General features: G+C 43.1%; 1 protein-coding gene across 1 annotated transcript; it reads right to left on the bottom strand.

Annotated features, from left to right (window-relative positions):
* Positions 1 to 66,638: 66,638 nt before the first annotated feature.
* Positions 66,639 to 143,200, bottom strand: BARX2 (BARX homeobox 2). Its single transcript, XM_045483464.1, has 4 exons — positions 142,642 to 143,200; positions 81,841 to 82,141; positions 77,119 to 77,203; positions 66,639 to 67,662 (listed from the first exon to the last, which is right to left on the bottom strand). Exons 1-4 carry the CDS (start codon positions 142,826 to 142,828, stop codon positions 67,396 to 67,398), a joined length of 840 nt encoding a protein of 279 aa, XP_045339420.1. The 5' UTR covers positions 142,829 to 143,200; the 3' UTR covers positions 66,639 to 67,395.
* Between the last annotated feature and the right edge of the window lie 979 nt (positions 143,201 to 144,179).

Raw genomic sequence — 144,179 nt, 5'->3', positions numbered from 1 at the left:
GGTCTTTCCCATCATACACATATATATGCACACCAGCTTTATGCCCACCTCTGGGTCTTTGTTCTAGTCTCCTATTTATGGACTCCTTCCATTTCTCCTTCAACCTTTCCCAATTACACTCATAGACAAAGGCTCTAACTCCTCCAGGATCCAGTTTCTTGTGTTGATTGCCATTGCTAATGGAGCAGAGATAAATTGTAGGCCTCCTTATATCGTTTCCTGTGACACAGAATGACCTTGTTTAGATAAATGATCTTTCATTGTCTTCTAGAGTGGCAAGACATTGGGTAAAAATCAGAAGGAAATTCTGACACATGCTACCATATGGATAAAACTTGAAGACATTAAGCTAAGTGAAATGAGCCAGTCAGAAAAAGACAAATATTGTATGATTTCCCTCGTATGAAGTACCTACAGTAGTCAATTCATAGAGACAGAAAGTATAATTGAGCTTTCTAGAACCTGGGGGGGGGGGGGGGATGGGGCATTCGTGTTCCATGGGTACAAAATATCAGTTTGGGAAGATGAAAAATTTCTGGAGATGGATGATGGTGGTAGTTGCAAACAATGTGAATATATTTAATGCCACAGAACTGTAGGCTTTAAAATGTTTACAATGGTGATTTTTTTTCATATGTGTATTTCACCACACACACACACACACACACACACACACGCACACACAAAAGTAGAGGACTAAATCCCTGTGCAAAGGAACCTGGTTTTGTCCTCCACTGGGCTTCTTCAGCCAGGCTCTCAAATTCTAGAAGCCTACTAACCTTTTGTTTATTGAAGTATCACCAGGTCTGGTGAGTTTCTATTTGCATAGTTAATAGGATATGTTGACACTTGACTTGATTTTGAATTTTTGATTCTTTTTTGTATGTTGGCCATCACTCAGTTCTTGATACCTATCATCCCACACCACAGTGCCTTGCTCATCAGCATATAAAGGAGGTAAGTGACTCAGTGATTAAGAAACTCAAATTAAGAGCAGGTGGATCCGGAGGGTGAAGGAAGAGGACAGAGATAGTTGGAGTTGATAGAAATGCAAAGCTGTGCTCTAATGGCTACGAAAGGGAAAGAGAACGGTGGGGGGAAATGATACAATAATAGGAGTTCAGTTTTCCTATGTCAGTGGGGGAGCACAGCTCATCAGAGGCTGTCCGTTCTAAATATGAATGCCTCATATGAGCCATCCACAACACTGAAATTCTGTCAAAACCAAAGTTCACCGAGACCCCTGGAAAATGAAGTTATCTTATCTCTTCTACTCCCTGTCTCTGGTTCCTGTCAATCTCTGTCACTTCTCCTCATCCCTTTCCACTGGCACCAGAAGCTTGAGTGCCAGGGGCACCCTGCTAATTAGTTACCCTTGGCCTGTGAGCACAGGTGTGCCTTTGTCAAGATTTCCATGCCTGGGGAAAAAAATCAGTTTTTGGCTCTGATGACATCCCTGTTGGTTCAGGTTCCAAAAGTCTCTCTGCCTCGGACTTTTCTGGAGCATCACAAAATGCTGCCACTATTTCATTTAGCATTTATTAGACACCTACCTTGGAGCAAGAAGTGACCTTGGAAGTCATCTAATCCAGTGCTTCCTCAAACGTCCAAGTGCATGTGAACCATAAGGTGATCATGTTAAGAGAAAGCTTCTGACTCAGTAGGTCTTTGGCCAGGCGGGGTCCCGATTCTGAATTTCTAACATATTTTCTCGGGTGATGCTGATGCTGCAAATCCCTGAGCCATACTTGAAGTAACAAGAATCTGGTCCAGTGATTCTCGGCCCTTATTACACATTAGTATCACCTGTGAGCTTTTGAAAACTATGACAGCCTGGTCTTCATTCCCAGATATTATCATTTAATATTGGTCTGAGGACAGCCAGTCTTTATTTGTCTAGAAAGGAGAATCACGTGAAGAATAGCAACTACTGAAAACTATAGCTCTTTTCAAATACCTTGATTTTATATCTTTCCTATGGAAAATATCGGAAACAAATCCCACCTTCACTGCCCTACCCATCCCTCTAGTTGACCTGGGATTTAATTTCCTGTTGTGAGATTATTAACTGTTATAATATAATAATGAAAAATAACATTGAATATGTACTATATGGTACACATCATTGTAAGTACTTTACATTTAAATTACACAATACCCTATGAGGTAGATACTATCATTATCACCCTCATCTTTTTTATAAAGGCGAAAACGAAGCACAGAGAGGTAAAGCAACTTGCTATAGGTCACAGGGCCAGTGAGTGATACAGCCAGAGTTGGAACTCTGGTTCCAATTGGAAGTCTGTTTCCAGAGCCAACTCTCTTAACTGTCACATCATTTAGCCTCCCCCTGCAATGCCATGGATAGGAGCAATGCTGGGCAAAGGTGAAGGAAATATGCTGTTTTTGATTAAAATTTTTTTTTTACATTTATTTATTTACTTTTGAGAGAGAGAGAGAGAGAGAGAGAGAGAGACAGAGCACAAGTGGGGGATGGGCAGAGAGAGAAGACACAGAATCTGAAGAAGGTTCCAGGCTCTGAGCTGTCAGCACAGAGCCCAAAGCAGGGCTCAAACTCACAAACCGCGAGATCGTGACCTGAGCCGAAGTCGGACGCTCAACCGACTAAGCCACCCAGGCACCCCTGATTAAAAACTTTTTTATTGATATGCTGTTTTTTTCAGTCTGAGTTTTTGTTGCTTTTATGGGTCAAGTTCATGTCACTTTGAAAAGTCAACAGTGAGGGGCTCCTGGATGGCTCCGTTAGTTAAGAATCCAACTCTTAATTTTAGCCCAGCTTCCTTCTGGGCCTCCTGACATTCCCAAGCAGAGAAGGGAAGGGGACAAACTGGTGTTTATTCTTTTTAAAAAAAATTTTTTTTAATGTTTATTTCTGAGACAGAAAGAGACAGAGCATGAGTGGGGGAGGGGCAGAAACAGAGGGAGACACAGAATCAGAAGCAGGCTTCAGGCTCTGGGCTCAAGCTCACAAACTGCGAGATCATGACCTGAGCCAAAGTTGGTCGCTCAACCGACTGAGCCACCCAGGTGTCCCTATTCTTTACCTCCTCCCATAGCTGGTCTTGGCTGGGATGCAACACCGACGGATGACATCCAATAGACTTTGTGACTGGCACTTTTTCTGTGTAGCCTCATCATGGGGCTCTGAGTCAGTAGCTGGACCTCTTTACCAGCAGAGCCCTCAGGAGACCCAGCAAATGTCCAGGCATTCAGAGGCCTCTTTGCTCTGCTCCCTGACACCGACGAGACAGAATCGGTTCTCTGGTCCACCCCCTTCTCTTTTTCCAACAAAGCCCAGGTCAGACAGGCTAATGGCTCCTGCCAGAATCTCCCAGGGGGCCACTTTTTTGTTACTTATTTGTCTTCATCAAAATTTCAAAGATCTGTGTGGTTCTATATGTTATCTGTCTCATACTTAAGGAGACAGGCAGATTCCTTTGGAAGCATCTGAGCAAATAGCTGGGCTCAGAATGAGCCATAGCTTCTTTCAAAATCTTTCTACCACCTTCCATGCTGGGTCTTCTTGCTGTGCTATGGCCACCAGGACCTGCTCTGGGCATATAATACTATATCTCTGTGCTCAGGGCGGCTAATTGCACAAGAGAGGCATTGGGCATTGCTCACTGGGCTTGGATGCCCATGCCTCAAGGCAAGAGTGGCCCGTCAACTACTCTGAGTTGCTCACGGCTCTTCATTGCCCCAAAGCCCTTGAATTAAGTGAAGGGGATAGATAATAAATACATGAAAAAGAAATATCCAGTGTCATTAGATATTAGGGAAATGTAAATCATAACCAAAATGATATACCACTTCACACCCACTAGGATTTATTTTTGAGACACAGAGAGACAGAGTATGAGTGGGAGAGGGTCAGAGAGAGAGGGAGACACAGAATCTGAAACAGGCTCCAGTCTCTGAGCTGTCAGCACAGAGCCCAATGCAGGGCTCAAACCCACGAACTGCGAGATCGTGACCTGAGCTGAAGTCGGATGCTTAGCCGACTGAGCCACCCAGGCGCCCCAAGAAACAGACTCTTAACTATAAAGAATGAACTGATGGTTACTGAGGGGGATGAGGGAAATAGGGGATGGGAGTTAAAGAGTACATTTCTCATGATGAATAAAATAAAATAAAATGATTTTTAAAAGGAAAGAAATGATGCTGGTTATTCATATGCAAAAGAAGGAAGTTGGGCGTCTACCTCTTTGTGACCTTGGATTAGTCAATGCTTCCTTAGATCTGACACCAAAAGCACAAGCAACAAAAGAAAAAAAATAGACAAACTGGACTTCACCAAAATTAAAAGCTTTTGTGCTTCAAAGAATACCATCAAGAAAGTGAAAAGGCAACCCACACAATGGGAGGAAATATTTATATATCATATATCTCATAAGGGACTTCTATATGGATTATATAAAGAATTCATACGCATCAGTTGTAGACAACCAAATTTAAAATTGGGCAAAGGATCTGAACAGGCATTTCTCCAAGACAAATATACAAATAAGCACATGAAAAGATGTTCCACATTAAGGAAATGGAAACCAAAACTATAAGGAGATACCACTTCACACTCACTAGGATGGCTAAAATTAAAAAAGCAAATGACAGTAAGTGGTGGAGAGAATGTGGAGAAATTGAACCCTTATACATTGTTAGTGGAAATGTAAAGGGATACAGCTGCTTTGGAAAACAATCTGGCAGTTGTTCAAAATGTGAAACAGAGTTACCATCTGATCTAGTAATTCCACTCTTAGGCATACACCCAAGGAAATAAAAATGCCTGTTTGCACAAACATGTGTACATGAAAGTTTACAGCAGCATCATTCATAATAGCCAAAAGGTGGGAACAACCCAAATGTTCATAGATTAATGAGTGGATGAGTAAAACGCAGTATGATCGTCCAATGGAATATTATTTGTGCATAAAAGGGATGAAGTACTGATACATGGCTCTCAACATGGATGAACCTTAAGAACATTATTTGAGGTGAACACACCCAGTCACAAAATACAACAGATTAAACGATTACATTCCCATGAAATGTCCAGAATAGGAAAATCTACAGAGACAGAAAGTAGGTTTGTGGTTGCTTGCAGCTGGAGGGTATGGGACAAATAGGGAGGTGACAGCGAAAGGGTACGGGGATTTCTTTTTGAGATGACTGATGCCTGTGTCTGTGACTCTATCAAAAGGCATTGACTTGTATCCTTTCAGTGGAGGGATTGTGTGGTATGTGACATAGATCACACATATATCAATAAAGCTGTTCAAAACAAAACATATAACAAATTATTATAAGACTTAAAACAAGTAAATAATCATTGAGGTAACAATTTGCTGGCTCTGCTTGAGGCTGGCTTTGTGACACTGAGCTGGATGACTTCTGCTCCCTTTCATTCCTCTGCCTCCAGTCTCTCTTCCCTTGGCTGTTCTAACTTGCACACATGTTCACTGAAGTTTTCCTAAGGCATGAGTCTGATCATACCAGTTCCATGTCTCAAACCATCAGTGGCTCCCTGCTACCGAATAAAAGACAACATCTGCCCCTACCTTTTGTCCCCGTGCAACCCCCCTGTTGGGCTCACCTTCTTCCTAGCAGCCACTTTCCAGAGGACAAACGAGGCTACTCACCTTTCTCCACACCGAAGGACAGCATCCCTGCCTCCAGGTCTGATCTCACATGGGTCTCAGGGACTGTCAGAATCTACCCACCCTCTACAGTCCTGCTGGGTGCCTAGGACCAGCACTTAGCCTCTCTGGTCTTGCTTCCCTTTGCCAGTAAAATCACGGGATTGAACTATCCACATTTTCCGAGGAAACAGAATTCCCTGGGATGCTCATCAGGGTTTTTCAAAAGAGGACGGCATGGTCAAGTGAGTTCAGGAAACCCTGGATTGAACAGACTTTCTTCCCGCAGGACTTTTCAGAGCCTTTAATTTGCTAATGGGGATTGTGGGTCACCAAGAGTGGGATATGATTTGCAACCTTTCCCAGGATTTTAAAACTATGCACATACACACATATACTCCCTACACACATACACACACACACACAAACACACCCACCCACCCACCCACCCACACACACACTTTAAAGGAATATCTTGCCCTATACAACACTCCCAGGAAATGCTGAACTAGTCTTTCAGGCTCCTTCTGGTTCCAAAAAATAAGAATGAAACAAAAGTTACTATCTAAAAATTGCCACCTCACATGAGACCTCTCCTAACCCCTCTGCTTTAAAGCCATCTGACTCTGCTCGGTATTCCCATGACACCTTACATATCTCTAATGGAATACTCACCTCGTTATACTTTATGAAGTGAAAAAAATCCCTTTGGATCTGTGGTCAGCCTGCTGTAGTGAAAAAAAATACAGGCCATGAAACTACACAAAGAAAGTAGGTTTCTGCCTGCTACAGCTTTGGGCAAGTTAAAACCTCAGTTTCCTCATCCTAAATATGGGACTACTAATACCTTACCTGGAGAATTGAGGGGCAGGAGGGAAGCCAAAAGACAAAACCCTCAGCACCTGGCACGTGGGGGACATGCACTAACTGGAAACTGTCATCATTATTATTACCTTTGAGTGGATTTGTTTTCTGACTCATAAGACTCCTTGAGGGGCTTCGCACCCCAGGCACCTGTGTCCCCTCCCAGTGCCTATGCATTTCCTAACACAGAGTGTGATTTTTAGGAACATTGAATGAAATTAATTTTATTGAAGTGAATTAACTGTGGGCTTCTTCACGAAGAAAAGCAGAATTTCTGCCTTCCACCCAGGCTGCTGGATTTAGGGTCCTGGTGCTTTTCTGTTGAGTAATCTCATGCAGGCCTGTGCAGCACCCACATTTGCTTTTTATTGGGGGTTAGAATTCCTTCTAGGCCTGTGCTCAGCAGCTCAAAGAGAGGATACAAAGGTAGGACACAAGGCAAAGGAATGAAGGCAGCAAAATTTATAGAAAGATACCTTTTCTTTTTTCCCTAGGAGTTTCCTAAATTCTACTTCTGGTGCCAGTCAGCGAGAATAAGGGAACGGACACGTCAGCTAGGGTGGGGACGGTGGAGAGGCTACGGTGACAGGTTCCTTGCAGACATGGCTCACATGGGTTGTTCAAACTAGCCAGTGTTCTCTGGTGATTTCTCACGGACTAACAGTTAAGAAGGACACGACGAAACCACATGCAGTGTTGGTCTTGAAGCATACGCGGTTTATAGGGGACAAGGCTTAAATTCACAAAATGACTATAGAATAGGAAAATTCATAATTGGGCTGGCTTTCCTTGATTCCTTTGGTTCAGGTAACTTCCTTTGTTCCCTGCACCCAAGCCATCTTTACCACCCCCGTCATGCTTGCAATTCTCTGTTTAATTTGTCTTCCACCCCCCCGTCCCATGAGGTAGGAGTTACGTTCCCCGCATCACCAGAAGGGAGAACTTCAGAGAGGGGCTGAGTTGGTGTAGAAGAAAGGAGAGGGTGTTCCAGGGGGAGCACAGCAGGAGCAAATAAATGTGCAGAGCAAGGAGTGGATGAGGTCTGTCACTGCCTAGGATGGGGGCCCTGGCTTAATGTGTGCCTACTGGGGTCAATGATGGAGGCATTTCATCAACATTATTAGGAGGAGGAGGAGAGGGAGGAGCAGGGAAATAGCAAATGGGTGGAGGGTGTTCCATTCAGACTCCTCTTTGTCTTTTTTCCTTTAAAAAATTTGAAAAGATTTTTAATGTGTATTTATTTTTAAGAAAGAGAGAGAGAGAGGGAGAGAGAGACAGAGCACATGTGGGAGAGGGGCAGAGAGAGAGACACGTGTGGAATCCAAAGCAGGCTTCGGGCTCTGAGCTGCCAGCACAGAGCCCATCGTGGGCCTCAAACCCACTAACTCTGAGTTAATGACCTGAGCCAAAGTCAGAAGCTTAACCTACTGAGCCACCCAGGCACCCCTGTCTCGTCTTTTTCTATCACACCCCATTTCTCCACCTCTAGGCCGCTATGGGGTCCTACCGTGGCCCAACACCAGGAGTCCAGCTCAATGTGTGGCTCTTGCTCATGGGACTTCAGTCTGAGACTGGCCTGGTGCGGTGGAGGAAGCCACAGCAGACTGTCTGGCGGGCTTGGCATCTTCATACTGCCAGCATGTGGAGGACTGGTAGAGTAATTGGTCTTACAACAGGAGAACCTCATGGCAAGAAAATGGGAAAGGCCATCCGCTTGGCTAGTGGGGACTCACACCCCACAGAGGAAGCTCCCATTTCTGTAGACTTCCTCCATGTGTGACTCAGCGTTCTGGCCTACAACTGAGAAGCTCACCTGTGCTTTGTCCAAAATAGCCATTGCTGCCTCGCCGCCATGGGTGTGGGGCACCCTGGGCAAAGGCAGCGGTTCTCCTAACCGCCATCACTGGCCAGGTGCCTGCCCTTGGAAAAATTATAGACTTTGGTCCTGTGCCTGGAACAGTGAAGCACTCAATAAATGTGACTATTATAAATAATAATCTCATTATTATTGGTGCAGACAAGTCTAGAAAAAAAAGATATTACAGGTTTAGGGCAGATAACTTTTGTTCAGTTTTTATTTCCCGATGCAAGATCTCTGGACAAGAGTCTTTAATTCACTCCCAGAGCATCTCAGTAACACCTGTTGCCCATGTCCCAGTTTTCCCATGGGACAACGCATGGGCTCCAGGTGTTTCCCTGCTTGTGCAGTGAGGTTTATACCACAGCAGAGGAAGCTCAAAATTATGTGACTCAACTCATATGAGGAATTTGGAAAAGGAGAGGAGGAGAGGGAAAGGTAGGGGCAAAGAGGTGGGGGGCGGGGAGAAGGGGAGGAGAAGAGTGAGCCCTTTGCTCTGGAATATAAACAAGTTCTCTCTGGGAGAAGGGAAGGTATTTAGGCCCATTCCCCCTAAAATGTAAGAAACGGTTCTGGAGGAGATAAGCCCTTAAATGTCCCCAGAACAATTCACTAAGGCATGTTTGGCCATTCAATCATCCATCAACCCAGGCTACTAGTAGTCTTTGCTCAGAAAGCATGGCCTATGCAGAAACATGAAGACGTTCATGGAGGATTGTCTCTCAGCCACTTTCTCTGAGCCACTAGCAGCATGAATTTTGAATTCCTACTCCCTAACACCCACATGTGTATGGCTGTGTGCATATATCTGTGCACAAGCGTGTAGTTTTTGTGCAAATACATGCTGGTCTTTGCGCTTGTGGGTGTATATATTTTGTGGGGAACTTGTTTATGTGCAATGCCTGGAGAGGTGTCAAGTTTTCTCTATAGAAAAGGGGTAAGTTGAGCATATGAAATACAGGCTGTGAAAAGCATTAGGAGCACAGAGGCTGGGAGGGAGGTTTTGCTGGAGGAGGATTCCAGAAACCTACCTTCAACACAACGAATCGCATGACTTTGTGTAGCCCCTTCTCTGTACATCAGTCCCCATCTCTCTGAAATGTGGTTGTTTGTATCTACCCTGCCTGTCCCACACAGGTTCATGAAATTCAAGTAAGATGAGACATGGGAAAACACCCTGAACAGTATGAAAACCACACAATCAAATTCAAGTTTTGCCAACAAACTCTGGTAAAAATGTACATAAAGTGCACAGCACAGGATCTGACACACAGTAGTTGCTCTATAAATATCACTTCTTCTGTCACCCTCTGCACATAGTAGATGCCAATGATATTGGATGGATGGATGGATGGACGGATAGATGGATGGACAGATGGATGGATGGATCAATGGATCGATGGGTGGGTGGATGGAGGCCTTTGTCAGTGCTCCTCCCTCAAAATTACATTCAAGAAGCTTTGCACAGAGCATTTGGCTGCTATAGCTGTGGGAAGGGGGGGAACCCCCCCCTCCCCAGCTCAGTTTTCTGAACTACTGCATAATCTACCATCTCACAGAGGGACACCAGAGTACCAGGAGACAGCGTGATGGGGCAGTTAGGGTGGATTTTCCTTCCAAAATAATAATAGTAATTAGAGGATAAAAGAACAGTATAGGTTGTTTGAGTTGAAAGTCACCCAAGGATTGTTTCTTGCGTGTACTAGGCCTGGGATACAGACACTCTCTGCAGTCCAGAGGCTAAGTCTAGTGAGGAAGACAGACATTAAACAAGGGACCCCAGCGAAGGTTGGCAGGATAACTCAATGAGGTTTTATTTCAGCCTGGTATCCCTTACTCCTGGGGAAGTTTCTGTTGCTGAGTCAAAAGCAGACCCTTTCCACTCCCTGTCTACTATTTTCCAAAAGGTGAAAGAAATCCTTGGGTGACTCAGATGGAACATGGGGAGAGGATCAGAGCGTGAGATGGGGAGGGGTCACCAAACTGGGAAGCTGATAGAATTCTGTGAGAACGGCAAGTAGAGGAGAGCTGGGAAGTAGGAGAGCCTTAGAAGCAAATGGCTTCAGGATATACTAGGGAGGTTCGGGGACTCACGGCCTCCACAGAGATTTATGGGTTCAGTCATGGTGCGGAAGCTACAGGACTATCTGTCATCAAAGACCGTGTGAACTTATATAAAGAAGACATCAGCAGTGGCAGTGTTGGGCAGGCAGAATGACATCCATCCCCCAAAGATATCCATGTTCTAATCCCCAGAACTGTAACTATGTTACTTTACATGGCAAAAGGGACTTTGCAGACAAGATTCAATTAAGGACTTTGAGATAGGGAGATTTTCATGGATTATCCAGGTGAGCCCAAGATAACCAGGGTCCTTAAAACTAAAAGACCCAGGCAGCTGAGTCATAGAGACAGAGAGAGTTGAAGATGCTGTGCTGCTGACTTTGAAGATGGAGGACAGGACCCTCCCCGGGCTGAGGAATGTAGGTGCTGACAAAGCATAGACGCTGATTTCACCCTAGAGTTTCCAGAAAGAATGAAGCATGCAGACACCTTGATTTTAGCCTACTGAGACCCATTTTAGATGACTGACTTCCAGAACTGGAAAATAATCCATTTGTGTCCTAAGTCACTACATTGTGGTAATTTGCCACAGCACTCCTGGGCGGGGGGGGGGGGGGGGGGGGGGGGGGGGGTCATAGTGTGAGAACTTCCCTCTTGACCTCTGACCCTGAGTCATAATTGCTTATGAGTCGACAATTACTGAGAACTTTCTATGTACCAGGCAGAACATAGTTTTTAAATTTTTTTAATGTTTATTTATTTTTGAGAGAGACAGAGTATGAGTGGGACAGAGGCAGAGAGAGCGGGAGACAGATTCTGAAGTAGACTCCAGGCTCCAAACTGTCAGCACAGAGCCCCACACAGGGCTGGAACTCACAGACCGTGAGATCATGACTTGAGCCAAAGTTAGTCACTTAACTGAGCCACGCTGGTGCCCCATATAGTTTTTAAAAATGCTGTCTTGACCCAGTTTTGAGGCCCTGATTAGAAGCTAGCCAGTTCCCCTTCTTGAGTAGTCAACTGAGTCTACACCCGCACCCACCTCTTCTATCAGGCTCTCACACTCCAGACCACCCTACAGCTACCCTAATTGCCCAGGGCCACATACTAGGGGAACTCTTATGCCTCAGAGCCCTGTGAAATTATTCGAACCACCCAATCCTAAGCCTGCTTGCCCTGCCCTGCCTGTTCTTTTCCTCAGAAGCCACAATTTATTATTATTCTATTATTCTAAGGGACCTGCCCATAGTTCCCACCTCTCTGTCTCAGGACCCACCCCGGTGCTTCCCTGAGTGGCCCTGCATGGTGTGCTGTGTTCTCGACAGAGAGCTGTGAGTCCAACACTTTAAAATTCTTTCCAATTTCTCTGTCTTGGTCTGTACCTGGCCTCACCCTACTTTACGCCAGGTATTGTGGTAAAAACACCAGGCAGTGTCCTAAAGCCCTCTACAAACATTTACTCATTTAATCTTCCCCACAAGCCTACAAAGAAGATATTTGTCATGCAAAGTGGGGATAATTATAGTAAATAGATAATAATGAGAAGCAATGTGCCCAAGATTACATAGCTTGAAAGTGGCAGAGCTGGAATTCAAACCCAAATAACCAGGCTTCAGAAACTAGGCTTGTCACCACACACTGTGCTGCCCACAGTGACAGAGATGGCATTTGCCACCATCCTAACAGGACCGGGTGCTCAAAACTGATCTGACCAATAAGTGCTCAAGGGTTGGGGCTGGAGGTACCAATCTGGCAGGATGTCCACTTTGAGACAGGTCAATTCGCCAACAGTGTTTAGCCTTGGGAGGAGGGAGCAGAGAATATTCTGAAGACACTTTGTTTCTGCTACGCTGCAGCAGGAGTTAGAGCAGGTCCCCTCCCCCGCAGCAGTGATGACGTCAGGGGAAACATAGCTAGTCCTGTCTTAAGTCTGGGCCACCCCCAAGCAGAGCCTGAAACCAAAGCTGGCTTGCAAGTACTTGGGAATGTGATTCCAGTAAGCATTGGTCTATTTGTGCATTTGTCCATTGTCTGTCTCTAATTAGGTCTGTCTTCAACACACTGGTTCTCTCTTCAACTGTGTTTAATCTGATTTTTGAACAATTGATGTCATAATTTCAATGATTGTATTTTCAGTTTTAGGATTCTATTTGAGATTTTTTTTCTATTTGATATTTTTATTTTTATTTTTTATTTTTTTATTTTTTAATTTTTTTTTAACCTTTATTTTTGAGACAGAGAGAGAGAGACAGAGCATGAACGGGGGAGGAGCAGAGAGAGAGGGAGACACAGAATCGGAAGCAGGCTCCAGGCTCTGAGCCATCAGCCCAGAGCCCCACGCGGGGCTCGAACTCACGGACCGCGAGATCGCGAGATCGTGACCTGAGCTGAAGTCGGACGCTTGACCGACTGAGCCACCCAGGTGCCCCTATTTGATATTTTTAAAGATTCTGTTTCTCGGGTAAGATTTTTTGTTTTGTCATCTATTTTCTTGGATATGGTCATAGGTATTTAAACATCTATGCCAGATAATTCCTATCTGGATCACCTATGCATACGTTTCCATTTTCTGGTTTTTCCGTTGGTTCTATTTCTTCATATGCCTGGTAAGCATTTATTGGATATTATATATTATCCATATAATATTGTAGAGGTTCTGAATATGTTTCCTCACTCTGGAGAAGATTCACTTTATCTTCTGGAAGACAACTGGGAATCAGCTCTCCTCAATCTAACATGAATCAAGTTGACTTGAGACACATTTGCAGTCTTTGTAAGACTCTATCTCCAGCTTGTTTGCTCTCACTCCTCGAGTGTAGACCTTCAGAGGTCCCCACTGAGAAGACAAGGTGTTTTCTAGGACACCTCCCCATTCTTGAGGGGATACTGAACTCCAATTTTTGTCCCATATATTGAGACACCTGTAAAAGCTTTGCCATGCATGTTGTCCTCTTCCACTTGACTTCTTAGTCTCTTGCTTTGCACAGATTAATTAGTAAAGGCCTCAGATATCAGTGTGGGGTGTCAGACTCACTTCTCTCCAGGGCCTTAGGCCTCAAGTCCTGGCCACCTTGGAGACACTTCCATTTGTATCTTTTCACTTTGTGAGGTGGCCTCAAGATCTTCTGATTCTCTACCTCTTAGCAGTATCCCCTCTACCCAGCTTCTTCACCTCTTGTTCCACACCAATAATCGACAAAGGCCCAGTGTGTAGAAAGTTGGGTTCAACTCAATAAGCTTCCCCCCCTTTATAGAATGTGGCCCCTCAAGTCCTAGCTGCTTGCCAGATCCTAGTGTCTTCAAGGAGAAAATCTGCAAGGAGAGAGAGAGGGACAGAGAGAGAGAATCTGCATTTTGCCTGGCTTTTATAGTTGTTATTAGCAGGTGTGGTGGCCTGCTACAAGCTACTCCCATCATAGCTGGAAATGAATGTGCTGACTCTTAAAGATTTCTAAAACTACTTTACTGAGTTGGTCTCAGTGGCCTTCAGGGTCTTTCCAGGTCTCATCACTCTGAATTCAAACATGTTGTCCTCCCATTTCAGGCCCTTCTTAGCCTCTCTGGAACCACCCTCCTCAGTCTTTGGGAGCAGCATGCCTGGTTGTTGGGCTCCTCCAGGAAGCCTCTGAATCATCACTCAGAACTCTGTGTGGCCTCTTACTCTGCCCACCCAACTTTTCTCCCTCCCTCACTGACACCATATTCCTTGCCATTTGCAGAGTCATGCCCTTAACACTTATGCATGATAGTCACATCCCCACAGGGATCATCATGTCCCCTTTACCCACCCAGTGTTCCCCCTTTAACATCAACCCTCACCTCAAGCTCAAATGTAGACATTGCTGACATCTTCTATTCTTTCTTAGACATTTGGGGACAAGGAGACAGCTTCCATTTCCCTATTACCATCAGCACGAGCTTTCAGGCTTTCCTGGGGATTCCTGGGTTACTCAAATCTCACTGCTGTTCCTCTTGTCAGTCTCCCCGCCAGGTAACCTACCTATCAACATCCCTTCATTTGGCTTTCCACTTTAATCTCACCCTTCTACCTTGTAACATGTTGTCCTGGAAAAGTATGATTCTAGAGACAGACAGAGTAGAATTTGAATCATATCTGCACCATTTACTTGGGAACGCGCCCAGTGTGTTTTTGAGTTCACCATCACAGATGATAAAATGAAGGTAGCAGATTCTTTTTTTTTTATGGTTGTTTATTTATTTTGAGAGAGAGACAGACAGACAGACAGACAGAACACGAGCAGGGAATGGGCAGAGAGGGAGAGAGAGAATCCCAAGCAGGCTCCACACTCTCCATGCAGGCACGGGGCTCGAACCCACAAACCGTGAGATCATGACCTGTGCCTGAATCAAGAGTTGGATGCTCAACTGACTGAGCCACCCAGGTGCTCCCAAGGTAGTGGATTCTGCCTCACATAAATGTTGCAGGGACTAAATGATATCATCTTCCAAAGCACCAAGCCAGAGCCTGATTATTTTCTTCCCTCTACATATGCTAAAACCCTGTTCATTTTGCCAGGACCCCCTCCCTCCTTCACCTCCTTCTTCTCTTCTTTCGTTCCTTTATTCCTACTACCCATTAGGGTTTATTGGAAAGGACCCAGGTTCTAGCCTCTTCTTTGCCACTAGCCTAGTAACAGAACCTTGAGCAAATCACTTGCTCTTTCTGAGCTTCAGTTTCTTCATCTATAAAAGAAGGCCCTGCAGGAGATGACCTCTAGGCTCCTGTTCTCCTGAGACATGCTGTGATGTAAAGCAGTTCTGAAATTCCATCTCTTTCACAGAGACTTTTCAACTGTTGAGAATAGTGGCAATTCTTTCTCCTTTACTCACATTCCACTGCCTTGTTTGAACATGTCCCTTCTGTTTTATTTTTGGTCTTTACACTAAAAACATTTATCTGTAAGGATTTATGTCAGAATGGCTGGGGGCAGGGTGATGAAATTATTTCTGCGTGTTGATAGGGAGAGTCTTAACTCTGCAAGAACAAAAATGTTGCCCTCAAGGGGGAAAAGCTATCTTCTGTGGAGGTTGTGTTCTCTTCATTCCCATCCTCAAAAGAGCCTGATGGCAATGCTTGGCTGAGTTCATGACAAGTAAGCAACAATCAGTCAATCTTCCTCCCTCCCTCCCTTCCTCTCTTCCTTCCTTCCTTTTCTCCCTTCCTTTCCTTCCTTCCTTCCTTCCTTCCTTCCTTCCTTCCTTCCTTCCTTCCTTCCTTTCTTCTTTTCTCAGTGTAGGCACACAAGAAATACACAAAAGCATTTTACCAAAATTCAATCTGTACATTCAAGTCAATCTATTTACATGCTCATGCATTCTTTCTTTTATTTAACAAACTGTTTTTGAACATGTATTATGTGTGAGACACTGTGCTAGTTTTAAGATTGTAAACATGAACAAGACATAATTCCTGCCTTCCAGGAACTCACTGCCTATTTAACTAACTCATTTAACAAATATCTTATTACAGTGTGTCACTCTGGGTTCTCTGGAAGCAGTCAGTAAGACAGAGTTTGGAGTGTGAGATGCTTGTTAAGGATGGAAATCGGTTAAAGGGGGCAGGAGGAAAGCACAATCGGGCAGAAGCAAAAGTTGAACATGACACAGGCCTGACAGAACCTCAGGACCCAAATGTAAACTCTGGAACAGTCACACCACAATGGCCCAAATGCAAGTCTTTATGCCCCTGTGTACAGTTTCCTAAAACAAAGCACAACAATAGAAATTTATTCCGTCGCAGTTCTGGAGTTCTGAAATCTGACATCAAGGTGTCTGCAAGGCAGGCCCCCTCCAAAGGTGCTAGGGGAAGATTCCTTCCTTGTCTCTTCCAGCTCCTGGTGACTCCAGGTGCTCCTTGACCTGTGACTGCACCATCCAATCTCTTTCTCTGTCTCCACAGGACCTCTCCTCCGTGTGTCCAAGTCTCGAATCTTCTTCTGCCTTTTTCTTATATGGACATCTGTCACTGGATTTGGGGTGCACTCTAAATCCAAAATGATCTCATCGAGATCCTTAATTTAATTAAATTCACGAAGACTTTTTTTTCCAGCTAAGTTCTCACTGACAAGTTCAGGGGTTTAGGACATGGATGCATCTTTTGGGGCCCACCATTCAATCCTCTACACCCTACCTCTCTCAGTCATCTAATACAGACTGCCCCCTAAAGGATTCAGCCTTCAGAGATGCTGCTCTTGGTAACTGAGGCAGACCCTAAAGTTGCTGACAGCTGGATGCTGTCTGTTGGCTGTATTCTCCACAGATGGGCAGCAAAGTCTTCCTTGAAGGAGGTCTGTGTGGTACATCTTGTCTACTACACGTAGCCAAGCCCCATGCTAGAATCAAGATGAAGTGGCGATAACATCAGAGTTCCTGTCCTTACTACACTTGCAGTGTGGCAAGGGAAGACAAATATTAATCACACAACCCCACAACTCCAGGCGAAAGCACTTCAGTGGCCAGCGCTGCCAAGAAGAGGTACATGTTACCATAAGAAAATGTGGAGGGAAGACCCTATAGGGCATGATGTGAGAGTGGAGAACAATGTTTAGGACAGAGACAAAAGCTTGAACAAAGGTTGGGTCATGTGCCTTCCAGGAAGTGAAGGGAAGCCAGTGAAGCTAGAGACAGAGAGTGAAGACGAACAAGGTGTGGCATGAGATTGGGGAGGGGGGTGCTGTGGGGAATGTGACCTCTAGCCTTAGAACAACACAACTCTATCATACTCAAGAAAGAGTATGATGGCAAGGCAGGAACTGGGAAGTGACCAGACTAACTTGCATTTGAAGGCGAGATACATAATGCCATGACAGCAGTGCAGAGAACAGATTCCAGAAGAGAGGCAGTCATTGTAGCAAACCAGCCAGGAGTTTATGGGACCTCAGCTAATGGATGATGATAGCGGTGATGGAAAGAAACCAATGGATTCCAGAGCAATTTAATCGATATTTAACTGGATTTGGTGATGGACTGGGCATAGAAGTTAGGGAGGGAAAGATGTTCAGGATGAATTCTAGGTTTCTGCAAGTGGATAAAGAGTGTTGATCCTCACTGAAACAGGGAGTGTTAGAAAGACCAGGAGTGAATGAGCATGGAATGTTCAAGAAGCTGGGAAGAGTTGTTCCATGTGTGGTGTAAGGGGAGACCAATTGTTTAGAGATAGGCTAAGCGCTCTCTCCTGCCTCCCCCTACCCCACTGCTGAGTGCAAACTGTTGCCTCACTGTCTTCATGTACAAATCTTCCCTTTTGAGATTTTTCTTCTTGAGTATGCAATATTATTGCCCTGTCTTATCATTGACAGTTACTGAATCACCTCTTGGACCCTCCCCACATTTGGTGAGGATTTTGGCTTGTGGCCCAGACTTTCTATTTCATGTTATGCTGTCATTCTTGGTGACTTCTGTTATTTATGTAGATATTGGGATATCACTGACTCTACTTTGCCTCAGTCACTCACCCCTACTCACCTTGTCCTTCTCAGCCCCCAAACTGTACCATATCGGATCTTAAACATCATATCCCACTGTCTGAATACAATCTTCTATCCTTCCAGCTTGCTTGAAATTTCCTCCTATAACTGTTGTTCTTTGTCCCTTCACCTTTTCCTGGTCAGCCATCCCTGGCCTCACTTTCTTCCTTTCCAGCTTGCATCGAGTAGGGTATCTCCATATTGCACTGCCTTCTCTGAGCATAACCTTGAATTTTGTGTCTCAGTCTCCACATTCACTAGAAATTTCAATTCCCTTCCAGGTTTCTCCTTCTTTATGTTAGGCAAAGCCCAAACCAGGATTAATCCTAACTGTGCCTCCTTCCTCCTCGACTTCTTCCAGGCTACTCACCCTGCTGAAGAAAGTTATCAGGCTTTCTCCAGCTAGTCTCCAACCGCAGCTTAGCGCTCAGACCCCTAGACTATTCTTTGGAGTAGTCTGGGTGTGGGTCACCAGCAAATATGGTAGTTGTGACACGTACATGGATGAGGCTGCCCAAGGAAAATGGGAAACAGGATGGAAGAAACTAGACTACAGCAGTTTGAGGCATGAATGAGTAATGAAGTGGAGACCTTAAGCAGGAATGCTTATTCAAAAATTTGATAGAAAAGGGAAGGAAATGGGGCGCCTGGGTGGCTCAGTCAGTTGAGCGTCCGACTTCGGCTCAGGTCACGATCTCACTGCTCCTGAGTTCGAGCCCTGCGTCAGGCTCTGGGCTGACAGCTCAGAGCCTGGAGCCTGCTTCGGCTTCTGTGTCTCCCTCTCTCTCTGCCCCTCCCCCACTCATGCTCTGTCTGTCTGTCTTTCTCTCAAAAACAAATAAACATAAAAAAAAAATTAAAAGCAAAAAGAAAAGGGAAGGACAAAAAAAGGAAGGTAGGTTTGGTACTTTGTAGGATAGGAGAGATGAGAGTGTATGTATATGTTCAGAAGAAAGAGCTAATTAAAGGGGAGAGGTTGAGGTTATAGGAGAGGGGATGATTGCAAATGTCCAAGAAGAAAGGAGTCATGAAGCAAACAATGGACCTCAACTTAGCAGAATATTTTGTACATACAGAAAGGAGACACACAAAACTGTTATGCTGTATGATCACAACTACGTAAACAGTGTGTCCATCGGCATAAGGTTTGGACAGGAATAAAGAAAAACAAAGAGCACTTATATCAATGGAGCAGATTGATTGATTGATTGATTGATTGATTGATTTACTTATTTATTTATTCATTCATTCATTTATTTTCTTTTTAAATTCAGATTATTATTAGTGCAAAAAATTTAATAATAAGAAATGCCTTTTGGAAAAGATGAATAGGTCCATTCTGCATCATTTCACGTAGGGCCAGAAATTCCAACCGTGCAATGTGGACACAGATGAATCTGGGTTCATGGCTTGCTTTGCGACTTGCTTTGTTAGTCATTTAAAACATCTAAGCCTTGGTTTTCTTAAATATGTAAAATGAGGATAATAATAATTCTTCTTTCATAACTGTGGGGATTAAATGAGATAAAACATATTCTTATGGTCTGTGGCATATAGTAAGTGCTTAGTAAATGTTGCTGATGATTATCATTGTCGTTAGCTCCACCAATGCTGAGTCAGATGCTCTGTCTTCAGATGTCTTCACAGCAATCACAGCACAGCATAGTGGAATGAGGAAAGGTGTTGGAACTGGACATACCTTCCAGTTTTGTCTCTGAGTTAGCTTAATAAATTTAAATGAGTTAGTTAACTTCTGAGACTTGATTTCCACATCTTTTAAAAAAGAATATCTACCTTTTAAAACCAAAATCAAAATTCTTAATCTATTTTACAAGATCTGGGCAATGCTTGTCTCTCCAGCCTCACCTTTTCTCTCATCCCTGTACCGCTCCAACCCAAACTGACTCCTCCCATTCACCGTTCGGATCTGTTTCCTCATTTCCTGCCATCTGTGGGGTTACTTCCAGTTTCTTTGTTTTCTCCCTCTCACTCTACTGATTTGTAAATTATATGCTCTAATTCTATTAGTGTTTTATGGAGATATAATGTTTTAGCTACCATCAGTACCTTTTCATATTACATTGGTCATTGTTGCCCAGTATTTTAGTTTCACTGCTTTAATACCCCACTTAATGAACTATCATTATTTTTCCTGTTTAGCAGTCAATGCATGTATTTACCTACAGGCTTATCAATTTCTTTGCTCAATATTTATTCTGATATTTTTTTTTTACCTTCTGATACCTTTTTGATTTAGTTTCTTCATATATATATATACACACACACACACACACACACATATGTATATATATATAATTTATGTATTTTTATTTAATTTATATAATTATATTTATATAATTTAATAGTTCATCCAGCAAGTTTCTGTTTATGATAAAATCTCAGTTTTCAATTATCCAAAATGTCTTAATTTCACTGCCATTACTATGTGATACTTTAACTGGGTATTGGATTTTAGGTTTATGATGTTAATCCCTTATCACTTTGAAGATAGTATTCCATTGCCAGTGGTTAGTATTGTAAGTCAGCTGTCAGTCTACATGCCATTTCTCTGATGGTATCTTATCTTTCTCTATGTTTAAAAACATTTGTCTATGTCTTTCTCTCTGGTTAAAAAAATTTTTTCTCCATCTTAAAAATATTCTTTGTCTTTGTAGTTGAATTACATTGTACAATTGTACAATTACAAAAGTACAATTGTAGTTTAATTACATTTTCTTTATCATGCCAAGGACTCAGTATGCTCCCTATATCTGAGGATTCATTTCTTTATTGATTCTAGGAAATTGTCTTTGAACATTCTTTCTTCCCTATTTTCTCAATTCTTTCATTTTAAAACCATAATAGATATAACTTCACATTCTCAGTCTATTCTCTGTTAGTCTCATTTCCCATTTTCCATTTTTTATCTTTCTGAACTTCATTTTCTTTAATTTTTTGACCTTATCTTCCAGTTTATTAATTCTCTCTTCAGCAGCCTCTAATTTAATTTGTTTTAATCTGAATGACTATATCTTTTTCTAAAAATTTTATTTAGTTTTTTCTCACAATTATATATTTATTAAAGCATTTTTGTCCCATTTTTTCAATCCTCATTTTGTGTCTTTAATAATTTTAAACATATTTATCTTGTGGGCTTTTTCAACTCATTCCATTACTGATGTTCTTAAAGGTCTAATTTTGTTAGGTATTATTTGGTTTTTTTAATGCTCCTGATAACTTGCTTTTACTGTGTTTGGTAATGTTAAATTGTGGGCTTATCTTGATAATGATTTATTTGTGGCTTTATTTGTGGAAATTTGTGGAAGCCTGAATTATATCTATACTTACGTAGATGTGAAAGGAAGGATCTGTGTCCCTCCAGGGAATTTTTGCTTTTGCCTAAGATATCAGCATAGGACCATCTTTAATATTACTTTCTCCCCAAAGTCATGTATATTTAAACCCCAAATTCTTTGAAGTTCTGTAATTATGAAGTTTCAGGGGGTACTTACTCCCTGCCACCAGAACCCAGACTAAGACAAATAAATGTTCTCATCTCCCTTTACCTGCTGGCAGATTTTTTTTCAACTATCATTTTTTACTAATACTGTGAGTGTCCTGGATTACATGATGGTTGCAGTTTTAACGACTCACCTTTGGGGAAGTCCTAAAGGTCTTTCTTCTTGAACTAGTGTATTTCAATCTAAGCTCCACGGTTACTGAGATAACGGTGTTCTTTATAACCCCTGTACCCTACTCACATCACATGCCCCAGACACTGTCAGTTTATACTTTCCAACCTTTTTTTTTTACTTTATTTTTTGCTTTGAGGAGCTGGGGATTTTTATCTAATTCTATACAAGCTCAACTCTATATTTAAAAGGATTTTCACTATATTTTGTCAGTAGTTCTCTTTAATAACCCTAACTCTATTGTAGTTAATCAATTAATTAATAATTTAATTTTTATTTTGTGTTTCTGCTCCCCACTGGATCCGAAACTCTTTAAGGGCAAGGATTATATATATTTGGCTTAATAGTAAACCTTGAGGGCCCCACACAGTGCTTGACACATAGTACGTCACAAATAAATATGTGTAGAATGGATGGAATTGTTGCGAGATTTAAATGAGAGATTGTGTGGAATCAGCATATAATATTAGGTGCACAGTTACTAGAAGGTATTTGTTCATTGTGTCTTTTACTTTCTTCTTCATTTACATGGATTCTCACCTCTGGAAAAGTAAAAAAGCTTCAGTGAAGCCACCTTATCTTATTGTGAGCCAGCAATTTCCCTACCACGCTCATAAGCCAGTTTAATGCGGAGCAGCCCCAGATATGGAGGTTTAAATCCTACTCCTCACACTTGGGTGCACTTACATTTTTTGAAATGCATTGTGGGGAAGGTGTGGATGAAAGACAGAGATGGGTATTTGATCCTACTGAGCTAGTCCCTTTATCCTATATGCCAACATATTTTCTTCTGGTCTTTCTCTTCACCGATCTGCTGCATTCTCCAGCACCCACGTGGGCTCTTATTGGACTAGCACAGAACTAAGCACAAAAAGACCAAAGATCCAAGTTCTGTCACTGACAGGCTATGTGGTCTTAGGCAGTTCACTTAACATTCTTATAATTTGTTCCTAACAAGGAAAATTAAAAATTTGGGCTTCACTGGAAAATCTTCCTTGATATGAATATGACTTACTATAAAATTGCTTGCTTGTCAGACTATCTTCCTCCTTCCGTCATTAGCAAAGCAGTATGCTTTCTTTCTCTAAGTTGCTTGTCTACCTTCTGTTCCTCACTATGCCAGTTTCCTTCCTCCTTCCAATCCATACCTTCACCACTGGTTTATCCCCAGTTATAACAGATAAGCTACTTGAGGGTGGAGTAATATCTGTCTAGAATCTACAGATTAATAAACAATTATCATTATTATCATAATAATTACACTTTATTTTCACCCTGATCCTTTGAGCTCAAGTTAATCCTGCCCTACCCTCTTAAATTGACAAGTAAAAAAATTGCTTGGAATCCCGTAATAGAGGGATTTGTATTTTCCAAGTGTCTCACTCCCTGTGACACCTTGTCAATATCCTCCCTAGTTTACCAAGGAGATGTCAGGGGCACAGATGAGGGAGGAAGATCTTCAAGAGCCTTGTAGGGATGCAGTGACTCCCTGCTTCCTCTCTGATTATGATAGCGATGAATGGCCTGGAAGGAGAATTTAACTGAGTTTTGGTAGTTCTAGGATTAGTTTTACTGGAATATCTTGGTGTCCTTAGGCAAATTGCTTCGCCTCTCAAAGTTTCATTGTCTTCATCTGTTATAAGAAGGGATTACCAAGGGATTGGTAAGCATGGACCTTAGAGTCACATAGATCACAATTTACATCTGGGCTCTGCTACTTTAGTGGCTATATAACTTTGGGGCCATTAAATTTTCTGAGGCACAATCTCCTCCATTTCCTAATTGTCTAGTCTAGGTTAGCTCTTAGGCTAAGTATTTCTATCTTAAGTCACTCTACTTCATTTCCTGTTCCAACTAACTCAGTTATCTCCCATCCTCATTCATTATTCTTCTTTTCACCTTTTTCTCCCTCCCAAGGCAGCTCTTATTCTTCATGTTGACTGGCCCTCACATAGTCTCCTACCCCTTAGAATCATACAGACTTAGGCTTAAAGCTCTCCAGGGCTTTCCATCTTTCCTCATATGCCTAAGATCAGCACCAAGGAAGCACATACCCAATTAATAGTCTCCTGGGTGGCTCAGTTGGTTAAGCATCCGAATTTGACGGCTCAGGTCATGATCTCATGGTTAGTGAGTTCTGGCGCTGCATTGGGCTCTCTGCTGTCAGCACACAACCCGCTTTGGATTTTCTGTCTCTCTCTCTCTCTGTGCCCCTCCCCCGCTGATGTGCACATGCTCTCTCCCTCTCTCAAAAATAAATAAACATAAAAAATAGTTTCCCCATTTCCACCACCACTACCAGCATACATCCTTCGCTTGTGACCCTTCAGTGATAAGGATCATACACTGGCTGACTCAGCTTTCACCATTTTAGGTCACCTATCTCTCCATCTCACCTATTCCTCTTAGCAGACTAAGAGACTCAGCAGACTTCACAGACTGCTTTTGCTATGTGCTGAGAAATATGGCCCCTTACTTTTTCATCTTACAGCTTCACTCACAAGAGTGAACATGCTTTAATCATGTGGATCTCAAAGCTAATAACCTTTAAGAAGAAGGGATTTATTAGCCTATCTCAGGTCAGATGAAAAACATGACAACTATAATAGCCACGTAAATGGGGCAAGGATGTAGTTGCCAGGAGAAAAGGGACACGATTACCAATTAGAGTGGAGTTATATTTTACAGAGGCATTCATTCTAAAATCGTACAACAAGCAAAAATTAAATATAGCATAGACCACCCTTAAAAATGGCTTAGGGATGCACTGTATTAGAGACTGAAATCCAGTGTCTCAGTAAGTCCAAAGTCACCAGTGTCTCTTCCAGTGTCAGAACACATTGTTGCTTCCTCACTAGATGATGCCTGTGGATTGTGTTTAGTGGCCATGTGGTGCAAAACAAAGCAAACACAAACAAACAAAACTTTTGAACAGACATTCATGTGAATTCCTCTCACTAAAATTTACTATGTGTGCTGTTTGGTGCTGAGTGGAAATCGTCGGGATTGCTTGAGTACTTTTGAGATAATAGTCAATTACTCTCTTCCTCATTCTTTCTCTCTTTTTAATATAGTCATACAGTTGAGTTCATGCAAATTAAAACCATGGAGAAGTTCTTTCCACCCTATTTCTACAAGCCCCTTTAAAGGTCTTACAGCTTAATCTGGAAGACAGACTGGTAATGGGCAAAGGGGATAATTGTCACAATAGAGCAAGGAAAAGGTCATGGGAGTCCATTGCAGAAATACTTACTCCAGTATAAGAAGAGTCAGGAAAGGTGCCCACAAGACAGGACAACCAACCCAAAATGTGACGGACAGGTAAGAGTTAGCCAGAGTGAGGAAAAGAATGATCCAGACAGAATGTACCAAGTTTAGGAGGTGAGTTAGCCTATTATACTAGTTAAGGATAAGTTTTGAATACTGTGGCTATGTGACAGGGGCCTGATGACCAAAGAGAGCCTTGAATACTGTGCTAGTGAGTTTGGAAATTATTCTGAAAGCAGTAGGGAACCATTGAAGCAGAAGAGAGGCATGATCAAGTTGTATAGTGCAAAGAAAATTCTGGTTGTGATTTGCAAGTAAGAGTGAAGAACAAAAAATGTGTTGTACTAAGAGATCAATTAAGAACATTCCAGTAGTGGAGGCAAAAGATCATAGGGGCCTAGATCATTGGCTGTGGAGGTAGAGGAGACAAAAGAAAGGAATCAGTGATGGTCTCCCAAGTGTCTGACATGAACAAGTAGGTGGATGTTGGTGCCATTTGCCTAGGTAAGAATAATGAGAATAGCTTCCCATTTTCCAATTGGCTTTAAATTACTCTTCAGGGGCGCCTGGGTGGCGCAGTCGGTTGAGCGTCCGACTTCAGCCAGGTCACGATCTCGCGGTCCGTGAGTTCGAGCCCCGCGTCAGGCTCTGGGCTGATGGCTCGGAGCCTGGAGCCTGTTTCCGATTCTGTGTCTCCCTCTCTCTCTGCCCCTCCCCCGTTCATGCTTTGTCTCTCTCTGTCCCAAAAATAAATAAAAACGTTGAAAAAAAAAATTAAATTACTCTTCATATTTCCTTCCCAGTCATCTCTTTTCTTCCTCCTTCTTCCCACTTCCAGAGATGAAGACCAGGATATCAAAGGCTTTTTCCACATTCACTGTGTGAGAGTCTAGACAACAAGACCTCAGGAAGAACCTTCTAACTTCAAGACCTCTGATTTCTTGGTCCTTAAAATGGTGACTGGATGGCAACAGAGAGAAGACAGAGCATAATGGGATACAGAGAAAGATCTACTCATGGGGTAAAGAGTGATTTGGATGGCAGTTGAGACACAATTGTAGACCTCCCGTTTCCCTTGGTAACTCAAGTTCTGACATGCCAATTTCCCCTGCAGTTCCCAATCTTTCTACGTCAAAGCTTTCTTGGTGATGGCTAACGTTGGCCATGGTTGCCTCATCTTACTCAGAGCCTAGAAGGTCTATTTCATCTCACAGGAGATTGCCACACAAAGGGCCATTGAGAAAAGGAAATCTAATAGGTGGATTTCTCCTGACCCTTCCCTTTTTGGTTATAGGCCAAAGGGCACACATGAATCCCAGTTCTTAGGATTAAGAGATTACCTTTAGAAAAAAAAAATAGATAGTGTTAATTAATTTTTATTTGAGGCCTCCACCCTTTTCCTGCTCTCTATTCCTCTTTTGTCTGTTCCCAGGGAAAAACCTGTGGGAGAGGCTCAGCCTGTCAGCAGAGCTGGCTCTTCCTCAGCAGGGGACTAACTGCGGCCACTGTGAGCCACCCTGCCCCAGCCACTCCTCTTCCCCTTCCAGCTCTTACACAACCAAGCAGGCAGATGGAGAGTCCAGTCTGTGCTTTTCTTTATGGGCTCCCAGGCTTTTCAAAGAATCCCTTTGTTAGTTAATGTCAACCTCTCCCCAAAGGCCCAAAGTGGGAGCCAAGGAGGCTGAGCCCAGATGAAGTGGAAGCTTCTGTGAGGGGTGCCTGAAGGACGGGACTTTTGGTTGCCTCTGGGGTAACCTTGCCATCAGCGTGTTTTCCAGGATGAGAGTGGTCTAGCACTTTCAAAGTCTTTTATAAGACTCACCCGCTAAAGGAAGCCCTCCTAATTATCCCCATTCCTGCTACACCTGTGTCTTCATTGGGCATTCTCTTAGGCTGGTATGCATGTAATGCCTCTTCCTGCAGTATTTTATAGACCACTGAATACATACACACAAAAAGGTACATGCTTGGATCAGAGACAAATTCAAAGCCAAGACTCAAACAAAGTTCTGTGCTCTTTCTACCTAACTTCTCTAGTCCATTCAATACTCTAGAATCAATTATGTTAGTTTCAGGTGCCCAGTGGAGAGGTTGAGTCCTCTTATAGGACTTATACTACTCCCTTGTGGTCCTTGGTGCTCACTTATGGCCTGAGGTTGCTCAAATACAGTGGACTCTGTCTTTCTGGAAGCCTGGGCATTTAAGGAGTGTTTAAATGGAGGCCCTCAGTGCTCTAGCACTCCCCTTTTCCAAGCAGGCCCTCTCAAGGACTCCTGACATGGTGACATTCAGGTTAGGGCACAAAACAACCAGCACCAAGAAAGACAGTGGGACCAGAAACTTACACAGCTTGTATTATATTCTCCATCTATTATGAGTTCTCACTGACAGAAGTAAAGAAAGAGGCATCTAATGTTGGAGAGGCTGCACAAAGGAGCATTTCAAGCATGAACTTGGAACCAGATGGCCCATGTGGGTCCAAGTGCTGGTGCTATTCATTTGTTGGATGGTCTTAGAAAAATTTACTTACCTCTCTCTAAACTTTATTTCCTCCTCCTTAAAATGGGATTTATCATACCTGCCTAAGTAAGCTATCATGAGGATTAAATGCAGTAATGTAATTAGAAAGTACTTAGCACATGGTACTTCTTCAATAAGCGGTAGGTGGTATAATGAAAGAATTCTGTACTGACTAGTCCAGGGTTAAATCTGAATTTTGTCTCTTTTGGTTCTCTGACCTTGAGCAAGTCACTTAACCTCTTTGGGACTCAGTATCCTCTCCTTTAGTGAAAGATTGGACTGATGGCCTCCAAGTTCCCTCCCAGCTATGAAATCTTTTAATTTTGTGTGTCTACCTGCCTCATCTCCACGTCTGACTCCCAACTCACTTGTAAGCCTCTCCATGGAAGGAAGCATTTCACTTTCAACCCTAGAGCCAAGAATAAAAGCAAGGCTTAGTGGATATATTTTTTTTTTTTTCTGGTAGGAAAAACCCTAGTGTTGGGAGCTGGGATCATCTTTCTTGGTGCCTTAGGGACCCACAGTGTAAGCTTGGATCAGTTGAGGGAGGCTTGTCAGCTGCCCTGAGCTTAGGGGCCACAGAGACATCCATCCTGTCAAGGCCAAATCATCAAACATGCTGAAAAAAGACTAAGGGCTGGCGACTTGGTGTCTGGCAGGCCCAATGTCATCTTCATTCCAGCTGGAACGAAGGAACACAACAAACCCATGTTATGCTAGGAGCATGACGACCTGCCCCCTCCTCCCCTAACTTTCCAGACCTAAGCAGGACAGAACTTTGACCAAGGTTACTCTGCCATATGGGTGGCCCAAAATAGCTAAATGCTCATCCCATGCCCTTTCCTCAGTTCATTTTTAAAACAAACAAATAAGCAAAAAAGAGAAATGCTTCCAAAGTCAGAACTATTGGGGTTATAATTCTTCCCTCTTTCTAATGTTTTCAGACCTTGGTATTTTAGTGAGACTAGACTATCTCTGTTGGCTTGAAAAGAAAAGATTTATCTTCGGTTTGATTCTTGAGTACGTCTCCTTTAGGAAGATGGGTTTGCAGATGTGGAATCAGTGGATTACAGCAGAAGCCAGCAAGGCGGCTTGATTCTGGAAATGAGGCCAACTTAAGGCTAAAAGGGGAAAAGAAGCGATGACTCAAGAAGCCTAAAAGCCTGATGTGCTGACATTCATGACCACTGACCACGGAACACACTTCATGTGTGTGCACTGTAGACACTTCATGTATGTGCACTATAGACACAGCCTAGAGATCTTCAGCCTTGTCTGTATAATAGGAGCATCTGATTGGTCACTAAGCCTTGTGAGTTCCACCTTTAGAATACTTCATGATTCCATTCCCCACTTTCCATTCTTCACTGCTGCTCCCCCAGTGAGCTGCCCCAAGGTTTCCCAGGTCTGTGAATGCAAGTGGGAACACATGAGCATGCACACTGCTCTTCTCAGATCTGAACGCTTATCTGCTGCAAGAAAGCCCAGCCCTTCGCAGCGTCTCCCCAGGTGTCTGGGATTCTTCAGGTTTGTCATGGGCGCTCATAACCAATGCAGTCTTCTCATCAACACCTACACACACCACCACCACCCACCAGCAGCAGCTCTGTTACTAATACTTCCCATAGGATGCCCATGTTTGACCTGGGCTGGGGTCTATGTCAAATCTGGGAGAAGTCCCTCTGCCACTGTGATGCACTTGGTCAAGGTTGTACCTGGAGTCCCACAAAGACCCTTGTGGAAAAGGCTCGTTTATTGTTTAGCTCTCCTACTTTCTCCCCAGAGTCTCTAAACCAGTCTAACAAGCAGCTGTCAGGGCATTCAACCATTCTCCTCAACACTCCCCTTTCTTTTCCCAAACCTCTGGAAGATTTTTCCTGAGGGGGAAAGAGTCCTATGCACATTGGCACATTCAGTCAAGAACTTGGGGGTAGGCAGGTGCGGCCCAATTTCATTTCTCAGGAGCATCCACGTCCATGCTGGCCAAGCAAAGACAATGGTGGTGGACAGCTGAACCACCATTATCTTCTGCTTGAATTATTGATTACACGTCTCCTGCTTATCAGTCTCTCCTTCTTCCAGTACACCGTCCACACTGCTTCCAGAGTGATTTGCTTCTAATCTAGCAACAATTGCCTGTTGTTTACAGAGCAAAGAGCATGTTTTTCAAGGACCTGCCAAATGTAATTATTGGCCTTAATCCCCAATACGACCTCCTTTGCACCCCAGAATCTGGCCACCCGGTTCTCTTTCCAATTCCCTAAATAATCCAGGTGTTGTTGTGTCTTGATCTTTTGTTGACACTGTCCCAGCTGACTGTCCACTTACTCTCTAGTTGACTACATCTTACTGAAATTTCAAAAACCGCTTATATAGCATCTATGCGAAGAACTTCCAGCTTCCTCTTTCCCCTCCTGCTCCAGAATTCTTAGAAAAGGCTAGGGTTTAGGATTAGAGAATTCCATGTTTGCATCCCGGTTCTTCTGTTTACTAGCTATGTAAAATATTTAGCAAGTAGTTATAACCTCTATAAGCTTCACTTTCTCATCTGCAAAATGAAAATAATAACCCTTTCCTCCTGGGTTTATTTTATTTTATTATTCTTTCTCATGGGATTACTTTAAAGATTAAATGCAATAATGTATGGGAGGTACCTGGCACACATTCTTATTGACTATTATTTAGAGACTTACTTTCTCTGAGTTTCAGTTACTCATCAATAAAAGTACAACTAAAATACCAAATGTGAACATATTTTTAAAAATGATTTATAAAGTGTTGAATGTATATTCACTAATTGCAGTATTTTTGACTTACAGCTAGCTATAGGTGGTTTATCCTCACCTGCCTGGATTTTTGTGGTTTGTTGGATGATGTACACTTAGTTCTGCAGTTAAGTGTTGTCCCTGGGGTTTTGATCCATGTTCTATAGCTTTGTCTACTTTGGGGGGGGGGGTGCGATTAGAAGGTATCTAAACTGTGTCACCACTGCCACCTTCTCCATATCCTCTGACAGTCCATTTTTTGAGCTTTATTAAGGTATAATTGACAAATAAAAGTATAAGAATTTTTTTAAGAGGCAGGGAGAGAGAGAGAATGAATGAGCAGGGGAGAGGAAGAGCGAGAGAAGAAGACATAGAATCCCAGGCAGGCTCCACGCCCAGTGCAGAGCCCCATGTGGGGCTTGATCTCACAACCTTGGATCATGACCTGAACCAAAATCAAGAGTTGGACGCTTAACTGACTGAGCCACCCAGCTTCCCCAAATTGTAAGACGTTTAAAACGTACATCATGGTGATATGATATGCATATACATCATGCAAGAATTTCAACCATCCCATATCCATCACCTCACATATTTATCTTTTGTCTTTTTTTGTTTTGTGTGAGAACATTTTCGTGTTCTACTTTCTCAGAAATTTTAATTAAATAATACATTGTTACTAACTACAGCCAACATCGTGTACATTAGATCCTCAGGCCTTATTTATCTTATCACTGAAAGTTTGTACCCTCCCTTTTACTAACCTCTACCTACCGCCCCACCTTTCAGCCCCTGTAAACTTTTCTACTCTGTTTCACAAGTTTGACTTTTTTTTAATTCCACATTTAAGTGATACCATGCCATATTTGTCTTTCTCTCACTTAGCATAATGCCCTGGAGTTCCATCCATGTTGTCACAAATGGGAAGATTTCCTTTTTTCTCATGCCTGAATAATATTCTGTTGTATATATATCCCACTTTATTTATCCATTTATCCACTGATAGATACTTAGCTAATGTAAAAATGCTGTAGTAAACATGGGGAATGTAACTATCTCTTTGATATCCTATTTTAATTTCTTTCAGATGTGTACTCAGAAATGGGATTCCTGGATCCTATGGTAGTTCTATTTTTAATGTTTTCAGGAACTGTTGTACTGTTTTCCATAGTGGCTGCCCCAGTTTACATTTCCACCAACAGTACACAAGTGTTCCCTTTTCTCCACATCCTTGACAACACTTGTTAGCTCTTGTCTTTTTGATGACAGCCATTCTAACAGGTGTGAGGTGATATCTCATTGTGGTTTTGATTTGCATTTCCCTGATGTTTAGTGATATCAAGCACCTTTTTGTATAGCTGTTGGCCATCTATATATCTTTGAGAAAATGTCTATTCAGATCCTCTGCCTGTTTTTAACAGATTGTTTGCTTGCTATTGAGTTGTAGGAGTTCTTTATACATTTTAGATGCTAACCCCCTATCAGATATATGATTTGCAAATATCTTCTCCCATTTAGTAAGTTGCCTATTCATTTTGTTGATGTTGACTTACTACTAATATCATACTTCATAGTGAAATATTGAACACTTTGCCCTTAAGATCAAACAAGGGGAGGATGTCCACTTTTATCACTTCTATTCAACATTGTACTGGAAAGCCTAACCAAGGTAGTAATAAGAGAAAAAATAAGCATAAGATTAGAAAATAAGAAATAGAATCATCTCTATTTGCAAATCATAATTGTTTACATAGAAAATTCTAACAAATCTAGCAAAAAAAAAAAAAAACCTACTAGAAACAGTAAGTGAATTTCCTAAAATTGCAGGATACCAGAAAAATATACAAAAAGCAGTTGTGTTTTTATATATTACTAGCAAAAACTAGAGCAATTAATTTTTTAAAATACCATTTATAATAATGTAAAAATCATAAATATTTAAGAATAGATTTAAACAAAGGGTATTCAAAACCAATTAATGAAAATTATATAGTGCTGATGAGAGAAATGTTAAAAGGCCCATATAAATGGAGAGATATACCATGTTTACAAACTGGAAGACTTAGTATTGTTGACATAACAATTCTCGGAGTGCCTGAGTAGCTCAGTTGGTTGAGCACCCGACTTCTGCTCAGGTCATGATCTCACCGTTCGTGGGTTCGAGCCTACATCAGGCTCTGTGCTGACAGCTCAGAGCCTGGAGCCTGCTTCAGATTCTATATCTCCCTCTTTCTCTGCTCCTCCCCTGCTCACGCTCTGTCTCTCTCTCTCTCAAAAATAAACATTAAAAAATTAAAATAAAAGAAATATCAATTCTCTCTAGATTAATCTGTAGTTTCAATGCAATCTCAGCCAAAATTGATGCAGACTTTTGTATAAACTGAAAAGCTGCTTCTAAAATTAATGTGATAATGCAGTAGACCGAGAATATCCAAAAGAATCCTATAAAAGGATGACCCTAGAAAAACAAAAATGTGCTCACACCATAACCTTTACTGTTCTAGCAGCTATATTTAGAATTTTCCCCAAATGTTTGTTCTTTTTTTTTTTTTTTTTTTAATTTTTTTTTTCAACGTTTATTTATTTTTGGGACAGAGAGAGACAGAGCATGAACGGGGGAGGGGCAGAGAGAGAGGGAGACACAGAATCGGAAACAGGCTCCAGGCTCCGAGCCATCAGCCCAGAGCCCGACGCGGGGCTCGAACTCACGGACCGCGAGATCGTGACCTGGCTGAAGTCGGACGCTCAACCGACTGCGCCACCCAGGCGCCCCGCAAATGTTTGTTCTTTAATGAATGAATGGATAAACAAACTGCAATGTATCCGTAAGATGGAATATTGCTTGACAAATAAAAGGAATGTTATTGATACATGCAACAACTTGGTTGAATTTCAAAGGCATTTTACTGAGTGAAAAGAGCCAGTCTCAAACATATACACATACTGTATGATTCCATTTATATGATATTTTCTAAAAGACAAAGCTATAATGACAAAGAACAGATTAGTGATCACCAGGGTTTAGGAGCAGGGAAATGGTGCCAGGGTTCTGTATTCTGAGTGTGATGATGGTTACATAAATTTATTTATGTGTTCAAATTAATGGAACTATACAGTTTCAAAAATTGGCTTTTACTATGTGTTCATGTTAAAAATCAAATTTTATTTGTTTTTGTTGTTGTTTGTTTATTTTTGAGGGAGCACAAGCTAGGGAGGGGTGGAGAGAAAAGGGTACAGAGGATCTGAGGCCGGCTTCATAGCCCGATGTGGAGTTAGAACTCACAAACCACAAGATCATGACCTGAGCCAAAGTCTGATGTTCAACCGACTTGAGACACCTGCCCCTAAAAATAAAATTTTAAAAAGAGGAACAAAGTTAAAAGACAAAATATCTGACTTCAGAACATATGATAAGTTATAATAATCAAGATAATGTGCTACTGGCATGAGGATAAACAAATAGCTCAATAAACTTATATCGAGAATGCTACTGGAACCCATATTTATATGGCAATTTGATTCTCAAAAAGATGCTAAATCAAGCCAATGAGAAAGGAAAGTCTTTTCAATAAATGATACTCAAACAGCTGCTCATCCATATGGGAAATAATGAACTCCTGCTGTATTTCATACACAGTGATTAATTCAAAATGAATTAGAGTTCTAAACATAAAAAGCTCAAACTATAGGGGCACTTGGGTGGCTCAGTCGGTTGAGGGTCCGACTTCGGCTCAGGTCATGATCTTGTGGTTCATGGGTTCGAGTCCTGCATCAGGATCTGTGCTGACAGCTCAGAGCCTGGGACCTACTTCAGATTCTGTGTCTCCCTCTCTCTCTGCCCCTCCCCCACTTACACGCTCTCTCAAAGTAAATAAACACTTTTTTTTTTTTAAAGCTCCAACTATAAAGCTACTAGAAGAAAACATCTAGTTTTTAGCAAGACATTAGTAGGATAATAAAAAATGTTGGCTCCCAGGATAATCTTCTCTACACCCACCAAACAGATGAGTTAAATGTTAAATGGGAGACATGGATAGGAATCACTCCACCTGCATCTTCTAAGTCTTTAAAGTTACACAAATCCCTGTAATTTCCTTGGGCTTGTAGAATTGCTTGTAGGATTTCGAACTGTGAGGACTGGGAATTTAGTGAGCACCCATGATGCTCTGTTGTAGTTACTAGAGACACATCTCCGTTCACCAGACCTAGGATTTTTTTTTTCTCTTTTCTAGCGTTCAAATAAAACACTAATGGACTGACCATCTATTTCAGTCCTTGAGCACCTATGAGCAGTTAGTAATGCTAATGATCAGTCTAGTTACCACTTTAGCCCTGCTAAATCACGATAGTTATTACAGTGGCCATCCATTTCACCCTCATCCTTGCACGACAGAGGCAGGAAAACTGAAAGTCACCTTTCTTGGACCCTTTGCAGCTATGACTCTGGATGTGAGTTAGGCTCCACCAACCTGATGTTTTTCCATAAGATCTGGAAGGTAGAAATCATGTTTTTGCTGTTTCTGTTGATTCGCCCAGTAAGCGTAGTTATGGCTGTATTGAGTTTTTCTTTGTCAGGTTGGCTGGATTCCCAGTATCCAATCCTTACATTTATGGTCGTTACGAGGCAGGATTGGGGGAGCATTTATGTTTTGCTAGTATGAATCTAGCAGGCATCATCTGACTTTTTTTTTATGTTTATGTATTTTAAGAGAGAGAGCATGCACACACAAGCAGGGGAGGGGGAGAGAGAGAGGGAGACAGAAAGAATCCCAGGCAGTCTCTGCACCATCAGCACAGAGCCCAATGCGGGGCTCAAAACCAGGAACCATGAGATCATGACCTGAGTTGAAACCAAGAGTCAGACGCTTAACTGACTGAGCCACCCAGGGGCCCCTGCTTCATAGATTTTAAAGCCATGTTATTAGGTGCATGAACCTTGAGGATTGTCACAACCTCTGATAAAATGACTCCTTTATCACTATGAACATACTTTCTTTTTATTCTTTTTTTCTGACATCTGCTTTGTCTGATATTAAAATACCCACTGTAGGGGCGCCTGGGTGGCGCAGTCGGTTAAGCGTCCGACTTCAGCCAGGTCACGATCTCGCGGTCCGTGAGTTCGAGCCCCGCGTCAGGCTCTGGGCTGATGGCTCAGAGCCTGGAGCCTGTTTTCGATTCTGTGTCTCCCTCTCTCTCTGCCCCTCCCCCGTTCATGCTCTGTCTCTCCCTGTCCCAAAAATAAATAAACGTTGAAAAAAAAAATTTTAAAATACCCACTGTAGCTTTTTTTTAACTAGTGTTAGAACGGTATATTTTTATCCACCTTTTTACTTTTAACCTAGTTGTGTCTTTGTATTTGAAGTGGGTTTCTTGTAGTCAGCATCTAGTTGGATCTTGCTATTTTATCCAGTCTCACAATCTCTGCTTTCTTTTGTTTGTTTTATTATTTTTTTCTTTAAATCCAAGTTAGTTAACATATAGTGTAATCACGGCTTCAGGAGTAGAATTTAGTGATTCATCACGTACATACAACACCCAGTGCTCATCCCAACAAGTGCCCTTCTTAATGCTCATCACCCATTTGGCCCATTCTGCTGCCGGCCATCCAGGAACTCTCAGTTTGTTCTCCATATTTAAGAGTCTCTTATGGTTTGCCTTTCTCTGTTTTTATCTTATTTTTCCTTCCCTGCTCTTATGTTCATCTGTTTTGTTTCTTAAATTCTACATATGAGTGAAATCAGGTTATTTATCTTTCTCTGATTGACTTATTCCACTCAGCATAATACATTCTAGTTCCATCCATGTTGTGGCAAATGGCAAGATTTCATTCTTTTTGATTGTCAAGTAATATTCCATTATATATATATATATATATATATATATATATATACACACCACATCTTTATCCATTCATCAGTGGATGGACATTTGGGCTCTTTCCATACTTTGGCTATTGTTGATAGTACTGCTAGAAACATTGGTATGCATGTGCCCCTTTGAAATAGCACTCCTGTATCCTTTGGATAAATACCTAGTAGTGTAATTGCTGAGTCATAGGGTAGTTCTATTTTTAATTTTTTGAGGAACCTCCATACTGTTTTTCAGAGTGGCTGCACCAGTTTGCATTCCCACCAGCAGTGCAAAAGGGTTCCCCTTTCTCTGCATCATCACCAACATCTGTTGTTGTCTGAGTTAATTTTAGCCATTTTGACAGGTGTGAGGTGGTAGCTCATTGTAGTTTTGATTTGTCTTCCCCTGATGATGAATGATGTTGAACTTTTCATGTGTCTGTTAGCCATCTGGATGTCTTCTTTAGAAAAGTGTCTGTTCATGTCTTTTGCCCATTTCTTCACTGGATTATTTGTTCTTTGGGTGTTGAGTTTGATAAGTTCTTTATAGATTTTGGATACTAACCCTTTATTAGATATGACATTTGCAAATATCTTCTCCCATTCCGTCGTTTGCCTTATAGTTTTGTTGACTGTTTCCTTCACCATGTAGAAGCTTTTTATCTTGATGAGATGCCAATAGTTCATTTTTGCTTTTGTTTCCCTTGCCTCAGGAGACATGTCTAGTAAGAAATTGCTGTGGCCGAGGTCAAAGAGGTTGTTGCCTATTTTCTCCTCTAGGATTTTGATAGTTTCCTATTTTACATTTAAGTCTTTCATCCATTTTGAATTTATTTTTGTGTATGGTGTAAGAAAGCGGTCCAGATTCAGTCTTTTGCACGTCGCTGTCCAATTTCCCCAACACCATTTGCTGAAGAGACTGTCTTTTTTCCATTGGATATTCTTTCCTGCTTTGTCAAAGATTAGTTGGGTCCATTTATGGGTCCATTTCTGGGTTCTCTTTTCTGTTCCATTGATCTATGTGTCTGTTCTTGTGCCAGTACCATACTGTCTTGATGATTACAGCTTTGTAATACAGCTTGAAGTCCGGAATTGTGATGCCTCCAGCTTTGGTTCTCTTTTTCAACATCACTTTGGCTATTTGGGGTCTTTTCTGGTTCCATACAAATTTTAGAATTGTTTGTTCTAGCTCTGTGAAGAATGCTGGTGTTATTTTGATAGGGATTGCATTGAATATGTAGATTGCTTTGGGTAGTATCGACATTTTAACAATATTTTTTCTTCCAATTCATGAGTATGAAATATTTTTCCATTTCCTTGTATCTTCTTCAATTTCATTCATAAGCTTTCTATAGTTTTCAGTGTACACATCTTTTACTTCTTTGGTTAGTTTTATTCCTAGGTATTTTATGGTTTTTGGTGCAATTGTAAATGGCATCAATTCCTTGATTTCTCTTTCTGTTGTTCATTATTGGTGTATAGAAATGCAACTGATTTTATACATTGTTTTTATATCCTGCAACTTTTGCTAAACTCATGTATCAGTTCTGACAGTATTTTGGTGGAGTCTTTCAGGTTTTCCACATATCATGTTGTCTATGAAGAGTGAAAGTTTGACTTCTTCCTTGCCAACAATCTCTGCTTTCTTAAAAAAAAATTTTTAACATTTATTCATTTTTGAGAGAGAGAGAGACAGAGACAGAGAAAGGGAGGGGCAGAGAGAGAGGGAGATGAGACAAAGAATCTGAAGCAGCGTCCAGGCTCTGAGCTGTCAGCACAGAGCCTGACGTGGGGCTCAAACCCACGAACCACCAGATCATGAACTGAGCCAAAGTCAGATGCTTAACTGACTGAGCCACCCAGGTGCCCCAATCTCTGCTTTCTAATTGGAATGCTGAGACCATTTACATTTAATTGAGTCTTTTATCTTCCTATATGTTTTCTATTTGTTCCACTTGTTCTTTGGTTCATTTTTCCTCTTTTGATGCCAATTTTAGATTGAGTATCTTTATAATTTCATTTGAGAGTCATCTCATAGTGATAAAAAGGTCAGTTCATCAGAGGACATGACAATCCCATATGTTCATGTACCTAGTAACATAGCTGGTCTCTCTCTCTCCCTCAGTCTCTATCTATCTATGTCTATATTTATATCTATCTATAGATATATATATATGTAATTCTTTAATGTACACAACATGTAGATAGATATAGATATCTAGATAGATATATGTGTGTGTGTATATATAACTCATATATGTACATATAAAACAATTGTTATATACAACAATTTATTAACATTTTAAAGGTTGCTTTAAGGCTTATAGTATAAATCTTTAAGTTATCACAATCTATCTTCAAATAATATTACAGTACTCTACGTGAAGTATAGCAGCCTTACTATAATATACTTCTTTTTCTTTCCTCTTGGCCTTTGTACTATTGTTGTCATATACTTTCCCTCTACGTATGTTGTAAATTCCACAATGCACTGTTATTATTTTTGTTTAATCGGTTACTTTTAAAAAGGTTTTTACAAAGAGAAATCAGGTCTTTTATATTTACCCACCTAGTTACCATTTTCAGTCCTCTTTAATCATTTGTGTAGATTCAATTTTTCACCCATATTTTTATTTATACGCATATTTTAAGCTCCATAGTACACTGTTATTCATTTTGTGTGCACTGTCAGTGATCTTTTCAGGAGGTTTAAATAATAGACAAAAATATTTGTTATTGATCCGTATAGTTGCCATTTCCGGTGTCCTTCATTCTTTTGTGTAGGTCCTAATTTCCAACAAGTTTCATGTTCCTTTTGCCTATAGGAGTTTCTTTAACGTTTATTGCAAGATAGGTCTCCTGGTGATAAATTCTTTCAGCTTTTGAATGTCTGAAAAAGTCTCTTTCACTTTCATTTGTGGAAAACTGCTGACTATGGATTTCTAGGTTGAATTTTTTTTTCCCCTTTTGGTATTTCAATGATGTTACTCCACTGTCTTTGGCTTGTGTTGTTTACAAGAAATTTGCAGGCATTGTTATTTTTGTTCTTCGGTACATAATTTTTTTTTTCTGGTTACTTTTAAGACTTTCCCTTTATCACATATTTTAAGCAAGTGATTATGATATGCCTTGGTGTAGTTTCCTTCATGTATTTTGTGTTTAAGATTTATTGAACTTGTGGGATCTGTGAACTTAAAGTTTTCATCAAATTTGGAGAATGTCCAGTCATTATTTCTTCAAATATTTTTTCTGCCACCCACTCCTTCTTTCCTTCTGGGGCTCTAATTACATGTATATTGCACTGCTTGAAATTTCTCTACAGCTCACTGATGCTCAATGGGTTTGTTTAATCTTTTTCTTCTAAATGTTTCATTTTGGAAATTAAATTTTGTTTCTAGTCTAAGAATTCACTAATATTTTCTTCTGTAATATCTAATCTGCTGTTAATCTGGTCCAGCAAATTTTTCATCTCAGACATCATAACTGTTAGGGCAACTGTTTTGATAACTTTGTTTTCTAATTCCATCATCTGTGTCATTTCTGAGTCAGTTTCATTTCATTAATTTTGCTTCCCTCATTACAAGTTATATTTTCCTGCTTCTCTGCATGTTTGATAAGTTTTGATTGGATGCTAGCCACTGTATATTTTACTATGTTTGGTTGCTAAATATTTTATAGTTCTTTTTTTTCTTAAAGTAAGTTCCATGCCCAACATGGAGTACAACGTGGGGTTTGAACTCATGGCCCTGAGATCAAGACCTGAGCTGAGAATGAGAGTCAGATATTTAACCGAGTCATGCAGGTACCCCTGAAAATTTTATATTTCTATTAAGTAGTTGGTAGCTTTGTTTTTCAATCCAGTTCAATCGCTTGGAAATACTCTGATCCTCTCACATCTTGTGTTTATGTTTAGTGTGTTGGTGTTAGAACAGCATTAAGGACTAATACTTTCCCACTACTCAAGACTCTATCTGATGCTTCATGAATTATGAAGTTTTGTACTCTTGACAGGTGAGAACAGGAACTATTCTCAGCCCTGTGTGAATTCTAAACATTCTTCATCCTAATTCTTTAATGTGGTTCTTTCCTGGCCTTGGGGAGTTTCCTCACATGCGTTCGTTAATCTTTACTCATATTTAGACTCAAGAGGGATCTTCTGCAGCTCTGCAGAGCTCTCTCTCTATTCAAGTGTTTCCTCTTGGTCCTTTGCTCTGCAAATGCTAATCATTTTTGTTCTTTCTACACTCCCAGGTTTGTCTCCTCAATTCAGGGACAGTACCAAATTCTGCCTGGGTCTCCTTCCCTGTGCACCAAAGGAGAGTTATCAAGAAACTGTCTCCAGAATGTAAATTGATGCTATCATAGGAGTTCTTTTATTGGTTTCTCATTTCTCAGAAATAATTTCCCTTATCTGATTTTTAATTTTTTAAACCATTGTTTTTTATATTTTCTCTCTCTCTCTCTCTCTCTCTCTCTCTTTTTTTTTTTTTTTTTTTTTTGGATATTTCATGTGGAAGGGAAAATCTGGTTCTGGCTCTTTTATCTGGGCCAGCAACCAAAGTCCTTGCTATCTACCATTGAACCTTGACTAATACATACATCAACCTTGCCTTGCCTCTCATTGGATAAATCCTGCTACCTCTGCTACCCTACTACCCCATAATCCTCATTCAAAGAGATGATTTCAACAGAAACATCTTCCATATGTATCCCCAGCCTGCAGAAAACAGTATCTACATACACCAATCCATTGGTGCTCTCTTCACTAATGTTATATTTCAGGGTCTTAGAGAATGAATTGTCTTCTGGGAACTTTCAAGGACATAGTTGAGGGTTAGTGAGTGGGTCACATGATAAATCCACTCTAACATTCTTTTTCTTTCTGAAGTCTTGGGAGTTCTTTCTTCCTATACTTCCCCTAATGATGTCTAGCATCTCAAGTTTTATTTGGCATCGATCCTCACTGAGACTAAATTTTAACCAGCCAAATGAGAAACCATTAAAATTACTCTCAATTATTTGAGCTAACATATTCAGTTCAAAATCTCCACTAAGTGAACCCATATTAATCAGCTTGGCCTTATCTAAAATTATATTTCTACTCCTATCCCACGCAGCCTCTTATCATTTATTACCAAGTATATTTCCCAGTTTTTAACCATATAAATTAGCAAAATCTTGTCATTATTTTTGTTACTTCCACGGATTGAGTTTGTAATTGCCTCCCTGCCATACCCAAGGATTTGACTTTAATTACAGATCTGAAGACAATACAAGGCGGTTAGTATAGCCCATGAAGACAAAATGTTACCTCTAAGGTAACATCATGCAGGAACAGACTCAATGAAGAAGGGAAAAAGTCCCTCCTGCTGCTGAAACTTTGGGAATTGAGATGCTCTCAAATGTCCCCATACCAATTCATGCCTCACTCTTTCCCAGTCAGTGTCCTAACTTCCACATAAGAATCTGCTTAAAGCAATGAATTCAACCTATTTTAGAATTCGGTGTTCCATTGTGAATTTTATTTTCAGCTACTTCAATGCTGTGGCTGCAAGAGATAGCATAGAAACTGATTACAGGATAGTCTCATATGCTAAAACTTTTCACTTTTAACACTTTCTTTAAAACATCCAACAGAGTTAGAAGCATCAAGCTCAGTCCACAGTACTTACATTTCTCAGGCCCTCCAACATGAAGGCCACCACAGCCTTGGGTTGGTAGGTTATGGGACAGTTTACATAATTGTTTCATCACTGTTCCTCCTAGGCTACCAGAATCCCCTCCTCTAACACCAACTAAACAATCATTGCCTTGCATTCAAATCCAACCACTTCAGATAACCAACCAAGTCCCCATTTCCTTGAACGTTTATTGCTGGTAACCATTCCAAGTACCAATCAGTGCATCTGTCAGGGTCTTTATTTTTTCTTTTTTTATTTTTTTCAATATCTGAAGTTTATTGTCAAATTGGTTTCCATACAACACCCAGTGCTCATCCCAAAAGGTGCCCTCCTCAATACCCATCACCCACCCTCCGCTCCTTCCCACCCCCACATCAACCCACAGTTTGTTCTCAGTTTTTAAGAGTCTCTTATGCTTTGGCTCTCTTCCACTCTAACCTCTTTTTTTTTTTCCTTCCCCTCCCCCATGGGTTTCTGTTAAGTTTCTCAGGATCCACATAAGAGTGAAACCATATGGTATCTGTCTTTCTCTGTATGGCTTATTTCACCTAGCATAACACTCTCCAGTTCCATCCGTGTTGCTACAAACGGCCATATTTCATTCTTTCTCATTGCCACGTAGTACTCCATTGTGTATATAAACCACAATTTCTTTATCCATTCATCAGTTGATGGACATTTAGGCTCTTTCCATAATTTGGCTATTGTTGAGAGTGCTGCTATAAACATTGGGGTACAAGTGCCCCTATGCATCAGTACTCCTGTATCCCTTGGGTAAATTCCTAGCAGTGCTATTGCTGGGTCATAGGGTAGGTCTATTTTTAATTTTCTGAGGAACCTCCACACTGTTTTCCAGAGTGGCTGCACCAATTTGCATTCCCACCAACAGGGCAAGAGGGTTCCCGTTTCTCCACATCCTCTCCAGCATCTATAGTCTCCTGATTTGTTCATTTTGGCCACTCTGACTGGCGTGAGGTGATATCTGAGTGTGGTTTTGATTTGTAGTTCCCTGATGAGGAGCGACGTTGAACATCTTTTCATGTGCCTGTTGGCCATCCAGATGTCTTCTTTAGAGAAGTGTCTATTCATGTTTTCTGCCCATTTCTTCACTGGGTTATTTGTTTTTCGGGTGTGGAGTTTGGTGAGCTCTTTATAGATTTTGGATACTAGCCCTTTCTGTCAGGGTCTTTAAATGCAAACAGTAGAAGTAATTCTGGCACTTTAAGCTAAAAAAAAAGTTTTAAGAATACCGGGTAGCTCATCAAATCTCCTGGAGGTCAAGAGATCTAGATCCTGAAGGTAAGCAGCCAAAACAATGTCCATCTGCTTAGTCTCCCAACAGTTTACAGCCAGAAATTCCACCATTGCCACTCCTGAAGATCTGGAGACTTCTGCTACCATGGCTGCTTGAGGATTGATCACTCATGTATAGCTCTCTCCTCATATTTGTTACTTCTGAATCAAAGTCTCACGAGGGTGTGTCTGATTGCCAGAATCTAGACCATATGATTGCACCATAGCTGGGTGAGGTCTGCAGTTGTGAATTTTCCAGCTTCTACCTTGGGGAGAGAGGATTCAGAATACAGTAAGTTACCAAAATGTAAGAAGGAATTGAGAGTTATAGGATGACCACAAATAAATAATGTTCACTACACAAGATTGTAATTTATAGCCATTTATATCCAGAGTGCACAATTATGAGTTAATGCACACAGATACACAATTTCAGTTGCCCAGAGATCTCTGAGATTTAGGGATCAGTAAAAACCTCAATCTAGATCTTGTATCCATATAGGACTTTCTGCCACTAAAATGGAAGTTCGTGTGATCTAGAAAGAAGCCAAATTAGCCCACAATGCAATCTTGCCTAAGACAAGAAGGCTAGATCTAGTGCCAAGAATGCCCCTCCCTCCTGGAAATTCCAACACTCTATCACCGTGCAACATGCTTCAGTGACCCTTGTTGCAATCTTGCGTACTGGTCCCTCTATTTATAAAGTAGAATTTCTGGGTAGAAGAGCCTTGGCGAATGTCAGGTTGCCTCTGTGCCAGGATAGGATTAGGGTTCTCTGCATCTTGGTCACACCAATCACTCCCAGAAGAGACATAGGCAGGCTGTGGCTAAAATTAAGTGTTCAGCCCCACCTGACCCCCAGTAGACAGCCCATCATGCCCACTTTTGGAATAGCTAATGTTCCCTGCCTCTTCTGGGGATCAGGTGGCTGAGGACTGCAGCCAAGGTTCTTCTGTATGGTGATGTGGACTCCACGGTTCGCAGCGGAAGCGATATCACCTGGGATTAAAGGATTGCCGCCTCTTTAAATCTGATCTCTCTCAGAATTATTAGTAGGCTGTTCTCTGGCCCCATTTCTCTGTCGTCGTTCATTCAGGACAATAATTTGATCCAGAGGAATAGATGTCTGGGTTCAGGGGGATCTTTTCAAGCCAGGAGAGCTATGTGGGAAGATCATCATTAAGTAGACACATTCATCAAAAACCTGATTACCAGCTGCTCTGCCTGGATTCTGCCGAAAAAGGGGGCACATCCCCTGCTTCAAGGGCATATAACTCAGCACAGACATGGGGGCTCAGATGGGTCTGTAAAGGACAGACACATGGCAAAAAGAGCAAGGAGCAGCTGACTCACAGCCAGGCCACAAAATATGGTGCTGACATCAAACCCACTGGTGTCCACCTCCATGCAGGTCCTCATTACCTCACCCTGGAGCTATGTGAGCAGCCTCCTCCCTGCTCTCTCTGCCTTCCAAGGCTCCCTTCTTCCACCCACTCTGAGCACCTGTAACTCTTCTCAAAAACCTCCAGGGGCTCCCCTTGTTCCCACAAGCCCTTCTCAATCTTTTTGTAAAAAAAAAAAAAAATTTACAGCTTTCTACAACATGGAAGTCATACTGTGTCATCTGCTTAAAATAGCCAAAAATTACTTATGTAAGAGTCAGGAAATCTTGTGTATTAAGTTATATTTTAGTAATCCAAACAGCATCCACATCGATTCAAAATAACACATATTTAGGTGAGACATTATTTGTTCTGCCCAAAGACAATGATTACTGCATATTAGGATTTCAGTAGTTCTCCTTGTCCTGCTCCGTGCTTCCTTGAAAGTTCTACTGTTTTCAGTAGAGGGTTCAAGTTTGTCACAATGTAGCCACCACCTACCTTTCTGAGCAGAAACCCCATTACTCCATTTCATGGGCCATTTATCCCATTTCATCCACCTGTCATTCCAAACACTTGCTTCTCTACTTCCACACCTTTGCTCACACTTTTCTTGCCCTGAAGGCCATTTCCTGCCCCTCTCCCTCCATCATCATCTGCCCAAACCCTCTCAATTGTTTGAGGTATAATTTAAGTGCCACCTGCTATAAGAATAACCTGCAGGTCGTGTTTTAAAAACCATGGATTCCCTGGGGCATCTGGATGGGTCAGGTGGTTAAGCATCCGACTTCAGCTCAGGTCACGATCTCACGATTCATGAGTCTGAGCCCCACATCGAGCTCACTGCTGTCAGCACAGAGCCGCTTCAGATCCTCTGTCCCCCTCTCTCTCTGCCCCTCACCCGCTCACACTCTCTCAAAAGTAAATAAAACATTTAAAAAATAATTTAAAAAAATGAAAACATGGATTCCTCAGGCCCTCATTTTCTAGTTCCTCAGTTCTGGGACAAAGCCCAGGAATCTATTTTTTATTGTCCCAAATGATCCTTACATCCCACAGATTTAGGGAACCATCCACTAGGGCTATGGATCCTAAACTCTTAGATTGCACAGACCAACAAGATTTGCACATGCATGTGTGCACGCACACACAAATGCAACAAAGGACTCAGACTAGGCTGCCAACTTTATATTTTGTTCAATAGGGTATTATAAAACATCGGGAGAAAAGCACATCGCTTTTCATGTCTCCTGAATAAAGCCGTCAGCCCATAGGCATTACCTGGTGGGACCTGAGCATGGGCTCAGCCCTTGCCCAGGTACTTGGGGGTGTGGGAAATTATAGGATGGTCCCTACCTGAGGGGCCTATAGCCTGGGAGGGCTGCAGGGGAGGAAGAGGGTAAGGGTCATCAAACTGAAGAACAATTCAAGTCCATTTCCATCAGTGCTAGAGAAGGTCGGAGCTGGAGCTGGCTCCGTGAAGCCAGGGCCACAGGGGAGGACTTCACAGCAAGGGTGGAACGCAGCCGAAGGAACCGAAGGGAGGAAGGGGAAGGATGTGATGGTGAGGGGGCAGCCTGCATGAGAACCTCCAGCCCAGAAGAATTTTGTCTCCTCAAGAGAGAACTTCACTAGCCTTGCCCCCCATCCAAATAAACCAATTAGAAGGGAAATGAAGGCAAACATCAGTGTGATTAGCTGAGCTTTAAAAAACTGGGCTCGATAACTCTGCTGCGTCTATAATTTAGCAACCCATGTATAGTCTGCATAAGTGTAGCAGAGCAGAAAGAGCAGGGGCCTGGATTCACCTCCCAACTCTTTTGCACAGATTACATGACTACATGGAGCCTCAGTTTTTTCATCTGAATGTTGGGAATAACATCTGCCTGCCTGGGTGTTGTTCTAATTAGGTAGGATAAGTGATTCAGCTCCACCATTATCCTTTCTATGAAACTTCTCCGTTCTCAGTCTCCTGATCCCGTAGCTGGAAACAATCACTTCATGTTTTATGCCCTATTGTGCTTTGTAGAGATTTACAACACATTTTTCCCAAGCTTATATCCCTCTACCAGACTAAGCGCTCCTTGAGAAAAAAACTGTATCTTACTCATGTTAAGTTCCAGTGCCTACTGCACTCTCAGCACAGCTAAAAACTCAATATATTTCTGAGAGAGTGAGAGAGCGTGCATGAGAGGGGGAGGGGCAGAGAGAGAGAGGGGGACAGAGGATCCCAAGTGGGCTCTTCACTGACAGCAGACAGCCCGATGCAGGGCTCGAACTCAGGAGCCATGAGATCATGACCTGAGCTGAAGTCGGACACTTAACCAACTGAGCCACCCCTGTGAACATATTAATTAATAATTATTAATTATGTGAATTAATTAATGAATTAATTAACTTGTTGCTGTGGTTATTAGTTGACTCTTAGTCTTCTCTGACCACAACGCTGGTAGAGACCTCCCAGAGAATCTAGTCCAACTTGTTCCCAACACGTAATTATCTCTGCTCTCAGATAGATGGTTATCGGCCACGGAGAAATGTCGGCGACAGCGTGCTCTCATTTCCAGATCGTTGTACTAATTATGAAAATTGTTCTTGATTTGGCAGACTCTAGCTAGATGTGCAGAAAACCCATTTCTTCCTCTTCCTGGGGACACAGCAAGACTCTATATCCTGGGTTTCTTGCAATGCGATGCAGAACGCGACTAAGTTCTAGCCACTCTTGGCGGAAGCTTATATCCTACTTCTGGGTCTGGGCCACTGAAACCTCTCTTCTGTTCTCTGCCCCTCTTCTGCCAGCTGGATGTAGAGGATGGAGAGAGGCATTAAGAGATGGGAGAGCCCTAGGAGACATGAGCATACACTTCTTCAAAGAAGACATCCAGAGGGCCAACAGACAGCTGGAAAGATGCTCAACATCACTCATCATCAGCGAGATACAAATCAAAACTATAGTCAGATAGCACCTCACACCTGTCAAAATAGCTAAAATCAACAACACAAGAGACAACAGGTGTTGGCCAGGATGTGGAGAAAAAGAAACCCTCATGCACTATTGGTGCGAATGCAAACTCGTGTAGCCACTACAGAAAATGGTTATGGGAAGTTCTCAAAAAGTTAAAAATAGAAGTACCCCTAGGATTCAGTAATTGCACTACTGGGTATTTACCACCAAAATATAAAAACACTAATTCAAAAGAATACATGGGGCGCCTGGGTGGCTCAGTCAGTTAAGCATCCGACTTCAGCTCAGGTCATGATCTCATGGTTTGTGGGTTCGAGCCCCGCGTCGGGCTCTGTGCTGACAGCTCAGAGCCTGGATCCCGTTTCAGATTCTGTGTCTCCCTCTCTCTCTGCCCCTCCCCCACTTGCACTCTGTCTCTCTCTGTCTCAAAAATAAATAAACATTAAAAAAAAAACTTAAAAAAAAGGAATACATGCGCCACTATGTTTATTGCAACATTATTTACAATAGCTAAATTATAGAAGCAGCCCAAGTGTCCATTGATAGATGAATGGATCAAAAAGATGTGGTATATATACATAATGGAATATTACTCAGCCATAAAAAGAATGAAATCTTGCCACTTGCAACAACATGGATAGAGGTAAGGAGTATAATGCTAAGTGAAATAAGACAGTCAGTAAATAAGTCAGAGAAAGACAAATGCCATGATTTCACTCGTGTGGAATTTAAGAAACATAACAAAAGGGCAAAGGAAAAATAGAAACAAACCAAGAAATAGACTCAGAAGTATAGACAACAAACTGATGGTTACCAGAGCGAGGAGGGATGGGGGGATGGGTGAAATAGGTGATGGGGACTAAAGAGTATGCTTATCATGATGAAAAGAAAATTTTTAAAAATCTATTTGGGGGCGCCTGGGTGGCTCAGTCAGTTAAGCTTTTGATTTCAGCTCAGGTCATGATCTCGCGGTCCACGAGTTCGAGCCCTGTGTCGGGCTCTGTGCTGACAGCTCAGAGCCTGGAGCTTGTTTCAGATTCTCTGTCTCCCTCTCTCTCTGAACCTCCCCCGTTCAGCTCTGTCTCTCTCTGTCTCAAAAATAAACGTTAAAAAAAAATAAATAAATAAAAGATTTGAAAAAATCTGTTTGAATAAGACAATAAAACTAAGCAAAAATTTTTTAAAAAGAGAGGGAGAAATGGCAGAGCCCCTAAAATGAGGTCCCTGATGCTCAGTTTGGAGGAAAGCTCCCCAGGAGAAGCACCTGACTAGGAATATGCACATTGGACCACTGTTGGAGCAAGAAGTGAATTTCACTGTGCTATGGAATAGAAATTTGGGGACTGCCTTGTAGAGCAACTAGCATAACTTAACTTGCATAAAACTTTGTACCTTGAAATAGAGTGCTGCCATTTCTTCCCCCCAAAAATCACTATGATATGTGACATTGGCTTAGCAGTGAGGTGACAAGAGAACTAGTAATAAAGGCTGGGAAAGGTATTTACAATGGCAAAATATTTGGTATAAACTGGCCTGTGCTAACTCAGAAAGCAGGCCTGTAGGTTCTAAGGGCACAGCTCCAGGGGTGATGGCCCAAAACAATCCATCCAAGTGTTAGTCTGCATTGGCTACTATGGGCTGCCTTCAATAAATATTGTAAGAAAGAGATAAGTTCAGGAAAGAAATGGACCTTTAGTAAAGGCGAGATTGAGGGCCATGGGGCTTCTCACCCAAGCCTATTAGCACAGCTAGCTTCAAAGAAACAAATAAACTTGGTGAGGATGTAAAGTAACTAATCAAGGTTGAGCATTAAGATTGGGGAAGAAATTTAGGTACAGTTACTGGCACATAGCACTGACTAGAAGCAAATAGAAAGGAATCCCAATAACGTTTTAAGGCTATTGTATTACCAAAGAGGTCACAAAACATACTAAAAAATCTTTAACTGTATTCTGACTCAAAACAGTCTTTGAGCCTCAAAACTTACACAAGAATGAATGTACATGAAGGCTGTACAGCCCCAAGGAAGCATCCTCCAAAATATCCACTTCAGATGTACTTAAGCGGACACAGAAGAACCTTACCGGGGGTGGATTCAGAGGCTATAGAAAACAATGGACAAAAGAGACGCTCTCAAAGTAGATCAAGTCTCACCTAAGGAACATTTCTCCCTCTCCAAATCCCCTGCCTTAGTAGGGGGACTTCATAATGGCTCCCCAGCGTGCTTTTACCATTATTGTAGATCGGTGATTATTGTGTGTCCCCTACTCTTCCCTTCTGTAAATAGGGTAACTTACTGAGGCTACCCAGTCACCATTCCATCATAGTCTGTTAGGGATACATGGATGCTTGGAGACTGAGGGCAGGCAGACAACTCATCTATTTAGTTCATAGATGTCCACACCACAAGACACCTCAACTGGATCTGCCAGAGAGATCTATGCAATATTTGGGAACAGTGGATTGGGGCAGAATGCAATAGCTGAGTTAGATTTGGGGTTGTTTTCTTTGAGGAGATAGGAGAAAATCTGTATATGGGAAGAAGAATGAAAGAGTATTTGGTGACTATAAGGGCAGTCCATGGCAGAGATGGGGTCAATAATGAACAAACGTATCTCCTCTTATTACTGAACCAGACTGTATTCTGCCATCTTCCTTACAATCAGTTTTGGCCTCATGGTTGAGTTCTAGCCCATAAAGTGTGGTTAGAACTGATACACGCCATTTTCAAGGCTGGTCCATTAAACTTGCAATCTCCCGCAGCTGTCCCTCTTCCTGGTTTTGCTGCCCAAGCACGGGGCATGCAGGAGAGGGCTGTGGAGCCCTAAGGGATGCAGTCCACTTAGGAGCCTGGGTCCCTGCACCACCACTGGACGAGAGCTACAATGGTGGTCCAACCAGGAACACCCCCATTGAATTGTTGCCATACCAAGAAATCACAGTTTTTATTTACAATTAAGCTATCAAAATTTAGGAGTTTGTTATATAAGTTGACCTACTTCTTTTTTTTTTTTTAAGTTTATTTATTCTGACAGAGAGAGAGAGAGGGAGAGAGAGAGAGCATGGGCAGGAGAGATGCAGAGAGGGGGACAGAGAGAGAATCCCAAGCAAGCTCTGAACTGCCCCATGGAGCCCAATGTGGGGCTCGAACTCACAACCGCGAGATCATGACCTGAGCTGAAACCAAGAGTCGGACGCTTAACTGACCGAGCCATCCAGGTGCCCCTTGATTAACTCACTCCTATCATACTAGCATCCCTTTTCCTTCCATGCACCAAGCCTTACTGAGTTACACAGAAAACAATAAGTCTTCCAAGCTGGCAACTCACGGAAGACAACGGTCATAGCCCCACCCATTGACTTTCCTTTTCCAGGTTTAATATCAAATATTCTTTCATCTTTTTTTTTTTTTTCATTCTTCGTGTTTTAAATATTCCTTCCCCTATGAATTTGAGAACAGATTCTTTGGGTCCGACTAGAATGTTCTTAAATGGCTCCATGAAATTTCGGTTACATAAAACCTCCTCTCAAAAGATCATTTTATGATTTTACCCTCTTTATTTCCATTTGGAAAAATACCTGTAGGTTAACTGCCATCCTCCTAGTCAAATTGAAACAAAAACTGAGACACTGTTTGGACAAAACAGCATACAAGCTTTGGACGAATATAATTATGTTAGCTCTCGAAGATGCCCTGAAGAAGCTTGGGTTGATTCTTTTGCAAGTACATCACATCCCCCAACCAACAGATATGATTCTTAAGTTATTCAGTGCTCGGAGTAGTCAAGAAACTGTAGTATACACAGGTAAAGAGCAAAGCGGTTGGTAGCAGGAATATCAGAGGGTTAGCTGTCTTCCAAAATCTCTTTTCCACTTCTTCCATAATTTAATACACTTTTAGTTGAGCACAAAGCTTATCAGACTGTGGCCACAGTTCCCAGCCTCCCTTACAGCTAGGAATGGCCATATGGCTACATTCCCACCAATGAAAAATGCAAGTGAAGTGATGTCACCACTTCTGTGTCACTTGAATAAAAGGAATTATTTGCCTTCTACTTATTTCCTTCCCTTTCCCCCTTTCCCGGGAATATATAAAATTTGAGTTCTGGGGCCCCTGGGTGGCTCAGTCAGTTAAGCGTCCAGCTCTTGATTTTGGTTCAGGTCAGGATCTGGCTGTTCATAACATCGAGCCCTGTGTCAGGCTCTGCCCTGAGAGTGCAGAGCCTCTTTGGATTCTCTCTCTCCTTCTCTCTCTGCCTCTACCCCATTTGCATGTGCTCTCTCTCTCTCTCTCTCTCTCTCTCAAAATAAATAAACATTTTTAAAAAATAAATAAGTAAATAAAATTTGAGTTCTGTACGGTAGTCCCCCCTTTCCTGCAGGAGATATATTTCAAAACTTCCGGTGGCTTCCTGAAACCCCAAATAGCACCAAATCCGATATACACTATGTTTTTTCTTATGTGTAATACCTATGGTAAAATTTAACTTATGAATTAGGCACAGAAAGAGATTAACAATAAGTAATAAAAAATAATTCTAATATACTGAAATAAAAGTTATGTAATGCGTTTTCTTTCTTTCCCTCAAAATATCTTATTGTACTGTTGTTATATTATTTTCAAGCCACATCAAATCAAACACCCTCATGAGAGATAGCAAAATTAACCTCCTCAGTAATGGGTGAGTACAATTAGCTAATAAGAAATGGTGTTTGCCACAAAGTGATAGGATAGAGGTAATATATGAAATAAGAAGCATGAGGGGCGCCTGGGTGGCTCAGTCGGTTGAGCGTCCAACTTCGGCTCAGGTCACGATCTCACGGTCCGTGAGTTGGAGCCCCGCGTCGGGCTCTGTGCTGACAGCTCAGAGCCTGGAGCCTGTTTCAGATTCTGTGTCTCCCTCTCTCTGACCCTCCCCCGTTCATGCTCTGTCTCTCTCTGTCTCAAAAATAAATAAACGTTAAAAAAAAAAAAAATTTTTTTAAATTAAAAAAAAAAAAAAAAAAAGAAATAAGAAGCATGAGGGGTAGAAAGGCTCCAGAATGCTCTCTGGGTTTCTGACTTGTATGACTGGTGGATGGTAACGCCACTCACAGAGACACAGCATAATCTACCCTTTACTGGGTTTTTTTGTTTGTTTTTTTGTTTGTTTGTTTTGGTTTTGGTTTTTCAAGAAGAAAGGAAGACCAAGTTTGGGAGAATCCCATGAGTTTAATTTTAATATGTTGAGTTTACGATGCATTTTTCAGCAACTAAGTGTAGATGTTAAGTAGACAACTGAATTATATTTGAAGTTGTGGATTTTTATGAGATGGACTTTAGCCAGGACACAGGGTTGCCAGAGCACCTGGGGAGGGGATCCCAGACGAGTTCCAGGGCTCACCACTGACAAAATCCAAAGGCAGAGAGAGGAGTGGTGGGGAAACAAGAAAGGAAGTTATGTCAGCGAGGCCAATACTGGGAAGACAGCAGACAGGTGTCTCAAAGACTGCCTCCAAAGTGCTGAGAATACTTCCAGGTTTATATAAGGAAAATGTGGGGCAAAGGTGGGCGGGCACATGCATGTGGGCAGGAAAGGTCAGGTCGACCATTGTCTTGGGGTCAGTCACAGGAGGTCTTGCCATGTCAGGACGGTTGTCAGAGGAGGCGATTTTGGTTCCCATCAGGGGATGTTGTGCCCTCAGGATCTTCCACCTGAGCCAAGACATCCCCTGGAAAGAAGAACCCAACTAGAAAGCTTAAGGTCAAAATGGAAGCAGCCAGAGTCTTCTCTTTAAGGATCAAGGAGGCAATACAGATTACAGAGAAAATAGGGGGTCTATGTAGAACCTAAAGATGCAAGAATGTAATGGCTTTGATAGATGAGGATGAGTCTAAAAGGAACTCATGAAAGGCATGTCAAAAGAGGGAGAGTGGGAGAGCATGGTGTCATCAAATTCAGAGAGAGAGGATCCAAGAATGAGGGAATGGTCAAATATGTGGAAAGGCCAAGTAAGATGAATGCTTAGAATTGTCCACTGGCTTTAGAAACATAAAGGTCTTAGCTATTCTCTTTTTTATGTTTATTTATTTATTTGGGGGGGGAGGGGCAGAGAGGGAGAGAGAGAATTCCAAGCAGTCAGCTCAGAGCCTGATGCAGGGCTCGAACTCACGAACCAACCATGAAGCTTAGCCAACTGAGCCACCAGGCACCCCAAGTCTTAGCTATTCTTAATTAAAAAACTGTTTGGGGGCACCCGGCTGGTTCAGTAGATAGAGTGTGCGGTTCTTGATCTCTGGGCTGTGAGTTCGAGCCTCAAGTTGGGCATAGAGATTACTTAAATAAACTTAAAAAACAAACAAACCATGGGGCGCCTGGGTGGCGCAGTCGGTTAAGCGTCCCACTTCAGCCAGGTCACGATCTCGCGGTCCGTGAGTTCGAGCCCCGCGTTGGGCTCTGGGCTGATGGCTCAGAGCCTGGAGCCTGTTTCCGATTCTGTGTCTCCTTCTCTCTCTGCCCCTCCCCCGTTCATGCTCTGTCTCTCTCTGTCCCAAAAATAAATAAACGTTGAAAAAAAAAAAAAAAAAAAAACAAACAAACAAACCCAAAAATGTCTTCAGTGAAGTGAGAGAACAGAAGCCAGATTAGAGTCAACTGAGTAGTGGGGGGCGGGGAGAGTAAGCACAGGAACTGTGGCTGGAAGAGGAAAAAGGTCAGGAGCTGGAGACAATGGTATATTGAAACATGGAAACAACCCAATTCAAATGGGCAAAAGGTTTACACAGACATTCCACAAAATGAGATACACAGATCACAGATAAGCTCAGGAAAAGATGCACAGCATCATTAGTCATTAGTGAAATGCATATGAAAACCACCGTGAAAAACCACAACACATCTATCAGAGTCACTAAAAGTAGGGAGCACCTGGGTGGCTCAGTGGGTTAAGCATCCAACTCTTGATCTCGGCTCAGGTCTTGATCTCCTCAGGATCTTGAGTTCAAGCTCCACACTGTGTGTGAAGTCTATTCAAAAAAGAAAAAAAAAAAGAGAATCACTAAAATTAACAAGAATGAACAATCAAGAAAGAATTCTTGAGATGTCTTCAGTGCAAAAAGAGTGACTTTTTAAAGCACAGGGACAAGACTTGTGGGCAGCAAGAGCTGCATTGGGGTTACGAGGAGCGGTGGATTATATACTTTCAAAGCGGGGGTGGGGGGGTAGGGATAGTGTAAGTCTCTAAAGAATTTGGAGGCAAGTTTTCCAGGACCTTGAGGGGCTAGCTGTTGTTGGGGAAAGGTCATCCACCACTGTCTGGTAAAACCTTAGTCACAAGATCCTTCAGATGTATATCAGTGGTCCATATGCTTGGAGGATGATTGCTAACATGTATCTTGCTAAGGTAGAGATAAAGGAAGCTTCCAAAGGGATTTTTGTGAGATCCTGGAGGTCAGGCTAATGTCAAGCTAAGGTTGCCTTTTGCCTCTAACAAAGTATTAACATGGGGGCAATTGAGCTCCTTGGAAGAAGGTCACCCTGCCTGTCCCAAGTCCTTGCCGATGGGCTAACTTATAAGGAAGTTTAATTTTTTTTTCTTTTGACTTTGTTCTCCACATCAGTGACCATCCTAAGTGTTGATGAGGATGTGGAGGAATTGGAACTCTCACTCGTTGCTGGTGGGAATGTAAAATGGTTACAACCACTTTGGAAAACAGTCTGACAGTTTCTTAAAAAATTAAACATAAACCTTCCTTACGATCGAGCCTTTCCTAGGTACTTACTCATGAGAAAAGGGAGCAGACATCCACACAAAGACTTGTACATTAATGTTCTTTTCAGCTATATTTATAACGGCCAAAACCTCAAAACAACCCAAATGTCTAGCAATTAGTGAACGGATAAACAAATTTTGGTTTTGAATCACATTGGAATACTGCTCGGCAATTAAAAAGAATGAATTATTTATATACGACATGAATGAATCGCAAAATAAGTATGCTGAATGAAAGCCAGACAAAAGCATCTGAGTATTTGTTGGTTGATACCATCTATATAAATCTTTAGAAAACACAGACTAATCTCAAGTGACACAAGGCAGATCAGTGGTTGCCTGGGGAAGTGGGGCAGGAGCAGAGGATTAGCAAGGGGCGTGTGGAAATCTTTTGGGTGGTGGATATGGTTACTATCTTGATTGTGCTAATGGTTTTACGTGTATATGCATATGTCAAACTTGTCAAATTATACACTTTATGTGAAACTTATTATTTGTCAATTGTGCCTCAGTAAAACTATTTAATAATAGATGCACAGTTGGAAGAGCTGAGAATGAGAAGGTATAAGCCACAGGAAAAGTTTCCAGAAGTGTGAGGTGGGCATCCGAAACACAGGTCAAAGAAGTAATTGTGCATAAGGGTAGGGACACTTCTTCAGTAACGAGAGGAAGAAAGGAGAGGCTGGGGACAGAGACAGAGGTTTGTGCCTTTGGGAGCAGGGTGTTGAGGGAGTCCCATCTAATAGCCTTTTTAAAAAAATTTTTTTAATGTTTATTTATTTTTGAGTGAGAGAGAGACACACAGAGAGAGAGAGAGAGAGAGTGGAGGAGGGGCAGAGAGAGAGGGAGACCCAGAATCCGAAGCAGGCTCAAGGCTCTGAGCTGTCAGCACAGAGCCTGACATGGGGCTTGAACCCATGAACAGTGACATCATGACCTGAGATGAAGTCAGAGGCTTAACCGACTGAGCCACCCAGGCATCCCTAAATGGCTTCTTTTTTTAGTGGAAAGTTGCATCATTGCAGATGCAACACAGTGTGTCTAATAAAAAGGAGAATGGATTCTGGAAAGTGTTGAGAGCACCGCCGAGGTTGCTCAGCACAAGTGAATAGTAGCACCCCTCTGCCCTTCCACAGGATTTCTTCCTACAGCATCTGAGGCTCTCATGCAGACATCAGGGAAGTAGAGAGAGCTTAGTCACACGGGGTTGCAGATTTTGCTAAACAGTGATGATAGAAAGATAAGGGGGTTCAGGATATTCAGGAAATGCAGCACGAAACTTATGGTGAATAAGGAGTAAAAGGAGGAAAGAAGAAAGCTAATAGTTTGTGAGAAAATAAACCTACAGAATGGAAGTCTGCTGGCATCTGAGAATAGTTGTAGGGGAAACAGTTGAAACAAGAATGGGAAGCATGGAGAGTCGTGACCAGAAAGTGCAGAGTAAAATGTTTGAATTAGTCACTTTCAAGGTAGGTAAGCTTGGGATGGTGACAAGGTTCATGATGTGACTGGATTTTTTTTTTTTTTTAAGTTTTATTTATTTATTTTGAGAGACAGAAAAAAAGAGAGAGAGCAAGCATGAGAGCACAAACAGGAGATGGGCAGAAAGAGAGGGAGAGAGAGAATCCCAAGAAGGCTCCTCACAGAGCCAGAGGTGGGGCTTGAACTCATGAACTGTGAGATCCTGATGTGAGCCAAAATCAAGAGTTGAATGCTTAACCTACTGAGCCACCCGGGTGCCCCACAATGTGACTGTTGAGGTAGGACCGTGAGGATGCTTGGTGGGGGGAGTTAAGAAAGTCCATTTGGATGTGTTATTGGGGAAATTTTCTGGATTTTGCTGATTGCCTCACTGGAGCATCATTTCTCTGTCCCTTGATTTCCTATAAATTAATGTTTTGAGGTAGGAGCTCAATCGGGTTCAGATTCGATTTTTTTTTTTGTCTTTTGCAAGACTCCCTCGGAGATAGTGGCTTTTATCAGGATACACATATCTGCTTGTGTCTCATTCTGCAATACTAGCATACTTTGGTGAACTTCACCCAGATTCATTCATTCCAGGGTGTTCTGAATATGGCGAGTATGGTGATATTCGAAATCAGTCATTCCTTGTTTACTTACTATTTTCTCTAAAGAGAAACTTCCCTCACCAATTATTTCATTACCTGGAGGCACAGTTCATATAGGGTAAATGCTCGATGCTTTCCCTTTATTTACCAGTTTTCTTTTTAATTTTTTTTAATTTTTTTTTAATTTATTTTTGAGACAGAGAGAGACAGAGCATGAACAGGGGAAGGGCAGAGAGAGAGGGAGACACAGAATCCGAAGCAGGCTCCAGGCTCTGAGCTGTCAGCACAGAGCCCGACGTGGGGCTCGAACTCACAAACTGTGAGATCATGACCTGAGCCAAAGTCGGACACTCAACCGACTGAGCCACCCAGGCGCCCCTATTTACCAGTTTTCAAAAGCATGAGTTGGTTTCCTGGCAGCCCTTCAAAGGTGATGAAGTGGTTTTATTTTTTAACTTCTGAACACATGGATTTATACATATCTGATGTACTTCAATCCATTGCAGTTATTATTCTTACTGACACTCGCATGGCCCCACTTGGAGTCAGTGGAAGTCTCAAGTTAGCCCCCATATCCTTTTTCTTTTTTTTTTAATTTTTTTTTCAACGTTTATTTATTTTTTTTGGGACAGAGAGAGACAGAGCATGAACGGGGGAGGGGCAGAGAGAGAGGGAGACACAGAATCGGAAACAGGCTCCAGGCTCTGAGCCATCAGCCCAGAGCCCGACGCGGGGCTCGAACTCACGGACCGCGAGATCGTGACCTGGCTGAAGTCGGACGCTTAACCGACTGCGCCACCCAGGCGCCCCTCCTTTTTCTTTTTTAATGTTTATTTATTTATTTAGAGAGAGAGCACGAGCACAAGTGGGAGAGGGGCAGAGAGAGAGGGAGAGAGAATCCCAAGCAGGCTCCGCACTGTCAGCACAGATCCCGACGTGGGGCTGGATCTCAGGAACCCTGAGATCATGACCTGAGCCATGGTCAAGAGTTGGACGCTTAACCAACTGTGTCACCCAGGCGCCCCACCCCCTAGATCCTCTTGACATGACCCAGTGATGTTTGAAAGCTTCACTGCCTTCTAGTACAAGACATTCTAAACCAACCTTATGCAATTTCTGCCCCAGACCTAGAATGAGTCATTTCCAGGGATTCCTAGTTCCTTTTAGTGGAAAATAAAAATTTGAGATCATCATTTGGTGCCAGGAGTTTCCACTGCTACTGAGCTAAACTTCTAGGTCTTTTCCAAAAGCAGCTAGGAAACACTTTTTTTTTTTTTTTTTAAGTTAATATACATCATGAGTTCACTCTGATGTCAATACATTCCTAGCAACAATATATCCAATTTGCAAATAAATTGCAGGTGAGGGAAAAAGAAATGGAAGAGAAATCTACAAACAAAAAAAGAGCTTAAGGGACACACCAGCTCTTAAACTCAGACCCCTATTTATATGCTAAAACGGTTAAAAGCTGGGCATTTCCCTTCATATACTCCTATTCCCCAAAAGAGAGTCAGATTCTTTTAGCTCCAAGAATATGGCCCCAAATAACTTTAAACTATACTTTTTTTTCCAGCATACATAAAATAATATGTAAAAATTTTAAAGACCCCTTTTGAGCACATATTTATAAATTTCAAAAGATGTAAAATACAAGGTAAATTGAACACTGGAGACTCATGTGAGTTAAACTCACAAAAATTCTCTTATGCTATTTCTGTAAATACTGTAAATGTTTATTCTAGAGAGAGAGAGAGAGAGAGAGAGAGAGAGAAAGAATGAGTGGGGGAAGGGTAGAGATAGAGGGAGACACAGAATCTGAAGTAGGCTCTAGGCTCTGAGCTGTCAGCACAGAGCCCAACACGGGGCTCGAACCGACAAACCACAAGATCGACCTGAACTGAAGTTGGATGCCCACTCAACAGAGCGACCCAGGCGCCCTATGTATCAGCCTGTGTTTTAAATAATTACAACTTACCAGTGTAAAACCAGCTGGATTCTGGAAAGGAAATCTTGTACAGCACCTTCAGTATGCAGAAGCCTTTTTTAGAAATATACACTCACTGAATTCTTTGACGGTCATGACCACACACACATGTTCCAGGGTGCAAATAGGCAGAGCAGCCTTGATAATAAAAGGAAATGTTTGCCATCCTTAGAAAGGGATACAAAACAACCAGCTCCAACACATCTCAAGCTTTTGTATGTGTAAATGAACACCGCCTCTTCATGTTTGCATGCTGAACATCTGCTTTGATTGTACATTGTATCTGTGTAACTATGCGGAGGGTCATAGTGACTTTCTCATATGGAACTGATTTACATTGAACACAAACTTCAAATTAAAAAACAATAATTGGCTGAAAGAGAAACCAAGAAGAAGAAGAGGAGGAGGGTGGCAGAAGCAGGAAAAGGAAGACTGGTTCTAGGGTCTCGGAGGGGCGGGAGTGTGATGATCTGGGTCCATGGCCGAGGCTCCAAGGCTGGCTTTGACCTCAGAGGTCACTCCAAGAGCTGCTGAGAAGGAGCGGCAGCCGCATTCAGAGCTAGAACAGAGGACTCAGTCTTCTAAGCAGCTTCTACCAAGCATCTTCAAGCTTCTACTTGTAAGGCTCCCATTCTGGGTTGGAAGCCAATGTCAGCTAGCAATCGTTGGCATTCCAGAGTGAGGATGCTGCCCAGTTATTGTGCCTCAGACGTGACCCCTTCCTCTGAGCCTCCTCCTGGTGCCAGCATCCCTTTCCCAGGTCACTGCAAATGACAATGCAGTACAACAACTATACCCAAGCCTGTGGATACGTAACAGAAAAGGTGGGAGGGGGGCTGGACTTATTGCTGGTGTGAGTGGGTAGATGGAGGGCTTGACCATTCACAGTTAAGATCTGCTGTCTGCACCCCAAACGCGAGGCCATGCTGTGAAAGATACCCCAGGTTACAGCAGGATGAGAACAGGGCCAAGGCACCTGTAGGGGAAGCTGGGAGACAAAGGAGTCTGCCTACCTCCCTGCTTTGCCCTGAGATCAGGCTCAGTCAACTCAGCCTTGGTCTAAGTAAGGCAGGCCCGGTTCAGGGCTGAGAAGTACACTCCCAGGGGTGTCAGGTAGCTGCCTGAAGTGTTCCCCACGTTGTCTCGGCTTTCCCATCTCTGAAGTGGAGCTGGTAATAGTGCCTGCTTCACGGGGCTACTGAGATGATCCAATGTGATGATGCAAACGTCCTGGTGACAGGGCCTGGCGAATAGTCAGGGTGCATAAAGATGCCAGGCCAGAGTCTCGCTACGTTCAGCAAAGCTACGCGTGTTTCGGGAGCCAGGTGCTGGGGAAGAAACCCTGGCAGAACCAGGAGGGCTCGGATCAAGGACATTGTCGAAGGATCCCCAAACGGCAGGGACTCAGCCCAACATGCCTGGAGGTTCCTGGCAACCATTTTGAGCAGGTGCACAGCCACCATGCAGCCGCCCCAAGCGGTCTGCTCCTGGGCAGCGGGGACAAAGAATGAACTCTAGACCCCTGAGTCCCGCAGGAGAGACGACACATGTCTTGACGGACAGGGTGAACTCAAGGCAACTCTGAGGGCCCTTGTTACATTCTTGAGCTCCAGGAGAGGCCGCGGCTTGGGTTTCGGTTGTTCTTGGCCTCCTCACTGACCTGGGGCACTATTTCCTCCTCCTCTCCTCGGCCCCATTCCTCCCCACCTTCTTTTAAAAAAAGGCTTAAAGGGTTTTGTCAGTGAATGATCTTATTCATAAAGCAGGCGTGATGACAGTTTGCAGAGCTAAATGGGCACTTAACTGCGTGTCTAATAAATCTGCAACAAAAATAAACAGAAGGGAAGCGGGTTTGGGAAAGAAAGGAGGTCAGGTATGAAAGGAGCCTGTCACAGTGATTTACCACCACCCCCTCAGCAGTCAGTGGCGGCCTCGTCCCCACCCAGCCACTGTGGACTTGGAGATATGAGAGGCTGACTGGGAGCCCTGGGTAGAGGCCACTCCAGGGCACGGCCGGGTGGGCACAGCCAGGTGGGTGGGAGGAGACACAGGAAAGGCCACTGGCATCCACTGCCCACTGGGGAGGCAAGTGTGGAAGGCAAGGAGATGAAGGCAGGCTGGAGTCAAGCGCCTTCCTTTCAGCATCTGCGCCCGGATTACAGATGGAATGACCAGCCCCAAACCACCCAGGATTTGGGTGACAATCCAGGATTAGAGACACATTCAGGTGAATCTAGCAAACACCTGTTGTTCCAGTGTTAATCACCCTTCCAGGTGAACAAGGGGCCTACTTAAAATATTAACACCCCCCCCCCCCCCCACACCACCCTTAGTGGAACTAGCCTGGCGAGGACACTAAATCACCTTTCTTGCCCTGGAAGAATGCCATCTCGCAGGGAAGGGCAGGTGTAAATACCTCAAAACCCTTTTTGGAATCCCTGCTGCTTTTCCAAACCCAGTAAAGTAGGAGTTTCTCCAACAGGATTTTAACTTATTTGAGGGCAGGGCCCTGTTCCTTTGTACTCTGTCCCCCCCCTCCCCCCCCCCCCCCCCCCACTGACCCCACATTAGCACGGTATTAGGCACAGGATAGATGCTGAGCAAGCATCTGAACTGTGGCTAGTGCTACTTAAGGAGACAGAAGCCCAGAGCACTCTGCTTCCAGAGGGCGGAGGACCCCAGCACTGGCCTCCCATCCGGCTGGCTCGGGGCCCTCTCTCAAGTGACTGCCGTCTTTCTCAGTTTCTCCCTCTGTGGGCAGAAAGGATGTTTCTGGCTACTGCCCATCCCAAAGTTTTAGATTTGGCTGCAGTCCTCAAAGCTGAGCCCCTGGGTACACTGCAACCTTCCCACCATAGCCCTCCCAGGCATACTTTAGGATGCACTCACCTTCCTTTAGCCATTTCTCCATATTACCTTGTGAATGAATCATCAGGTCAAACAACTTCACCAACCCACCACCAGCTACCAGATTTGATTTTGGTATAGACGGGATTTTAATTTTTGTTTTAGACCAATGTCTCAGTAGGCATTCTCTTCCTCTCAGACTGCCCCCTGCAACACTGCCTGTGATCTCCTTGAGGAAAATTCTTCTGGGGGTATTTTCCTCAGAGCCCTGTCAATACTTCTTCTAAAAGAATTAGCAAAATGGGGGAGGGAGGGGATAGATTGACCTTTGACCATGAGCCAAGTATGGGCTCCTGATCATTCTTTGCCCTCTTTGGTCCTGGGGAAATGGGCCAAGCATTGCTTCCCTTGAGTGATGGGAATGTTTCCACGGACACCAAAGATCTTTTCCTCTGCCTTGTCTCTTGTGTCGGACAAGTGCTGGCATCCCTCAGCCCTAAAGCCAATGAGTGTGGCTCTAACAATGGCCGATGACCAGGAGAGTTGCTTCCTGATTTGGGACCACAATGTGACAGCGAGTTGTGCCCACCAGACCACTAAAAACCCAAAGCCTCTGGACATCCAAGGGAGATGTCGACAGGATACCAGGAGCCTCCAGATCCTCTCATTACGTACCCACGGGCCTTGGGACCCTCAGCACAGGAAAAGGAACTCAGAACAAGGAATTTAGGCTAATCCATGTCCTCTTTGGAAATATGGCAGGACCATGGTGTTGATGACAACAGGTGCATAAAGAAGAAGAGGTGGAAATGAATGAACAGGTTAGACTGGAGAAGAGGTGAGGTAAATAAGGAGCAAGAAGACATGACTGAGAAGGGTAAGGGAGAGGGGAGCCAAGGCAGGTCAGAGAGAGGACGTTGTCTCCTGGGCACAGAGCAGCTTGGGTACAGTCCCTCAGAGTGGGACTGAAAGAGAGAGAGAGAGAGAGGAGGGTGGCCTCTCTCTGGAAGATGCAACGGAGAAGAGAGGAGTGAAGGGGGTACCTACCCAGACAAAGAGCCACAGCAGCCCCTCAGGGCTTTAGGCAAACATAAGAGCAATTCAGTGCACAGAAATCCTGAGAAACAAGTTTGCCTTTTTTTTTTTTTGGGGGGGGGGGTGCAAGGCAAATTTCAGCCCTCTAACCCAATAGCTCCTGCCCTTCAAAGATGGGCATGACATGATAGGGGTTAAGATTTAGGCGGCATCTACAGAAATTGGTGGGAGGATCAGGCAGTCACCTAACCTAAGTGGCTGGCCCAGGCAGGAGAGAGATGGGGGAGGACCCCTTTGGACAGTCTTTACTCCGGTCCTGCAGAGTCCCTGCTCATTTTCTGCTGAGTGGACAGCATGTGACCCGGCTGACAAAGCACAACCTGTTGAGGAAAGAGCTTCATACCCTGTAAGTCCAGCCCAGCCCAGCCCAGGGCGTGGGGCAAGGCCGGGTGGAACCAAGTTGAAAGGTCATGAAAGGGACAGGGAACTTGAGCTACCTGAGGAAGGGAAGAGGAGGTCACAGAGGTCCCCAGACCCCATCTCTAAGACAGCTCTAGACCGGACTAGTCTCTGAGGAAAACTTAAAACCAGCCTAGTGAGGGCTGGTTTCTGATATATCTCTTTGGACTAATTTAAGGACTACAGGCTCACAGCATGGAACCCATTTGGTTATTGTTTGAGTCAGGCCAGGTCTGAGCCTTATGTCTCAGCCAGCCTTTGTAGACTACGTAGAAGCAAATCAGAGGGTACGGTGACCCAGAACCCCAACCCATTGTTAGGTACACACACTTGGGACACTTACTGAGAGTCTAGAACCTGCTCCAGGAATCCTTGCTCTCTAACATAAAAGATGCAAGGGTTTGGGAGCAGAGGCGGTGGCTTCTGGCAGCCTCACCTTAGGTAGCCAAGAAAGCCCCCAGCCCCTCCCTGCCTAGGACGAGGCTGACTTGTGGGGCACACTGCTGCTGAACCCCCCCCCACACACACACCCCTCCCCCCTGACAGCCCCTTGTGGCCTTGGGAGGGAGTGCTAACCTCTAAGGTCCCAGCAGAGAATCTGGCCCCTGGGCTGGTTCTCTGCATGGCTCTTGACCAGCTCTGTGACCCAGGGACAGAGATACAAGGTAACCTCTCTCTGGTTAATAGGCTTCCTATAAAACTGGAAGAAATAGCCCATTTCACGGCCTGAGGGGGCGGCATCAGCTACAAGTGCTTGTGAAAGCGTTCTCCGATGCTCAGAGACACTGAGAAGTAAGAGCCAAGGTCTCTGTGGTCTGCTTCCTTGTGTGGGCAGTTGGCCTCGGCTCTCTCCCTTCCTCTGGAAATTCTCAGAAAGCATCAGGTGGCCAGACCCTAGAATAAGACCCTGAACCCTCATGGTGTCACCATCCTGCACACCAGACAAGGGAGAGAATGCTTTCGTTTAGCAAAGGCCATACGGCCTCCTAGTCACCACACCTCAGACAACTTACGGAGTTGGTTTCTGGGTACCATCACATATCTTGGGAAGTAGAGGTAATATGGAAAAGACTAGAAGGAAAAGGGAAAGATGGAGGGAGAGCAGGGCTTGGTGTGGAATCAATGCCCACTCTTCTCAAGGCCCAGCCCTGACCCATCTTGGAGTCACAGGGCAAGACTACACAGAGCTGAGGCCAGAGGACAAACCCAGGGCTCCCAAGTGGAGGTGACACTGGGCTCAAGCCTTCCAAAATACCAGGAAGATCATCAGAGGTCTTAAACCCTCCACTGAAATACCTCCAACCCCTAGAAACAATACAGATGACAGGCCAAGGACTAAGGGCCTCAAGTCAGAAACAGTGTCTGTGTGGGGCATCTGGGTGGCTCGGTTAAGCTTCCAACCTCGACTCAGGTCATGATCTCGTGGTTCATGAGTTGAAGCCCCATGCCAGGAGCGCTGTGCTGACAGCTCAGAGCCTGGAGCCTGCTTTAGAGTCTGTGTCTCCCTCTCTCTCTGACCCTCCCCGCTCGTGCTCTGTCTCTCTCTCTCTCAAAAATAAACAAGAAAAAAAATTAAAGAAACAGTGCCTCTGTGTGTGTGTGCATGTGTGTGTGTGTGCGCGCGCGCACACATATCTGGTGTGTTGACCGTCACTACCAGACACGTCAGAAAAGGACAGTATGAGGGGCACCTGGGTGACTCAGTCGGTTGAGCTTCCGACTTCGGCTCCGGTCACGATCTCACGGTCCGTGAGTTCGAGCCCCGCGTCCAGCTCTGTGCTGACAGCTCGGAGCCTGGAGCCTGCTTTGGACTCTGTGTCTCCCTCTCTCTCTGACCCTCCCCAGCTCATGCTCTGTCTCTGTCTCAAAAATAAATAAACATTAAAAAAAAAAAAAGAAAGAAAGAAAAGGACAGTATGAGAGCCCTGCACAAGGGCCCGAAAACAACCACAGGAAAACAGCATCCAAATGAAAAGTTTTCTGGGATGGGGCTGAACAGGACAGTGCAGTTCCTTAGGAGTGAGACCAAACTGGCACAGGCCCACCCGCTTACTGTGCCCACGTGTATCCTCTGGCTCCCTGGGTCACCGCACGGTAGGCAGATCATAAAGCTGTACCTCGGGGTGGGCTAGAGGTGCAGGAGGCAGCTTTCTGCACGCACAGGGCGAGCAACCTCACACACAGCTGGGTGTGGTCTGCACAAACTGGTTCTCGGAGGCCAAATCCTTACCTCCTTTGTTCACAAGACATAAGAAAAAGACTGCTTTCTTTTTGCTGATCTCAATAGCAAAGGGGATGAAGGCATTGCTTCGCCAAATCAAAGCCGCAGTCTCTCTCGTTGTCGGTGTTAATGGAGGGAAGCAGGCAGCCGGATTACCGAAAACAAGCAGATCGGTCCCACGTACCTTTGAAAAGAATTACGTGATTTGTTTCACAGAACAAGCAACACGTTTTGCTCCCTAGTGGAGGCCATGACTAAAAGCTGGTTTACGTTTCCCGAGCCCAGAGTGACTGTGGGATGGTGAGCTGCCAGCGTGCAGGGTGGGCGCTCTGCCCAGCAGGACATCAGCAGGGAGCGTGCAGGGAAATGCAGATCAAGGGGACCCCTGTGAGGTCAGGCCTCTGGGCCAGCGGGTGCGACAAAGAGGTGGTCACAGTTCTTCAGCGAGTCTGGAGTCCCCTCTTTCCTTTCTTACTGAAAGCTGGGGAATCATTTTAAATTTCGAATCACAAGCACATCTAGCAAGGAGCTCTCAAATCTCCTTTTGTTAAAAGTGGCGGAGCCCATCATCCAAATGATCCAATTTTAAACATCCATGTTTAAAGAAAGATAAACAAGAAACCAATAAAAACGGTTACCTATGCAGGGTGGAGGTGGGGAGCAAGTCTTTTTGGATTTTTGAAACAAATACATTTATCATCTCTTCAAAAAAGTAATGTTTACAGTTGGAAGGCTACAGTGTAAAGTGGCTGAAGGCAGAGCGACTCTGGCAGAAGGCGGTGGGAGGGGTGGTGGGCAGAGCCCAATCTTTTATTTGACAGCGGGGGAAATTAAAGCCCAGGGAGCCGGGCTAGCTCTCTGGGTCTTTCTTTCCAGAAGACATATTCAGAAAGGGCTAAATATACTCCCCCGAAGAAACCAAACACCCAATCCTTTTGAAAGATTTATTTTTCATTAAAAAATAAAAGTTTTCTTAACATATCTGCGTTGCAGCTTCAGGGATGGCAACTCAAAAAAGCAAGAAAAACAAGGCGTATCCGTTCTCAGGTCACCTGACCATCTCGTAATGGGTACAAAGGCACACGAGTCTTCAAACAAACTTTATTCAGAAACAAGTCTAATAATTCAGAACTCCCTTCCCCCAACTTTTCTTTGTCCGCCCTCACTGGCCCCACCCACCCCCCCAAAAAAACAACCAAAACCATTAAATTCTCTTTCAAAACTACAGAAGTTAAGTGCTGAGTCAGCAAGGAAGCCAGGCGTGCTGCCCAAGCTTCTCCATCTCTCTCTGCTTGGACGCCGGGCTGCCCAGAGGCTGGCAGGGAGAGAGCCAGAGCAGTCCTCCACCACGCCAGGGTGGGGCTCGCAACACGGGCAGGCCTCTTGCACCCAGCCCCGAAGCCACCACCCCAGCGGGGGCAGGCAGTTCCAAGGCACTGTTTCCCTTCGTCAAGGGCATCCCATGGCTAAAGCAGCCTTTCAGGAACAGAAAGGCCTAAGGCAAGCCAAGTCTTCATCACATGCTTGTGATGAAAACCACTGAGACCCGTGGGGGAGAGAGGGACGCGGATCTCTTGTCCCCCTCCCCCCCACCGAGTTTACCAGGCTTTGGGAAGCGGTTCCCTATTCTCCCTGCCTTCTCTTTCCATTCCTCCCCATCTCCCCCTTCCCCCCAAAGAGTTTTATTTTAGCTTGATGGTGGGGGTTCCGAAGAGGCTACTGGCAACTCTTGGGGCTGGCCTGGGGGCTCTGGAATCTCTAAGGGGACATCGCATGCTTTTGCTTCCTGTGTGTCACAGAGCTCCTCCTGTCTCTGGGAGGGTGCAAGGCGCTCCTGGCTCTGGGCCTGGCTGTTCATCTTCTCTTCAGCTTCAATCTCTTCTGAGGTGGGGATGGAGTTCTTCTTGGGACGACCTTTGGGTTTTGTGGGTGCTTCCTGTCCACCTTTAAGAACCTATATGGGAAAAAAGGATGGTCATTAAATCTAATAAAGAACTTCCTCCCTCCTCTTTCCCAGTCAAGAGCATCTATACCATCCATTCCCAGCAGTGATGGCCTGGCAAAAAGGATTTTCAACTCATCACTTCTAGGGTATAAAGACATTTTTATTCGTTAAATGTTCACTACTCATTTTCCGTCAATATTACATATTTTGGCATTAAATAAAATGATCACAAACACGTTTAAAAAATCCAACTTCAACGGTAAGGAAAGAAATAAAATTAAAGAAAGGAATTTAAGAAAGAAAGGAATTAAAGAAAGAAAGGAAAGAAAAAAAATTAAAATATTACTGTGATTTCTATCAAGTTGACAAGTTAAAAGAAAAAGACAGTATTTATAGCAAGCAGAAGAGAAATACTCATACTCCAGTATGGAAGTGTAAAGGGTACAACCATCTCAAAAGGCAATCTGAGAATTCAAATCAAAAGTCTTAAAATGTGTACACTCTGACATAGAAATTCCACTTCTAGTAATTAAGCCTAAGGAAGTCATCAAAGACTGATGTAAAGATTGATCTGCAAAAAATGTTCATCAAAGAATTGGTTTTAACAGCAAAAACTGGGGGAAATATACTCTAAATTTCTGCTATATGATTGGGTAGATAATTACAGTATATCCCAAACAGAGAATACTTGATAACCATTACAGTTATTCTGTAGGAGAATGTTTAGTGATACGGGAAATATTATTAATATACTTTTGTGGAAAACAGGTTATACCAGCATAATCCAAACTAGAGGACAGACAACTATATACCACCTTGTTTGCAATATCAAGATCATCAATAATTTTAAAATTTTTTTTGTATTTTCTAATTTTTTTCAAACAATGATCATATATTTCTGTAATCAGAAAAAAATGTAAGAAATATAGAATTGTATCTATAAAGAACTTATCAAACTCAACACCCAAAAGACATAATCTAGTGAAGAAATGGGCAAAAGACATGAACAGACACTTTTCCAAAGAAGATATCCAGATGGCTAACAGACACATGAAAACGTGCTCAGCATCACTCATCATCAGGCAAATCCATATCAAAACCACAATGAGATACTACCTCACATCTGTCAGAATGGATAAAATGAGTAAATCAGGCAACAACAGGTGTTGGCGAGGATGCGAACAAAGAGGAACCCTTTTGCACTGCTGGTGGGAATGCAAACTGGTGTGGCCGCTCTGGAAAACAGGATGGAGGTTCCCCGAAAACTTAAAAATAGAGCTACCCTACGGCCCAGCAATTGCACTAGGTATTTATCCAAAGGATACAGGTGCGCTGTTTCAAAGGGGCACATGCACCCCAATGTTTCTAGCAGCACTATCGACAATAGCCAAAGTGTGGAAAGACAACAAATGTCCACTGACTAATGAACAGATAAAGAAGATGTGGTATATATACACAATGGAATATCACTCAGTGATCAAAAAGAATGAGATCTTGCCATTTGCAACAAATGGATGGAACTAGAATGTATTATGCTAAGCAAAGTCAGTCAGAGAAAGACAAATATCATATGATTTCATTCATATGTGGAATTTAAGATACAAAACAGATGAACATAAGGGAAGGGAAGCAAAAATAATATAAAAACAGAGAGGGAGACAAACCATAAGAGACTGTTTAAAAACTTTTTAATATTTATTCATTTTTGAGAGAGAAAGACAGAGTGTGAGTGGGGAGGGGCAGAGAGGGAGACGCAGAATCCAAAGCAGGCTCCAGGCTCTGAGATGTCAGCACAGAGCCCAATGCCGGGCTCAAACCCATGAGCAGCAAGATCATGACCTGAGCCAAAGTTGGACGCTTAACCGACTGAGCCACCCAGGTGCCCCATGAGACTCTTAAATACAGAGAACAAACTGAGGGTTGCTGGAAGGGTTTTGGGTGGGGGGATGGGCTAAATGGGCAATGGGCTTTAAGGAGGGCACTTGTTGGGATGAGCACTGGGTGCTATATGTAAATGATGAATCACTAAATTCTATTCCTGAATCATTATTACCCTATTATATATGTTAACTAACTTGGATGTAAATTTCAAAAACGTGTTTAAAAACTGAAAAAAAAAATATAGAATTATAGTGTTCAAGGATGTAGTAGAGAATAGAAAGTTCTAGCTAGCTTTGAAAGCAGAATAACTAGATTAAATGCTAACTCTGTTACTTTTCTGTTTTGTCTTTGGGAGAGTTCAGAGTTCTTTAAAGACTCTGAGCCTCAGTTTCTTTATCTGCAAAACAGAGATAATAATACCTTATCTCACAGGGTGACCAACAGATAGTGTACTGGAAAGAGCAAGAACTTTTTCTGAATGGCAGATTTCCTCGGTCCAGAATAGGCTTCCCACCCTCCTCATCTGGTTAACTCAGGTTAGATAGTGCTTCTCCTGGGAGCCTTCTGTGACCTCCCAAGTGGAAGTCCAACACCCTCCACCATGTGCCCTATGAGCTCTTACACTCCCTCCATGAGAGCACGTTTCATAAGCCACTGTCACTGCATGTTTACTTGCCTGTCCCACCCACTCAGCCCTTGCACATAGCAGGCATTCAATAACTGGTATTGAACAACAAGCCTTTTCCTAGAGGTGAAGAAAGATATAAAGCAAGCACAATAACAGTATCCCAAATGGCCTTTGCTGATCTCACACATTATTATCCCAGTGTGTGATGTTCACAAGGGTACCATGACTTACAAAGGGGTAACTCTAAAAATATTTATGTGTTACTTTAGAACATAACAGACAGTCCTTCCACTGGCTCTGTACTCTAGTGTGGTTTAGTTGTTGATTTTCTCAGCAGCTAGTGAGAAGGGCTTCAGGAGTACCTGGATTAGCACAGATAATTAGGAGCGAACTATATTTTTGCTGCTTACATAACTAGCTTAATCTTACCTTCTGTAGTTGAACAGAGGCTCCTTGAAGGTGAATCCTACATCTATCCCTTGCGTCAGGCTCTAGGCAAGCAACTTCTAACTACATCTCTGCAGCCACTAAATACTTACTCTTTCCTTTGAGAGGAGCACAGGATCTCCAGTGCCAAATTGTAAGAATGAATGAATTCAATAAACCATAGGTTCTTTTTTTAAAACAGCTTTACTGAGATATAATTCACATACCATACACTTCATCCATTCATATCGACAATTCTGTGATTTTTAGTACAGTCAGAATTGCACAACTATCACCAGAATCCAATTTTAGAACATTTTCATTGCCCCCCAAAAGAAACCCCACACTCGTTAACAGTCATTCTGTATTTCTCCCCAGCCCCTGCTCCCCAACCCTAGGCAACCACTGATCTTGATTCTGTTTCCACAAATTTGCCTACTCTGGACATTTCGTATGAATTAGGTTATACAGTATGTCATCCTTTGTGACTGGCTTCTTTTCAGTCAGCATAATGTTTTCAAGGGTCATCCATGTCGTAGCATATATCGATATTTCAATTCCGTTTTATGGCCAATGGATATGCCACTTTCCATCTGCCCATGTGCCAGTTGATGGGCACCTGGGTTGCTTCTACCTTTTGGCTGCTGTGAACAGTGCTGCCATGAAGATGGGTATAGAAGTATCTGTTCAGTTCTTTTGGGTACATACCTACAAATGGAATTGCTGGTCATAGGGCCACTACATTTTTTTGACAAGCTTCCAGACCTGTTTTCTGAAGCAGTGGCACCATGCCAATCAGCAGTATATGAAGGTTCCAGTTCTCCATATGCTCACCAATACTTGATATTCTTTGTGGTTATAGCCATGCCGGTGGGTAGGAAGTGGTCTCCCGTGTAAGTTGCACTTCCCTGACGACTAATGACATCTTTTCCTGTGCTTATGGGCCAGCTCTGTGTCTTCTTTAGAAGAAGAATCCTTTGCCCATTTGAAAATCTGGTTGTCTTTTTATTACTGAGTTGTAATAGCTTTTTATACATTCTGGATACAGGTCCATTATCAGATACAAGATTTACAAATGCATTCTCCCATTCTCTGTATTGTCTTTTTGCTTTCTTGAGGATGTCCTTTACAGCACAAAGGTTTTTAATGTTGATGAAGCCCAGTTTATTTTCTCTTTTGTTGCTTGTGCTTTTAGTGTGCTAAGCAGGTTTTGCCAAATCCAAGGCTGTGCATACTTACTCTTAAATTTTCTTCTAAGAGTTTTACAGTCTTAGCTTTTACATTTAGGTCTGGGGTTCACTTTATTTTTTGTATATGGCACGAGGAAACCCATTAGCTCTCAGTAAACACCTCCTTCTAGCCAGGAATCTGCTTGGCCACTGTACTTTCCATGCAAACAGCAAACACAGAGATATGAAGGGGACCTCTAACAAGGGATACATGCTGACAGAATCCACCTCTGGGGAGAAGGAGTCCCTATATATTCCTTTTCACATAAGTCAGCATCTGATTTTTAATTCAGTCTGAGTGCAGGCTGTTGAAAGCACCCAGATGTGCCAAGATGGAATTGACATGTTGAAAGCAGCTCCACTTGGTATAAAAGAGGTTATACAAAATTAAGTTGCCCCATATAGTAATCAAGTTATAAAAGGGCAGGTCTAAGGAAGCCACCTAATTGGCAAAAGAAAGTCCAGCCCAGCAATTAGAGAACACCACCCACACAGCTTGGATAGACCCCACCTGGCTGTTTTCCTACCGCATGAAAAAAAAATAATAATAAAAACAATCAGACCATTTTCTAAATGGAATAAAACATTCCAGCACAAGCAGTAATTAGGAGATAACTACCCTCTTGGCTGCTTCCCGCACTCAACCTCTGGCCCCCTGCCTCCCAGCACACCTGAGATGTGCCATTATCTCACAACCGCCCCACTCCAGGAGCTGCACATTCTCATGCACCCGGCCCTCCTCCCCAGATCCCTCCTTCCCAATGATTCCTAAAGCCAGTTCAGTTCCCTCGGTCGGGAGAGTCAGACAACCCACTGCTCTCGAGGTCACATGCCTCTCGGAAAAACAGCTTGCACACCATCTACGTCTATTAGCTGTGCCTGCTGCCAGTCTGCCTCAGAACTCTAAAACTAGAGTTTTACAACTGTTTTTCAAATGTTCTGTTGCTGAAGATGTCAGGACAGGCCTCTCTTTCTTTCCCGAGGCGCTTGGGTCAGGGACAGGCAGTTTGACAGCACAGCTGTAATGTCAATGCAGGGAGGAACCCTCTACCTCCTCCATTACTCAGACAGGAAACCGAGCAGGCAGAAGTGGTTTGTCGTGGTCAAAGAGCAAGCTGAGGGCAGGGCTGGGATTTGAACACAAAACCCTGCCCATTTGAATCTAACGCTCATTGTGCATAATGTACGAAGGATACCTAAAATGTGCCGCTGTTATTTCTTTTCTTTCCTTTTTTTTTTTTTTTTAAAGGTTTATTTGTTTTTGAGAGAGAGCAAGAGCACAAGCAGGGGAGGGGCAGAGAGAGAGAAGACTGGACTGAAGGGGGCTTTGCGCTGACAGCAGCGAACCCAATGTGGGGCTTGACCTCACGAATTGCGGGATCACAACCTGAGCCAAAGTTGGACGCCCAACCAACTGAGCCAACCACTGAGCAGCCCTGTGCTCCTGTTATTTTTAATATTTATCTGCAGTTATGCAGTCTCCCAGCAGACCCTCAGCCACGGACTCATTAACCGGGGTGCTTTTTGCTCCTTTTTCTCTGTCTTCATTTGCAGCTCTCTGGAGCAGTGAGAGTCTGCTAAACTGATGAGTGTTCCCAAGCAGTGAGAGGCAAGTTCAGATTCTCCAGCATGAATCTCTTCCCAGCACCCTGTTCAGCAGCCTTTCTGTCCTAAAGGCCGAGTGGTGCCTCAAGCAGGGCCCCAAACACGAAGACACTGACTGGGAGACGACCCAGCAAGTGCTCAGTGAGAAAGAACAAACAGCCAGGATTGCTCTCATCCCAAAGAAACATTCAGAGCCCCTGGAAATTTCAGCTTGTGTCTCCTGGCCTCCGAAAGCATGGATAGGTAAATGAGAAGGAGGAGGAGGAGGAGGAGGAGGAGGAGGAGGAGGGTGGCAGCTAAATTTCTCAGCTGCATACTATGCAGCAGGCATGGTGGTAAGAGCTTTACAGGGATTAGCTCAGTCAACACCACAACCCTATAAGGTACATGTATATTAGGCATCGTACTGACGAGGAAACAGGCGCACAGAGGTTAAGTAACCTGCTCAAGATTACATAGACAGTAACTGGTAGCATTGTGTGGAATTGTTGCCTATTCTGGAGACTTGCTGATGATGGTACATGGTCTGTGGCCCACCCAATTCTGTGACCGGGGCAGGAAGGTGGTGAATACATTTGGATCCTCTCACAGAACAGAACTGCGTGTTAGAGCTGAAAGAGATCACTGAATAATGAGGCACTTTCAGCCTGTTGCAAAACATTCTGGGTCCTCCTGGAACTAAAGCCAAAGAGAAATGGAGTGGAGGGTGAGCGTCCCATCTAATGTGCAAGATTAAATTTACCCAACCCGCTATAGCTTACAAATGCTGACCGGTAAAAACTAGTCAGAGATGCTATCTGGCCTCTGGCAGCACTATCGTTGGCCGCTGTGTGAATAACTCAGAATCAAGTGCTAATCTTTTTCCAGTTCCAATTAGGTTACTAGCCTTGAGACATCTTTATTACCCAATTAGCTTTTTCTTTTTCTCCCAGTACTTGAAGAGATAGCCTTGAAAGAGTTTTACCAGGAAAACATGAGGCAATCGGGCTCAGGCCCCCAACAATGGCTCGCTGTTCTGGGGGAGTCGGGACTCAGACCCACAAACTGAGCAACGACCCTCTCTCTCCTTTTAGCTCTGGCCATTCTGAAGTAGTTCAAGTGCTCCAAGGATTTCTGCCCATGACGCTCTTCCCACCTTCGCTTGGCCCACTTCTATTCACCCACTAAAACCAACATGAAGCCCTCCCTTCTCTATCCTGATTCTGAACCCAGTAAATGCCCCTGTTGCCCTGATCACTCTGAATGATTACTAGTTTTACAGGTCGGTCTCCTCCTCCTTGACTGAGTATCTAGCTCTAATTTTATTTTGGAACGGACGGGTTCATGACCTACCTTTGCCTCTCCATTGCCTGGTGCTCCAATATATGCTCAATAAATAACTGGTGAATGGAGAGCTTGGCGCTCTTGCTTCCTAAAGGGACCTGAATGTGGTGGGCCTGTGGCACGCTGAGGTTCAATCTGCTCACTTACTTCCATCTTGCCTTATACGACATGGATAACCAGCTCACACTGTGCCTGTAGCACAGTGGCGGGTGACCAGCAAGTGACGTCGGAGGCAAAGGCACACGCTCGTCCCACGGGCATCGGGCGGTGCTGGCAGGGATGGCGAGCTGTCAATTCATTAATCGTCTGACTCACGAAGAGATTGCTGATAACCGATTTCAACAATGCCTCTGCCGCTCAGGAGACATTGATGTCGACGATGATGATTGACGGAGGAAGGAGGTGGGTGGCAGACTTGCCCAAAATCAGTCAGGGAGGGACAGGCATGGGAACTTGGCCCAGGGTTTCTAACTCCCAGATCTGGTTCTTTCTGAGATCAGTCCCCCAGGAGGTTTCCGCCATCGTTTTCACGTGTGTGTTAGCGTTCTCGAGGTGTTGCGATGAACACTATTTAACTGAATCCCATTTATCCGGCACCTTCTCCCGGCACCTTTCTCACGTACCTGTCCTCTGAACTCTTGTGGGCTTATACAGCGCCCAGTAATTATAACTCATCATCATGTGCTCCCTGGCTGCTTCCTGGACCTCGATTCCCCAGCTGGATCACAAATGCCATGAAGGCAGGCTTACATCTTATTTCGTTACTTCCCATAATGCCTAGGACAAGCCATGGCTCACAAGAGAGGCTAACACACGTGCTGATTCACCCAGCGTATGTGTGTTTTGTACACGCAAGTGACATCTAGGCCTTGCCTCGCAAGCACTCCGCAAGCCACACGGCCTCCACCTTCATGAACATCCCTTCCGCTCAGGCTCAGGCCTTCCCAGAGGAAATGATGAGATTTGCCTAGGAATTTCCTTCTGGGAAGATAAATGCTGCCTTGTTGGCTTTTTTTTTTTTTTTTAATGTTTCCCATTAATATTAATTTACAACGTATTTATTTTTCTCATTGTTAGCAGTCAACAGCAAGAACTAAAGTTTTCAGAAAAAATTACTGGACAAAAACACAAAAAATGAGACAATGTCTTACTATCTATTAGCTATTAAAAATATCTATTAGCTTACTTGTTTTCCTGAAAACTAGGGGATGGAGAATTACCTTAGCTATTCTCCAATAGCTAAGGTAATATTCTCCAGTGATTGTATAAAAAAAAAAAAAATCAGATTCTAGCCATTGAAATGCCAGAGGAGATGGCACATGACCAGATGGGTTAGCAAATTAGAATGTAAACCAAGCAGGCCTGGACCCCCTGGTCCATGCGAGACGAGAAAGGACCAGTAGGATTCAGGGAGGATTGACAAAGGACCAGGTCCCAGGTTTCTGAGGATTACAATTCTCAGGTTTCTGAGTATTCCTGGTCCCTAAAGAAAATAGGCTGCTTCCCAGCCTCTTTTCCCAGCTCACCTCTGTTCTCTGGGCTTTGACCTTTTCCCCTTGCAGTTTACAAAACTGGAAATGAAACACTCAACTACTTGGGAAGTTTGGATTTAACACATCTTTCAAACTGTTTTTTTTTTTTTTTTTAAGGAAGTTGAGTTCCTCAAAATATAAGAGATGTAGATTTGTTTTTTTTTTGGGGGGGGGGGTTGTTTAGAGAGATGTTTCTGTTCATCAGTCCATTGAAAAACCAAAGATGGAATGAGGCATTAGCTAGGTGGTAGAGCAGTATTAGGGACCCCGTAGTCCTTATATCAAGTGCATCAGAGGAAGCTGGGAGCTTGTTAGCACATGCATTCCCAGCCCTGTCACAGTTCTCTGCAGTCAGGGTGTTGGGAGGCTCCTGGAGTTCTACGTTTTTGCCTGCAACCCAGGTTACTCTGATACCCACTAAAGTTTGAGAATCACTGCATTACAGGACTCAGAGCTACAGGAACAACAGATGGGTCCTATATGTCATTATAAACAAAGAGTACTGACTTCTATTCTAAGCTACTGGTAGGAGGGGGAAGGAAGTTCTTTGAAAAGGCTAGCAGGTGGGGTTAAAACTAGCAACTGAGAAGCCTGTGGGCTTTCTTTTATTTCTAAGGAAACTGTGAAAAAGAATATCCTTCTGGTCAGGAAATCCAGGTCAGGAGGAATGACTTATCTGACTGTTCAAACTGCCTCCCCCCACAGCCAGCATCATGATAGGAATCACACTCTCTGGAACCCAAACCACCAAATGGTCCTTCCTGCCTCCTTACCAGCCCTGTAGTAAGAATTTTTCCCATCATGATGGGCACACGGTGAGACTCACTCTCTTCTTTCTTACCATTTTCTTCCACTTCATCCTGCGGTTCTGATACCAAGTCTTCACTTGCAGTTGAGTGAGTCCCAGAGACTGGGCCAAGTCCAACCTAGAAGGCATGAGATAGAGGAAGGATGAGGAAGGAGGGAAAGAGCAGTAGAGATGGGGTCCTTTGATCAACTCTGGCACTGCTATCAATGCGTGAACGTCCCCATTAAACCAGTTCTTCCCCCCAAAACTATACTTTCCAAGAATCTCATGGGTGAAACTCTGGGAACCTAGAAAACAGTTGCCCACACCCACAGATACCTAGGGCAATCATCTTGGAAACATTCACTGTCTACACTGGACCCAAAGAGGATTTCTCAGCCTTGACTGCAAAGTCCTCTTTCTGACCTGACAGAGTCTTTACTGGGATCCTACACAAAATAAGGGCTCTGACCCCCAAATCCATACTGGAAAGGAAAAGTTAAGACCTATCATCCTTGTCAAAATCCTGCTCATCATCCCAGATCTGGCTCAAGCCACTCTCCCCCCACCCCCACCAGGTGAGCCTCCCCACACCCATGACACCTCCCATGGATTATCCGCTCTGTACCTTCCCAACTGTCAGCCCTCACCGAGGTGGCTCCACATTCTCAAGTGTTCTCTAACTGTTTCACATGAATAATTTGTGACTCCCTGACTCAACTGCAAGGGCAGAGTCCACAAATGTGCCTATCACATTCTAAAGCCAGACCAAGGACTCAAAAATACCTTCTGATGGATTGATTCATTCCTGCTCAAAAATACCTTCTGATGGATTGATTCATTCCTTGTAGCTGCCCTAAACTGTTATAATGGTAGACTCCAAATGAAATTAAATCAGTAGCCCCTCCTGTTTCCCATTCTGCTTTTAACCAGGGTTCTGCATTTCTCTGTAGCCCTCTGAAAAGTCCTGAATGTCAAAGCCATTCCTGGGAGGTGTGAGGTTGGAGCTACTTCTGACAACAGAGCAACTATTTCTTGAGTACCCAGGCCCCCGTGCTAAGCCCCTGACATAGGCTGTCTTATTTCTTTCATTCACAGTGCTGTGAAGTAGGTATAATTATTCCCCATCTTATGGATGAGAGATTTGAAGCTTGGAGAGACTAGAATCTCTTGTTAACCATGGCTAAATCCTGTCTGCTACCTGCTTTTGTAAATAAAGTTTTGTTACATACTGTCCGTGGCGGCTTTCATGCTACAGCCTGAGAGTTGAATGGTGGAGACAAAGACTATATGGACCACAAAACCGAAAATATTTTCTCGCTGACCCTGTACAAGAAAAACTTTGCTGACCCTTGGTAGATGATCCTAGAGTGAGAAGTGGAGCCAGAATTCAAACTTGCTTACATCTGTCTTATAGTCCTCCTCCTGTATAGGGGCTCCCCTCCACCCACCATATTTTTGTACAAGTTAGATCTGTCAAAGGGAAGTCCTTGCTCAAGCTTTTGTGGAGAAGAATGCAGGGGTGGGTGCCACATCATAAGGTGTAGCAAACAACCCAATTGGAGCATATTAAATGTGAAAAAGAACCAGGCTTCCAAACCCAGTCCTCAAGATTACAACTACTTTGTTGACCTACTTTGTTAAGAACCCCAGGTCTACCTGAGCATCAACTGGTTGGACCGCCTCCTTGAGCCAACCCTAGCTGTCTCCCTGTGGCTCCAACCTGGGTCACTGCAGAAGTATGGACAGCTAGAGCAGTAATTTGGGATAAGCACCCTTGATATAATGAGCAGGGGTCACCACTTTCAAGGGTCCCAGGATCCTGAGGATTACAATTCTGAGGTTTCTAAGGATCATAATTTGTGGATCTAAGGTCCCTTATCTCACACAAACCTTCAGAGCCAAGAACCTGAGCCTTAGGGACTCCCAGGTGTGAGTTCTCAGCTCCAACTATCTTCCCCGTGAGAGTGACGAGCAACATTTCACCATCAGGAAGGCCAATGGGTATCGGCAATGAAGGTTCCAGGTGCTAATTCCTGGTACTGCCGGGTGCACTGCCCAGCCCCCCTGCTCCGACTAGAGTGCACAATTTAAACCTCCAATACTAAACACAGTCTTTCTCCGAGGAACTTCAGAACCTGTCTTAAATCTGCCTTCATGTATGTCTGGCCGTCCCAGGAAAAGGGCTACTGGAAGCTAACAGTTTCATTGAAAGTGATTAACAGACTGAAGCTAATAAAGCCCCGGTGCCAACAGCACTTAGGTCTCCCCCCGCTAACGGAGAGCTGTTTCCCAGGCAGTCGTTCATGAAGAACCAAGGACCCAGGGGGCCATGCCACAGGCTTCTGGTCTCCCAGGCTCCCACCGCGCCTTCCAGCACGGTTCACCTGAGGCCATCAGGTGCATTAGTCAATGGAAGGCTCAGTTCACAGCTCTGTGCGTTGTGTTAGCACATGGCGTTAGCTCACTTGGGAAAAATGCACCCCTGACTCACTCTGGCTACAGAAACAGCTTCACTGTCATCAGCTTTCTCTCATTACCTGCCACCGTTACAAATTCTCACTTCCCTGCATATTCGCTTAAATGGGGTCACCTAGGAAACTGGAGAAACAAACAAAGGGGAAGAGGGAGAAAGCTGTGGGAGGAGGGAGTGCTCATGGCCCTGGTCACGTACATAGGGAGGTGAGGAACACGGGAGAGGGCGGGTTAAGGCAGCAGCTTCCATGCCAACCAGATGGTGTCCTTCTCCCCAGGCAAGTGAATCAATCCTACGTAGGTCACCTGAGAGGTGCCTGGGCAGGTATCCGGAAGTCCCAGGAGCTTTATTAGGAACTAACATTTCTGTTAAAGAATCCTCTGGCTTCTAGAACATAAGCCTAAAGTTTTACCTTGTTGAAGCCCTTCTGGTAAACCACCACACAAGTGGTAAATAATGCGCCCACCTCACCTGGTTGCCCACATCCCTGAGGCTCTCCATCACATGCCGGGGGTACCAAAATTGCTGCTGATGCCTAGAGATCCCTTCTGTTAATCCCCAGTTCACAGCCACGTCTCCACTGTCCACCCAAAGGCTCCTCAGATGCTCAAGTTCAAACAGAACTCACTCTTTCCCCACCAAACCCAGTCTGTCCTCTGCCTTGCACACCTGCAGTTATGGTGGTCCGATCCTGGAAGCGCAGAATTCCCACTCTCTCCTCTCTTCTTCATGCCAGTGTCAGTTCTGTCCATTCCACCTTCAAAACTGTTCTCCAATCTCTTCTCCCCTCTGTGTTCCCACTGTCACCACCTTAACTCGGGTGTTCAGTGACTTTCCCTGGACTCCCTCCCATTCTCCTGCTCCATCGCTTCCCTCTCAAATCAATCACTTACGGTGCCACCAAAGTGAGGAGTCTAAAATGTCAACCTGGCCATGTCATTTGCAGTGCTTGGTGGCTGCTGACGGACAGCCTAGACAAAGTCTGCATTCTTGGGCCAGGCTCACGAGCCTTCCCATCCCCACGGCCTCATCTCTGGCCACGCCCACACATGCACCTTCATCTGGAGATGTCCCTACCACTTGCATTTCCCTCAACAGGGAGACGTGCCTCTCTGCCTCTGAGTGCCATTCCCTCTGGAATCAAAGCTCTTCGTAAATGCTGCCTCCTCTGAGAAACCTTCCCGATCCCCACCCGACACACTCAGCGATATCTCTGTGCTCCTCCAGCCCTTGGTAACACACCGGCACCAGTACCCACGCACTGTGTTGTAGTCATTTGTCATTTCCTTCCCCTTGATCCGGACTTTCTAGACTCATCACCCCTGCCACAGTGCCCAGCATACGGCAAACCCCTGATGGGTGCCCAATTAATTGAATGTGTGCCCTTTGGTCAGTGGTTTATAGACTCCTCTCTCACTTAAATTTGTATCAAACAGCTACTAATAGCTTAAGAGATGCATTGGGGTTTCCTTCCCCTTTCTCTTTGCTAGGACTAAGGGCCAAACCTAGCACAGACCAGGAAGTGAGCAGAAAGGACTTGGAAAATCCTCCCCCAAAATAGATCGCTCATTAGCTCAGCCACTTCCACATCTCCAGAGTGAGTTTGAAGAAACAAGACAAGACATACATTCTTGCACAGTCTGCAGTTTAGATACTAAAGAAATAAGGTGAGAATCTGAGTAAAGCAGGGGTCATAGGTCAATGATCTGGATCTCAAAAGAGTTTAAGGAAGGGCCTCCCATCCAAGTCCTCCTCCTCTCAGCCACGTGGTTCTGACTTGGTATCTCTCACATGTATCAGGACATCTAACAGCTCCTCAACCGAATTAATCCAAGCCTTTCCATGCAAGAGCCAGGCCAGCACACTGAGCCAGCTGGGAGTCGCGGGGTAGGGAGAAGCCCCAGAAGGTCCCGGGTCCCAATTCCACATCTAGCCCCACTGCACCTGAGCCTGCATGTAAAGTGGCTTTTCAAAACCAAACCCGTTTTCCAGCTCAGAACCTGGGCAACCATTTCCTAAACATGACCTTGCTTATTATTCTTGAGCAGTTAAGCTAAATACAGCAAGGAGCATAAATTCAGCAACACACAGGCTTCCGGGGCTTAAGTGTGAGTAGTGCACGTGGGCTGGGTTCTGTTGAACGAGCAGGAACTACAGAAGCCAAGGACGAGACTCCTGCCGTGGTGTGGAACCTCTCTAAAACAGTCTTTGTGGCCATCCATCCCCCACACACAGCCAAAGGGGTCTTCTTCCCTGCCCAAGGGCCTTCCCTGTGGACAGTTCTCTCCCTGGTTTCTCACCTGTCTGGGGTGGACAAGTACTTCTGCTTCTGGAATTTCTTCTCCAGGCCCATGAGCTGCAGCTCAGTGAAGATAGTGCGACTCCGACGGGGCTTCTTCTGCCGGGGCGTGGGCTGCTCCGTCTCTGACTCGCTGCTGCCTAGAGCCTCGCCCCCCGGGACCTCAGCAGAGGTGGCCTCAGAGGCCGGGTGACAGGACAATGCCTGGGCAGCTCCCGGGGTGGCAGGGACCAGGTGGGAGATGACCGCGGGCTGTCGGGTGATCACTGAGAGGAGAGGGTATGCCCGGAGGGAAGCAGGGCCTGGAAGACAAACAGGGAAGCAGGTCACAAGAGGAGCCAGAGGGGGAAGGAAGCCAGAGGCCCCCGGAGGACCACTTGCAGAGACCTGACTGGTGGGGCCTCTGGATCACGAGGAGGTATAATGGAAGAAGGGGAAGCAGCAGCAACTCATGACCTAGAAGTGCTGGGTGGGCGGGTGAGCTGTGCTCAGCCTGAGGTATGAGAGGTCCCCACGGCCAGGAAGAGGGTCCTGCAATTCCTCTGGTGTTAAGTGGACGTTTCCCCTCTCTCTTTTTTCTTTTTAAAGTTTATTTATTTATTTTAAGGGGGAGAAGAGGGACAGAGAGGAAGAGAGAGAGGGAGAAAACCCCGAGCAGGCTCTGCACTGTCAGCACAGTACCCGACACAGGACTTGATCCCATGAACTGTGAGATAGTGACCTGAGCCCAAATCTAGAGTCAGATACGTAACTGACTAAGCCACCCAGGAGCACCCGCCATCTTTTTTAAACCTCTGAATTCTGGTTTCAGAACTATGGGTCAATAATCTGAGCAGATGAAAAGTAGTTGTCAGAAAAAGCTAGAAACACACACTTGAGAATACAAATAGGTTTGTAATATACAAACTGCCTGAGAATCACCTCTGGTCTTTGTAAAAATACATAGTTGAAACTGTGCATTCCTCCTGAGAGGTCTTTAGACCTTGAATCATAACATTTTTCAGAGCTGGAAGGATGCTTAACGATTATTTCATCCAGGGGCTCCTGGGTGGCTCAGTCGGCTCAATGTCAACTCTCGGTTTTCGGCTCAGGTCATGATCTCACAGTTTCATGGGTCCGAGCCCTGCTTAGGGCTCTGTGTGTTGCCACTGCAGAGCCTGTTTGGGATTCTCTCTCTCTCTCTCTCTCCTCTCTCTCTCTCTCTGCCCCTCCCCCACTGTCTCTCTCAAAATAAACAAATAAACTTTAAAAAGAAAACGAGTATTTCATTCAACTTCTTCATTTCAGAGACAAGGCTGAGTGAAAGGCTAAGTGACGTGCCTAACATCACAGAGATTAGAGCTTTGAGCAAGAAGGCCCAGGAGTCAAACCAAGTTCTTCTGGCTTGAAGTCCACTCTTATCACATCATGAACCACATGCATACATCATTTAGGGAAGGGGGACAAACAGATTTTAATTCACATGAAAACTCGGATCCATTACGGCCGGCTGCCTACAGCACTGTGCTGAGGACGACTGCCAGGCTGGGTCAGAGCTTGGCTGAGAAAAGAGAGCTGACGTTGAGTGATGACGTCTGCCGAAATGCCGTGGGCATCTGCGGGGGCGTAAGGTGGTATATATGCTAGCCATGTGCCACTCCTGCCTTAGGAATGTCAAGGCAGAAGTACTTTTCTGTCCAAGAATCTTACATCTTTGAAGTTCAAGTAAAAGAGCTCTTCCTTTTCATTATTCAATAGGATTATGTTTCAAATGTCATGATCATTACCTATATGTCATTTTATCTTTCCGGGCCTCAGTCCTGCTATCCACATAGTGAGTAAAAGTAGATAATTTCAAAGAATTCTTCAAATTCTAACTTTACCTCTCATCCCAAGCCCATTTTGATAACTGATGAATACAGAGGAGACACAGGGACTGCCCTTGGAGACTCGGCCCGGCCCTGACAACTCATTACGAAGGCAAAGGCAGGCATGTGAGCCAGCCAACATTCACGCTAGTTCTGGGTTAAAACGAACCAATGTCAAAGAAACATTCAGGGGCTGCTTGTGTTCTGTCTCCCTCCTCTGGGTTGGCTTTTCTCTTCTTATTCATTCCCATGCTTCTGTTTTGGACTCCAGTCACAGTTATTAAAGCAGATAACTTCTCTTGTTCTTCTAGAAAGGCCCAGTACAAACCACAAAGTTGTTAAATAATAAATCACCAACGGCTATGACCTCCATGAACTCTCCAGCCAGTGCTAACACTTGAGGTTTTGTGTTGTGGATTCTTTTTGAGGAAAAAAAAAACCATCTGGGAATGAATTATAGCAAGAAAATAAGGACACCTGGGCCTCTGGTTTTGGATCTCCCAGTATACATTACGAAATGTCACTTCTTGAAAAAAAAATTATCTGAAAGCTTCTTTACTGGCATGAGGTATTTCTCATCTCAAATCACTTTATTCCTTTAATTCGGACATTTCTTTTAAAAGGAACAGTCTTTATTAAACAGGCTAACTTATACTCTAGACACTCTGGAGGTTACCAGCATGGCAACTGCCTAGTTACCTACCTGTCAGTAATGCTTTTATCACCTGAGTTTCCGCTTTCTCTTGTGAAGAGAGTTAAACTTTTTTCCCTAACATTAAAAAATATTTTGGAAGTGTGGTAATATCTAGTGTTGGCAAGGATATGGGGAAATGGGCACTCATATATTGTTGGTGATATACCAGTATAGTCTTTTAGAAGGACAAACTGGGGTGCCTGGGTGGCTCAGTTGGTTAAGTGTCTGACTCTTGATTTCAGCTCAGGTCATGATCCCAGGGTTATAGAATCGAGTCCTATGTCGGGCTCCACAATGGGCATGGAACCTGCCTAAGATTCTCTCCCTCTCTCCCTCTTTCCCTCTCCCCTGCTCTCTCTCTCTAAAAAATTTTTTTAATAAAAGGACAAACTAAGCAGTGCCTCTCAAGTTACTGACCAGGCAATTCTATAATGAGGCCAATTTGCCCATACACACAAAGATTTATGTACAAGCGTATTCACTGCAGCCTTGTTTATAATAGTGAAAAAGGGAAACAACTCACGTATCAACAGGAAAATGATTAGTGGTACATCTACAGTATGGACTACGATGTAACCACTAAACAGAGCTATATAAACAAATAGATACATTGATTGATAGGTTACATGGAAAGATGGATAAAGTAAAGTGAAAAAATTCTAAAATATATTATTGAGAGAAAATAAAGGTATGGAACAATCTGCATTCTATTAAAAAATCCAGATGTGTATCCGTATTTATAAATGCATTTTTTTAAGTCTAGGAAGTTAGTCATCAAGTTATTAACAGTAATTACCTCTACAGAAGGAGTGGGAGTGGTCTCTACGTATTAATCTAATCCTGGATTCAATCCTGCCATAAATGGTTACTGAGCAACTACTATGGGCTGTACTCTGTTCTAGAGGTTGGGGATAGCAGTGAATTACACAAAGTCCCACCTTTAGGAAGCTTACATTTCAGTCAGGGAGGTAGACAGAAAACAAATAAGTATATAATGCTAAAGGAACACCTGGGTGGCATTAGTCTCTTGGTTTCAGCTCAGGTCATGATCTCACAGTTCATGGGTTCGAGCCCCACATCGGGCTCTGTGCTGATGGTGCAAAGCCTGCTTGGGATCCTCTCCCTTTGTCTCTGCACCCCCCCCCCCCCGCTCTCTCTGTCTCTCTCAAATTAAATAAGTAAAAAAAATTTTTTAATTAAAAAAATATATATATATCCACTATATATATATATATATATATATATATATATATATATACATACATACATACAGATATGCATACATATAATGCTAAGTAGTGATAAATTCGGTGAAGAAAAACACAGCAGATTATGAAGATGGGGCAGGTGAGGAGGAGGCAGATACTTCTGAGAGGGGAGGCAAGGCAAGGAAGAGGTGACAGTTTTGGCAGACAGGTGAGTCAGGGGAGAGGAGAATCTTGAGAAGAGCACCCGGGCACAGAACCAGCTTGAGCAAAGCCCTAGAGTGGGAATGGTCTGTGTTCAAAGTCAAGCAAAAAAGGCAGAGTGAGTAAAGTCGGGGGGGGGGGGGTCACAGGAGATAAAAATTTGGAGAAATATGCTGCAGTCAGATCACATAGGTCTTCAAGCCCAGGCCAAACAGTTAGGATTTTCTTCAGAATGAGATAAAAATATTGGTGAGATCCGAGCTGGAGAAGGACATGATGTGATCTGTGTCCTGAAGATCCCTATGGCTGCCATGTCGGGGACTGAATGTAGGGGTTGAGGGGAAGCAAAGGAGTAAGCCAGGAGGCCAGGCCACATTCCAGACCAGAGACCACAGTGGCATGGGCCAGAGAGGTAGCAGCTGTGGTTGTGAGAGGTGGTCAATTCCGCGTGTGCCTTACAGTTAGGGGCGGAAGAGCCTGTGGAAGGGCGGATGTCATGTCTGAGCTACAGAGAGTTGCCATGACACATCTGGGTGTCTGGCCTTAGCACCCAGAGGAACAATGGTGCCATTTACTAAGAAAGGAAAGACTGGGTGAGGAGTAGAATTAGGTGGGGAAACGAAGATTTCAGTTTCAGACAAGATGCTGTTATACATGGTAGATGTGCTGAAAAGGCAACTACATACACCAGTCACGAGTTCAGAGAAGAGGTTAGGTTGGAGAATACAACCCTGACTCATGGCAGCATATGTGGCACTTAGAACCACAGGATTAAATGCCATCACCGAGAGAGTGAGTGGAATAAAGAAGTAAAGAGACCCAAGGATTGAGCCCTGGGGTATGCCAACATCTGAAGTCATAAAAAGGATGAGAAGCCTGCCAAAGGAGCAAGGAAAGGAAACAGAAATAGGAAACCACTGACCCCATAGTTGAAAATCTGTGTACAATATTATGACTCCCCCCAAATGTAATAGCCTACCGTTGATCAGAAGCCTTACTGATAAACAGCTGATTAATACATATCTTGTACATTACATTATACACACACACACACACACACACACACACTTATAATAAAGTAAACTAGGGAAACACGTTAAGAAAATAATAAGAAAAAGAAGATACATTTACCATACTGTACTGCATTTGTTGAAAAAAATCTGCATAGAAGTGTACCCATGTGGTTCACACCTGTACTATTCAAGGGTCAACTGTATTTACATTCTACTATAAGCATGTATTACTTCTGTAATTTAAAAACAAAACTTTCAGTTTTGTTCTCATTGGAAAGTTTTAATATATGTTCAATTTGTCAAAAAAAGAATTTTCATGTATTGGTGCTCATACCCATAAATCATTAAAACTTCTCAAGAGCTAGGCAAACAGTAACCAACTAGAAACTCCAGCAATAGAGTATAAAGTATTTCTGGTTTTATGACACTGATAGTAAAGCAAATATTGTGATATTCTGAGCAAAGGGGACTCTCTCTTAGCCACCTCTGAGCCAATGGGTCTATGGAATTTTCTCTCTTCATGATAGAAGATGTTTGAGTTCTCATGCTAGATAGAATCATATTCTTTCTTTTAAAATAAAAACTATTTAGTGTGGAGAAGTGATAGTCTTTAACAAGTGGTCCTGGGACAATTAGATATCTATATGCCAAAAAAAATGTTAACCTAGAACTCATAACTTATTTAAAAAATCAACTGAAAATGGATTATAGATCCAAAAGTTAACACTATCTTAGAAAACTTTTAAAAGAAAACATAGGAGAAAAATCTTTGTGACTTTGGGTCGGGCAAGGGAATTCTTAGCTATGGCACCCAAAGCATGACACATTAAATAAAAATGCAAAAAATTGGTTTCCATCAAAATTAACAACTTTTATTTGGCAAAAGATAATAGTAAGAAAATGGAAATATAAGCTATAGACTGGGAGAAAAATACTTGCAAATCACCGGACAGGGTGTATCCAGAATATATATTTTAAAACACTCTCAAAGTTCAACTACTTAAAAAAAATCACCCAATAAAAAAAATGAACAAAGGTTTTGGACCCTTCACCAAAGTGGATACACAGAATACACATACACATGTGGATACACATGAAAAGATGCTTAGCATGATTAGTCATTAAGGAAATGCATATTAAAACAACAATAAGATACTACTACATATCTGTTAGGATGGTCTCAATATTTTTATAAATTGACAATATCAAGTGCTGACAAGGATGTGGAGCAACTGGAACTCTCTCTCATACACTGCTGATGAGATGCAGAATGGTACAGCATCTTTGAAAAGCGTTTTGGCATCTTCTTATACAGTTAAACTTATAGTTACCATATAACCCAGTAATCCCACCTCTTTTAGGTATGGCCCAAGTGAAAATATAAAAACCTGTATGCAAATGTTTATAGTGGCATTATTAATTACTTATCAAAAATTGGAAATAATCCAAATATCCCTCAACTGGAATGGATAAACAAACTGTGATACATACATAAAGTGGAATAATGGAATACTATTCAGGAATAAAAAGTGAACAACAAATTATTTGATACAGGCAGCACCGTGGATGAATCTCAAATGCATTATCCTAAGTGAAAGAAGCCAGACTCAAAAGCTGTGGAATTTGCTTTATATGACATTCTGGAGAATGCAAAACTAGAGATAGAGAAGACATCTAGAAATCGGTGGTTTTCAGAGATTAAGGGTGAGGGAAGAATTTGACTATAAAGGGGTAACACAAAATAATTGGGGGTGAAGGGATGAAGTGACAGGGCTGAGTTTATTATTATTATTATTATTGAAGTGTAGTTGACATACAGTTGTTTCAGGTATACAGCACAGTGCTTGGACCACTCTATACCTTACACTACACTTTACTTCTGGTGATGGGACTGTTTTGTATCTTGATTGCGGCATTTGTCAGAACTCATAACCATACACTAAAATAGTGAATTTTTGCTGAATATAAATTAAAAATAAAATTTAAAGCCCCCAAAACAGTCAATAAATATTTTAGGTACTGTTTTGTTTTTTTAGGGTTAAAAAAAAATTTTTTTTTTATTTCAGTATAGTTGACACAGAATGTTACATTAGTTTCAGGTGTAGGACATAGTGATTGGACAAGTTTATACATTGTGCTGTGCTCATCACAAGTGTAGCTATTATCTGTCACCATACATACTACAATTCCACTGACTATATTCCTTATACTGTGCCTTTTATTCCCATGACTTATTTATTCTGTAACTGGAAGCCTGTATCTCCCACTCCCATTCACCCATTTTGCCCATCCCCCCACACCCCTCCCCTCTGTCAACCAAAGGTTTGTTCTCCATGCTTACAGGTCTGATTTTCATTTGTTTAGTTTTTTTTTAGATTCAACCTATAAGTGAAATTACATGGTATTTGTTTTTCTCTTTCTGACTTATTTCACTTAGCATGATACACTCTAGGTCCATCCATGTTGTCTCAAACGGTAAGATCTCATCTTGCCATTAAAGCTGAGTAATACTCCAGTGTGTGTGTGTGTGTGTGTGTGTGTGTGTGTGTGTGTGTGAACACATCTTCTTTCAGCAGGGAAATGCTAGAATCAAAAAGGCAAGAAATAAAAAAATGTTGGCAAGGATGTGGAGAAAAAGGAGCCCCCATGCACTGTTGATGGAAATGTAAACTGGTGCAGCCACTGTAGAAAACAGCATGGAGGCTCCTCAAAAATTTAAAAATAGAACTACCCTATTATGCAATAATTCCACTACTAGGTACTTACCCAAAGCAAATGAAAATGCTTTTTCATTTTTATTATAAAACTAACACAATCTGTTACAAAAGAAATTTAAAACAAGTCAGAAATATATAAAGTACAAGTCTCCTCTCATTACTATGAAACCTAAACCTTAGAGAGAAACTTCCATAACTATTCCTGTGTATATAGCACAAACATACAGATAGATGCTCCAAATCTAGTAATACCTAGGCTCATCTATTGAGACACGTAGTTACAAAGTGTTTATTTTGTGAAATATAAATATATCACTTAATTTTTTTCTAAATGGGCAGCCAACAACGTCAACGCCATATACTGATCAGTCCAGTGACTTAAAATGCCAGCTTTAAGACACACTAAGTTCCCAAAGAAATGAAATTGGGAATTTTGGTCACCAGAATCCTGAGAATCTCCTGCTGTCCAGAAAAGCAGCACTACCCTTCCCAAGGGCTGCCCTCTGGGGAGGTGGTCACAAACAGAGAACACAACTGTGGTAGTATTATATGAAGGCAGTATGGGGGAGGTGGCGGGGCGGAGAGGCAGGAAATCAGAGAGATGGGTAAATTTCTAGAGGCTGCCATGAGTCTGCAACTTTGGAGAGAGCAAACGCTATTTAGAGAAGATTTCTGAAAAACAGGGTATACACTGTGTATAATCCATGAATATACCTGTTGAGAAAAACTAAAGATCTTCATGTTCAACGCTTCTGTGGTCAGATTTCCATTGTCTTTGAATGTAATTCTGTACATACACTGGGCCATATGTGGTCCTAAAAACAGGTTGTATTGTGTACACATGTGTCTGTTTCTGGAATGTTCCAACCTATCGAACTAATCTATGAGCCAACCACTCCACTTTAATTATCATAGTTTTTTAAGGGAGTTTTGTTATCTGGCAGAACAAGTCTTTATTCTTTTAACAAAATTTTCTTTTTCCCACTGAATTTTAGCATCCCACTAAAAATTTGGTTCAAATTACACTAACCTTATAGGTTAATTTAGGGAAAAACTGTTCTTTGGGTGACCCTATCCTCTGGCAGGTTGATGGCTTTTTAGGGGCACCTGCGTGGCTCAGTCAGTTAAGCATCCATCTGTTGATATCGGCTCAAGTTGTGACCCTGCAGTCTTGAGGTCAAGCCCCACATCAGGCTCTGTACTAAGCCCGGAGCCTGTTTAAGATGTTCTCTCTCTCCCTCAGCCCCTCTCCCCCACTCGTGCTCTCTGGTCTCTCAAAATAAATAAACACTTAAAAATGGCTTTTAGAGGAACGCTCATACACTGTTGATGGGAATGTAAATTGGCACAGTCACTGTGGAAAATAGTATGGAGGTTCCTCAAAAAATTAAAAATAGAAATACATATGATCTAGTAATTCTACTATTGGGCATTTACCCAAAGAAAATAAAAACATCAATTCAAAAAGATATACACATCACTATGTTTACTGTAGCAGTATTTATACTAGCTGAGATATGGAAACAACCTAGATGTCCATCAATAGACAATGGATGAATGGATAAGGAAGATGTGGTGTGTGTGGGTGCGTGTGTTCATATTATATACATAATGGAATATTATGCAGCCACAAAAAGGATGAGATTGTGCCATTTGAGACAACATGGGTGGATGGAGAGGGGATTATGCTAAGTGAAATAAATCAGACTGAGAAAAAACACATACCATGTGATTTCACTCATGAGTAAAATCTAAAAAAAAAATAAACAAAAAGCAGAATCAGACCTATAAATGCAGAGAACAAACTGATGATGGCCAGAGGGGAGGGAGAGGGGGATAGACAAAATGGGTGAAGAGGAGGGGGAGATAAAGGCTTTCAGTTAGGGAACGAATAGGTCACGGGAATAAAATGCACAACATAAGGAATATGCTCAATGATACTGTAATAGCGTGTATGGGGACATATGGCAGCTATACTTGCGGTGAGCACAGCTTAATGTATGAACTTGTCACATCACTATGCTGTACACCTGACACTAATTGGGAATTGATGTAATTTGGTTCCAAAAGACTTAAATCCAACAACAAAAACACCTTCGTTAAACACAAAACAAACAGGGGCGCCTGGCTGGCTCGGTCAGTAGAGTGTGTAACTGTTGATACTTGGGGTCATGAGTTCAAGCCCCATGTTGGGCACAGAGCTTACCTAAAAAATAAAAAACACACAAAAAAAAACAAAAAAAACTTCCAGTGAAAGACAGTGACCTAAGGCAACATCCTTCACCAAAGCCTATAGCTGCAGGAATCCTGACCCGAGGTTCTAATGCAAGTTCAGCAAGAAAGCTGCACTCTATTCACCGGCTGAGAGCACCTTATGTTGTTGGAGGTGCACAGACAAGGCCACTGTGACGATGATAAATGTTCGGGGGTTTCAGCAGGACCACCCTTGTAAATAATATAATTGCAGTGAGGCACTGTGCTGAGTTTTTGGTACTTGGGAAGCACAAACTCAGATGCAATGGAAGTCAGGGTGGGTAATGTGTGTGCTCCAGAGCATGGAGTCTCCTGAAAGGCAAACCAACAGGGAGCAGAAAAGTGAGACACAACGTACTTGAGCCACAGCTGTTTGCTGTCTCTTCTTGTTTTAATATATGACCCGATTTCCAACAAAACACCACTGGCCCCAAGCTTTAATTTCACAAAGCACTTGCAACTCCCATTTCATATTCCCACAAAACTACTGTGGGATCATCGGCCCTATTTTTACATTTTGGCTAAAAATCAGATTTAGGTTTTAAAAATAGCAAGGAAACATTTAAAATTAACACACACGTTAGGGGGCAGTGCGGTTACTGAGAAGTCAGATGATGTAGAATGCTATGTATTAAGTATGTCTTTCCCTTTCCCTGAGAATTATCACTATGTGAAAATGTTGACTGAAGACAGCTGCCTTGCTATGCTGGACCATTTACATACACTTGTGAAATTCAAGCACGTTATCTGCTACCGAGAGAGTAATGACTAATAAAGCAAAGACACTGTTTAAACAAACACATTTTTAGTTGACAAAAGGGGTGTAAACATGACCACAACGAATGCATTTTCTAATAGTTGTTTTCCTTCCAACAATCCCCCTAACCAATGTTTTGCGGGAGGATGGATATCACATAACTGTGTACAGTATACCTAGAAGTCATTCCCTGCCAAATGGTTGGCCACTTTTAGAATCTGTTTTTGGATTAGAAAATCTGAGTGCATTAGTGGTGGGTAGGACATGGGACGTCCCAGGATTTGGGGGATGATACAGAACATTCAGCAGGCTAAACAGAACATTTTCTGTTGTGCTGATTCTGAAAACTATAAATTCATGCACGTGAACACATTTGGGCCAGGCTGCTGACTCCAGGCACATCTCCTCAAAGGAAATCCCCTTCCATGGCAGAAGCCCGTCCCCTCCAACTACAGCTGTCCTTGAACTTGAGAGCAGAATCTCCAAAGAACAGTTTTTGTTCCTACTCATCTCCTGTGGGCTTCTCTCTTCCACGCTTCCAACATACCAGTCCCCAAATTGACTTTCCACACCCACGCTTCCGGTTGACACAGGCGAGGGCCAAAGGTCTGAGTGGATAAGAATCTCTAAGCTGCCTGCTTGACTGATTTATGTTCCAGGAATGTGTGACCTATATATCCGCTGAAAGCTTCCGAGGGTCGAAAGCAACACACACAAAGACAGGGTGCAGAAATACTCAGATAACCTGACAGACTCAATGGGACAACTGGGTAGCTCTAGCTGAGCTTCCTGGGAAAAGTCATAAAATCACCCACATCAAATTATTCCCATAGGCTCACATTTCTACCAATTGGCAGGTAACCTGGGGTAGTGGAAAGAGTAGGGTCTCTACCATTGACTTGTGGAGTGATCTCGAACAGGTTACCAACCCTTTCTTAGTTTCAATTTCCCCTTCCATGAAGCAGGGCTAATAATAGTTCACCCATGTAGATTACTGTGAGGTTTAAACGCATTACCATATGTGAAGTGCCCAGTGGGCATTTAATTGCTGTTCCCTCCTTTTCCTTTCCTACCTTCCCTGGAGTTGCCTGATGCTCTGTGAGTCAGCCAAATGAAAGCAGATAAATGTTCTTACCAAGAAAGCAGACTTCCCTGTGAACTACGGAAGTGGGTCTTCTCGTCATCTACGGTTTCACATGCAAAGCAAGACCGCAACTCCAGAATCTGCCAAATGGAGGTCTTCAACTGCCCTTACAGCTATGTAGAGAGACAGACAGCAGCAAGGGAGCAAAAGAAATCGGTGGGAGGGCTGACCTGGCTGGACATCCCCTAAACACTATCAAGACTCCAGAAATCATTACTCGGGCTTTGCAGATGTGTATAAAAAAATTCACAGAACGCTTAAGGGGCCTAACGCACAACTCTTCCCAAGGTTAAGAAGGATGGGGTCAGAGATGGGAGACCCAAGATGGGCCAAAGTCAATCTCTAACAACCGCAGAGAAAGCAGATATGGGTGGTGAAAATGAATTTGGCTTCTCTTATGCTGAAAGAGAGCTAAAGAAAGGCTGGGCTGAGGGGAAGTGGTAACCAGACATGAAAATTCAGTCACTGTGTGTCTAGATGGATAATCTGTAAGCATGGGAAAGGGGGAGAGGGACGAAAGCAAATATAAAGATGCTCTGAGAGGCCTTTTCACTCTGTGACCCACCACGTTTCTGGCCAGCAAAAGCTAATGAAACAGATGCACCCCTTTACAGGTTATGGTTTTGTACGACTAAAGAAAAGAGAAAATGTTTTTTTAAGAGGCCAACTCAAAGGCTGACAAATATGTCTTAGCCATGAACTACTTCATTAAAAAAAAAGGCGGTGGGGGGAGTGCTTTGATAGGTTAAGTATAAATGAATTAGAAACATATGGGATAAGGGGTGCCTGGGTGGCTCAGTCAATTAAGCATCCAACTCGGGCTCAGGTCGTGATCTCACCACTCGTGAGCTCGAGCCCCGTGTCGGGCTCTGTGCTGACAGCTCAGAGCCTGGAACCTGCTTCAGATTCTGTGTCTCCCTCTCTGTGTGCTCCTCCCCTGCTCAAGCTCTCACTCTCGGTCTCTCGCTCTCTCTCTCAAAAATAAATAAACATTAAAAAAAGAAAGAAACATATAGGATAAATTTATTCCAAAATGTACATGAGACTGCCATGCTGTAGACTCTGGAATAAGCATCTAAATAAAAACTTAAGAAGGTTTGCAAAGGTTGGAAATACAGGAAGCAGGGAGAAAACATTTGCGGGGCTTTAGAGAAATGTAGGAAATTGGGAAAACAAGCAGAGGCCATCACAGCAACCCCGGCAGGCTGATTGCATCATTCCATCTTTTCAGATTCTTGATTTTGCAAAGAGACAGGCTCAGTCTTATCACAGCCAACCTGCAACGTCATCAAAATTGCAGCCGCCCACAAAAACCCTGGGCCACTCTGAGAGCTCAGTGAAATCAATAAAGCCGGTTGGGGCCGATAGGTTTAGGGACCTTCCCCTCCTGCCTAGAATGTCAGACTACCCAAATGTGGTCACCATCCACCCTCTAGCCTCCCCCACCCCCCGTTGCCTTCTGCCAAGGAACACACTGGAGACGGCATTGTCTTTCTCCCCCTGGCCATTCTGTTTTCTACATACACCCACACCTGCTTTCATCCATACCTCATAATCACTCACTGACGGAAAGCTTCCCAGAGCAGCTGTTGTTTAGTACAAAGACTGAATTAATCACTCCTACCTTCATGCGCCCACAGCATTTTGTTTGTGTCCTTATTCACCCTTACTTAATTCAAACCTTGGAGTAAGAATTAATTTGTTTACCCATCTATTTCTCACTAGATTGCAAACTTCTTTAGGACACGTTCACAAGTGCATCTTCCTAGTGTTTAACTGCATGCCTTACTTGAACTGATTTCACCTGGAATCAGACAATCAGGGCTGGAGATGTGCTCCTGACACCTTTGGGCTCTAATGGCCTCGGTCAAACCGAAATCCCAAGCTTCTGTTTTCTCTTCCATAAAATGGCAATGGTACTTCTCCACAGGCTTGCTGAAGGTTAACATTAGATAATGAGCAGGAAAAGAAATATTTTTAAACAGTGAAGACCATACCAAAAAAGGCACTGATTTTTCCAAACACTCAAAAGGCACTAACGTTCCGTATTTTTGGAGATACTTCTATTGATGAGAAGTCCCAACACTGCTCCCTTGTGCTAATCTAATCCAACCCTTTGCTTCATACCTTGTGCTTTGCAATTTCTACCTAACGTCCTGGCACCCCATGGACGCGGTCTACACAAAGCCAACCAGGAAGATCCCTCTTGTTCACTGTCACTATCATCAGTGAACTTGACCAAACAGCTATGCAGCTCTACACTAACTGCTAGAGACAGGAAGGGAAACGATTCCTCACCTCTGCCCTCAAGAAACCAATTATCTCATTGGGAAAATGAGCCACTAAAATGAAAAGGAGACAAGAAAACAAAAGCATGCAGCAAATGCTGGGTGGGATAAAAACCCTAGGAATTCAGGACAGATGGCTGTGTTCTACAGCGTACAGGGCTGATTCGGGAAAGAGGAAGGGCTGGGTTATGGGGAGAAAGGAAGGAATGGATTCCAGAGGCGCCATCAAGAAAAAACCAATAGGATCTGGAAAACTACTAGCCTGGGGTGGGAGACAGGTGCGGACACACGGAAGGCACAGGAAGACTCAAAGACTCTAGTGGCCCCTGCCGGAACTGTGGCACGTCTGCTCTGGGAGAATGTCCTGGTAGGAAAGATAAGGCTTACAGAGGCTTATTTAGTTTGTGGTGACGATCAGACACCCAAGTGATGATACCTAATAGGCAGTGTTAGTCGCAAACTGTACTCCCCAGAAGTGCCCGGAGGTGGGTATGGAGACTGTACAGAGAACCAGAATTGAAGGATGGAAAGTCAAATCCATCTCCCAAAAAGTAACACTTAAGAACAACAGAGGATCAAGGAGGTGTGTCTTTATCAATGGGGCTGGAAAAGGAAAAAGAAGTAATAAACAAGACAAACTTGCCTAAGAAACAAGCAGCACAATAGAAGTGCACAGGCTCCATGAAAATGGCCAAAGAGAATTGTAAGAATGACTAACTTTCAGTGAGTCTACTCACTAGGAAATCGTTTGACCTGGGGCGCCTGGGTGGCTCGGCTGGTTAAGCGTCCGACTCCCGATTTCAGCTCAGGTCATGATCTCGCTATTTATGAATTTGAGCCCTGCATCAGGCTCTGCCCTGACAGCATAGAGCCTGCTTGGGATTCTCTACCTCTTTCTCCCTCTCTCTCTCAAAAATAGATAAATAAACATTTATTTAAAAAAATCATTGCCTTAAGTTCTAAAAATTTCCCCCCTTCTGACACATACAGACCTACCATCATAGTATATGAATCTCCACCAGGCAAGCTGGGAAAACGTGTGTAACGCCAGGGCCCCAGGTGAAGTTTCTAGAAAAAGCCACAGGAGGTTACTTTTCTGCAAGTGGCCCCACGAGTCCACAGGCAAGCTCCTGATTACCCAGAAGGAAAATCACCTGCCAGACTCAGTACCTATCTTATGCCAAAATGTAATTTTCTAAATTCAAGTTAATTTCCTCCTTCTCCCTATGCATTCTAATCCTGGCTTAAATATATTCTCCATAGCTTGCCTTTGGTTGCAAAGAATAGAAGCAAAGTGGGATAAAAGAGAATAAAATTCAATTCAATTTAACAAATTATGGAATACCTCGCGTAGACACTGTGCCAAGAACTGGGGATAAAACGGTACACAAACAGACCAGGTCCTTGCCCAGCTTATGGTCTGGCCAGATGGCAGACACTTAAGAAAGAAGTAATGCAGGGTGCTATAAAGAACATTCAGCAAGAGGATTTAACCAAATATAGGCGGTCAGCCTGCTCCAAGAAGGCTGTCGTTTAAACGGAGATGTAAGGTTGAGATTAGCTGAGATTCTAATCCGAGACGAGAAATAGGTAAAAGGACGCAAATTCGCCAAACACTTATTGTAAAAGAAAAAACGAATTTTTTTAAGAAAAACAAAAAACACAGGATGAAAAGGCATTTGGGCCTTACCAGAGAATACCTAAAGAGATTTGAATGTGGAAACTGGTTCCACTGAGTAGGGCCAGTGGGAAGGAAGAGTTCCCTGCTGGAACAACAAGGCAAGTCTCTAAACCAGAGTGCTCTCAAGCCAACTGGGGTCTAGGAAGGCCCCCCAAATATAGTCAGGGGTCAGAATATTTCCCTTTGCCATAATGATCAGCATAATACAGGCATTTTCATCAGGATGTCTTGGGATCATGCAGTCATACCATTTCTGTGGTCAAGTCTCCTCCCCTTCATATCCCTTTGTTTGCTGATAAAGGAGTATCCTTAAAGGCTATACAGTGAATGAAGTCAGGAAACACAGAACTGTGTGGCAGAAAGGACTCAAACTTTGGAGAGATGCACCCTATCAAAGAGAGGACAAAAGAGAAGCAGTGTATTTTGTAGAAGGATCTTGTTGGGTAGGATGGATGAGTTCCTCTCCCTTTCTCTTACTCAAGTCATTAAGAGCAAACAGTAATCAGAATATTATACAGCAGAACATCAATACTTACTCATGTGTGAGTCTTGCTCTTGTAGGCAGTAAAGGATAACAGTAATAAAGGATAATAGTAGGAATAAAAACAGTGAACGTGAATCATGTGGACCATGGTTACCCAACTGGCCAACCAGAACCAGAGAATTGTGCCGTATGGCAAGAAGGCCTTCCCCTTCCCTGCATGGAGTCAAGTCCTACCTATTAAGATCCAACTCTACCCTCAACAAGGCCATTAAGCTTACTTCGTCTTCAGGGCACAATGAGGTCTTTCTCTGAATTGTCCTCATTTGTAAATGGAGGAGTTAGATGGTTTTTAAGGTCCTTTTTTGGTACCAAGATGCAATCATTTTATCAGCAGTTAATGATACTCAGAGGCAGTGTGTCTCTGGGTTTCTCAACCCGACTGTAAAGTCTTTGCCTTCTATCTCTACCTCCCATGTGGTACTTCCCTAGTTTGCCAAGATACCAACCGAACAAGTATTAGCTGAATTAAACAAGTACACTGAGAACAAGACTATTAATGCATGCAGGTAAACCTCTCCAGCACTACTAAATCTTCTCAGTTCACAAGGAAGCAGAGTGATCAACTGTGTAACTCATCTCCTATTTCCCACAGGTGATCCAGATTGCAACTACTACAGGCAGAAGACTATCTTTGCGTAAAATCTAACCATGTACAATGAAGACTTTGTGGCCATGTGATTTGTAGCTAATGACACACTGAATAACAGAACACAGGGATTACTTTTTCTAACCTAGTCTTTGATGTGTGAGGCAGATGGAATTAAACAAAATCATACAGAAGGTCGAGGTCTGAACCAAGCCACACCCCTAGAGGTAAGGACAAATGTTCTGTTCATGTCACCGTATTGCCTTCCTAGACAACAGCTACCAAAATGCTGAGTAGTACTGGTTGGCCTCAAACATGTCTTCCTTCATGTGTTCTGGTTTTTTTTTTTTTTTTTTTCCCAATCATTAACTCTCTCACTCTGCAACCTAGTGTTACAAACCACTGTGATTTTAATAATCTGACAGGACATGGTAAATACTACTTTGGAAATTTCTGGGCCTTTGCAATTTCCTTTTTTTTTTTTTCCACCTTTACTGAAACATGATTGTGAAATAAAAATTATATATGTATAAAGTGTGCAACATGATTTATGTACACATTGTGAAATCATTATCACAATCAAGCTAATAAACACAGCCATCACCTCACATAATTGCTTTTTGGTGTGTGGCAAGAACACACTTAGCAAATTTCAAGTATACATTATTTTTAACTGTAGTCATCACATGCTGTATATTAGGTACCCAAAACATATCCGTCTCATGAATGAAAGTCTGTCCTCTTTGACCAACATCTTCCCATTGCCCCCAACCACCAGCTCTCTGTAACTATTTTCTACTCTCTGTTTCTAGGAGTTCAACTTTTATAGACTACACATATGAGTGAGATCATGCAGTATTTCTCCTTCTGATTCTGACGTATTTCACTCAGCACAATGTCCTCCAGGTTCACGCATGCTGTCACAAATGGTAGGACTTTCTTCTTTTTTAAGGCTGAATAATATTCCATTGTATGTGTACACCACATTTGCTTTATCCATTCACCTGTCAATAGACATTTGGGTTGTTTCCATGTTATTGCTGTGTGAATAATGATGCAATGAACACAACAGTGCAGATCTCTCTTTGAGATAATGACTTTATTTCCTTCGGATGTATACCCAGCTGTGAGACTGCTGGATCATATGGTAGTCCTATTTTTCATTTCTTGAGAAACCTCCATACTGTTTTCCACAGTGGCTGTAATCATGTGGCCTATTTTTAAGGAAGCTTGAGTGTGTGTATGTATGTATGTATGTATGTATGTATGTATGTATGTATGTATTCATTCATTTATTCATTGAAAGAGGCCTCTATGCCCAACATGGGGCTTGAACTCACAACCCCAAGGACAAGAGGTGCATACTCTACCGACTGAGCCAGCCAAGCACCCCAAGAAAGCTTGAGTGTTTTAGAGATTAACAGCTAATAATCTGACATGTTACAAAGCCAATTTGAAAGACTTTCCTTGGAAATTTCTCTTAAATTGGGCAAATACATGTTTAGGAAGAGAGGAGGAATGTAAAGGTAGACCTTTAATCTGTATATTTCAACTTGATGGCAACATTGGCACTGACTGGCTCACTAAGAAAAAAAAATAGTAACTTATCTTGTGTCAAGGGCCACAGGAAGGATCAATCTCTCTAAAATAATAGAGAGTCAACAAGCCGCTAAATCAGTCTCATGCCTCTTAAATTTTACCCAGGTCTAAAAGGCAATGGACAGAAGAGCCAAAAGGAAAGCTTACTGAGCACTACTGTGGGCTAGATTTTGCATATATCTACCTCTTAGTCCCAACAAAAGTCATCAATGACTTGGGCACATATCTGGAATCTGAATGGATATATGTGATTCACGGCCATGTTCTCTTAATTATATCACACTATCTTCTAAAATTCTAAAATACAGTTTCCCAGGGATTTTCCTTTCTGGTATTCTAGGGGTCCAGGTAATCCATGTACATGCATACACAGTTAAAACCTTCTGCTTCTTCCAAGGGATACTAATGGGTTATGCATTGGTGTTGGCTCATATTGCATAAGAATAGTCAATACTTTCTCAAGGGCCCCCTAATTTTCATGACATGGTACCCCACTCCCAAAAGAAAAAGGCAAGCAAGGATATATTTTTGTTTCTTCTTCAATCGCATTAATTTTTTCCCAGTAGGAAGCAACATGTTTCAATGTATAAAATTTAAATCTACAGAAATACAGACACCAAAAAAAGTATATTCCCACGTACAGAAAAACCAGTGAAGTTCACAGATTTCTGAAATATAAAGAAGATCCTATTTGGAGAGGCTCTGCGTGGAAGAAAGATGGTACCATGGTTTTAGCCCGGGCCAGAAAAGAGAACAAATAGTTGTGTTTCCTGGGGAACAGCTTGGGTTGAAACAACATATGACATTCTGAAATCCATCTAACATAGCAATAATGACCCTATTACCAAGACCAAAGAAGTAAGCCAAGCCATACACTGGGGCAAAGAACTCAGATTTGTAGCCAGATGCCCAGGTATTGTCTCATTTTCCATGAACTATTTCCCCATTGACCATGTGAGAAGTAGAGAGGTATTTTTCATAGAACTTGAAACCATTGTCCCCAGAGATCTATATCAATATTGCTTTGGGTTCCACTTAATTAGTCAAATTTATTTTCTTTGCCGCTAACAAGTTAGCAAATGCTATAGAAAAGTAAGGAGAAAAACAAATGTTCCCTTTCCTCACTAGATTCTGAGTTCAGAATTTTAGGCTCAAAAATTATCATTCCAGGGGTGCCTGGATGTCTGTCTGTTGAGTGTCTGACTTCAGCTCAGGTCATGATCTCACACTGTGGGTTACAGCCCGAGTCGGGCTCTGTGCTGACAGCTCAGAGTCTGGAGCGTGCTTTGGATTCTGCATCTCCTGCTCTCTCCCTACTCCTCCCCCCCACTTGTGCATGCACTCTCTCTCTCTCTCTCTCTCAAAAATAAACAAACATTGGGGCGCCTGGGTGGCGCAGTCGGTTAAGCGTCCGACTTCGGCCAGGTCACGATCTCGCGGTCCGTGAGTTCGAGCCCCGCGTCGGGCTCTGGGCTGATGGCTCGGAGCCTGGAGCCTGTTTCGGATTCTGTGTCTCCCTCTCTCTCTGCCCCTCCCCCGTTCATGCTCTGTCTCTCTCTGTCCCAAAAGTAAATAAACATTGAAAAAAAAAAATTTTAAAATAAAAAAAAATAATAAAATAAACAAACATTAAAAAACTGTCATTCCATCAACAGAAAAAAAATAAGGTAAAAAAATTGCAGGGTAGAATTGTACCAAGATTACATCAAAGGCACAGTATTTTTTTTTTTTTTTTTTTTTTTTTGAGAGAGAGGGAGAGAGAGAACGTGAGCAAGGGGAGGGGCAGAGGGATAGGTAAAGACAGAATCTTAAGTAGGCTCCACACCCAGCATGGAACCTAACTTGGGGCTTGATCTCACGACTGTGCGATCATGACCAGAGCCAAACATCAAGAGTCGGATGCTTAACCAAATGAGCAACCCAGGTGACCCCGGCACAGAATTTTAAAATAAGTATACATTTAAAATTTTAGGATTCCCCTTAGCCTACTAAATAAGATGGATACCAGAACAAGGTCTTAAAATGTAATCAGAAAATAGAAAATTATAGAAATGTTAATGTAACAGTCGGTGCTTAATATGTACTATCATTATAAGCCGAAAGGGGCAATACAAATGTAGGCTCTTGTCATCATCTGACAGGGACCTCTGGGCTAGCACAGTACTTCTCAGAATATCTCCCTTCTTGCTGTCAACATTACAGAACCCAATTCCCACACCAAGTTTAGCTAACAGCACAGACACAGGGTGATTCTGCAAAGGGCCTTCAGCCTTCCGATATCCGCAATGTGTATTCACCTCTGCTATTTAGATGCCGCATAGAAAAGAGGTTTTTAATGAAGCAATGTTTGGGCCCCAAAAAGAGAGGAGCTTAAACATGCAATGTGCCCTGCAGGCTCACACCCCCTTAATGGGGCATTAGCTCTCTTCCAGTGGCCCTCTCCATCCAGCTGCCCATTTAGGACCTTTCAGGCAGACCCTGCCTTCCCTCTCCCATCACACAGCCTGAGAGCATGAGATGAGGGCCACTCCAGGGTCTTTCCTGTCCTGGGGGATGGGGCTGAGAGTGAGTCAGAACGTAGCAGTGTATCTCTCTGATCCAGCTGTGTCTACATCATTATCCCACAACTCAGCAAAGGACTGGTGGAAGGCAGGAGTGTTGTAATGTCTTTTACCATATAAATAGATCTATTGGATAGACAGACTCCTAGGACACTCCAAAAGCCTCCAAAAATAGCCTTGGGCAGCAGCCAAATTATGCCATACCAACATCTCAATGGAAGCCATCCACTCACAGAGGAGAGGAAGAACCACAGTTGATCTTTTACGTTTTTTAGGCCTATAATGAAGTTATTAGAGTCAGTTTCAAGCCGTCACTTTTCCAAGGCAGTAATTAAATATAAACTAGTGGTGACAACTTGTTAACCCGCCCACCTACCGATTAAGGCTTCTGGCTGGTCACAGTTCAAGGGGAAATTATCGGCCCCAACATACCAACTCCAAGTATAGGTGACGGACTCCACAATTTCAAGGATCTGTAACAATCCTTAGCTTCACAATGCTTTGCGCATTATAGCCAAAGATAATCCATCAGAAACACTGAGTCAATTCGTTTCTCCTGAGCCATTTCTGAGAAAGTTCCTGTAGAAAGAGGATGTCCTGCCAAATGTCTCCATTCCCCAGCAGTGTTCCTCCCACTTCTCAACACACTTACCTTTGCTAGTCTTTCTTAACTGACATTCCCACCGCCACCCTAACCACACCCTACTCTCTCCACAACAACCACTGAACATCACCCATCTGCCAAGGCTGGGTAAACAATCAAGGACCAAGACACTGGCCTGGTTCCCAAACATGGAGCCACGAAGTGGCAGAATTCACAGAGTCGGAGTGAGGATTTAAAAAGCACATTCAGCTTTATCTCCTGTACCAACCCCTGGCCCTGAACCCACCTGCAGACCACGGGAAAGCCTTGCATTTCAAGTGCCCATGTGGAGAACAGCCAGCCCATGGAATCCAATCCTTCCCATGAAAGAAAAGGATAAAGCAAGGGGCAGGAGATTCTTAGGAAGTCCACAACTCTGAAACTGGATGGGTCTTTCTGGACATGGACTCTGAAAAGCCTAACGAGGGGGCTTAGGTGATGTCAGCCCCCATAATAAAAAGTCTCCAGAAACAGTATCATTGGAGATACAGGGAAATCGGTGGGACGTTAAGCCACCCCCACACTTCAAAAACATCTATGGTCACCACTTTTCTTCAGGAGGAAGGGTACAAGGGACAACTGGGGTAAGAGGAGAGGAGTTTGTTAAACCAAGTCTTGATAAATGTCTAAACATATCTTATGCAATGAAGGATACGCTCATTCCTCAGCTTATGACGCTTTGAACAACTTAGCTACAAGAAGGAGTCAAAACGTTCCAGGATCCAATGGTCCATGATCTGGGAAATGGTTTGTAAACATTTGGGCTTTCCTGAGGAAAAGAGAGAGGTGCTGAAGGTGACGGTTGATGCATTTAATATACAAATTATAAAAAATGGGCTCAGTAGAGTGACCAATATTGCTTATCTGAAACCTCTGGACAGCTGGAGGAAGGAAAGCTTGCTGCCTGGAATAGTTATGTGAAAGACTTTCCCACGACATCCTACAGGTTTTGCTAAAATAATAAATAAATAATAATAAGGTGAACGGCTTTTCCTGATGCTTCTGGGTCTAAAAGGGGAAAAGAGCCATGAAGAGAACAACTGGCCAGCCTGGCCCCACACCATGAAGTCACGGGAAACATCAAAGAGCCTGTCTTAGTAGGCAACGGGAGCACACTTAAAACTCATCATCATCATCATTAATACCATCAAAACATTTATGAAGAGCCTAATTACGGGGCCTATCATAGGGAGTGAACTCAGTGCACCAAAACCATGTTTGCTCATAAGGAGTATAAAGGGGTTGAGGTGGGAGGAATCATCTAATTTTTAAATTAAAAGATTAAATATTAAATTATAAATAATAGTAAAACCATTTAAAATTAACTAACAGTTTTAAACAAAGGTATACAGGAGCAATATTGTACTACTTATCATGACTTAAAATGAAACACTTAATGCCCTAGAGCCAAAGAGAACAATGAGTCCATTCATTAATTGCTATCTCATTATTTGGGAGATTTGTTGACAGCTCTATTGTTCACCCTAATTATTTCTGGCCTAAACTCTTTAGCCCTTATGAAAATCATTAGTAATAACGCACTTGAATTTCTCATACCTAGCTCAGGTAGTATTTTCACATACCTGGGACACTCGTAATCAAGGCACAGGGTCTTTCTTAAGCCAGTGCATGGCAACAATCACAACAGAGCTACAAGCTGACAAGGACTCGTTCTGTCTTCCTACTGCGGGCATTCCGGTGTAGTGCTAACATATGACTGAAGATTCAGGTATCGAGAGAGCATTATGGAAGCCTAGGAAACGATCTATAGAAGTTTCCCATCCCAGACTTGGAGAACATCTCATTCAGTGGAGAAAGGTCTCAAGTTGTTAAAAGAAAGATCTGTACCTAGTAGCCATAATTAAAACTAAAGAGAAGACAGCAGGGGAGTGAGAAATGATTGGCAAGCTGAGAAAGCAGCCAAGCAGAGTCCTACATTAGGATCAAAGATTATACTTCATGTAATTCCTCTGTCTCAGAAGCTCTTACAGAAGCCTTATAAAGTAGCTTAGGGGGCTCCTGGGTGGCTCAGTCAGTTAAGCATCTGACTCTGGATCACAAGGTGGTGAGTTCAAGCTCAGCACAGAGCTCAGCGCTGGGTGTGAGGCCTGCTGACGGATAAATAGATAGATAAATAAATAGAGAGATAAAAAGTAGCTTAGTCACAGGGCCTAAATTAAGTAATAGCCAAAACTGAACTAGATCAAAGGTCATACTATCCCCACAAAACCTAGCACGAGTTTAGATAGACTATAATTCCAGAAAAATCTCCATTTGCCTTCCCCTAAATAGTCTCTTGAAAATATGCGCTCTTAACTCCCAAATCTCTCTACTAATGTAAGGAAATTCAAACTAACATCAAGCCTAAATTACCCTCGAAGTATTTATTGTCCAGTCCCACATGCTTTGCCAGCTCTGCACAGAAAGGACAGTCCTCCTTCTCTGAAGTGCCCAACACAGTTCCCACCCTTTCCCATCGTAAAGACTTTGTTTAGGCGCTTCATGCCTTGACCACTGAGACATCTGTTTAACTGTTGTCTGTGCCTTCAGGCTCAAAGATCTTCCTAAAAACTACTTTTCATCATTGCACTTCCTGCCTCCAAATTCTTTAAGAACTCCCTAGGGTCCAGAAGATGAAGTTAAATTCCACGAAATGGCCATCAAAACCCCTGACAACTTGAACTGGTCCCCAGGTTACTTTCCAGAGAATCGTATAGCTACTCAACCCAACGTGCTACTTAGTCAATGTACAAAAAACACACTTTGCTCACTCTGGCCTCCCTCCTCTGCTCACTGGTCCTACAGATGGTGGTCACAAGCTCAGCTCAAGAGCCAACACCACATAATAACTTGCGTGGCCTTTGATGAATTTTTTTTAACCTCGTTAGCCTTGGTTTTTCCACCTGCAATACAGAGAGTAACAACACGTAACTCCGAAGTATACTGAGAAGATAATCCATGTAAAGTGCTTCTCATGGTATCTGGGAAGAGAAGTATGCCCTTGCTGTTTGCTTTATAAATGATAAAACTAAATTAATTCTTTGCAATTCTTTAAGGTGAAACTCAAATTCCACCTACAATTAGAAACTTGTCCCAAATATATCTAAGGATACCTCTTTGAATTCTTAGTGCACTTAAACTTCCAATCATAACTTAGGAGCAAATGACTCTGTTTCTCTTCATCTTTTTTTTTTAATGTAATTTTTTTTTTAATTTACATCTAAATTAGTTAACATATAGTGCAACAACGATTTCAGGAGTAGATTCCTTAATGCCCCTTACCCATTTAGCCCATCCCCCCTCCCACAACCCCTCCAGTAACCCTGTTTGTTCTCCATATTTATGAGTCTCTTCTGTTTTGTCCCCCTCCATGTTTTTATATTATTTTCGTTTCCCTTCCCTTATGTTCATCTGTTTTGTCTCTTAAAGTCCTCATATGAGTGAAGTCATAGGACTTTTGTCTTTCTCTGACTGACTCACTTAGCATAATACCCTCCAATTCCATCCACATAGTTGCAAATGGCAAGATTTCATTCTTTTTGATTGCTGACTAATACTCCATTATATATATATATATATACCACATCTTTATCCATTCATCCATCGATGGACATTTGGGCTCTTTCCATACTTAGGCTATTGTTGATAGTGTTGCTATAAACATGGGGGTGCATGTGCCCCTTCGAAACAGCACACCTGTATCCCGTGGATAAATGCCTAGTAGTGCAATTGCTGGGTTATAGGGTAGTTCTATTTTTAGTTTTTTGAGGAACCTCCACACTGTTTTCCAGAGTGGCTGCACCAGTTTGCATTCCCATCTCTTCATCTTTGTTATTTTTGTTTTCCCCTAAAACAGAAGTTTCTTGTGTGTTAGTCTCCTCTGTGTCTCCTTGAGAACTTCTTTCAGGGCTGAGCACATACTTGGCACTTAATTAATTAAGAGTCCCCAGCTAGCCCAAACACAGAAATATCTCCCTATTCCAAGCTCATCTTGGAATATTATCTTGTATTTTATAAACTACTTATTTGGCACATCTTATATTATCACTTTAATTTCAGCATTAAATTTCAGGCTCCAATCAAGCACCTTAATGACAGGAGTCATATTTTGTACTTGGTGGTCTTCCAAGGAGACTCCATTCCTATGAGCATCAATTCCCATTACAAATTAAAATGACATTGGGAGCTTTTAAAAAATATTAATTCCCAGGCGCCATCCCCAGAGGTTCTGATTTTTTTTAATGCTTATTTATTTATTTTTGAGAGAAAGAGAACACAAACGGGAGAGGCAGAGAGAGAGGGAGACACAGAATCCGAAGCAGGTTTCAGGCTCCGAGCTGTCAGCACAGAGCCCAACGCGGGGAGTGAACCCATGAAGTCTGAGATCATGACCTAAGCCGAAGTCGGACACTCAACCGACTGAACGACCCAGGTGCCCCCAGAGGTTCTGATTTAACTGGACCGTGGTAGGGCCTGGGGATTCTACTGTGTGGCCAACATTGAGAGTTACTCAAAACCAAATAACAAAATACAGGTCAACAAATTCTTGTTGATTTGCTGATGGACATCAACAAATTTGCTGGACTATAATGAGGCCTCCCAGTCTTCCTGTTCCTAGGTTAATAAATCCATGTTCTGTGATCTTTGCCCTACATAAGCCTCATCCCAATTCTCACTGGGTTCTCCTGATTCCACCTAGCCGTTAGCCCAAAATTTAGTTACAGAATTTCCATATGGGCCCAGCTCTCCAAAGATTTAAGTGCTATTTACTGAGCATAACTTCATTGTGACCGTATTATTCTCATTTACATCTACTCTCTGCCTTTCTTTATAGACTCTCAGCTTCAGACGGAGGGTCACCAGAGCACAATCAGAAAGACCATGAAATCTGCTGTGTTACAGACCTGTTTCAAGCCTGTCCAAGAATGTACTTGAAAGGAATCTTGTTACAATTCAGGCTTGTACATAATGTGACCATTACTCTGGATTCTGGATAGTGTATTAGACTCCCCTTTGATTAGCTGAGGGCGGCAAAGGTCACTACACTTCTCTTATGGTTCATGTTCAACCATATTCAACTGGTATCACACAGAAACCTTCACATTTACTATTGCCTACCTGAGTTCCTATAGTAGACAAAACAGACGTGTTCCCTCCTCTCGAAGAGCTTACAACGTAGACACAGACAGAACGTCAATAAATAATAAACAAGGAAACAAATATATAATCATAACTCATGGTAAGTACTATGAGAAAAGTAAACAGGTTGAAAGATGGAGAATATATGGGCGTGGTTTGGGGAATGGGGAGGCTAAGACCTTTTAGAAGAAATCTGAAGGTTTCAGAACCAGCCACAGAAAATTTTCCAGGTAGTGGAACAGCATATGCAGGGGACCAGGGAAGAGCTTAGCGTGTTTCAGGAACAGCAAAGAAGATGTAGATGAAACACAATAGGAGTTCACGGGGACAGGCAAGGGCCGGGTCAGACAGGGTGCAGCGGGCTTTGTAAGGCCTGTGCACTGCCTGCTGGCCATCCTGTTCAGTGTTATTTAACAGCTACTTTCCAAGGCAGGTTGAGGTGCTCAGACCTTATTTTATTATCCCTTTTTATTATCCAAAATTTGGCTAGAAACAGAAAAGGGGTTCTAACCAAATCCTCTCATGTCACAGAAAAGTAATAATGTTGCGTGACACAACCAGGATTTTTGAAGCTTGGAGGGGGCTAAAATCAACAGCTATTAAATACATCCTTCAGTGGCATTCAGGACAAAATTCGATCTCTTTAGCAAGGCAGGAGAAGCCCTCCCCACCTCTGCAGTTTCCGCCCTCATCAGGGAGCCTATTGTTCAAGCCAGACCTCCAAATACCCTCAGGCGTCTTTCATGCCCAACAGTCCTGCAAAGTGTGTGCTGTCTGCCTGGTTCTCCTTCACCTGGTTTACTTTTATTTGTGTTTCAAGAGTTCACAGAGGTACCAAATCCTCCAGGAGTCCTTCTCTGGCCCTCTCCCTGCACTCTTTCATTCCCAGAGAGGGTTCAGTGGCCCTCGTTTGTGACGGCATAGCATCTTGCCTACATTGCTATCAGAGCACTTTCCCACCATATTGGTAATATCCGTTTATTTATGTGTCTTTCCTACTAGACTGAGCTTGATTCTGAAACTACATCTTGGTCCAGAACTGCATCTGAGAAACAGGATCTAGTAGAGTCCCAAATATTCAGTAGATACTCAACGTTTACGGAATGAATAAATGAATTAAATAAATACAACCTGGAAACCATCCGACTGAACAGTTGTTTGTGGAGTGCAGATGGGTGGAAAGTGGGATTTGAGTTGATCACAGTTCAAAGAGAGCCCAGCCAAGGCATCACTAATGAAGTACAAACACAGACTGTGCATAGAGCGTTGGGTCCCATAGTTGAAACCACCCTTTAAATGCAACCTACCTCTCTAGAATAGTGTGATGGAAACAGTATCGCATCAGGAATTTCCAGTTGAACTAGACTATGAGCTCCTACGGGGCAAAAAGCTGTGTCTTATCATCTTTGTATCCCTAGCAAGTATTTCGTGTTATTTATACAAATATTTATACACAATAAATACACAGAATAAATGCTCTGCATGTATTAGATGAGGGTGTAGAAAATTGACGCAAATGTGACTTAGCAGGACTAAGAAGCTGCCTACAAATATTTGTGGGGCCTTCACCTGGAAAATGAGATTTCTAATGCATGGCTCCAGAGTGTTAAATGAAGATTCTGAGTAGGTGGCTTTAACTTTACGAACACCAACATAGAAAGGAGCTGCCGAGGAAGCAGCAAGTGTCTTCCTCCCCACTGGATGTGCAAGCAGAGTTTGTGGCAACCTGTGCAGTCTGTGGAGGAAAGCCCTACAGCACGTGGGGGGGTCAACAAGGTGGCCTCTCTGGTCCCGTTCAACAGGCTCTAGGACTCAGAGAGTCTACACTTGAACATGAGAAAGATGTATCTTCTGCCTAGAATATCCCTTTGGTAGACCACTGTCGGTTTTTCTCATGAGATACCCACACAGTGCTTCCTTGGCTTCTCTCCACAGCATGAAAAAGACAGAAAGTCACAGTTACTTTTTCTATTTTTTTTTTACCTGATTTAAAAAAATTCTTTAAACACTTGTTTTATTTTATTTATTTTTGAAATGCAATTAGTATACAATTTTATATTAGTTTCAGGTGTGCAACAGTGATTCAACATTTATATACATTATGAAGTGATAAATCCAGCTACCATCCATCACCATACAAAGTAGTTACATGCTATTAACTGTAATCCCTATGATATATACATCGTATACCGATGTCTTATTTATTTTATAACTGCAAATCTGTACCTTTTAATCCCTTTCCCCTATTTTTGCCCATTTACCTGATTTTTAAAACAAATTCCTGTAGTCTCTCCAGTGGTCTCTCTGCACCTCTTTCTCTTCATCTATTTTATGCATTTTATAGACTTATCTACTACCTCAGAAGCCACAAAAATCCAAAAACTGAGGGTAAATTTTGTTTACCAGGAAATGCATGCTAACCAGAACTAAAACCTTAAAGAAGAGTTATACATTCAATCCCTGTTGAGACTGGTTATCCCAGCCCAGAGAAAAACCACATGTCCATCCTTTTCACAACCCCCCCCCTGACACAGTCCACTGATTCTCGTGAAGTGCCCTTACCAGTGTCTGCCCCCCCCCCCCCCCCACAGTGCCTGATGGCAGGCGCCTCTCCTCCAGCAGCCATCTTGCTGCAATGAGACTGTGGCTTGCACACTCACCTCCCCACCAGCCTGTCAGCCCCCGGGAGGCAGTCACAGGGCTTTATTTGCCTTGTATCTGCATGGGACACCTGATGGGCACCATGGCCCCCAAATATAAACGTATGTTTTTGGAGTCAGACCTAAATTTGAGTTCAGACCCTGCCACTACCAAGTTGGGTGGTCCCAATGGAATTCACTAACCTCTTTGAGCCCCATTTTTCTAAACTGTGAAATGAGGACAAAAGTAATAATTATGCCACAGGATTATTGTGGGAGTTCAATGACATTTTTTTCTGAGTTTTATTAATGAAGGGCTCCTTAAACATTTGTTTAAAACAACAGACACAGAAGGGGTGCCTGGGTGGCTCAGTTGGTTAAGTGTTCAACTTTGGCTCAGGTCATGATCTCATGGTTCATGGGTTTGAGCCCTGCATTGGGCTCTGTGCTAATGGCTCAGAGCCTGGAGCCTGCCTCAGATTCTGTATCCCCCTCTCTCTCTGACCCTCTCCCACTCATGCTCTGTCTGTCTGTCTCTCTCTCTCAAAAATAAATAATAAACATTAAAAAACTTTTTTTAAGTAACAGACACAAAGACAGAGAAAGTCAAATATTGCCTGGTATCTCACACATGAGATCTAAAAAAAAAAAAGCCTAACTCATAGAAACAGAGTAGAAAAATGGTTGGTTGCCAGGGTCTGGAAAGTGATGAAAATAAGAGAAGTTGGTAAAAGGCTACCATCATTATGAAATGAATAAGTTTTGAAGATCTAATGGAGAACACGATGACTATAATTGATAACGCCATATCATATAGTTGAAATTGTTAAAGGAATAGAACTTAAATGTTCTCTCAAACAGAGATGAGAGAGAGAGAGGAAAGAGGGAGGGAGGGGAGAGACAGAATGGAGGGAGGGAGGAAGGAAGGAAAATATGTGAGGTGATGAATGTGTTAATTAACTCCATGGGGAGGGGAGGAATCCTTTCACTGTGGATACATATATCAAATCATCATGTATACTTGAAAAATCTGAAAACTGTATTCGTCAATTATACCTCAATAAAGCTGGAAGCAACAGGCACTAAGGATATTAGATGAATGTGTGGTTGCCATGGTTTACTATGCTCCATTTATTTTTTTTAAAGTATTTAAGAGTTACCTTATGCAACGTACTATGCTTTGCTCTGTAGCAACAAATACAGGTCAAGAAAAAAAGAAGCCTTTTGTCAGGAATTTGTAATCTAGTAAGGAGACAGGTAAGTAATACACATAGATATCTACAAAGCAAGGCATTTGATTAAATGTGGAATAAAGAATAGAAGGCCTCTAGAAACTTGGTAGAGGGAGTGAAAACTTCTGCCGGAATGTTCACGGAAGGGAGTGGCAGTGCACTCCGAGTTAACAGGATTTTGATTGGCAGACGGAAGGAATGCAAGCATTTAGGCGGAAGGGACAACGTGACTGAGATAAAAAGACAAAAACATGCAGGACAGGTTGTGGGGGGGGGAGTCATGGAGGAGAATGAGAGACTGGCATTCAAATGCGAAACAGAGTTTCTGTACTCTTAACCTCTGTCGTCTTTTGAAAGGTAGTGTTTTTTGGATGTGCTCCTGGAAGCCAACAAAGTATGCCCACCCTATAACATTACCAAAATGGTTTCTATTTACCATGTTTATTTTTTTTTTTTATTTTTTTTTCTATTTATCATGTTTAAATGTAAATGTATATTGTCAGTTAGGGGCCTGGTACATTGGTCTGGGTAATAATGGCCTGAACTAAGAGTATCAGTGAAGAGACAGGCAAATAAGAAAACCTACACACTTTATGGACATGGGTCTGAGGTCGGAGGTAAAGGAGCAATCAGGGAGGCTCATGCCAGAGCTTGCTGCCTGTGACCAAATGGTGATCCCATTAAATTCGTGATAGATGTCAAAAGGAAGACCTCCCTGTAAGGATGGGGCACAGGAAGGAAGATGAATTTGGTTTCAGATTCACAGACTCTATAGCACAAGCGTAAATTCGTCACCTCCACGAGACAGTCAACTCAAGTCACCTGCCCTCTGGAGGGTGAACAGCCTTGGCATATGAAAGAGGGCTGTTCTATCATACTATTGTTGGAATGTCTCAGAACTGCTTCAGGTCCAGGGGAAAGAAATGCTTCTGCCCAAATGCTCTGAGGCCTCAAACCCCTCAGAGCATTAAGGGACTGGATTTCACTGCATCCGATGGAAATCTCTCTCAGATCGTGCGATGGTCACAAGGAAGCAAAACACGGATCAAGAGGATATATGTATGAATGTATATATAACCCACATATTTTTTGCATACTTCCAAATTGCATTGTTTATACAGCTGTTCACAAACTCAGCTTCTCTGTTTATTTTTGTCCTTAGAGGAAACAGAGAAGAGGGCTCTGCCTATTAGACAAAGGGAGATCAAAGAGTCCCCTTCCTGGCCTGAGAGGGTATTCCACTAAAGCCTTCCATCTAAGCAGAGATCAAAACAAGCCTGCTGCCCTCCGAATGGCTCCTCCACCGGCAAGCTTGCCATGGCACCTGTTGGAACCCTCCTTTCCCTGCTCACACCAAATGGACAGGCTTTGGATTTTCCTGGGAATGCAACGTGAAATAACAGCTAGGCTCTCCAAAGAGAAAAGCACTCGCCATCAGGTTTATTAAGACAACATGACTCTCACAGGGCAGGTAGTGTCGTTGTTGTTTTATGAACCAAGGGGGACAAGAGGTAGGAAAGGCCAACCGGCAAATGAAAGGTATCCGGCGTTTATACATGGACTCGGGAAGCAGCAGATGGCAAACACTTGCTTTCTCTCTTGGGCCATGGAGGGGGAGGGGGAGAAAAGTCAACACCCTCTGTGTTTTCTTTCCCCGTCTCCACGATGTGTCACCCTCTTAATTGGGTCTAATCACCTGAAGCAAGACTATAGAGTGACATCTATTCCCGGCACCATTTTGGTTGGCACATGAGACAGGCCTGCCCTTGTAACCTGTGAATAGAGCATTGTTCAGCACGTCAGCCTGTGGCCTCCCGTGAAGCCCTGTCCAATCTGACTGGGGTTTACTTCAGGATGTGGCAATTCCAGTCAAAACTGTAACAAAAATGGCTGTGTGGCAGCATGCGCGACTTCACGTATGGTTTCAATACTTCTCCTTCCGGGAGATTTCAGGGTTAAGTGGACACTAGACTAGCTCTCAGAGAGAACTGTGCTCAAATCGTTATTTAGGATGGGTTCCTGGTTCAGCACCCTAACCCTTGTTCTCGTGCTGTCCTTACCCCTGCTGACATTTCTGTGCCTTCAGGAAAGTGCCAGTTGCCAGTTGACCCAAAATCCACTTGCGGCAGAAGCAATGAAGGAGCATCCCAGCCGGAAACAAGGCGGAGGGACTTAAGTTCTTGCTTTCGTGTCTAGGTGCCTTCAGTTCGACACCAAATCTACAGCAAAAAATGCCACTCAGTTGTATGATAAACGTTAAGTGGACAGTCATGTGAGGTAGAGGGATACGCCTTGTACAATCACCACTGGCCGGGGAAACGCTCACGCTGACTGAGCACTGTGGCCAAAGGCAGTAGGGCACGTGGGGAAATGGGGGCCCAAGAATGGAGGCTGCCCGTGGGAAGGCCGAAGGTGGAGAAACCCAACAGGAGCCTCATGGATGAACCGGGAATAACACCCAGAGACAGATCCAGATTTCACTCCACTTTGCAGCACGAAGGAGCACGAAATTCACCCAATTTCCGTGATAAAGATTACATCTGCGACACTGCGTGCTATCCCTGCTTCTAAGCAAGGAGAAATGGAAAGGAAGAAACCATTTGTAAGTACACGGCCGTCAGGGACTTCCCCTCCAGACGGCCAACAGATACTAAGAAACCTTGGAGAGGCTCAGAGAACCACAGCGGCTCCGGGCTCTATCTAGAAAGCCGTGGAGCTTCAGGGGAGACCATTTCACCTCAAGCACTGCTACACTTTATTCCAGGGACACCGGGGGCATTCCACGGCTGCTCTTATTATGTGCCAATTTCTCCAAGTACTGCACATGTGCATAAAGAAGTGATTTGCAGGGTGCCCGGGGGGCTCAGTCAGTTGAATGTCTGACTCTTGATTTCGGCTCAGGTCACGATCTCCCGGTTTGTGAGTTTGAGCCCCGTGGTCAGCACAGAGCCTGCTTGGGATTTTCTCTCTCCTTCCCTCTCTTGCTCTCTCTCTCTCTCTCTAAATAAATAAGCATTACAAAAATAATAATAATAATAAAAGAAGCAGTGATTTGCAAATGCTCTCTTTGTCCTCTGACCGTGCACTGTTTGAGCCCCTCACTTTGGCCTGAACCACTTCCCTCTTTTGAGTCTCTTTTGAGTCTCTTCTGAGACTTCACGCTCCTCCTGGTTTTCACTGTTGTTTGTCTGTCTGTTTTGGATCTCCCTTGGTGTCTAGAATGTTATCTTACATACTTCAGACATTCAGTTAGCAGGTCGTCGCCTGATTGATTAACTGACCAATTTCTCCGTTAGAGGGTCTCCTAGGAACCTGTCACAAAAGGAGTTAACCAACCAGCCAATGCTCTGACCACTACAGTCTCAGTATTTACAAACATAGTTTAACGTTTCCTTTAGCTTCTAAAAGTGTTAACATGTCATGACAGTGTTTCATAAATAGCTCATTTTTCTCGTTATAAAATCGTATACAGAAGGCACTATTATTGGCCCTTTTTCACAGATAAGGAAATTGCAATATTTCAGCATGAAAAAGCTTGCCTAGTCATGCACTGATTTTCACATCTACGCACTCAACTCAACCATTCATTCAAACAGTTGTTGGGTGCTTACCTGGTCTACCCTAGTATGTGACCCCTGAGAGCTTACACATGCACTTGCTCATGTAATTACCATAACAATACTGTCTAGTGGGTATGTTATGCCTTTTTTTTTTTTTTAAATATAGGCCTCCTTCCACTCAAAGGCCTTACTCTTTTATCATTATTATTATCATTTGGATGGGCGGGGGAAAGGGGCAGAGGGAGAAAGAGAATCTTTGCGGGGCTCAATCCCACGATCCTGTGATCATGACCTGAGCCGAAATCAAGAGTCGGACCCTCAACTGACTGAACCACCCAGGCGCCCCTATTATGCCCTTTTTAAAGATGAGGAAACAAATGCTCAGGGTGTCTAAAATAATTTGCCCAAACTTAATGGTGCTGGGCTGAGAATTCAAACCAAGTCTGTTCCTTAAAAAGCTGTGGGTTCTTATTCACACACAGTGATGCCTCTCAGTGAAACCCCAGAAACACAGAACCGGCGCTGAAAGGCAAGCCTCATGAGTTCAGGACAGCAGTCACAGCACTCCATCCCACACACGACAATGCCTTGCATTCGTTCGATTGCTTCTGTGTCAGGGTATTTATGCCTCCTACATATTTGTTTTTACTCTATCCACCTTCCTAATCACAAATCTCAATCTTTCTGCTTTCCTTGAAGCCAAAACACAGGCGCACAGGTCTCTGCCATGCTGAAAACGTGGTTTCTTGACTTATCGCCGTCTCTGGCAATTTCTCCCTTTCCCATCTTCGCCAAGTTTCTAGCAAGACTGTATAATCTTCACCTTCTCATTTCACAGTCACCCCCAGATTCACCGCAGTGTTGATTCTGTCCCCACCATTTGAGTGAAAATGGTATGTCAAGGTCATCAACAACCACTTCCACACCCAGACCCTGTCTCTCAAGTGTGGATCATGAGTCTGCATTCCCAACCAGCTCCCAGATACCGCTGGTGCTGCTGGCCCACGGACCACAATTTGGAGAGTGCTGCTCCTGACATTTCTCAGTCTTGAGTTAAATGGATCCCTTGGCTGCACTTAATACCCTGATCACGTATTCCTTTTGAAATTCTCTTGACACTCTTTTCTGATTCTTCTTCTGTCTCTCTGACAGGGGTTCTGCTCAGGCTCCTAGTTCTCTCCTGCCCATTGGGATTCCCCAAGGCTCCCTTCTTAGCCCATTCGTACCACTTCCCTAGTTCATTATCTTTCGCCTGCATGATGACAAAAGCCTCCTAATGGTTCTCCTGCCATTGATCTTGTGCCTGGCAAAGCCATCCTCCAAAATGACTCTTCCCCAGACCAAACCCAAGCGTTAGTCCCTTGCTTGGACCCATGCAGTGATTCTCCGGGGCCTACAGAATAAAACCTCCATTGGCATTAGGGCCCTTCCTTTCCAACCTCACCTCCTAGCACCACTTCACATTTTATTAACACTGACCTGCCTGCAGTTCCCAGACACATACCATGTTGTCTCAAGCCACATTTTCCTTGATCACATTTTCCCTCTTCTCAGGATGCCCCCGGCTTCACCCCCAGAAGTCTCATTCCCCTGCCTAATTCTCATTCATCCTTTAAGATTCAGCTTGGGCTTTCTCATCCATAAAACTTTCCCCAGCCTTTTCCTGCTGCCTCCTACACAGACTGAGCTAAATCCCTTCCTCTGTGCTCCCACGGCGCCTCTGTGCTTACCTTTCACAGTGCTCTCCCCAGAGTACTTAAATTGACTTATATTTGTATCCCTTCACTACTCAGTAAGCTCTGAGGGGGTAATTCATCTTTGTAGCTGTTCCCTCAACCTGGCAAAGAGCAGGCCTTCAATGAATGTTTTCTGAGCTGACTTAAATCTGTTTCTCCCGTGCCAAATGAAGGTGCTTAGTTGATGAACAGCCACAAGTACCTTCTGGCTTTAAAGGTCAAGGGTTCTAATCAAAGGACCATCTCCCTAGATTCAAGAGAAGCAGCAGCTGACTTCAAGTCAAATTTGTTCTCTTGGCTCTCCAGGACCACTTGCCCTCCCACTGTGCCCCAATCTGAAGGTCTTCCCAGGAGAACAGTGCAGTAAAATCTTGGATTGCAAGTAACTTGTTCTGTGAGTGTTCTGCAAGACAGGCCAACATCTCTGATAAATTTTACCATGCTAAACAAGCAGTGTCTTGCAATACAAGTAGCACGTGACGCTGAACATCACACGATCACATGATCACAACTGAGTTTTTGAAATTCACTTTGATATACAAGTGCTTTGGATTACAAGCATGTTTCCAGAACAAATTATACTCCCAAACCAAGGTTTCACTGTAATCTGGATGATAAACTGATTATTTAACTACACTCCTGGAGAGATTACAATGCTGATACACCGTGTTACAAATGCAATACTGATGGGCTAATCTAGGGGGCAGACAGGAGCCCCCAGGGATGACCACAGAAGTACATGGACTAATGGACTGTCATATAGGTGGTCTGTCACGATGTTCCTTGAGCAGCTACTGACAAAAGTTGTTATGCTTTTTCTCTTTCTGAAAATATCCCTACAGTGGAACCACAATCCCCAAATGGTAGCTTCACTAGGTACAGGAGTCTGGCGTGATTTTCGCTGAGCCACTGTCACCAAGGGACACAGTTATCCCAACCCTTCTGAGGACAAGGAGACTCAGAACTACACAGGCCCCTTCTCTCACAAACCCTATCATGGGCACTTGGCTGTGTCAAGGTTTTATAAGCCAAGTATTTGGAACTGAGATCAAACACAGCTTCTGCCAGTAGAGTGCCAAACTGTGTTCTGTACAAAGTGAACTAACACGTTTCCTGACCTCCCATGCAGATTTGGACAAACTCAGCCAACCAAATGATGAAGGAACCAGAATCTGAAATACACATGGAGCGCTGAAATTCCAATGGGAACAGCGAGGACACACTTTATTATTTTTTTTTATGAAATTTATTGTCAAATTGGTTTCCATACAACACCCAGTGCTCATCCCAACAGGAAGGACACACTTTTTTAAATTCACCTGTTGCAACTAGGATTCTAACACTTTGCAGTGAACCGTGAATGGTTAAGACCTCAATTAAATTTACTTTGGCAAACATTTATTGAGCATCTGCTTGAAGCAGGCAAATGTGTATGTACATAACTACAGTTTGCTTTTTCCTAAGTTTCCTATTTGGTATTAAGAACCTCCAAGTACTCCACCAATGAGCATGCTATCTGTGTTCAAAAGAAAAGTTCAAAAGAAGTACAACTTACTCTAGGAGTGTAAGTCACTCTAGGAACTCATTACACAATTACAAGTAAACTCAGTATATCAAAGCAGCCTCCGTTCTGGTAAAACAAAGACCTAATTTCATCAAGAGACATGGATACTATACTGACCCTACAAGGCAGTAATGATGAAAAAGGGAGGATTTTGGGGAGCGCCTGAGTGGCTCAGTTGGTTAAGCGTCCGACTTTGACTCAGGTCACGATCTTGCGGTTCACGGGTTCTAGCCCCGTGTTGAGCACTACACTGGCAGTGCAGAGCCTGCTTTGGATTCTCTCTCTCTCTATCCCTCCCCCATCTGTGCTCCCTCTCCCTGTCTCTCAAAAATAAATAAATAAATTTTAAAAAAAGAAAAAGGAGGGATTTTTGAGGCAACAGTGGTCATGATTCAACAACACACAATTTACCCTCCTTCTGCATTGTCCTTCTCCTATGCAAGCATTAGGTTGAGTTTACACGGGTTTATGTGTAAAACACAACTTCCAAAGATGCATTTCAGACAGTAGTATCTTTAATATTCCACTAATATTTTATACAACTACATTTACAACACTGTATAAAGTCTGGTGATAAAAATTACTACCCTGAAGGTCACAAGTTCTTCAACCATCAAAATCATGCTCAATCATGTTTGCCATAGCATTCAGGAAAAGGAACTCATTTTAGAAATGAGTTAGAATTCCTCTGAGCCTGCCTATTTATCCTGATGGCCTCAGCTTAGAGGCTGCCTTCCCTGGGCCTTCCCTAACTGCTGCCCCATGTCCTTGTCTGGGTTAGGTGCCCCTCAGCACACTGACCTACCCCCATCATGGAATCTGCCATTTGATATTGTACTAGCGACCTCATATTTACTCCAGTGCATCTCCCACAAGAATGCGGGCAGAAACCTGGATGCTTTGTCACCATCCTATCTCCAGTCCTGTCATAACACCTGGGGGACAAGTGCTTGATAGTTTTTTTATTAATGAACTCTAGTTGAAACAGTAAGGGCTGTTACCTTTTCTTTGTTTCAATCAGAAAGTTTAACGTGGATCTCTCCATCATATAAGAGTTAAATTTTATTCACTAGGGCTGTTTTTTTAATGCCAGTATAATTAATGTACAGTGTCATATCAGTTTCAGGGGTACAATACAGTGATTCAACAATTCTATACATTACTCAGTGCTCCTCATGATACGTGTGCCCTTAATCCCCATCACCTACTTCACCCACCCCCCCGCCCCCTGCTCTCTGGCAACTACCAGTTTGTTCTCTGTATTCTAAGAGTCTTTTTGTTTGTCTCTTTTATTTGTTCATTTGTTTTGTTTCTTAAATTCCACATATGAGTGAAATAACATGGTATTTTTCGTTCTCTAGCTGACTTATTTTGCTTGGCATTATAAGCTCTAGCTCTATCCGTGTTTTTGCAAATGGCAAGATTTCGTTTTTTTTATGGCTGAGTAATATTCCATTTTACACACACACACTCCACATCTTCTTTATCCACTGATCTATTGATGGACACTTGGGCTGCTCCCATAATTTGACTATTGTAAATAATGCTTCAATAAACATAGGGGTGCATGTATCTTTTTGAATTAGTATTTTTTTATACTCTTTGGGTAAATACCCAGTCATGGAATTACTAGATCATAGGGTACTTCTAGTTTTAATTTTTTGAGGAGCCTCCATATTGTTTTCCAGTGGCCACACCAGTCTGTGGGTGGGTGGTGGGTCAGTTTGGCATTCCCACCAACAGTACATGAGGGGTCCTTTTCTTCCACATCCTTGCCAACACTTGCTACTTCTTGTGTTTTTGATTTAGGCATTCTGACAGGTGTGAGGTGATATCTTATTGTTAACTCACTAAAGTTTTTAATGTAGACATTGTAAGTTTTGATAAACTTGCCTAGAATCTGATTTGCACAAAATCACAGCCGTCTGTACAATTTCCTGTGCACAAAGAGAGGCACGCGAGTTCATTAATAATTTCGTCTCCAAATGGGTCACACTCGGAAGTGAAGCTGTGAACATTTTAGGGCATCTTCCCAAAACTGCAAGCAATGGCCAGGTTCTTTCATGCAAAGATGTTTCATACCAGTTTTATATAGTAGGTGACTTATTCTTTCAGTTTCTTAGTGCTTTTCAACCAACCTCTGAAAATTCTAAAAGGTTTTGCAATTATTCTGATCATCAACTTTACATGACACCAAGGTGGCAAGAACTGTATGTCTATTACATGGATGTTTCAAGTAAGGAAGCAAGGAATGGATGCTGCGTGCCAACGGAGGGTAAACCTCCCCGAGCTACACTGAAACCTTGCTGGTGATTCCACCAGCCTTTCTTCTGGGGCATCGCGGGGCTAAAGGCTCAGGGGCTCTGGTCTCATGAGGCGTAGTCATTGTCTACAACTGCAAGTTCCAATCCCATGTCCTGTAGCACACGGTGTCCTCATCAAATTCCAGCATATTCTATTACTCCAATTCCCTTTTCATGTTTAAGCCGTTGTGAGGAGTTGCTATGCACTGTTCAACAGCTGCCATTTAGCTCCCATCTCCCCCACCCCAGTAAGTTACACTTTAGTCTTGTAGATTAACTGGAAATGAACCATTATCCCTCATGGGGAAGTACAATCGATATGAACTTAGAGCACCAGACACTTTCATTGAATGACAGGCCTTAAATTTAAGGATTCTCACACCAGAGCAGACAATTCCAGATAAAAAAGTCTATTAGCCACGTGTGTGACAAGCTGCATATATCATAAATTCTGAGACCAAAAAAAAAAAAAAAAAAAAAAAAAAAAAAAAAAAAAAAGTGGGTCCGGGAAGGGGCACCAACATCTGAAAACTGCAGGTGTAGGAGCATGCCGGTTCCTAGACAGGTTCCTAGTGGGGAGGAAGCAGGGAGAAGCTGAGCAGAAAAAAGACTACACTGCCTACAGTAAGTTAAGTGCTGGAAGGAGACACCAGGCAGAGACAAATCGCAGCAGGTTTAGCACGTTTCGGTAAGGTGCAAAACCACACTGTTTTCAGTACCTACTAAGTGCCAAACTATGCTAGGTGCCAGCCTCACAAAGATGAATAAGGCATTTTGCTCGGCTGATGGAAACTCACAGGCCCACAGCAGAGACAGTCAAACAAACAGAAAATTTCAGTGCGGTATAGTAGCTGAGCCAGGTGCTGCTGGAGGGCAGGAAAAGAGGCCAGCTGGTGTGCCCCAGTGCGGGGGCATGCCACGCATCTCACAATCACCGTTCCCTCCGACTTTCTGTAGACGCCTTCTCTGGCTTTCTGGTGCAAAAAAATAAGGAAACATGGAGAATATATCTATTTTTAAATATTTATTTCGGAGGTAAATTCCTTTGTCCGCGTAAGATTCAGGAGACGCAGCTCAGTCAATCTCTACGGCAAAACCCGGGAGCACCGGTACATCTGATTACATCTGATTACTGATGTATCTATTTCCCACTCAATAAGGGAGAGGCGGAGAAACACACAGCAGCTTATTCGGTCACCAACTCCATCTGCACAGTGTGCCTCCAAGTCCTCTCTTGCGCTCCTGTTCCGTTCGTAAAACGGATTTTAAGCTTTCAGAGATTGTTCTTAAGGAGAACCAAGTCAAAACCCACCCCCCGCCCCTCCCCTGGCAAATGTAGAGCTCACCAGCTCAGGAAGATTAGAGGAGCAAATTTCTTCCACGCTGAACCATGGCTATTTCAGGATGGGGGCAGAGGGAGAGGGCTGGACAGGGCACTGGAGGGGTGTGATGGGAGGGCCCGGCGAGATTCCAAGAACATTAAAAGCCTCACACCCAACCCTAAATGCATGGAACTCATTGCCCCCTAACCCCCCTCTAATCCAAATGACCTCATTAAGCTCTCTCTTGCAAAGCTGCCGTTTCCTTAAGAGGGAAAGCCCCAGGACAGTTTGTGGACAAGCTGATGAAGAGATGCCTGTGCCAATATTTGTTGACACTACAGCAGGATTCTTCAAGCTTAGTGCTTGTCTTCCAACACCGATGGCGGCCGCTGAATTGCAAGACAATGGAAATATTGTCAGTGACAGAAACCAGGCTCCGGGAAGTAAATAAAATCTCTCTAAGGTCAGCACAGTTGACAGGGTGGGGAAAAGCAGTTTTAAAAATCAAGCCTTAAACTGTCATGATAGGTTTGATTAATGATTTCATTTTTTAAATGATCCTAAATAAGATGCACTGAAGCAAAAAATAGGACCGGGAAAAGCAGCTGATGACTTACAAAGGAAACTGTGGGTTCCTGTAGCTCTTTGAGAAAAGCTGCATTTAAAAGGCATGGCAGGCCCCTCTGTGGTCTTGGTTAAATTACTCTGGGCTGTGGGTCTCTTTCCAGTCAAAAACAGCGGAGTGGAGTATAGATCCCTACCTGCTTTAAACCTCTGTGCCTTTGTACAACTCCATAGATTATTTCAGCAAGTTTTTAACAACTATCTTTTTAGGTTGAAAAATGTCCAAATTAAACATTTCTTTTCTAGTCTATAAGGAAACGGGTGGAGCAAAGACCATGTTACCTATATAATGCAGTATTTGCTCTCTGTTGCTCTGGATGACAAAAAGCTTACTTAATGTTTCATTTAGAGAAGAAAGTACTTCACCTTCTAGTTAAGATTACTTTGTTTTCAACCTTGTTTATTAAAAAATAAAAATTTTAAAACCACCTGGGTGGCTCAGTCGGTTAAGTGTCCAACTTCAGCTCAGGTGATGATTGCACTGTTCGTGGGTTCGAGCCCCACATCAAGCTCTGTGCTGACATCTCAGAGCCTGGAGCTTGCTTGGGATTCTGTGTCTCCCTCTCTCTCTACCCCTCCCCCGCTTGATTGCACACACACTCTCTCTCTCTCTCTCTCTCTCTCTCTCTGAAAAATAAACATTTAAAAATTATTTTTAAAATATATAAAACCTCTACCAGGGATTTTTTTTCCCAATAAATGCTTCAATTCATTAGAAAATAAAACATACAAATCATTTTCAATTCTGGAAAAAAGTTAACCAAAAAAGCAATCAAAAATAAATCCATTTAATATGCAGCAGGCATCCAAATAAAAACAACATCTATTTGTTTAAAAAATACATATTACAATTTTCGTTAAACTGTAAGACTATGCTTTTCATAGAAAAACTATTTAAGTGAATACTCCTGATCACTGGTTTAAGAAAAGGAATTTAACAAGAATGTTCAAAACAATGATATCGCTAATAAGAATTGGACACAACCCCAAAGTCCGCCAACATAATGGGTAAATGCGTATTTATACGCTGGATAGTATACAGCCAGGAAAAAACTAAACACACTGCAGCCACACAGAACATAGATGAATCTTGGGAATGCAGTGCTACATGCAAACACAAGTCACAAAAAATACACACAGCATACTTACGTTTATATGAAGTTAAAAAACGAGCAAAGTCAAGCAATCTGTAACTTAGAGATACAAACATATGGTAAAACTACAGAGAAAAGCAGGATATGAACAGAGAATGGAAATACTGGTTACCTCTAATGGAGGAGAAGAATGGGGCAGTGTTGGGGAGAGGCACAGGGTAACCTCAGAATAAATGTCCTTTCTTTAAACTGGGCGGAAGTCACACACAGGTGTTCACTATATTGTTATTCTTTATACCGTATATATATTGTATAAACAGTTTTATCTATTCACATTTAATTTTTTTAATCTTAACAATAAGGTAAGTTAAATTATACCCATCCTGGAACAGTACCTGAGGCAGTAAAGCATGATGGTAAAATACTGAACAGCGCCCACCCTTCACTCACTTGGCAAATTTGGACACTAATGGATTCCCTAGGACTTCAGCCAGGACTTCACCATTCCTCGGGGAAAAAGATATCCTAATCATTCCGGGGAGTTTTATAGTCTAGAAATAAAGAACTAGGTAAGGAAAATCAAATGAGTTATAATAAGAGAAAATCAGAAATTTTCTTAAAATACTGCTGCAGATCTACTCTGTACCCAGGCAGCACTACTTTTCAAAAAGAGAAATTTGGGGGCGGGGGTGCACCCGGGTGGCTCAGCCAGCTGGGCGTCCAGCTTTGGCTCAGGTCATGATCTCACGGTGCGTGAGTTCGAGCCCCGTGTCGGGCTCTGTGCTGACAGCTCAGAGCCTGGAGCCTGTTTCGGATTCTGTGTCTCCCTCTCTCTCTCTGCCCCTCCCCTGCTCACACTCTGTCTCTGTCTCAAAAATAAATAGACATTTAAAAAATGTTTAATTTAAATAAATAAATAAATAAATAAATAAATAAATAAATAAAAATAAGAAATCCTTCAGGAGTCTAAGCTCCAAATTAAGCAACAGAGTTCCCTATTTGTGACAAAGTTGGGATTTCTCCTCTACAACTCCACCCATATATTTTGAGTAGGGCTTTTCCCCCCACTTTCTATATTAGCAGTGTAGAAATCAGAGATTATCTCCCAATATAATTAATCTCTATACCACCTAAAATGTGATTTCCTCTCCTCTGCCATACTATCCCATCCAAGAAGAGGTCTATTTCTCTGTTTCCTCATTTTTAAGTTCAAGAAATAATAGTATTAAATAAGTGTTTGATGTTATATTTAATTTTGTGTTTATATTTATTTTGTTTATCATTGTTATTACTGTCCCTTAATCAAGTTCATCTCCATTTGGAGTTAAAAAAAATCAGAGGTAGCATGTACCTTCTCTTTGAGAAAAAAAAAATCAGAGGTAGCGTGTATGCTTCTCTTTGAGGTCAAACAGTGCCTACTGACATCGGTGATTTCTTCTTCTTAAGTTAACCTACCTTCCAGTATACACACCTCTTTCCAAGTCCATTTTAGTGGTAAGAGCAATGTCTGAAGGATTCTCAGCGCCGTGACTGGATAAATATAGTGGGTAGGAAGTTAACATGAATCAAATTTATTTCATATCTCCCACTTCCGAAAGGGCTCCATTAGCCCAAAGGCTGCCTCAGACACTAGAAGCCTCATCCTAACCCAAGTGCCTAAAACAAAATAAGAGTGCACTGAGGCACCAAGAGAATCATAGTTTGTTCTTCCTGAAAGGTCTGGTGGCCCCCTGACCCTGAATAATTGAAAGTTCCAAAAGGTGTGAATTTCCAAGGCAGAATGTGTGACCACAATCGAGGGCTATGGTCATGTAAGTGCAGAACTTGTATTATTATTGCTATTATTTCCAGGGACAGACAAGAAGTTAAAGTCAAGTGAGAAGTATGTAAAAGTTTACCCAGGGGTTCCTGGCTGGCTCTATTGGAAAAGCTTTCTACTTTTTTTTTTTTTTTTTAAAGTTTATTTATTTATTTGAGGGACAGAGTGAGCGGGTGGGAGCATGTGAGTGGGGGAGGGGAAAAGAGAGAGGGAGAGAGAGGATCCCAAGCAGGCTCTGCACTGTTAGCACAGAGACTAATGAGGGGCTCAAACTCACAAACTGTGAGATCGTGACCTGAACTGAAACCAAGAGTTGGTCGCTTAACAGACTGAGCCACCCAGGTGCCCTGAGCTGTGCGACTCTTGTTCTTGGACTTGTACGTTCGAGTCCCATGTTTGGGTGTAGACATTACTTAAAAATAAAATATTTTTTTTTTAAATTTTTTTTTTTTCAACGTTTATTTATTTTTGGGACAGAGAGAGACAGAGCATGAACGGGGGAGGGGCAGAGAGAGAGGGAGACACAGAATCGGAAACAGGCTCCAGGCTCTGAGCCATCAGCCCAGAGCCCGACGCGGGGCTCAAACTCACGGACCGCGAGATCGTGACCTGGCTGAAGTCGGACGCTCAACCGACTGCGCCACCCAGGCGCCCCAAAAATAAAATATTTTCAAAAAATAAAGAAAATAAAGAAAATGTCACCCAAACCTCAAGCTGAAAAATGTCAGTAATTTTGGTACTCCCAGACTCTAAAAAGTTTTCATCTTCAGATTTCCTTTGGGAAAACCCACTGAGGGTTAGGACAGCAAAGAAAAGTCCCCAGAATTCAACTGAATCCTGACTACTTTATTGTAAATATTGTTAACCCCTCTCTTGGTGCAGAAAAATCTTGCGTTATTTCTAGAAAGGGTCAGAAACTCAACCCTAGTTCCAAGAGCCTTGTCTCAATTTAAAAGCGTCCCTGCAAAATTTCCCAGTAAACTCCCACCTCCAAGGCCGTTCACACATCACAGGATGACAACAGAACCCTGGTCTGTGATGAATCAAAGGAGGTATTTTGTGGCCTGGAATAACTAAGATGACATCACATGTTGTGGATCAGTAATAACCATTATTACACAACAGAGGAACCCTACTTCCAGTAGTCTAGTTCAAGGGTCTGCAAACTTTTCCTGTAAAGGGCCAGACAGTAAATAGTTTGGGTTTTGTGGGCCATAGTGTCTCTGTTGAAACTGCTTCCTTCTGCTGTTGAAGTATTAAAGCCCACCCAACACAGTATGGAAACAAGTGGGCGTGGCTTTGCTCCAATCTAACTTTATGGACAGAGGTATTGGGACTTCAGGTAATTTCCACATGTCACAAAATAAGTCTTCTTCTTTTGATTTCTCTTCTTCCATTTACAACTGTAAAAACCATGCTGAGCTCATAGCAGTAGGAAAACAGGTGGCCGGCCAAATTTGGCTCGCCTTTGGCCTAGCGGTCTAGAGAAACACAGTAATCATGTACGTTACTACCCTGAGACTACGTGGCTAATCTTGCATGAAGTCTGTGCATGTTCACCACACCTTTATCTTTGCAAAGCATTAAATTAGTAGTCCTTAATCTATCACTCTTCCCCAACACATGGGGGAGTAGGTCTGCTTTATCAATAGCAGAAACTGAGGCAGTGAAGGGCCCAAGAAAGGTTTTCTGACAGGATTTCCACTTTGAACTCTGCTCCCACACGGCCTCTTTATATCAAGTACGTGCGATTTCCTGCCTGGCACTGCATGCATACTGTATTATCATGTAATAATAATGATCGTTTTGTGACCCAGGATGATGAAATTCTTTAATGCATCCTTACTATACATGATAATTAGGCAACATGAGTGGCTGGGCGGGCCACTGCCCGATCAGAAGCCATCAATGGCTGTCAGTGATGAGGAACGCCTCTGGTAATAAGCACGTACTCACAGGGCAATTTCCAAAATGACATATTCCATTCTCATTTTTAAATCTGTTTTCCTGCTGGGGACAATACATGCTGAGCACGCATCTAAGGACCCATGCTTCAGTCTTCAGTAGTATAACCCGTTTCCTGACCCCCGACTCTTCCTTTCTCCACTTGCCAACATTCCTTCTCATCCCCAACCCATTTCTGCCTATGCCCCTACTACTGTAATAGACATATGTACACACTGCTTTTCTGAATTCATGGCTTTACCAGAAAATTCTCAACAAGCTGCCAAAAATCTCTATCTCCAACTGAGTCCTATTTCAACATTGGTTCTGAGGAAATTAGGGAACCAGCTGAGTCTTCTCTATGCCAATCACTACCTCTCCATGGTGGCCTTAATGACATATCAACTCATTCTATTTCACCTGCTTCCACTTGGCCCCCAACCCACCACTGAAACTGAATGATGTCATTAGACACTGTTTGTAGGAATCAGCGTGATAAATGGGTGGAGAGAGGTACCACCTTGTTCACTGGGGCTTCCTTCATACCATGGAAGGCGAGAACTCCTCATCAAGAGAATTTTTCTCACACTATGGAGGGGATTCACTGATTAAAGTATTTCATTAGCAGTTACTTATCTCCTAAGATACCAGTGGCTAGCTGAGAAACACAATTCCAGGAGAAGTCCAGGTAAAACCCTTGTCCACACAATGCCATCCACACAACAGTCACCATTACCATTCAGAATGCAATCTTCAACTAGCCCCTCTACCAATTTAAAAGCTGTAGAACAGGGGCTTTATTTGGAACTCCCTGTGAATCACAGACCAATATACTAGGACAATGACTGTCTCCCAACCTACCTTTTCCCACATCACCTCAAAAAAGGTCACAACTGAATTATTTTTCTCTCTCAGTACTCTGAAATAAGAGAAGAATATTCATATTCTCTTGTATAAGACTATCCCTAACTGTACTCTTTAAAGAAGAAAAGCATTTAAACTTGAGAAATTCTGCCACTTTTCTAAAACAGTTCTTGAGATACACAGCTGTATGATGAAACGTTTCCTACAGGTAATTAATCCTGAGCAACTCTTGTAAAAAATGACATAACAAAGCACAGTTTGTGACGATGTCATGTTGACCTGTTTGTGCCACTCATTTAGGAATTTACAAAATTCTGAATTTATATCATAAAACATAAAGGTGAGGGAATCAAACATGTCTATTCATAAAGACCTGAACTTGGCTCCCAGACCACCCAGGATGCAAGAGGCCTCAAAAGGCAGTTAGTGAAATGACATAATTCACAAGAATGCCCTAGAGTGAAGTGGTTTTTTTAAGGATATTTCATTTTTCGTGAGTTTAATTCATCAAGGATAGTGATCTTTCTCTAAAGGACTGTGCTTCAGACAACCAAGACATGGTTATGATTATAAGATTATTGTTTTTAATCGAAGCTATCAATTACTGAGCACTTACGCTCCAGGAACTATGCTAAAAGCTTTATATGCATTATCTCATTTAACCTACATGACTAACCCTATTAGGCAGTTAATATTATCTTTCCATTATAGATGAAGAAATTGAGAGTCAGAGAGTTTAAATAACTTGCCTAAGGTCAAACAGTGCCATCTGACTCAAAATCCATCCACAAGAATCATTCCATTAAACCGGCTTCCTATATTTGAGTCATAGGGTACAAATTATATCAATCTCACCTTTAAGCTGGTATCTACACTACAATGGCTCCCAAACTTGACATTTCACTAAAATCATTACAATCTCTTTTTGAAAACAGAGTTTCCCAGAACCTACCCCAGCCCAATTAGATATAATGTGAAAAAAATTAGTCTCTTATTCTTTTTAAAGTGATGCCAAACCAATAGCCAGATTTTTTTTCCCCACTAAACTTAATAGTGAATATTTCATGAAAAATATTCCAAGTCTTAACTCACAAGGCAGTCGACTGGCATTTAGTGGTTAAGCATACATATTCTTTCTCTCTGGGTCACAAGAATGAATGAATGAATGAATAGGAATTCCACCTTTGACCCCCACAGAAAAGCTTTATTCAAAGAATCATAGCTCATGGAAACACCTTAAGGAAAGAAGCCTTGGCAATGTCATACTGAGAAGGACACTAGTATCCAGGGGCAAGGAGATGTGTTCAGAATCACACAGCCAGAAGGCAGTAGGTCCACAATCTCACTCCAAAGACCTTATGGCTTCTTAGAATTTGTCTAGAATCATTCAGAGACCCAAATAATCACAGGAAAGGAAAGACTGGAGGGCACACACTAAATGATTGGCAATATGTGTAAAGGAGTTACCACGTTCAAAGTAAACTCCTTCACATTCATTGGGCCTTGCTTTATATAAAGTACAGACTTTCTATGGACTCCATGGAAAGGGACAAATGTGACTTCTAATTTACACATTTTCATATGATTATATACAGTACGGAGCTTTGTACTGAAAGAAACAGACCTGAGTTCCAATCTCAACTCTGCCACTTACTCATGTGACCTTGTTACTATCTATTTCTTAGTGTCCCTGTGTCTCATCTGTCTCACTGGAAAAGCAGTGATCACAACTATTACAGAGAGGGTCTCCCTTTAAGGTAAAGGCCTCAATGCAGGAATGTGTCTGCCACGCGGTTACCATTTATAATTATTTCTATTTCAACTTTGCAGTTACCTGACAAGTGAAACACTCTGCTTATGCAGCTAATTGTTCTAACTTCCAAGGCTCAATGTCCCAGTTTGAAAAAAAACAAAACCGGAGCTCCCACAGAATGCTCCTCTATGCTGTACTCTAAACTGATTGAAAACATGCTTCCAGAACACACAGCTGTCTAACGTGCTAAGAGCAATAATGAGTTGCCATGATATCCAGGGATAACACAATTAACAACGTCCTCCAAAACAATGTCCTCTGGGGCGACTTACCAATTATTTCAGTAAAATGTTCAGTCATGAGAAGAAAAGGAAGCTGGATTGGAACTGGGAGGATTCCTACCTCTCTCTCTCAGTGAAACTTGCTGAAAAGTAACCATAAATATTCTAAATCCTTGCCTGTCTTTTCCCAAGGAGTTCCAAACAGAAGATCCAAGGTGGACCTGGTGGATTTGTTGCCAACAAACAGACTTCCACGGGTGGCAAGAACAGGTCCTTCTGCATTTTATCCTACTTAGAGCATCCTGCGGCAGCTCTCTGGAACTTTTTCTTGATAATGTTTTCTCCATTCACTGCCTCCAGCCCAGCTGGTCCATTTTACAAGGAGTAAGATTTCACTGAAAAGATCCAGAAGGTTGACTGAGTAAGACATGGTGAAAATTTCAGCCCGTCTGATCTACTCTGGCCACTGCAAGTGCCTACATAGGTTAAGATAAATTGCAGAACTTGTTCCTGCAACTCGTGGAAGTCTGTTCATGGACAACAAATCTGACAGATCCACCGTCCCTTCAGTCATGTCCAATTTGGCCACAATCCTCTAGATGTGGTCATTAATTCCTGCTGCTGACCGTGGCTGCACTGCTGAGCACCAAAGAAAGCCCTGTGGCACTGCCTACAGATCGTCCGGGTGGGATGTGGGCCCTACAGTACTTAGATTTCTTTGCTTCTCTGTATGTACAGTTGACTCTTGGACAAGACAGAGTTTGCAGTGTGCCTGAAAATCACCATCTAACTTCTGATTCTCCCCAAAACTTAATTACTAAGAGCCTTACCCACAACCTAAGCAGTTAACACATATCTTACATGTTATGTGTATTAGGTACTGTATTCCTACAATCAAGGAAGCTGGGGGAAGGAAAATGTTATTAAGAAGATCATAAGAAAAAATACATCCACAGGGCTGTACTGTATTTATATATAAAAAAAAATCCATGTGCAAGCGGACCTGTGCAGTTCAAACCCCTGTTGTTCAAGAGTCATCTGTACTGAGGCAGAGAGGGGTGGTCTAAGAAGGGGAAACGCGTTGGCCAACTCCTGTTTGGGCCGCACTGAAGAATATTTTCCCTTTGAGGGATGCAGAGAGATAAAGCCCCCAAAGGCCACATTTTTGTCAAATATCTTAACAGCAGTATTTCTAAATTGGAACTACTTTGCAGAGAAAAGAAAAAACGTCTTGGACGTTAAGACAGGCTGAGCAAAGCACGTGCCACCACAGTTGTCACTGTAGAGTAATATGGTCTAGGTTAACTTCTCCAAACCACAGGATGGCCATTTATTATTCCTAACACACAGCTATCTATGTGATTTCCATGGTAACAGTTCTCATCCCTTCTTAACAAGCCTTGATACCACATATCAAAGTTTTAAAATCAAATCATGGGTCCAGGGTGCTTGGGTGGTTCAGTTGGCTGGGCGTCCAGCTCTTGATTTCGGCTCAGGTCATGATCTCATGGTGCATGGGTTCGAGCCTCACATTGGGCTCTGTGCTGACAGTGCAGGGTCTGCTTAGGATTCTCTGTCTCCCCTCTTTATCTGCCCCTCCCCATGCTCACTTGCTCTCTCTCTCTCTCTGTCCAAATAAATAAATAAACTTTAAAAAATAAAAATAAAAAATAAAATCACAGCTCCAAAATATAAGGAGCACTCGGTCATTTCATATGGCAATACCAACATCATTCTTCCCTCTAATAAGCTACATTTTAATTTAGATTCTTTGGTATTCACAGCTATCCCCAGACAATTTTTTTAAAGTTAAATTGTCACTAGCAATGGACAAACCTTGCTCAAAAGCCAAGGGTGGTATATCATATCAGCAAATACATACAAATGCAAGATGCAAAAAAAAAAAAAAAAGTTATTGTTAATTTAAACATCACTAAGAAGAGAAAAAAAAAACCTAATGACTCTTGCTTGCATGATTATGGATGTATATTTAAAACAAACACTTCTTGGAGCAATCACCTCCTAGTCCGAGTGCCCAGCTCAGAGAGCGTTTACTCATATGCCAAAGTATTACTTGGGGAAACGGCAGCTATCCTGGTGATAATAGTGCCCCCATCCAGCCAGGGGAGGTTAAGTGAGATCCAAAAGCCAATTACAGAAGCTACAGTGGTTGTTTTAGTGAGAGTTGTACACATGTATCTAATTATAAAGTGTTTTTATTTCCCCACTGTGAGATTGCGTACAACAAGGTCTGCATTTAAAAGCTTCCCCTGTTTCAGGGCAGAAAAGCTATTAAGAAAGCCATCAAAAGGTCCACAAGATTAAGAGTTTCATGGACATCTAGGGTCTCCCATACTATCATTTTTCAATGTTTATACTACGAAAAATTTCAAACACACAGAAAAGAATAATGTAATGAACATCTGTATACCCACGACCAAGCTTTGTTAAATCTCGATGTTTGGCCATATTTTACATTAGGCCTTTTCTTTTCCTTAATAAACTATGACATAGGACAATAAAAACCTGTGGGTCGCCTTCCTAATCCCATACCTTTGCCTCCCTCAACAATATGTATCAGTCTGCATGTTTTCAAGCAGCATATAAATGGTATCAGGCTGTAGGTATCAATCTACAATTTGTTTTTTTCTCAACACTGTATTTCTAAAACTTATCCATATTCATACAAATAGATCTGGTCCATTCATTTTCGTTGTACAGAATTTCACTGCTTAAAGGGAGCACATGTACTTTTATCCTTTTTCCTTCTGAAGGGCAGTTTGATTTAGATTTGTCACTATCACAAACAACACAAAAATGACCAGTCTTAAACAGGTGTCCCTCTGCACACATACAAGGCATCAGCCCAGAGGGGGTGCGGGGGCTGGAAGGTACATGTGTATCTGTAGCTTTACGGGTATTGCTACACTGCTCTCCGAAGGAATCGTACCAAAAAAACATTCCCACCACCACCAGTGTATGAGAATGTCTATCGCTGTCATCGATCAATAGAGTCAGATTCTTTGATTTCCACCTATCTGATGGGTGTGAAATGGTATCTCATTTTAATGTGTGTTCTCCTGATTAACAGTGAGGCAGAACATCCTTTCATCTTTACCATCTGGATACTCATTTCTATGAACGGCGAATTTTTCTACCTGCCCTTTTTCTCATTGCTTTGTAAGAGATCTTTCTGTGTCCTGTGACTTTGGGAAAATTACTTCTCGGCTTTCCATTGGTAAAGTGGTAATAGTAACACCTACCTCTTAGAGATGATCTGAAGCTGATCGTAGAACACTCAGTCCCACGCTTATTACACGTTAGGCACTCAAAAAAACCAGTCACTCTTTCTATGACTGTTATGAATGTGAATAAGAAGGTTCAGTGTATTTCTAACATATCTCAAGTTTATAGCTGCCTTTGGGATAAATAAAGCAGGATTCAGGAAGAGAAGCCCGGGCAACTCTCTGTGCCCAAGCTATTTCCCCACCACAGAAGAGATAAAACAAGGACTCTGTTCTTTGTAAGTTACCATGAGTTAAATGTACAAAGTCGCTTCCTATAGATATTGCTTAAACTAAACATCTACCTTGAACTTCCTTCAGTCTACAAGCGGCTGTGCTCCGGTCTGTGAAATGACCATAATCTTGAATTTCAACAAAGGTTATGTTACAGAATGAAAAGAACTCTGAGGAGAGGGAAGTGGGTGGTGGAGGCTGGCAGGTTCATCAGTATCAGGAACTCGCCGGGTATTCCTGGGGTGGAAATACAGCCACGACTTCATGAGACTGCACCAAGCCCAAGACCATTCCATTTTCCCACACTTCATAAGCAATCCTTGACTAAGAAAAGCCAAAGGACCATCATCATATCACTGATCGCACCTAAGGGTTTTTGTTGTTGTTGTTTTTTTAAATAGTGACACTGACATCGCCAAGGTGGCAGGCAATCCTTTTCAATGCACATTGTGAAAATGTTTATCCATCCCCAATATCGAAAGGAACATGCTGCTAAGGACGTGTTGGTAAGCTAGAAGGATGCAGTAAAAAGGAATCACGTAAGCCTGTCTGCTTGAACTCTTAATGTATTTAGTTTCATGGTGAGATCCTCCCAGATTGGCTTCTATTCAGTCGTATCTTGACCTTTCCTTGGAGAAAGGCCATGTTCATCTTTATGAACTCTGCCAGTGGAGTCAGAAAGCATATATAGCTGTTCTCCAGGCCTATCAAGTAGTCCTGACATCAGCTTCAGCTGGTGACTGGCAGGGTCCCTTTTCAGATGTACTTGCACATCATCTAACGTTCAGAATTATCTCCCTCCGTATTCAGTTTCAACTGGCACTAAAGAAACCAGAGACTTTCTTTTTGCGACTAAAGTGAGGCCCTCTACCCCCCCCCCCCCCGCCCCCGCCCCCCCGCATCTCCTCCAGGGCAGTCATGTGTAAGAGTCAACTCTAGCCCAAACATAATTAGACCATCTTCTGATACCTATCTAGGAGCACTGCTTTCTTCCTTAAACATATGCCAAGTTTCCACTTTCGAGAAGTTAAATTGCCATATAAAAATGCCCTGGTGATGATGAGTAATTAGACACTGTAATGGAAAATTAACTGTGTTTTTATTTAGAGCATTCATTTTCACAAGACTTTTTTTTTTTCTAACTGCTATTAAGCTGCAATAAACATAAATTAAATCCTGAGAGTTTGCAAAGGTTTTCTGGTTAAAAACAAACAAACAAACAAACAAAAACTTCTCATTCTGGAACCGTTTGTTTTGTTAATATCACCAAGTTTATACAAGGTTCTGAATTGAACCCCATTATTAATACATTCTGATGTCAATTTTAATCCCGTCAACTGTGCTGTAGAGGAAGAAATAACCACTCCAATCTCACAGGCAGCTAACGCAGAGACAGGCACCAGAGAGGCAGCCGAGAAGGGCTTGTCACATGCGTCAAGGGCCTTCACCCGAATAGCCACAGTCCCTCTCTTTTTCCCACTTTGTCATGCTGCTTCCGAGGGAAGTGGGCCACTTACAGGCGTGGTTCCTGACAGTTCGGAACACCCGTAGGCTCTGGGCAGCCCTCGGTGAAGAGGCTGATCCAGCTGTGAACGTGGGGTTCATCTCTGGTACCACACTGAAAGCACCAGCTCCACGAGCCGCGGTGTAAACCAGCATTCCCCAAAGAACGATGTCAAAGGAGGTTTAAATCTGTACATCTCAACCCAATCCCTACAGCCCCTCTGTTCCAATCCTCTGGTCCCACATTCCACTGAAAAGTTCATCAGTGGGTTCGGCCACAGGCCCTGGGTTAACTTCAATTTGGAGCTGGATTCACGCAGCCAGCACGCTGGCAGGGCAGGTTCTGGGACACCCACCAAAGTTCACAGGATTAGTACAGATGAGGGAGACTCAGATCGCATGGCCTACCTAAGCTTTTCATCTCTGTTCCTCCCAGACTGCAAAACAACATGCAAATGACACCTAAAAATGCTTTTGGCTTAACATTTTTTCAGTCTCCCCTCAGTGAATGCTGAATGCTGGGCAGGGCCCAGACTCCAGGTGGCTCGTTTTAAGGGGTCCGGCACGTATGGAAGCAAAATCAACTTTAGCCATTTACTATCCGTGCACCGACAGGTATCTCAGAAGCCCCATGAGTTCTGCTGGGGGGTGGGGGGAGGTCATGCTGAAGGACAGGGGCTTCGTGCAAGGCTGAATGGAGAAGCGTCAGGAGTTCTAGGGAAACCCGCTCTTTTACTTTTTCCCTACTCCTTCCCTTTTCTTTTTTTTTTTCATTTTAATCTCTCCTTACAATTTAAACAAGCTTTTATAATCCTTACTGCTTGCCTATAGATTCTTGGGATAGATACATTCAAGCTAACAATCTTTTCACTTAGATTCCCTAGGTAGGTTAAATAAAACTAGCAACTTTATGCAGTCCACGCTTGTATCCAAATGCAGTTTTAATCGAGAGAGGTACAACCAACAAGAACTTGAGCAGACTGGCTTCATTAAGGAGTTACCGTCTACACCATTTCATTTTGGTTGTATTTAACGGGATTAATATGATAGTTCGGTTGGTGATAACACCCTTTAGGTGGAGTTCAAAGACAAAATTCTACATGGTAAGCAAAAATATTAAATTGTCATAATGTTCCCCTATCCCAATTCCAAACTGCCCATCATATGTTCTAGAGAAGAACAAAGAAGGGCTCAGTAGTGGGTCTACAGGTAGTTTAGAGGAATGTTTAAAGTATCCCAACTGTGAGTCAAGATTTACAATAAACTTAAACACAAGGACTCAATAACAGTGCCATCACCAAGCAAGTATAAATATCTGTAGAATGAAATTATTAAATTAAATGATACAAAAGACTGTAGACATTTGGAGAGGCATTTTAAGATGTGAACTATACATTCTCCCATGGGTTATTAGGAAAATCAGAACCGGAGAAGAAGCTGCTAATAAACTCTATTCACTAGTTCAAACTGACTCCGAAGGGTCCCCTGAGCCTCCCTGTTTAACAAAGGAGTTACAAAATTTAAGAAGTAAATGAGACAACAGCTGAGGATCCCAGAAGAGCGCAGCTCCAAATATATTCTGACCCTGGATGAGTCCTATATCCTGTGCACCCCTCATTTTATTTACCCTTAGAATGGGAACAGGAGAAGCAGTTATAAGTAATTGCTAATAAAAGCCTATTTGCCTCTGGCAGAAATGCAAATGCTTGGTGATAATGATCATTCTCCCAAACCCCAGTTTACATTTTTCCATTAACATTTCAGTCCTCAATGCTCAGGTTCCCAAGATCCTGTGGGTTTTGGTCTTAGACTAACAGACCAAGCTGAGATTTGGGGAATCATGGGAGCCAACTCCACAAAGCAATAGCTGGCTGTCCAACTCCCAAAGAAGTCATTACACATGTCCCCACCTCATTTCATTTTTCATTGGGATGACACCCAATCTTTGTGATCAAAATGAACCCAAGGACACCACCCGAAAGAACTTGTTTCTCTTGGACCCACCAAAGGATAAAATGTTCTCAATGCCATCTCTTAAGATAAACACCCTTCCCCAAATGCCCCTGTTAATTGGCTGGTTGACTGTCCCTTGGGTGTGAGTACACGGATTTATCCCGGGTGTGTAACCAAATTGGAAAAGTCTTCTCGATTTCTGAGTCCCCTAACGAGAAGGGCAGCAGTGCCCAGTGTGGACTGAAAGTGTCTAAGCACTGATGTGACCCCAGCACTTCACAAAAAAAAACTATATTCTAACTGGGGGATTAGATTAGATTCTAACTGTGACCTCTGCGATCCCTTCCAGCTCTGTAACCGCAACAGTCAGCTCGACACGACTGGCCACCGAAGGTCACCGGGAAATCCAACAGAACCATTCCACCGGAGAAGGAGAAAGGAATTAGCCTATAGGTTTTGGTGGATTATTTTAAAAAGCCCTGTGCTGGTCACAGGCTGAAAATGTCCCAAATATCTACAATTCACCTTTCCCCCAAAATGTGCATGTGCAAGTCTAGGGCAATTCTAGGTTATAAGTATAAGTAATTATAATAAAACTCTAAGTAATTAGCACAGTAGGTTGGTTTCTCGGCATCCCCATGAAAACCCGTAGGATAAACTGTATCCTTGTTTTTGTGAAGCAGGCTATTCATCGTTTCCAAACAATCCTCAAATTTAGAAACCGCCTGTTTCTAAAGGTCAAACTGAAAGAGAGAGCCTTCAAAAACGACTCTGCCAGTATCTTTGCAATGGATTCCAGCCTGAGGAACCAGATTTCTCCAAGCTACTCTTCCCCCCAAGAAACGTTAATCACAACCAAAAAGGTGAAATAATGTACTCAAGAGTTAATAGTATTTATGACATCCTCAACTGCACCTCAGTTTTGGTTTTTAATCTGTCAATGTTCTCACACGTATGAGAGAATGTTAACGGATTTCTAAACGGCAGTATATTCCCATTCTAATTGGGGATTGCTGTTACCAGATTTAAACAAAACAAAACAAAACAAACAAAACACGTTACACACTAAATAAATTCCAAACATTTCACCCCTCATAGATGGTCTGAATAACAAACTTTTTTTTTTTTTTTTTTTTTTTTTTTTTCAAATGGAGGCTCTCTTTGGGCTTAGTTGGTTTTTTCTTTTTGTTTAATTTTATTTTAAATTTAATGACAAATGTTCCTTTAGCTTGGCCTCAAAGGATAGGATTCCCGTCCTCCCTGCCTATTTTGTGATGTAGAACATCTCTTGGGAAACTTCAGTAAATTTAGAGACAGCCTCCTAAGCCTAAAATTACTGCATTTGTAATAAGAAAGGGCCTGTTAAAACAAACAACAATTTTTTTGGAGGTGAGTATTCCATCAAGGTTAGAGTGTCTAATAATAAATGACTGTCAGGTGATGATCTGCCTGATGAAAAATGTTTCCATTTCTCAGTTTACTTGAATACATGTTCCTCTGCCTGAGGAGATTCAGTACCATAAATTGGCATCTGGATTACTAAATCTAAACAACAAGGACTACTTAATTATGTAGAGGCTTTTTAAATGCTGTGGCTTTTGTTCCACCCCAATTTTATATACTTATTGTGCAGGGTGGTAACTTTTTTTATTCTTACTTCATTATTTTACCAGGCAAGGTTCACTTCTGGTAGTTATTTAAATCTTAAGAACAGCAAACCAAACGATGAGAAAGTTCAGTAATTTTAATTCCAATTTGTGCCTTTCACTTGATTTGAACTTTTTATACATCAGTTCTACGAAAAGTGCTAAATAATTATCTTTATCCAGCAAATGTATATTTACATATATAGTTGTATGATGAATGCCAGCAACTTATTGCCAGTTTTTTAATTAATAAAAAAAGATTAAGTTTATTCAGTCTAAGATTTTTGATCTTGAACATAACTGTTAAAAACAACAAAAATGCTTTGAAAGTGTGGTATTTGCAAAACCCTTGAGAAGTCACTAATGGGATTCCCATGATCTAATACACGTAAGGCTTTAACTGTAATTGTAAACCCACTAAAGGCTTATGATCCGAAAGTATGGACTATTGTAGCCAGTTTTTATGGGCTTAATTCCACTGGCAAATCCCAGTTTCTATATTTTAAATCTCAATGAGAGCAAAATCATGACCTTTTCAAAAGAACAATCTAAAGAAAGTAAACACTGAAATGACAGGGCAAGAAAACCATTACCAACAACCACCCTTTCATACGAACCATCAATGAACTTCAAAAGCACAAGGCTAAGCAAAACTTTCAGCTCGTGATATATGTACAATTCACCCTTAACAGTCTCAAAACTACATATGAATCAATTTACTTCCTTCCGACTGATTTCCCATACAAGGTTTAGTGAAATACAGAACTTACTCAGCCCGTATTAATGACTGGACCTCTGTTTTCTGAGCAATTTATTCTTTTTTTTTTTTTTTTTTTTTTTTTTTTTTTTTTTTTTTTTTTTTTAGCATGTTATTACTATGATCCAATTCTGTGACTGCTAAAAGCCAGGAAAACTGCCTTCAGGACAACACACAGCAGAAAGTCGCTAAAAATTGTGCCGGCCCTGCGTCACACCTAGGTGTTCAGATTTGTTCTGTTTTGTCCTAGGGTCCTGCAGGAGGGCAATGTCTTAGCAGGGTGCATTGAAATTTGTGATTAAATCTTATTTTTCCTCAAAGGTGTCTGAGTTATTATAGCACATGATAATTTATGCTCATTACAAGATTCAGCCTACCTCCCCTACCCAATATATATGTAGTCTATTCATTCGAGGGTTTGCACATGGCAGACACATAAATGTAAAAATATACACATCAAGGATATCTACCTCGTTCCTAAAGTGTCTTAGTTGTTTCTTGTCTCATATACTTCTTGGTTCTTAAAATTCGGGATTGCAAGTCTTGTGATGGCCTATCAGGCCTAATCCCACCTTACAGATAAAATTTATTTTACGAAGGTATAACTGAATATAGTATTCATCTTAGAACCAAATACATGTAGGAACAACTTGGTTTTGAAATAACTTTGCTGTATGTATTTGGGACAATCCAAGAAACCAAGGATTCCAAGAACTATGTACTAGAAGCTTCAGGCCTGAAAGTTAAAAAAAAAAAAAAAAAAAAAAAAAAAAAAAGTCTTTTAAAAACACTGCTAGCTCTTTGCTTTACTTTTTCAATATAACTAAATTATTTCATGGCACCCATGCCACAAACATAAACTCAAAGTTCCTTTTCGTTGGGAAATACTAAATGTTTACCTTCAGTTGAAACCACAGCTGATAACTTATTTTTTTTATAAAAGTTGCTTCAACTTTTTTTTCTATGCCTGCTTTTCGATAGCCTAAATCCTTTGAATGCAAGGGTGCACTTTGAAACTTGGAGCTTCTCTTAATGCACTCAAAGCTTTAAAAATGCCTTTGCACTTACTTTCCACACAAACCTACGACTTTTTCAATGTATTTATTAAATGTTATCTTTCCTATTGGCCTGAGTTAGGTCTTGTGGATAGAGGAAACCAGACGTGAAGAATGTTTTTATTGTTATGCCTGTTGTTTTCTTAGTCCCTTAAAACAAAAAGAGGTGACCTCCTCAGCTTGCATGCACCACAACGCGACGTCTTCCAGAACTACCGCCACAGAGGGAGATCCTTTTAAGTGAAGTTCAAGGATTTCTGGATCTTGTGGAGAACCTCAGGACACTGATTAACTTGTAAAACTCCCAGGGGAGACAAGAGGAGATTGGACAAGTTAACTCGAGGGGAGCCGCAACACCACGTCCTGAAACAACGATTCAGGCGTTGAACCGGGTCAAAGTGTTTGAACTTTCCGGCCGAAAACCACAGCGGCGCTGGGAAGGGGGTAGCTCTTCTCCCGCGAGCAGGATCGCCCGCGCTGCAGTAGCGGCCGCTCCTAGGGGGCCGCTACCTCCACTCCACTTCCAAGCTCGAGATCGACACCTTGTCCGGCCCTTCCCAGGTCGCGGACGCCTGTGCGATGCCCGCCGCTGCCTAGTCTAGCCCCCCACCCCGGGCCGGCGCACAACACAAGAATCCCCGCGACCCTTCCTTTCGCCCTCCTGCGGGAGGTCGAAGGCGGGAAAGCTCCCGACAACGGCGCGAAAGCTACCGCACCCCACTAACCACCACCACCCCCGCTCTGCGGCGGCGCGTCTTACCGGTACAGGAATGCAGGGGCTTGGGTCGCACGACCAGCGACGGGCACACGGAGTAGAGGGAAAGTTTCTCAAAGTAGTCGCAGGTCTCCTTGGAAAGGATCTCGTCGATCATGAAAGTCTTGTAGCGCCGCCTGGCTGCTTTGAGTTGGCCGGGCGAGCTCAGCCTCAGCTCCGCGTGGCAGTGCATGGTGAGCCGGGGAGAGCGCCGGCCGGCCGGGGCCGCGGGGGCTGGCGCGCCGGCGGGGACCTCAGCCCGGCTCCTCGGCCGCCGGGAGGCGGCGGGCTCGGGAGGCGCGCGGAGGGGAGCGGGCACCGGGCGCGCCGGCCGCGCGTCTAGATCAGCATCTTGGCCGAGCCTTTTTGGGACAGCGCAGCTGTCAATCAGCGCGCGCTTCCTGCGGGGCCTGGTGCGGAGCCGCGCCGAGGGCCGGCCGCCGAGGGGCGTCGGCGCCCACCCCACCCAGTCCGCCCGTGCGAGCCGGCCGCGGACCTGCACGCCTCGAGCCCGCCTCTCTCGCTCGCCTCCTCCCGCCTCGCGGCGTCTCGCGCTCCTCTGCCAGCCTCTCTATTTTAAGACACTCGCTTTGGCTCTCCACCCCGCCCCCCTCCTGGGACGAGCTCCAGGTGTGTGTGCCGAGGGTGCGCGCGCGGGTGTGCGCGCCGTGCGGGGAGCGCGCGCCGCCCCCGCCCGCGGGCCGGGCCTCGGCCGCTCCTCCCGGACGCGACCCCGCGCACCCCCTTGGAGGTCCGGTACTCTCCACCCGCCACCCGGGGCGGGGGGCGGGCAGGCGCGCCTAGTTCTCCCGCTAGGAAGAAGTCGAGTCCTTGCTGAGGCTCCCGAGGCTGCGGGCCCCAGGGCCGGCGCCCCGACGACCCGCGGGTCCTTCTACCCCGTTTCCCAAGGACCCTCGGCGCTCCCTCGAGTTCCCTCCACGCGCTTGCCCCCAGCGGAGTCGCAAACCTGACCGCCCCCCACGAGATCCCAAACCGTAAATGACCCTTGCCCTGACCGTTATCCCAATAATGAATTGTAAAAATAAAAAGTAATCCCCCAAAGGCGTGCGTTTTTGTTTTGTTTTGTTTTTTTTAAGTTTTAGCAAAAGGTTTTAAACCGTTTTCGCCGCCGGAAGAGCCAGCGCAGCACGATCCCGCGGTGCCTGCGGGCCCTCGTGCCGTCAGCCCCACTCGCGGCGGCCCATCGCCGGCCGCTCCCGGCCGCGCGGCTTCGGTTCCCGGTTCCCTCGAGACGCTGAGGGTTCGGAGAGCCGCGAGGACACGTGCTTACTGGGGGGCTTGCCTTCTTCCTGCTGGGCTCCTAACCTCCGAGTCTGTTCCAACCAATCAATATCTGTAGGAACTTATGCGTTCTATTGGAATTGGTGGGCGAGGGGGGCCCTGCCCGGTCTCCGCGCCCGGGACGGCTCCCGCTGCCTGCGTCCTAGCACCCCGCTCGGCGGCCGGCCGAAACCGCCCGCTGGCACCGGTTTCCCACGATTTTGTCTCCGAACTGGTGTGCGTGGGGCCAGAAGGAAAATGCA

This window comes from Leopardus geoffroyi, chromosome D1 (genome assembly GCF_018350155.1).
Source record: "Leopardus geoffroyi isolate Oge1 chromosome D1, O.geoffroyi_Oge1_pat1.0, whole genome shotgun sequence".
Taxonomy (NCBI): Eukaryota; Metazoa; Chordata; class Mammalia; order Carnivora; family Felidae; genus Leopardus; species Leopardus geoffroyi.
This window is presented reverse-complemented; position numbering and strand designations above follow the sequence as displayed.

What these genes read in the sequence shown, in the direction of transcription:
- BARX2 (XM_045483464.1), bottom strand. Translation starts at nt 142,828, where the DNA reads ATGCACTGCCACGCGGAGCTGAGGCTGAGCTCGCCCGGCCAACTCAAA. An exon ending in GCCCCTGCATTCCTGTACCG is followed by an intron (nt 82,142 to 142,641) that starts GTAAGACGCGCC and finishes TTTGTCTTCCAG; the next exon opens with GCCCTGCTTCCCTCCGGGCA. An exon ending in TACTTGTCCACCCCAGACAG is followed by an intron (nt 77,204 to 81,840) that starts GTGAGAAACCAG and finishes CATGCCTTCTAG; the next exon opens with GTTGGACTTGGCCCAGTCTC.